The sequence below is a fragment of the Rattus norvegicus genome, chromosome 6, assembly GCF_036323735.1.
Source record: "Rattus norvegicus strain BN/NHsdMcwi chromosome 6, GRCr8, whole genome shotgun sequence".
Taxonomy (NCBI): Eukaryota; Metazoa; Chordata; class Mammalia; order Rodentia; family Muridae; genus Rattus; species Rattus norvegicus.
The window spans coordinates 37,759,213-37,878,424 of record NC_086024.1 but is presented as its reverse complement, the minus strand read 5'-3'; the positions used below and the strand labels follow the sequence as shown (position 1 = coordinate 37,878,424).

The 119,212-nt window shown below is 42.3% G+C and overlaps 1 long non-coding RNA gene across 2 annotated transcripts; it reads right to left on the bottom strand.

Annotated features, from left to right (window-relative positions):
* Positions 1-11,458: 11,458 nt before the first annotated feature.
* LOC134479337 (uncharacterized) lies at positions 11,459-107,782 on the bottom strand. Of its 2 annotated transcripts, XR_010052522.1 has the most exons (4): positions 107,585-107,782; positions 90,836-90,923; positions 20,333-20,420; positions 11,459-14,779 (listed from the first exon to the last, which is right to left on the bottom strand). It is a non-coding gene; the product is annotated as an uncharacterized LOC134479337 (long non-coding RNA). The 2 variants fall into 2 exon arrangements; XR_010052523.1 differs by lacking the exon at positions 107,585-107,782 and having other exon boundaries at positions 90,836-91,154.
* Between the last annotated feature and the right edge of the window lie 11,430 nt (positions 107,783-119,212).

Here is a 119,212-nt window from a genome sequence, read left to right as displayed (position 1 = left end):
GGTTGCTAGAAATGGTTTCAGAATAATAATATCTGTCAGATCATGGGGCACAGGGAAAAAAGAAACCAGTTTCCAGGTTCCCCAAAGACCTGATGAAGCCTACTCAGTAAACTGTTGTTTTTTGTTTGTTTGTTTGTTTTTTCCTAATTTTTTAAAGAGAAAATAACTGGTGACTAAAGGGGATTTAAGGCTCTTTCCAAGAAAATCTGTAGTTTCCACAATGGTCAAATGTTGGCCATTCTGCAATCATGCACAGAGTATGAGACAGATAGAGGAAATTCTTCTGACAAATGTTGTAAGACCTTGAGGTAGGCTGTCAACTAAATTTCCCTGTCACGGAGACTTTACAATTCCTAGGTCTGGAGTCTAGCCACCCTTTATAAAACTAGTTCAAGGAATTAGTATATAACCACTGGAAAAATCTATGTCCTGAGCCCAACCGCACACATTCATACCGCAACAGGTTTTGACAGTGGATAAGGAGATAACATGGATGACGGAAGGTCCCTTGAAAGTACTTTGTCCCAGGAAATTCCTCTTTCCCTCGGTTTTTAAGTGGGCCAATGGGACAGTAACACTGGCTGCACCTGCAAAGAAGAATTTCCTCCAGGATTAGTTGTCAGGGTACCAGGGATCAGCTCCAGGTTGTTCCAAAGACCAGCATGGAAGAGGGGCGGGCTTAGGGAACCTTCACGACTTTTCTTAGCCTGATTGTATACATCTATACCTCTAAGCATGATATTTATAACTACGATATTCCTTATGACTGTATATTAATGAAATAAATCATTAGACAAAATAGAACAATTAATCAACAGATATGTATTTACTCCTTTATACGTAACAATCGGCAATTATACCTTGGACTAGATTGTGTAAGAGTTGACACATATTGCACACTTTTGTGCCTACACTATACAGGGATCCTTCTAGGCTTCAGCTCATGTACTTCTCAGTCAGACAATGCATGTTCTGATATTACCCAAGCTCAGAATGGTATGGTGAGGATCTAAATGCAGAAAATCCTGAGCCATTATGATACTTTCGTCTCCTATGTGGGAAAACAAAAAGAAATAAAATTCATTTATTTTGAAACAATTGAGTCACTCAGATTTATTGAAAAGTTGCAGATCTAATATAAAGAATTCCTATGGGTTTTCCACCTAGACCCCACCCCAAAGTTAGCACTTTATCACCATCTGGTTCATCATTCTTTGCTAAGTCCTTTCTGAACCCTTTGAGAGTGGCTTGCAGACACGAAGCACTACTGAGTCTAAGCGTTTTTGCACACATCCTAAAACAAGGATATTATCTTATACTCTACAGTGTAGTCATTGAAATCATGAATTAACCTTGGTACAGCATTGTTATCTAATCTACAGTTTCTATCCCCAGAGTTACTATGATCTCATTAGGTCCATTCTAGCAAATGCCTCTTGGTTTTGTTCACTTTCTTCTCCTGGTCGCCATTCAGTATCCAATATCACATGAGCATGACATTTTTAAGAGAACTGATTAGATCATTATCCACTCGGGGCCTACAAAAGTGATGGTGTGTCCTCTCCGTACCCTATCAGGAAGTAGGCAAGATCGTTTTTGCTGAGCGATAAGCCATGCAAAAACATACACTTCTAACTATGTGACTTGTTTATGGTACAATGTGTCTCTCTGGCTTCTCAGGAAGCACTTTTCTCTGTGAGTCCCATCAGAATGGGACTGAAGTGTTTACGTGCTCCACACCTGCCACAGCTCAGCAAGCTGGACCTGTGCTTGGTAAACCTTGGTTATGTTTGCTTCCATCCCACCTCTCCTGCTGAATCTGTCGTGGACACTTAGAGTAATGGAGGCAAATTAAAGGAAAAGGCTGTCTACTCCTCCCTTCACTCATTCTTTACCCAGAATGCCATGCAATATGTGGAGCACCTTCCCCAGAAGGAGCAGGAGTAGGACCTGCAAGAAACAGGAAGGGAAAGCAAAGCATGCCTCTTGTCCTCCAGGAGGTGGCAGTGCCTGCGACATATCATGAGCAGACATATCATGAGTGGCCATCCTTCCTCCCTTACCCAGGATCCAATCTTATTTCCTCACAATCTGAATCCTGAATCCTGCAACGGGTGTCAAGAATCATGGTCTTCTGGTAGGTTAATGTGCTCCCTTCCTGATGGTACATTTGCTTGGTATGAGAAGTTTCCAAAAACTTAGCCATAACTTAAAAAATGTTTCTCATGGTGGGAAGCCCAGGATGGGTGAAAGGGCTCAGGACAGCAGCAAAATTCAGAAATCAATCTCTCTCTCTCTCTCTCTCTCTCTCTCTCTCTCTCTCTCTCTCCCTCTCCCTCTCCCTCTCCCTCTCCCTCTCCCTCTCCCTCTCCCTCTCCTCTCCCTCTCCCTCTCCCTCTCCCTCTCCCTCTCCCTCTCCCTCTGCCTCTCTCTCTGCCTCTCTCTCTCTCCCTCTGCCTCTCCATCTCCATCTCCCACTCCCACTCCCTCTCTCAATCTCTATCTCTCTGTCCCTCTCTCAATATCTCTCTGTCCCCCTCTCTGTCTCTCTCTGTCTCTCTGTCTCTCTCTGTCTCTCTCTCTGACACACACACACACACACACACACACACACACACACAACTTTGGTTTGTCTCTTTGGCCTAAATGGAAAAAAATGCAGAAGCAAATCATCTTATTTACTGGAATTTCAACTCTAGGACGTACCAAGTCTAGGTGACTCACAGAAGTCAAAGAAACTATGGCATGTTCCTGCCCTCCTGGATTTTATAATCCTCCATGCATACTGCCACTCCATTCTCTGCCCCATGTCCAGCAAGTGTAATGGGCTTTTGGTAACCCTTTCAACATGTCCTCACAGGCTTACGTGTTCTAAATGCCTTTGACAAGTGCACGTTACTGTCCAATCACAGCCAGTGATTGAAGGAAACACCAACACAAACTACCACCTTCAAAGGCAGCAGGGACCAGGGCAGATGCTGGGTCCTGAGATCATGGCAGTGAAGGCAGAGGAGAGGCAGAAGAAGCAGGGGTTAAGAACTTCAGTGGCTGAGGTACAGTGCCAGCTTAAATGTTTACAAGCAGGGGGACTAGATGAATCTCACCTGTAGCATTTGTAGAGCAGTAGAACCTATTTCATAATACTACTGTGAGGGCCGAATGCAATACTTCTATGTAGCTTGGACAACTCTACGGCCAGACAATAGATCTTTAAGAATTCTTTGAATGCCATGATTTAAATGTATCTACTACCCTCCAAAACCCAAGGGCTAAAACACAGTGTCTCTCTCCAGCTGTAGGGCATTGTCTCAATTAGTGATCAATGGAGGAGGGCCCAACCTGATGTGGGTGGTGTCATCCCTAGGCTGGGTTCTATAAGAAAGCAGACTGAGCAAGCGCAGCAAGCAGCATCTCTCCATGGCCTCTGCTCCTGCCTCTAGGATTTTGCTTTTTTTTTTTAGTTCCTGTCATGATTTCTGTCAGTGATAGCATCACTGTAGAAGTAAGTGTAAGCCTCCCCATTTTTTTCCTCCCTGAAAAACAACATAACCATATCTCTCAGCTCCACTTTCTGTACAAAAGAGATTCACACAGGTTCCTCTATAAAACCTACCCTGACGCTTGGATTTTCTAGACATTATAGAACATAAGAAAACATGAGACCAGTATCAAAATTAGAAGTTGTAGACAGTGCTCACTCCTCAAATGAATCTGATTTAAGAACTCCTTTTGTACTAGGCATGATGGAACACGATTCTAATCCCAGCACTGGAGCTGTAGAGACAGGAAGAACAGAAGTTCAAGGTCATTTTCAACTGCACAAGACCCTGTCTAAGCCACTTCCCATTCACCAAGCAAAATCCTCTCTGCAAGATACCACAACCACCCACAAAAGAATTACCCTGGACTCTGTCTATAAGCTTGAATTTTGGCTGTCAACTTGATGTGGATTAAAAGCCATCTGGATTAATAACAAGATCTACACAATGACAACACAAGTTCAAATGCCAGTGTGGGTGGGGAAACAACCTCACGAAGCCCCACTCCTAGAGTTACAGGTAATTAATGGCTTCTAAGAGAAGGCAGACAAGCTTTCTCCAAAGACAACCCTGCTGAGACGATATCTAATCCCAAGTGGTCAGTCCTATATGCAAATGCATTTGTGCTATACTAAATGGACTCATCAAAATATAGATATAAATATAGATACAGGCACAGATATAGGTATGTAAATATAAATATAAATACACATACACACACCCTGATTTGTCCCTTTGACATAAATAGAAAAGAGAGGATATTATCTTTTGACTTATTGAAAGCCTGGTTCTAGAAGTTGCCAAGCTCAAATTGACCCAGAGAGAAATAAAAACCAAATGCATCCCCACCCTCCTGGATTTTATCATCCTCCTTACCTCACCCTCTGCCCTGTCACCAGCAGGTGCACGGAACACATGATCAATTTGTCACTTCTTAAACTTTTGCTGGTCAAAACACCTTTAACCCAAGAACCTTTATAGGATATTAAATGTACAGGCCATACCAATCGAGTGCACATTGATAACAAATCATGGATTTATTTGACCCAAGGAATTAGTGAAAGTATTATATTAGAATTTATTTTAAAATTATTATGTAGTGTATATATATATAATTTTACCATTTATTAAAGAAGAAAGTGATTTGCATACTAATGAGATGCATGTGCATTTTAGTTTTACTTAAAAATTGGATTGTGTGTAAATATTTGATACTACAGGGCAGAACATCATCAATTACTTTTCAGAGTTTACTGATGTTTTGACCTTATAATCATCAATGCTGAGGCCATCACTTTGCATAAAGCATGCAGTACAACATTGCACTTCTATGTTTAGGGCATTTCAGAAAGTAGTTGATATTTGGTCCTCATCCCAAGCCAAACTTTTAAGTGATATTTAATAAAACTCAAGTCAGTAACTCAAGCCCAAAGATGTATGAATTGGATACATGCTGAAAAATGACAATAGGATAAGAGTATTCTCTGTTTTCTGTTATTAAACCATGGTACTTCTGGTGGAGCAGAAAATGTTGAATGTACCATAAAAAAAAATCCACTGCTTGTCATAGCAGATAGTGGTCTCAAACCTAAGCCAGGAATACCTCAGGTTCATTACACGCTGAAGTTTGAGTTTGAACTGTGAATTCAGACAACTTTTACTGTCAAGGTTTTTGAGCTCCTGTGCTCAATTTCAAATCCCTCCTTTGCACTCATAATGACTCTTACTTGTCTAAGCCAAATACTCACTGCCTCTTTTCAGAGAAAGTTACGTGCTAGTCTGGACTTATTCATAGGCAACCACTAGAAGTCAGATAAGCCAGAAGATCATTGGGCTATTGATGCAGGCTTACACTAGTCTAAATGACAATCACGTTTACTTTCAGTATGTAAACTAGAATTTGCCCCCATCTCCAAGTAGAAATCTTGATTCCAATATAGAGTGAAACTGGGAAGGGCATAATAACTCGTGTTATAAGTCACCATGTATAGCATCCATCATGGTTGCCAAGTAAAGTAACCACTTTTTCCTAAAGATGGAGCATTTTAATGCCCTATGTCATGAGCCTCACTGATAAACAAGAAATATACTTAGCTGATCAATAACGTACCCAGAGACACTCCATAAATGGTAGACCCAGAGTTGGAATACAAGCTTCCTGCTTTTTCCTGGAACTCTCCCTACTTCATTAGAAAATGCCATGATAATACCCATGGTGGGGTCTCTCAACCTCTGAGGAAGACTGTCTAAGCGGCACCATTTCAAGACCCACAGCCCATTTACAATTTGGGTTCTGAAATGACTTTCCATCTTTAGAGAGACCAGTAGACACACTGATTTAAACCCATCTTTCCACAGAGTAGAATAGACAAGGGCAAAGGTGAGCAAAAGGTGAGAGAACACCTGTGTGGCATGAATATATCATGACAAGAAGATGCAAGCCTGAACAATGGATGCCCAACCATGCATTTTGAATTTACCCCAAAATTATGCCCCATCTGAATCTGTCTTCTGGGCACCACAGTGGTCCACCAAGTAGCCACAGATTGCATGTTTCAACATCACAAAATTGCTGTAGAGGCCCTAATTTTCTAAATATTGTCTTTAAACAATATATCTATGTCCAGTATCTGGGACAAAACTTAGCCTCAAAGTCCCAGACCCAAATATGTATAACATTGATTGAAACGTTTTGTGGAACAAACAATTAACTTCCTGAATGAAAAATACAACTTCACCCATTGCAGGAGAGGAAATCCCAAATGCAAAATTTATCTCTAATAGTCTACTAGGAAAAAACCTGAACTCAATACCCCTTTGCCTATTGAATAACACTAATCCTGGGCAATCACTCTTGGAGAACTTCGCTTGTGTCTAGTTTGACTGGAGCTTGTTAAAGCAAACCCATTTTTCTTCTGTGAAAGATGTAATCAGTAGTAAGGAAACTAGAGCATTCGTGATCCTGCTAATCAATCTCTGTTCTGAAATGAAAACAGTCCCCGATTGGTAATTAGTTTCCAATGATGAAGTAATTAAATATTTCACCCTGAAGTCCCTCTGCTTTGCGTCTGGGGCTTCGTAAAAGTTCCATTTTCCAAACCCCTGTGTGGAATCTTATTTTATTTATGGCCCAGTCTTTACAAGCATTCTGGAACCCCGTCTAAACAGCACAAAGGCAACACAGGAAATTTGACAATTAAGTGTTGAACTTGATTATTGCCGTCAGCAGACCCAGGTAAAGCAAAGACACCTGATCCACACTTGGCTCTGACTTCTCAAGAAAACACAATTGCACAGTTCAGGATAGATTTAGGAGTCTGAGACATAAAAGGAGAAGCCAAATTTTTCTTCTTTAACCTTGATGAGGTGCTTCGGGGAAATGAGAGATGAGCCCGAGTCTTCCAAACAGATGTCTGCCTCAGTTTGACCCCATAACAATAGACTCTCTCTCTCTTGGAGATCGTCCTAATACTGACATGCACTGCTCATATCCAATAGAGGAATGAAAAATGCCAATGCTATAATTGTTCAAAAATGCACGTTTAGTTGCCTGAGCAAGCTGCAGTAAGACATGTTACCAAACCCCATTTCTTAACGTTTATTCACATAATTGGCCGTTGTAAATATATATGCCAGAAGTTCAGGCCAAAAGTTTTTGTTAAGAAATCTTTAATCTTTCCCTTCATATGCATGGTCAATCATCAACTGGTTATTAAAAGAGGCATAAAAGGTTCCAGAATGAGCAATCCCCCAGCCTTGATGGCCAGAGACTCTGATTCTATGACATTCCTGGTATTATCTCAAAGTCACCCCGCACCCACCCACTTCCCTCTGGAAAATTGCCATTGGCAGCCAGTAACCACGCTCATGTTTGAAGTCCCCCACCATGCTTCAAACCCTTCAGGTTTATGAATTTTACAAGGCAGCCACAGTTTCCTGCCTCTCAAGACATCTCAGCCCAACAGGGAGGCAGGACAGAAGGGAGGAACATACCCAATCCTTGTGCATACCTCCTCCTTGGGAGGCTCAGAGTACATGTATGCAGCTTTTGCTTTATTCCTGGGGAAACCCAGGTTAAAAGGGAAGGTGGACAGAGAGGAAATAAGAGAGCGGCGTTCATCAAGAGCTGGGTGGTTTCCTTCGAGTGGTGGGATTCCATGGAAGTACTACAGCTAGTGCTCACAAGGTCTGGGTGTTCATCTTGACATAGCACCTTGACAACCCCAAGAGCTTCTTGAGGGAATGGCTCCTCCTTCCAACAGAATCATTGGCCTTCCGTTCTTTCAGGCCCTTCCCATATGGGTTACCCTGTATAATCAGACAGATTTAACAACTTCTGACTCCTGAGCGAAATTTTTGACAGTGATCCTCTCAGATGTAGACTACATCAGTGGTTCTCAACCTTCCTAATGCTATGACCGTCCGGCATAAAATTATTTTCGTTGCTACTTCGGACTTGTAATTTTGTTACTGTTATGAATTGTAATGTAATATCTATGTTTTCCCCATAGTTATTCAACCCCACCAAAGGGGTCATGACCCATGGGTTGAGAAACCCTGGCCTGAAGAAATGTCTTAGTGAACATGTGGCCTGATATGGTCAGTGTTAGGGTTCTCCACAGAGGCAGAGCAAATCAGATATGAAATAGATTTACTAAAAGGAGGGGACTCATGGGATTATCAAAGCTGAGACTTTTCCTGGTTCTAGAGACCCAGGATAGCCAGTGTTATAATTCATTGTGATATTGAAACTATGAACACAGGAGAAGCCAGTGGTGTAACCCCACTCCACCCCCAGTCACAAGAAGTAACCTGAGAAGGCTCAGCTAAAAACATGAGGATAAAAGGGGGGAGGGCAAGTTCTTTCTTGTTCTCATCAGGCCCTGAAAAAAAATGGGCTAATGTCAGTGTGCACTGGCAGAAAGCGACCTTCTATGTTGAACCCACCCATCCATCACTCATCTCATTCGTTCAACCAGATGCATTGCTATTTCCTGATCCAATCAACTTAATGCATGGAATCAGCTACCACGGGTTCCCTGACACATCAGACTCACCTCTCTTTCTTCAGGATTTTAAAAATTAATATTACACATGAGTTTGATATATTTTGATCATATCTCCTCTCCCTCCCCTGTGTAACTCCTCACATGTCTCCTTGAGCTAGCCTAAATATCAACGAGATAAGGTACATGCCAAACATTCACAAACAGTGAAAATTAATACAAGTATGGGACAAAGTTGTTTCCCCATATTATCAGATACAATCAACAAGATACATATTTGACCAGTCTGCTAAGCTCCTGTCCAAGGAGAAGCACCTAACACTGGTAATGGGCTGAATAAACCCGAAGACAGATTTGGGATGACCCTCTGTGTTGTCTTTCAGTCATCCAAAGTTTCCAGGTGAATCTGAGAAAATATAAGTTATCATGTTTTCATTTGTGGTAATTTAAATTTTAATAATGAACACAGTGCCTCTGGATTAAAAGAGAAAACAAAACAAGAGAGAGAGAGAGAGAGAGAGAGAGAGAGAGAGAGAGAGAGAGAGAGAGAAACAAAGGCTCTCACTTTATAAATCCCTTTGGTAGACAGGTTCAGAAAACAAGTTTTAGTCTATATTTTCTATAACTAAAGGAAAGTGAAGGTTTACAAGATTTAATGATTTTCTGAGTTTGGGTATTAATAGTGTATGCCTGTAATCCCACTACTTGGAATATGGGGCTGGGGAGGATGAAGAATTCAAGGTCATTCTTAGCCACATAGTAAGTTTGAGATTAGCCTGGGCTACATGAATGCCTATCTCAAAAAGTCACAAAAAGAAAGAAAGAAAGAAAGAAAGAAAGAAAGAAAGAAAGAAAGAAAGAAAGAAAGAAAGAAAGAAAGGAAGGAAGGAAGGAAGGAAGAAAGAAAGAAAGAAAGAAAAGAAAGTAAATAAGAATGATTTTCCCAAACCATTCATAATAAAGAAACTCTGTGTCATGATTTCCAAGTCCTCTGAGTACTTGAAGGTCTTGAATTACAGCAATCTTTTTTTTAAAGTTCTGTTTTGCTTTACATGCTATCCATCAACAGACACTTTCAGCTTTCTTAGAAGATTTGTGAGACCTTTCTTGAGGAGGGTGTCACACACCCCCAAGAGAGGAAGAAGAGGCATTGCCCACTGAGTGGGAAAGCACTCAACCTCACAAGAGAGAAGTTCACCCATGACAGAAGCACTGTTTATCGTGTCAGAAGTAGCAGCTGCCGTTCGTTCATACACTTGCTCTAAGCATCCTTCACAAACATTCCCACTCAAGCCTCACAGCTCAGACAGACAGCTTCACAGACGAAGCGTGATGATCCTATGAGTTAAGTGAGCTAACCAGAGCTACCAAGTCCCAGCGTCCGAATTTCAGCTCACACTCGTCACACTCCACCTATCTGTCTTCATACAAGAAAACCCACTAAAGCCTTACCCCAATCCCTGGAGCTGAGCTGTGATTAGCAAGCCTTCTAATGAAGCCTCTGCAGATCGTAAGACTAACCATTACATGAGGGGCATTTAGATTTCTTTTAAAACAACATTTTCTGTTTATTTCTGAGAATGTATTTTAATCACAACATTCCTCCCTTCACTTTTCTCCCTCCAGACTGACTCCTACACCCCTCCCCTAGCTCCCTCAAATTCATGGCCCCTTTTTCACTAATTGTGCAGGCATCTATGAATCTAATAGACATATGTATTCCTAAATACAACTTGTTGAGTCTATACAACATTACTTGTGCATACTAACTATATTGTACAAAATTTAATTGAACCAACTCCCTAAGTGGCACCATATGATTTCACACATTTATTTCAATTTTCAGGACATTTGTAGATTTGAGTAAGTTTTTTCTTATTTTAGAATGTAAGTATTTGGGTGGCACACACCTTTAATGCCAGCACTAATGAGGCAGAGGCAAGCAAATCTCTGTGGTTTCAAGTCCAGCCTAGTCTACAAAACATGTTTCAGGACAACTAAGTGCAGATAATACACGTACGGCCTCAAAAGGTGGCTCGGCAATTAGGAGAATTGCTGGTCTTCTAAAGGACCTGCACTTAGTTCCCAGTAGCAATGCCAGGCAACTCACAACCATTTGTATCCTCTCTCTCTCTCTCTCTCTCTCTCTCTCTCTCTCTCTCTCTCTCTCTCTCTCTGTACAGACACATATACCCATATACAAAAACAAAAATGAACAAATAAATGTAATAAAATATTTTTGCATGGATGATATGCATGTTGGCATGTATAGTGTGTATGTGTGCCTGTGTGTGTATGTGTGTGTGCTTTTGTGTGTATGTGTGTGTGCCAGTGTGAATATGTGTGGGTGCCTGTGTGTGTGTATGTGTGACTGTGCAAGTATGTGTGTCCGTGACTTTATGTGTGCCTGTGTGTGTGTGTGTGCCTGTGTGTGTACCTGTGTGTGTGCCTGTGTGTGTGCCTGTGTGTGTGCCTCTATGTATACGTGTATGTGCCTCTGTGTGTGACTATGTGTGTAACTGTGTTTGTGCCTGTGTAAGTCCACTTAGGTGTACCTGTGTGAGTCCATGTGTGTGTGCCTGTATGAAGGCCAGAAGTTAAGGCAGGGTCTTTTACTGAACCCAGAGTTCACAGATTCATCTAGTTTGGCTAGTCAGTGACCTCAGGGGGATCCCCTGTTCCCTACAGCTAAGTTCTGGAAGTACAGGGAGAAAGTTACATTATATGAGTACTAAGGATGCAAACTCAGGTCCTCACTGAGGCATAGTAAGCATTTTATCCACTGGGCCATGTCTCCAGTCCCAACATTTTTCACTGTTTAAAGAATTCATTTTCTTACCACCAATGGTTACTCTTATTATATTTGCAACATAACTCACAACACATTTGTCTATCTGCCAAATTCTTCTCTTCTTTGGATTAAATGCCCTGTTTTCTTCTAAATAATAATAATAATAATAATAATAATAATAATAATAATAATAATAAATGGGGCAATGATGCCAGCAAAACATTGTGCCAGGTATCACCACAGAATACCTTTCTTATGAAGATACACATTTAAAGATATATACATACATATATATATATATGCCTTTACACTTTGAAATCAAAGTTAATTTAATTTTAATTCATAAGTAAAATCAAATTAAAGTTCTTTCATTTATTTGATCATCTCAACATCTTAACTCAAGAATTTTGTCAAAAGGTCAGTTAATATCCAGAAACAAGGTATTTTGTACAAAGGCACAATGAACCATTTTACAAGACAAAAAATTTTATCAGTGCTAGGTTTGTTGACAAAAGAAATAGGAAGAATTCTGAATTTGAATGATACATTAGTAAGCAACAAGTCAAATGATGCAAATAATAATCCAAGAGTCTAAAAATTTTAGAAATGTTTTAACTTGAGTCTATAGCTAGTAGACAGCACTCAATAAATAACACAAGTTAGTATCACTATGCAAAAGTACTAAAGTAGACTATTTAAAGTGAAGTAAGCATTGAAATTATTTTAATGCTTTGAACATGTCCAACGATGATATTAAGCAAACACAATGTCAGTCTGTGTTCATGTAATTATGAAACTGTAAGTCAAAGCTCACTAAAGCAGGATTCAGATTCCAGCACTATTTCATGAAAGTCTCCTTTACAAAGGACAGAATTCTACATTGTCATATTACCAATCCTAATAAAGCCCATATCCTCTAGCTGACAGGACAATAGATCTTAAACTGGTATACCGGTATTCACAAGTCCAAGGAAGGCATCAAGTCGATGTCCCTTCCAGTGTTTGTTACAGTGAGCAAGATCTAAAGCCCCGCAGGTGTGGCACTACAGTGCACTGATGAGTGAATTTAATGCTAACAATACCAAAACTTGAACAAGCAGCTAGACACCACTGTCTTGAGAAAGCAAAACCTGTAGGATCAAATCGGCCACAAATTAGCTCCATGGACTTTAGTGAATTTTTAAACTCTATTTTAACTCTTCATCTGTAGAAGACAACAGAGAATTGTCCTGCCTCACGTCCTTTTAGGCATTGGTTAAAGGAGGTTGGCATCACGAAATGTCTTGTCAGTTTTCAGAACCACAGCAGCAGCCTCTTTCTCTGGGCTAACCCTCTAACTTTCACTTATTGGATCAGGAACTAACAAAAGGCAAAGATCCCAAAGGCATACTTGCAGGAACTAGTCTTCTAATAGCCATTTCCTGAGGCCACAGAGCTGGATTCTATATAACAAAGCAGGCATGGAAAGACTCAGGACTCCAGCCAGCAAGGCCTTAAGGCTAGAAACACTGAGGAACATAGCGGACTCCTGCTTCTTTATGACTGCTGGTACCATAAGATTTAAGACCCTAGGAAAGGGGTAACCTTGGATTTAGGGATGTACCCCCAAAATACTACACAGGATTATGGCAGAGAAGAAAACAATGCCACACGTTGTGGGCCTAGATAGAATAGTGCTCTTTATTCTCTACACAATGAATTTCTAATATGATAGACAGATTAATATTATTAACTTTGGCAAATCCACAGCCCTCTGAGCCCTTGAGGGTAGAGAAGGGACTTGTTGATTTGGAGAATCTCCAAAAATAATTTCACGCAAGAAATAATTCTCTTGGATGGTCCCTACAGAGGAAGTAAGCTAAATCAGAAGCTGTAACCTAGAGGGGTAGTGAAGTGGTATGGGCGCTCTCGTGGGTTAAAAGGTCACCATGCCATGTCCCCAAACGCTGACTTGTTCAGGAGGCCAAGAGAGGCATAGTGAGGTTTCTAAATTTTGACTGGGGAGAGACTAGAGCTTGAGTACATGGATCAAACAGCAGCTACAATAGACAACAGTGATGTGCATGCCAAGCAAGGATTCCACTTCCTTCAGGAGTTGCAAAGAATTTTATCTCCTGCATGTCTTTAAAAGGAGAAGTTGCAAAGGAAATGAGGAAAAGTCCTGGACTCCATAGGATAAAAATCTCACCATAATTATACAAACCACACAAGAAGATCAGAGGTCCAAACCGGGCCTACTGGCTGAGGAAACGCAGTTCTTCGGCACAGCCGACCAAAGTTGGAATAACACTATCCATGCTACCCAGAAGCAGCTGTTCATCTTGAACAACCTCAGAAGAGACCTTGTGGTCAGGAAATCTTAGAAACATGAGATGGAAGACATCAAGGATGTCTTATTTATGACCTTATTTATCCTCTGAACAATTGGACCATCTACCCAGTCCTCCTTCCAGCATTTGATCTACCTTCTGGAACAGATTCTCCAAGGAGAGCCGATGTCCACGTGGGGGCTTATGCTGTCAGGAGGCATGTCATGATTTCTAGCCTATTTTCTTCCATGACTTTCAATACTACAGATCCAACTTAGTGGGGCCAAGGAGGTTTGGAAAAGATGGTCAGGGGCAAACCAAGAGCTGTGCAAATTTTCAACGGGTACAGATAACACTGCGTCTGCTTGGGCAGTAAGAAGACTGCGAGCCATCAAGATGGATGCCCATCGTGGAGAATGAAAATGCATTGCCTTAACAGTGAAAACTAAAGCCCTAAAATGATTAATAATGATGTCACCCAGGGGGAAATTGCCTTTGTCCTTCCCCTTCCACATCCGGCTCTCGCTAGAGGTGTGAACTGTGAACTCACATGGAAGGATCACAACTGTTTGTAATGACATACCAGCACACTGTAAGCACCAAGTGCCTCGTAAGTCTTCAATAAGTTTATGTCTGGTAAAGTGGAAGTGAGTCCTGAGCACTGTGACTTCTACTACAGCAACTCATATTGTAGATGGCAAGCAGTCAAAATGAATGGCTGAGGCTTTTAAAAGAGATCTTTGTGATCTTTTTATTTTAATCCCTCCAGGGCCCAATGAAAGGTGTCCTTGTTTATAATTTTAAATGAGACCCTTGTGGGGATGCCTAGTGGAGATGCTACACAGACCAAATAAAGCCATTCATCATCTTTAGGGCAGGGTATTTCAGAACGGCTCTGCTGCTTCCTAGATACATAACTAAGTATAAGTTACTAGCCTGGGGCTTAGGTTCTTCACCTACGAAGACCAAACAGAAACTATTGGTCTTCACTTACAGTCCTGATCTTATGTAATTAGCATTCACCATATTAACTCTATGACTTCCACGTTTACTTACCTGAAAACCTACCTGCCTTCAAGGGTCCCCCACTCTTGGAAGCAGCATCCTTGTCCAATGGGTACCAATGGGTACCACCTAGAAAATACAACATCAGCTTCATGTCTTCTTGCTTATGCTGTTACCAGCGCCACCGATTTCTGTAGAATGAGGCTCTGATATTCTATGTCTATCTTAGTAATATTACTAGCCATCCATTCTTCGTTGCTCCTGTCAATTTGAATCTCAAGTCTGTCTTACTGAACTATGTAAAAATGCTCTCTAAGCTCCTGATCCATCTTTTACAATGCATCTTCCCTAATACTTATAGAATAATATAGTTGAACAAAGCTATAACAAAATCAATCTTCACTTAATTCTCAAAACAGTTTCTATTCATCACAGCTCTTATTTTTCCTGGAGAAAAACAGGGAAACTTAATCAGTTAAATATCTAGAGATGGTTGAATGAAAAAGAGTAGTACATGAAAATATATGCTAGTCTTAAAATAGTAGGAAGTCTTACCTTTGATGTCTATACTGATAAAGTTATAAGACATTATATTATATTAGGCAGCTAAGCCAGATATAGAAAGATAAACTCTTCATAATTTAACATATACAAAAAACATAAATGGTTAAATTCATAGACAGATCATATAGAATTGTGGGTTTGGGGGGTGTTAAATGTGGTAGTAAGAAATATGAAGATGATAGTGAAATGGTACAAGCTTATAAGATGGCTAAGTTATGGAGGCCTAATGTTGCTCTACTCAACAATGACTGTGTTGGCTAATCATTGACAACTTGACAAGATTAGGAATTACCTAGGAGACACACTTAGGGTTATTGTCCCATGGACATGGGTCCTGGTCTGAATAGAAAGGGAAACAGAAGAAATGGAGGTGAGCACCAGCATTCATCACTCTCCTCTTCCTGACTACAGAAGCGATGTGGTCAACCCTTTCCTGCTCCTACCATCAAAGCCTCCCCCATCATAATAGACTGTGTCTTGTCAAACTGTGAATCAAAATAAATCCTCCCCTAAGTTGGGTCTGCTGGGTATTTTGTCACAGCAATAAAAATAGAAACTAACACAGAAAAATGTATCAGTAATAAAATTGTCTTTGTGACAAGAATGTGACTAAGTAATTGAGAGACCTTTGGAATTGGTTTGAGTGAAGAATGTAGGAAAGCTTCAGACGGCAAGTGAGCTCATCCTACAGTACTGTAAACACTGTAATGTGCGATGCTACCTGGAATTTGGAAAACGAAAATGCTAAGAGAAATATAGCAATGGAAGCCTAGATCATGGCATTTATGGGGAGATAAATAAGGAATTTATCATGATTTGGGAAAGAGGTCATTCATTTTACATCATGTCAACACACACATATATATATATACATATACAGATATAGATACTCATATATGACTGCTTTATGGCCATATCTTGGAAACATGAGTGAGTCCAATATAGTGAACTAAGTTGTTCAGATGTTTTAAGAAAGGACAACATCCAAGCTGTGGCATAGCTGTGACTCATTACTTTTTGCTCAGTTTTATAATTACAGAGAACATGTAAATGAGGAAAATGTAGATTTCACTGACTAAGGGAACATAAACCAGTTTAAAGTTGCAGGAAAAGTGGGTGCAAAGGAAGCAACTGTCATTGTTAAAGAGATTTGCCCTCTTACATAGAAAGCTGACACTCTGCTCTGAGACGATAGGAAACGTACCTTGAGGGCAATATCTCACCGTGAAAGTCTATTGAGCAGGGCTGCTCAACCTATATGTCGAGGGGGGAGGTTGCATAACAGATATCCTGCATATTAGAAATTTACATTACAATTCATAACAGTAGCCAAATTCCAGGTTTGAAGTAGCAATGAAAGTTATTCTATGGTTGGGGGTCACTACAACCTGCGTAACTGTACTAAAGGACGGAAGCATACGAAGGTTGAGAAGCTCTAGACTGACTGTAAGTTCAAGGGAGAAGGGCTGACCTGAGAATGTCACCACTGGATTTCTCAGCTCTAAAATGGATCCCTAGGAAAGTGGGGGGTTTTCATTTGTTTGTTTCCTAATATCAGTCTTGAAGGCACACAGGGACCATTGTATCATCTCAAGGTGGTGGCAGGACTTGGCCCCATCTATGTGGCTCTGTTTGACAGATACAAGAGACAATGCAATAAAGGGCTCACAGAAGATTGTATAAAGTCTCCAGAAAGCCTCCTGGTATGGTGGCGCATGACTTTAATCACAGCCCTCAGGAGGCAGAGGCAGGTGGGTCTCTATGAGTTCCAGGCCAGTCTGGTCTATCTGGTTCTACCTGGTCTACCAGTCCTGGTTCCAGGATAGCCAGAACTACACTGCAAGAACTGGTAAAGTGATAATCATGGATCCTGTCACCCAGTATAAACTTGTAGCCGATTATCACATTGTATACTTTGCATATGTGTGTTTTATTTTATGATCAGACCTCAATAAAACTAGGAAGGAAAAGCCCAGTGAAATGTCCCTGCCTCACATGCAGTTTTTTTTCTTGCTAATGCCCAACAGGCCTGGACCAGTCTAGAACCCTAGTCTCTGTCTTCTCCTCTAGCATATAGCTCCTAAAACCAACACTATGTCTTTTACGTTGTCTTCCTTACTGAAAGGTGTTTATACATTGTATGTTACATGTGGAGAAGGATGGATGCAGACCACAGCAGAAGAAACCCTCATCAGGCCAATAAAAGGATAATCAAAACCAAATTTCTAGGCAGCCAAAAGAAGAAAGACTATGTACTCCATAGAAGGAAAAAAATATTGTGGTAGAATCATCTCCCGTATTGAACTCTCGACGTTCATTTCAGATTGAAGATCTTGATAACATTAATCCCAACAAACGCCACAAATGGAAGGGCAGCTGGGGAGGAGACCCAAACTATCACTATTAATTTCTCTGCCACTTTAATTCACTGTGCTCTAGCCCAGCCAAACTAATTAGGTTTTATTTTGCAAACAAGATTTTCATGGCCTGCTACACAAAATTCTTTTCTAATAGGTAGCATCTGCTGCATTTACTTTATTCATTAATTTTCTAACCTATTCCAAAACAAACGTTAGGTCCACATGATGTGACTCACACAGTAGAGATGAGCTATGTAGCCTCGGGGTGCAGCAGCAGTATTGACTTTTAAGTAAGCTGACCTTCCTAATGTGCCTTCCCAAAGAACCTCCTGGGCGACAGCCAGTTAGCCCAAACCCTGAGAAGGCTGGACTCACATAGAAAAGAATCCAGTTGTCCCTCGATGCAGACTGCATTCACAATCCTACAGTCTGGGATTAATTCTGAGGTGAGGTGTGAGGCATTTCAGTGTAGATAAAGAAGACACTGTGGGATTGTCTAATCATAGACAGTTTCCTGGATAAGAGAACCCAAAGTAGGACTTTGAAAGAGAAGAGGACAAAAGCAAGTAACTGCTTTGAGTAAGGGCCTTTAACAAAATCAAAAGACCAGAGGGAGAAGTAAAGCACCAAATCTCTCTACATATTCAGCTCTGTTTCTCACAAGAAGTTCTGTTTTTCCCCTAGAAAATGCATTACCCCTGTTGCAATGGATGAACATTAGGAACAATAATGGTTATCATAAGTACAGAAAACTCCTAAAAGGATTAAATATGTGCCCTGGCACAGACAAGCATGGCATATAGAGCATGACAAGGTCTCTCTGAACAGGCTGGACATATCCAGCCCTGTGCTCTTCGAGATATAGAGCTAGATACCATGAGCCTTGGCTTTTGCAGAGACCTGTTTTATATTTTTTAAAAATGAAGTAAAAATAAAGTAATAAGACCTGGGTCCCAAGGTTTTATTCAGCTTTCCTGTCTCCTGAGCTTCCAGCAGGTGCCATAATCTCCAGTTACTTGACCTCTGCCAGCCTGATGACCACCTAACACTAAGAGCTCTGGTGGGAATTTGACATGCCCATGTTATCCAAAATTCGTGTGGGAGCCTACTGTAGTGGCATGGAGTATGTCTTCCGTCTTCCATGGTGTGATTACTATCCTCATCTGGAGAGGAGAAGGGACAGTCTGTTCTCTCTCTCTCTCTCTCTCTCTCTCTCTCTCTCTCTCTCTCTCTCTCTAAGGACATCACTCTGCAAAACAGAAAAGAGGACCTCACCAGAAACCAAGAAACCAAGCTAAGCAGCACCTTGTTCTCAGACTTCCAAAGCCTTCCAAACTGGGCAATGAATTTCTGCTGCTTAAGCTGCACACTCTGTGGTAATTTTGTTACAGTGACTGACCCCACACTGACAAGAAACAAGCTCCTACTCCATTCATTTACTTTCTGCCCAGTATGCTTCTGTTACTAGAGTTTCTGGCCCAGATAAGCCATGTGCCAGAGTGGCCAGAACCGCACCTTTGAATTCCTCAAAGGCCATCATCTAAGTAGCAAGAAGTATACATAGTTCTGAGTCTTCAATCCAGTTCAGAGTCCACCACGGAGCTCCATGTAGCCCCAGTAGTGACTCTGCAATGTGCTGCCTGGTGGCTCTGGCTTCTTTCTTCACTTTCCAGGCTTATTCTTCTTTCCTGGGATTAAATGTTGAATAGACTATCCTCCACACCCTTATTGGGCTTTGCCTTTGAGGCAGAGCAAACCTGAGTTAAGACACTGCTTCCAGGGCTGCTCCAAAGAACTTAAACATGCAACTTGCTGTGGGCTCTGAGTCACCTCTCCCTGGATAGACCCTTCCTTCGTTGGCAGACCAAACTAGCCAAATCCTACCTGGGATAAAGTGCCAAGGCTCTTAACCAAACAGACAGTCCTTGGAGCTTGCCAGTTCTTTTGTTCTTTCCTAAAAATAGCTTAGCTCTAAAAACAAAACAAAATCAAAAAAGAAAAAAAAGAAAGGAAAATGCTCCCTGTCATTTCTGCTTTACTTTTGTCAAAATAAGAGTGGTACTGGAAAACAAAGTTTCGAGAATGTATTGTAATCAAATGAAAAGTATTATTGGACAAACTATTGCCATAATGGTAGCTTTATGTATGATAAAAAGCAAAAACTATAATGTTGAATTTAGGTTAGTCAGGAGAAAACCATCTGGTGGCTAAGAGGTCTAGACTTTTTCCAGTCAAACGGAGCCGCACTCTCTGTGACTCTGGCCTTGTTTGTTTCGATCACAGTGACTGGTCCTTTGGTTTTTCCCTGGGTAATTTGAGAATTCGGATTAAGAAATGACATGTGTGAGCATACACAAGTGATTCTGAAGAAACGCACATCATTTGTCCTTAGAATTGCGACCCCTCAGGTCACAGTGTGACAACAGGTGTAGTATTAGCAATGGGATTCAATCCGGAACTCGTTCTCTGGACAGCTGTGAATTGCGAGCTTTATGGTTTGTTTTCCATAAGAGCTACTATCTCTCCCTTTTAAAAACCAGAAATATGGAAAGCTCTGAGGGGAGACAGGGCTTGTTTGTTTTTGTCTTAGAACTATGCCCATTTATATCACCTGCCAAAGTCTTTTTATTTTAAAAGAAAAATACCATTTACATTAAAACATTGAGTATAAAGTCAATATATGTTCACAGACTGTGAACTAGTGCAGTGGCCCAAGGGTGAGGAGGTGAAAGTTCTAGAATAAAGGTGAAAATCTTACCTGGTGCGGTTGACAGGAATGTGTTAATGGAGGAACTAAAAACACTACAGTGAATACGCGCCTGCTTGTGGACTTCTTGCAAGAGGCTCTGTGGAATAGAAAGCAAATTTCTTAGTGGGGGCTCAGATTTGAGAGAGAGAGAGAGAGAGAGAGAGAGAGAGAGAGAGAGAGAGAGGTAGAGGACAAAAATTTAAGCAAAATGTAAAGACATTTTCTGACTGCAACTAGACTAATCCAGTTAGTGTTGCTGCCCAAAGGTAGACTGGCAAGTCTCTAAATGTGGGATGCCTGGTTGGCTATTAAAATGCTGCCATGTGTTGGTGACACATGGCATGTGTTCTTCTATACGTAGAATCTGAGAGCAAGCATCAAGAAGCACTTCTAACAACGCACAGTACTGTGACAGCTAGGCATGGACACCTTCGATGAATGGATTCAAAGCCAGTCATTAACTCAGTCAGGCTGAGGACTAGTCATCTGCAATAGTTGTGTATTATAAAGCAAACATCCCCATGACAGCTCGCCAATGATAGCATGCAAGCCTATAACCCAGTGCTTTCCTCAGCCAAACATGATTTCTTTATCTATAACGTTTAGATTAAAATTGTTATGGTAGGCAAATGACAAATAAAAATCAAGGGCTGGCAAGATGGCTCAGCAGTTAAAGATGTCTGCCACTGAGCCTGATAACTTGAGTTTGATCCCCAGGTCCACATGGTAGAAGGCAAGAATTATATCCTACAAGTTTCTCATATATGTGCCATGGACACGTGCCCTCCCTCCACTATGCATGAGCATGTGCACAAACACACACACACATACACACACACACACACACACACATACACACACACTAGTATTTTTAATTTTAAAAAGGACGTTAAAATAAAATTTTACAATAAAATATTACTTGTTCATTTGTGTTAAAAGTATTAAAGTAAATATACTTCATCTGTTGTAAGTTCTTGGAAGTTCACATCTTCTATTCCCAATGCCTGAGCTCTGACCTGTCTATTACAGATACTTAAGCAAAACACGGAATAATTGAGATCAATCCTACTCCTGTGAGCTCTGTCACTGTCAGATCCATTAACAAGCCAAGAACCAACTTGTTTTGCACACAAAATCTTTTCCCCTGATATTACCGATAACATATATACAATAAGATACCTCCTGATATAGTCATAAAATATTATACCCTTGAAAATTGCAAAAATTTGCTAACATGATAACAGCTCATTATATTAATAGCCTTGATCCAAGCCCTATAACTTAGCTTATCCATTTATTGTAAGCCATTGATTTTCTCCATTTGTTTTGGTGGCATTTGCTTAAAAAATACTTTAATGCCTATATGTTTAATAATAACGACTGTGGTCTATAATTAATGTAATTTTAATTCAGCAATTTATCATATTTTTAGAGTAATGATTTGAATTGAAACACATATTTTAAAACTAATACTTGTCAGTTCTATTGGACCTAATAATCAACAGCCAGGAAAAGAAAACTTCTATGGTAGCTAAGAGCTGGAAGATGAAGGTCTCAGGGAATTTTCTAGAAAGAACGACTGGGAAGATAGTTGATGTTAACTTGCGTGGCCCTTCAGTGCAGTTTCTGCAAACAACAGGCCCCTGTGTTAAGTAATGTTTGTATGCAATAAACCTACTAACCCTGTACAAAATTCGAGAGTTACAAACACCAGAACTGTGAGAGTTATATACTGCAAACTGATTTTTCCAAAATACCTCCACGTCCCAGAGAAAGCAATGGAGATGTCTGAAAGCTCAGCCTGGGTCAGACGAATAAGACTTGATGGAATACAATGTTTTAAGTCTCAAGAAGTGAAAACATCACAACTCTTCATCCCTGCTTCAAGAGACTTTAAGGCTATCGTGGTGCAGGTTAGCAAGATTGTTAGACATGCTTAGAAGGCCCCGACGGTAGGATAACTACAACGGATAAAGACGAAGTGCAAAAATATAGGTAGGTTCTCCTTTTTAAAAATTTAAAACAGCTTCTTAACATCACTTTTATTTAGAAAGGAAGATAGTTGCCCACCATGAGTTGCAACCTTTGCCCTATTTCCCTGAAAGATTGGGGGAAGTTAACAATTGCAGAAAGATTCCCAGACAAACCAAAAATTCTCAGCCTATGGACCAAGCCTTTTGCTGTGTAGTTTCATTTCCGTGGGTAGGCATCTTTAGCTCTACTTCCTAAGTGAAAACTTACTAATTCAGGTTTACATACACAGTCACATGTTTACAGAGGTCTATCTCTGGACTGGTAACTCACGCTCAGCTGGGGCACAGTATTGATCCTAGCTCTGAAAGGTCATGTTTCTATTGCAGTCCAAACTCAGAAATGTGTCTAGAAACTTATAAAGAGAAGAAATATCTCCACACACCCATAGCAAGCAGTGGTGTGTGTGTGTGTGTGTGTGTGTGTGTGTGTGTGTGTGTGTGTGTGTGTGTATGTGTTGAATATTACTAAATATCTTTCGGAATGCCATTCAATCTCTCTGCCTTCCCAGGTGTCTACCCCTCCTCCAACAGCTTGTTGGCCCTAGACATCCAGAATTCTCACAAAACTTGGAATGATTAAGTTCTAGTAGATGTCCTAAAGATGTTCTGACCTTTCCTCCCTCCCAGGACCCTGGACTTTAAGAGAGGTAGCTAGAAAACCATATATCAAAATGAAGGGACCACAAAAGTGTGAATTCTGGTAAAATGAGAGCTTCTTTTATATAGGCAACTTTTCTGGCACTCCCAGCCATAGCCTAGAAGACTCCAGTAAGCCTGTTTGAAAAACAGTCCTGTTCCTAAGTAATGTCAACTGTCTCCTTTCCTGGGAAATTCATTGATTCATTGGCTTGTGCTAAGAGGATGATTTTCATGTCCTGTTTTGTAAAAAGATAATGACTAAATGGCCCAGTGCGCTTTCTTTGATCACTGCAGAAACAGCAAAGGATTTCCCCGATGTTCTGACTCGCCATCTAATCTGAGAGGAGTAACCCAGTCCAGTTCTAGTTGTAGAATGTAGAACATTGTCCCTCTGCTCTCTCTCTCTCTCTCTCTCTCTCTCTCTCTCTCTCTCTCTCTCTCTCTCTCTCTCTCCTTCTCTCCCCATTGCTTTGATTTTGCACAGTCTGAGTCATTTGTGCAGATTCCATGCAACCAGCTGGGTGGCCAGAATCCAGCTCCGTGTCACTTGCTTTGATGAATGTGTGTTCTTGTAAGTGTCTGCTTAGGCGCCTGCCTTTCTACCCTGAGGACAACCAGCCATGACTCCTTGTCTTCCTTCACCTGTCTTCAGTACTTGGCCCTTTGCAGGGTTACCAGCAACAGTGTCCTTTGCTCATAATGGATCTGTCTGGTTGTGTAACTGGATCTGCTTACTTCTGACAGCACTTCCAGCTTTTGTGTAACCTCCAAACAGATGAATAATTTTCACTTGTGCATTTCAATGAGCTTGGGGAACATTCAAGGTTCAGAGGTACAGCTAGAAATATTTCCAGAAAGATGAGTCAAATCATGGCGGCAGGGACTGGGAAAGAGAATAAAGGGCCCTGCCATGCCTCTCTTATGAGCCAACAGTCCTGATATGCACTTTGGGGTCACTGTTTCCAGTTTGCAAATCCTTGGCTGTTGAAATGAAGTGTCTACCTCTTTGTTCTGTCTCCTATTTTTTTCCTCCTCTCTCTCCTACTCCTCTGTCCTCCTCCGATTCCCTACCTCCATGAAAGCATTGCCAAGTGTTCCCAGATAGCCTGCTAAGCCTTTCTTAGTTATTAGGTTCCACTTCTGGAGGCTTCCAGAATCTTCACATTTGCCAATAGATAATGATTGCTTTCTAAGTCAACATGATTGTCCTCTTCAACAAAAATATGACTTAGATACTGTTCAGAGAGGACCTGTCTCTGTTCTTTCTCAGATTCCTCCATTGGACATATCTCAAACAGATATGAAAGACCTCTTAATAGGATTTTGTTTCTTAGGGTACTTTTAAAAATACAAGATTTCCAAAGAGTCAACAAAAATACTCTTAATACAACACTCATAACAATACCATCTAGAAATGTAGTCTGAAGTAAACTAAGGATTTGCCTGAACACTACATTAAAGATGTTCAGAACATTAAGGCAGGGGGTGGAGGGGAGGGGGAGGGGATCTGACACTTATCAAAGCATTTGGTTAACTAAATACACAACTTTCATGACTTTAAGAAGATACAAACAGTAAGAATGGAGGTGTGTAGTTTCACTGACTTGATGACCTGCAGGAGTGTTTCCTAGACATAATTATGAACATGAACGCTGCTCTGAGAATAGTGGCCAACCTCCACACTCCACTTCACACACAGGCATTCATTTATACCATCTAAGCACTTTGCAGAGCTTTAGCAAATATATTTTGCGCTTGAACAAATAGTAAAAACTGTACATGGCAAAGCTGCATAGAGTTCACCTTCCAATGGGAACAGGGAATTTTGGCTTTCGAATCCAATCTGCTCTCCGCTTCTAACAGAATAAGGAGGAGTCTTTTCCTAAGCCCTGGTTCTTTAGGGTTGGAAACTGCTCCCTCCCTGCATGTCAGTTTGGCCACCTGAGTGAATGACTGGAGCTTTTCAACAGCCAAGATGCCCCAAGCTCTTCTCATTTTTATGGCGCCCCACACGTCCCATCCATTCACTTGCCCCTTTCTCCTCCCACCTGCTTTATAGAATCTCTCCCAGCTCCTTCCTGGGGCTCTTCCTCTTTTCTCCAGCCTTTACCTGTTCATGTTTCTCATTCTTCCATTGGGCTTCTGGGTTTGTTATACTTTAAGAGAAGTTTGCCAGACAAGCATTGGATGCCCTTGACACATTGAAGGCTCTCAAATCTACAGTCACTGGGAAGATGGATATTCATGTCCTCATCTGTTTTCTTCAGTGTTCTAGGACTGAGTCTACCCCTATGTGACCAGAATAAGATATTCTGGTGCTTTAAGTATATTATTTGAATAATGCAACATTCCTTTAGTCCCTCACTGCAATTTTACCCAGTTGAGAAATCATAATGATGAGATAAAAAGTTCATAGTTTAAACTCTCCTTCTACTACTGAAGAACCACATGGGTCAATTGTGTGGCAGAAGCGATCAGTCATCTGTACTTCTCAGTTTTCTAATCTGGATAATGTGACCCAAGCCCCATGGCTGCCATGAGGATTCATTTTCTGCATAGCACTTTTCACATAACTAGTTCTAACTAAATAATAGTAGTATTAGAAACTAAGTATGCTGGTAGTGGTCAAGGAACAACAATGACCAAAACAGGCAACAATGGAGATCACCTTGTGACAGTGGCCATCTGCTCCTCCAGACTGTCTTGTACCTCCCTTGTCAATTTCTACCATAGATTCTGTGTCTTCTTTTGTGTCCCACTGGTTTCTCCACATCACTCATGCTCTAGCCCAAGGAAATCATTTTATCTGCTCTCAATGAAAATGTGGGGGAGATGGAAAAAAAATCAAAGCCACCACATGACCATCAGCTAACTATCCTAGTTCCCTAATGTCTTCCCACAAAGCTAACTTCTAAAATCCCTTCTCTTGAAGCTGCTTTGGAAAATGAGGCCAGTACACCCTGACTTGGGATCCCGTGGTTGGTTAGAGAAGAAAAGAGTACCCGTGAAGTTTGAACTGAAGACAAATCATACACCTGGGAGCCTTTTGTTGCCTAATGATACGTGCCTATCCACATAATATCTACCAATCTCTGTGGTCTCTGAGAACTCTCCTTTCCTTTATAAATGTTTGAGCAATGTCATTTTAACTTTTAGAAGTATTTTGGAATTCTCTCTTCTCATCTTGAAAGTATTTTCAATTCTTGATTTTTAACCTAACTAGGGGAAAGATCTAGCTGTATTAACTTTTAACCAATCAACCTTTTTGAGCTTCCAGTAATTCCTTCACCCCAGAATTCCATGCTTGGTGGACAAGGCCACGGTGCTTCTATCCACGCCTTTCATGCCTTCAGAGACCATCACACATGCCTTTTATGTCTTCAGCCAGAAGGTCTCATACAGCAAGAAAGTCTAATAGTTCTTATTGCAGAAGATTGTAAGAACGGAATCAAAAAGATGAGCTAGCTCACCTCACAAATTGGCACCACACTCTAAAGACATCCTCTCAAACAAACTCACCTCTCTTCTTCTTGGTACACTAGAAAACAATGTCTTGTGCATGGCTCCCTGGGGTGAATCCAAGAAGCAGCTCACAGATGGCGATAACTAAGCTAAAACCTTAGAGAGCCTAGGACCTGCCTTGGCTGCTTCAAGAACTAAAGGGCTCCCCACCTCACACACACCTGCAACCCATTTGTAGCAGCTCAGCACGCCCTGGCATCCCATTGAGAAACTACCTAAAACATTGCCTTATTGCCTGAGAGACCAATAGAATGCTTGTTCCATTAAATAAGATCTTCTCTTGAGAAAGTCCCAAGTCTATTTTCCACCACAGTGTTTGACTCTCTGAAATATGGTTCCCATTCAGTAGTCAGAGCTTTGTCATGCTCAGCACGGAGGATGACCTGGTGGCCACAGCAAAGAATCAGGAACCATATGCATTTGGAATTTATGATTCAGCAGCCACAGCTCCTGACTGGCTCCTGTGAGATGACCTGTGGTGGAGAAAAAAAAAAAAAAAAAAAACAAACCACTGGACTCTGACAGACCCAAACCAGACAAACCGGAAAATGATATCAGAATCATTTTCTTCTGGAAACCAAACCTAGTGTGAAAATTGATACTTCCTTGGGAGATAGATTAAAAGCAAGTGCTCCAGAAGAGGCATGACAAAGGCCATATGTTGACCTTTGACAGATGCAAGAGAGGAAATAACCATAGCCTATAGTATCACACAGTGCCACAGCCTTGCACATCATAAAGTGCTGAGCTGGGCCAAAAAAAGTCACCTGGCTTCTGTCCCTTTCTTGCCATAGTGCTCTGTGGTACAGCCTGAAAACACTAAGCCAGACAGGCACCTCAGCTATATAAGGTTGGGTCCATTGTTGTGCTTGTCCTTCTGGACTCCTGATACTTACATGTGGCTAGGAGATATGTTCTAAACAAAAAACAAAGGAATTTTATTAAAGGAATGTTGGAACACAAGGGAATAGGGAAGAAAATAAAAACAAAACTTACCAATAAATAGAATAAAAAATTCTCCTTTTCTAAGCATAAACTAATACAGTCTCCTGTATTCAAAGGAGATAATAGGATGATTTAAGTGTAGTTGCAAAAAGACAGTTAAAGACGAAGGGATGACCTATGGCTATATGGCCTCTCTGTAGATGCCAAAAGAGGGTGTCAAATTTCCTGGAGTTGGAGTTACAGGCAGCTGTGAGCTGCATATTTAGTGCTGGGACCCAGACTCAGGTTCTCTAGAAGAATAGAAAAGGTACTTAACCATTGAGCCATCTCTCTACCCACCCCAAATTTTTAAAATGTCAAATTTAAGTTGTAATATAAATGATTACATTAAATGTAAATGATACAAAACATTGATTAACAAATATTAGCAAAGTAGTTACACATACATACATGCCCAACACCTTTTTATAGATGAATAACTTGTTCAGTATCATATAGTTACCAAGATCCTAAACTCTGAAGTGAGGAGCACTAACCCCTAGCAAACATAGGCAGGCTGATCCTGATGACAATTCCCTACTGCCTCGGCCATTTCTATCCCATGTTCTAACATCCCACACGTGTATGTAATAAGCAGCTCAAGAAAAGCATTCTTTCAAAAGCCTCAAGTTATCTCCTATATAAAAATGCTAAAACTCTGGCCTGGTCATACAAACTTTGTGAATTAATTCAATCAAATACTTTCTATCTCACACAAAGTTGTTTACCCTGAAATACAAAGACTTGTTTGTGTGTGAAGAAGCCAGAGTCAGAAACAAGGAGTTGAAAGCTCTGCTGATAAGAGTGATGTTAATTCTAGAACATATTTCAAAAGAATACTGCTTAATAAGTACATTGTAAGGGGTTGGGGATTTAGCTCAGTGGTAGAGCGCTTGCCTAGCAAGCGCAAGGCCCTGTGTTCGGTCCTCAGCTCCAGGAAAAAAAAAAAAACAACAAATAAGTGCACTGTAGTGGGCAGTAAACTTGGGCAGAGCACACCTACTCTTAATGACTAAGAGCTCTCTGGAAGCTTCCATGCCTCTGGAACCTAGACTACACTCCAGTAGCACAGTAGCCTTTACATTAAGGCTCTCACTACTACAGAAAATTCTTTCTTACACTTGATAGAAAACCACTGTGGACATAGGCTGGCTGAGGTGTCACCCTCACCTCAGCCTTGTAAAAGTATAAACAGCATTGTTTTCCCACACTAGACATAGCTATGTTCTCCCAAATGCCCCTTGCTTTTTTGATTTTTTTCTTTTATTGGATTTTTTAAATTTACATTTTAAATATTATCTCCTTTCCCAGTTTTCCCTCCAGAAACCCGCTGTACCCCTCCCTCTCCCCATGCTCCTCCCCACCATATACAGCCACCAAACCCAGACAATATTGCAGATGCCAAAAAGTACATGCTTACAGGAGCCTAATATAGCTGTCCCCTGAGAGGCTCTGACAAATACAGAGGTGGATGCTCACAGCCAACCATTGAACTAAGAACAAGGTCCCTGATAGAGGGGTTAGAGAAAGGATTGGAGGTGCTGAAGGGGTTTGCAACTCCATAAGAATAACAACATCAACCCACCAGATCCCCCTCCAGGCTCCCAGGCACTAAACCACCATCCAAAGGGTACACAAGGATGGACCTATGGCTCCAGTCGCATATGTAGCAGAAGATGGCCTTGTCGGGCATCAGTGGGAGAAGCAGTCCTTGGTCTTGTCAAGTCTGGATGCCCCAGTGTAGTGGAATGTCAGGGCTGGGAGGCAGAAGGGAATGGGTGGGAGGGCGGGAGGGCACCCTCATAGAAGCCCAAATGCCCCTTTCTTACTTAACCACATCTAGGGAATATGCCATAGATTTACTGTGATTCACATTTATTATTAGGCTAGGCCCATCTGGCTCTGATGCTCAGCACACAGTTCACTTCTTCCTTCCCTCTAGGAAAGACTTGGTTTACAGAGGAAATGGGGCAGCAGAATTGAGGCTAGCTTCCCCTTTCACCCTGCCTGCCACTCTGACCCAACAAGTTGTGTTTTGTTTATAAATAATCCCTCCCTGGATTTCTACAGCCTAAGTTGGGAAAGGAAGTAGGAAAGAGTTGACTATCATTGTTCAATGTTAGCTTTAAATGTCAACTTGGGGCTGGAGAGATGGGTCAGCAGTTAAGGGCACTGATTGCTCTTCCAGAGGTCCTGAGTTCAATTCCCAGCAACTATATGGTGGCTCACAACCATCTGTAATAGAGATCTGATGCACTCTTCTGGTGTGTCTAAAGATAGCAACAGTGTACTCAAATAAATAAAAATAAATAAAATCTTTAAAAAAATTAAATGTCAACTTGACACAGTCTGGAGTTACCAAAGAAGGGAGTCTCAATCAAGGGATTGCCCCAAACAGATTACCCTATAGTTATATTTGTTGAAAATTGTCTTGATTGTTGATTAATATAGGAAGGCCTGGCCCACTGTAGGTAGCATCATTCCCTATGCAGGTAATCCTGGGCTGTATAAAAAAGTTAGTTAAACGTAGCCTGTGATTGGGCAAACTAGCTAGCACCATTCCTCCATGGTTTCTACTTCAGAATTTTGGTTTGGGCTCCTGCCTTTATTTTCCTTAATAATGGACTGTGCCCTGAAAGGGTAAACCACAGAAATCCTACATTTTCTAAGTTGCTTTTAGTTAGAGTGTTTTATCACAGAAAAAGCATGAAAATTATAGCACCACCCATCTGGGCTCTGGCTTATTCTATCACTGATATGTTGGCATTGCCTGGAGAGAGTACCATTGTAATTCTCACAAGGATGGTGACACAGTCCTATAGGCCAGTGCTATGGAGGGAGACAGGAAATGAGTGAGGGTGTGGATGTTGGGATAGACCATGGAAGTAAGAATAATTTTACCAAGTCTTGGTAGCATCTGACCAAGGACCTAAAACTCTGGCTGTATGGTGGCTACTTTCTTTAGAACATAAGCCTGTGGCATCTATTGATTTCTTCTGTGAGCCTTGGTGCTAACTTCCAGGTCACAGATAAATTCTGCCTAAGATAAACACATACATGAGTCAGAAGGTACAGTCATTTTTCTCCAAGGAGCTCAATCTAGGGGAACACATGTTTTGTTTTGCCCAATGGGAAAAGTTGGTGATTGGATCCTACAATCTGCCTAGTCACATGTGTTGCTGTCATGAAGTGATTGATGACCTTAAGTTTCCATTTCATACTTGCTATGGACCAAACCATGCATAACTCCTCTCCTCCACCCCATCTAAATTTCTATGTAGAAATCCCATCTACCAGTGCCAAGAATGTAAGCTTGCTTAGAAAAATGATTATTACAAAAATAATTATCTAAGGTAAAGGGAAGGACTAAGGAATTGACAGGGACCCTTAACCAACACGATCGTTATCCTTATGAAAGGGGAAATTTTGGACAGAGTGGTAGATACATTTTAGGAGATAATATAGAGACACATGGGAAATTCTACCAACATGGCTAAGAGTGTTTGGGACTACCACCAACTAAAAATTCTCTAGATCTTTGAGTTCATATGATCTTCTAAGCTCTCTGGCTTAATAGATATAAAGTGCACACCACATTAAGATATATTAAGAACTAAGCATTATGATGAATGCCTACAACCCTGTCTCTGGATGCAGCTAAGAAAGATTGTGAAGTTTCAAGTTAGCATGGACTCTATTTCAGAAGAGAACAAAATTTGAAAAGACGATATGTTAAGACCTCTTTTTCCATCATCTCAGAGTGTTCAGTCAGGTCATGGGATTTGCATTTAGAACCTCTGGTAGTTACAAAACGTTGTCCACTGTAACACCAACCCCTTTTTTGTTACAGCAGTATCCCCTAAACTTTGATTAAGGAATATGCATTCAAGGAGTGACAATACTTTAACATAGAACTGAAACACGATAACATCCGATGAAGAAAGTCAAACAACCACCTCCCTACACTCAAACTTTAATTAACCAGGCAGTAAGGTCAGAGAAGCTACAGGGTTAGAAGAGAGGCAAAGTCATGTCTATTATAGTGGTTTTCTGACATTCCTATGAAATAATTGTCTAAGTCCAAAGATAATGGAAAATTTGGAGCTGGCATAACTGTCCAGAAATTTCATGTAATATGCCCTTAACTCTAAAAGTTGAAAATTACAACTTTCAAGGGTACAGTCTATTTATACACTTGAATAATTTTATGTATCAAGGGATAATTTATAGGAAAATTAGTCTTGAACTATGTAAGACTTGAATTAGGCAAGGAATGTAAGCTTATATTCACTGTAGCTACTCACGACAATCTCCTCTTTGGCTCGGGAGCCAAACACAAGGCCATTCCAGGAGTGTGTGTCTGGTGCAGGCTCTACTAACTTCTTGGATTACCATCAAAGCCTATCAAAGGCCAGTTCCCTATCACCAAGCTCTCAAAAGGAGAGCTGAGAAAACATCTTCCCAGGATGGAGTGGTAGCCAATCCCCATACCTCCACCTCACACCAGAGCAGTTTCTGAGTAGTGACAGACCAACACTGGACAGGACTCCTAACTCTCAGCCTCCTCATTCCTTGCCGAGGATACCCAACACCAAGTCCAGGACAAGATGCCTGGCAAAGGCTTCTTGTTTGCCCTTCTTGTCGTGTGAAAGCAGCAATTTCATCACATGAACAGCCTCTTGAGAGAAACACATTTCTCCCTCCAATGAGCAGATGCCACACAGATCTGGTACATCATTTGTAAATGATTTCAAAGTTTGTTTGTCTACTCCAAGGAGATTACTGGACTTTCCAATTGCATTGTAACATAATTGCTTCCATGCAGCATAGGAAGCTGTGGCAGGAACAGCAATCATCGGCGATGTCTAATTAGATGGTGGGAGATAGTATTCCGCTGGACACTGTGTTGGATTTGCTATCCTTCTGCCTTTGTTCTTCCCTTGATTCTATTCAACAAGTCTGCTGAGCTGCAGGGGAGCCTAAAAGGCTCAGCCTATGGAGGACACTGAAAAGATATAGAAACAGATCTTGCTCTCAGCCAACTAACCTTCTACAGCTTGTCTTTCAGAGAGTTTTGCCTGTAGAATTCTACCTTAAAATGACTTTGTAAGACTGTGTATAACATAATAACACAGAGATTGCCATACCAACGAGCAAGTTGTACTGTTAACATCGTGGGAAGAGTTCTGGCAATGTCCTCCATGGTCCTTCAAGCCCCGTGGGTGAAGACAGGACATTAGAAAGGATGCTCCCATGAGAAGAATACGGCTTTAGAGCTCATGGATTTTAAAGAACACCTAGAAGATGTAGAGCCATGGAAAAGTCGACAAAAAGTAATCATTCAATAGATCCTCAAAAAAGATGGAGCAAGGAAGAATTAACCAAGTCAAATGAATGCCTGGGAATTGAAAAGTGTTAGCAAGGATGTGCAGTGCTAATTTGTTCCAAGTAAGAACATTCAAGTAGCCTGGTGATGGGGAAGCACCAGGAAAATCAAGGCGAGTGCTCTCGTAAACACACAAAGCTGGTTCTTGATTGAGGGGCACGCTCAGCTGTTACATCTACCTGGATCATGTTCCCCACATATCTCTGATTCCTCTTGGCTGTTAGGTTCCAGAGTGGTGTTTGTTTGGCATTCATTATCAGATGTTACCACCTCTCCTCTAGGTGCTCTTTTCAACCTAACACTTAGGACTTTCCCAGGTATTAGCTGTCTTTATGTCTTTATAGTCTCTGTTTGCTTTTATCTGAGCACTTCTCACTAGTAGGACCTAAGTGCTCCTGGAGCACTTATTTCCCCATAGGCACCTGCAGTGATACTGGGTCCCTGGAGGACTACAAACAATTATGGAGTACATGTACACATGGGTAATAAAACTCCCCCTATTTCTTTGTAGAACTCTTAGTTCCCAAGTCCTAGGAGCTGTGATAGAATTCCAAAATCTAGACACAGGAATCAAGCAGAGCTAATAAGAGTCCTCTAAAGAGCTGCCTATTTTATACAAGGGAAACAATTCCAGAGTTTTTTTTTATAGGAAGAATATTAGCCTTTTATTTTTAATTTTTCATACAATATATTTTGGTTGTGTTTTCCCCTCCCTTAACTTTTCCCAGATCCCATTCGCACAATTTCCTGTTCTCTCTCCCCTTTGTTTTCTCAGTAGACAAACAAAAAACAACAACAAAAAAAAAGACACAAAAATCTAGTATGATGAAAAATGTCAAAACAAACAAAAATGAAACAGAAAGCCCCCTCTCCCAAATGGGTTTGTTTTATATTGGTCAACTGTTCCTGGGCGTGTGGCCTGCCCTGGAGGATGATTGATAAACTCAGTGACACTGCATTGGAGAAAACTGATTTTCCTTTTGCCAGAAAGTGTCAGCTACAAACAGCTTCTTGGTTAGGGGTGGGGCTTTATGTCCATGCCCCTTTTTGGTTCTCAGTTTGGACTAGCTTGAATCTGAAGGTCTGAGATGTGATGCTATAGTGTCTGTTAGGTCATATGTACAGCAATCCTGTTGCGAGTCAGTACTGTTGTGTCTGCAAAAGATTGTTAGCATGGAGTCGCTCATCACTTCTGGCTATTACAGACTTTCTGCTTCCTTTTTCACATAGATCCATTCAATGAAAGGATTGTTGAATGGAGTGGATTATCCCACCTAGGAGTGTTCCAAAGTCTCCCATTATTTGCATGTGTAGGTCTTTGCTTGATTCCCATGTACTGTAAGAAGAATCTTCTCTAAAGAAGGCTGAGCGAGGTAAGGAACTAAATAAACAAGAGGAATGAGAGTTTCTAATTGGCACCTCTCTATCCACACCATTCTATCCCCTGGTGTGAAACAAAACTGGGAAGTAGGCAGACTGTCACCACACTGTTCATGTGCCCTTCCAGTCCTTGGGTCTCTACTGTCTTCTAGAGCAGAGGAAGGTCTGCATATGCAGAGAGGTGCCTAGAAACTTGTGGCTTTTAAGCTGCCTGTATAACAGTGGTTCTCAATCTATAGGTCACAACCCCCTTGCAGGTCAAATGACCCTCTCATAGGGGTCATCTAAAATCATCAGAAAACACAGACACTTGCAGTATGATTAATACTAAGCAAAGTTACACTTATGAAGTAGCAGCAAAAATAATTTTATGATTGGGGGTCATCACAACATGAGGAACTGTATTAAAAGTATGACTTCATTAGGAAGGTTGAGAATCACTACAGTATAAGCTGCTACACAGAACAGGGGCTGCACCAATACATGTCAACCAACTGAAGAGGAGTGGCCACAGAACACAGCAACAGAGTACAGCAGTCTGCCAAGATTGCCCTTAAGCATACATGAAAGTTGTTCCCACACAAATGACCATTTTCCTCTTGTCTCTTATCAGTCCTCTCACAGGACCCATCAGAACTGCAAGTGAACAAGAACAAAACAAGTCTTTCTCCTGAGACTGAAAGGAGCGTGTCCTTATTAGAGAGAACATTCTAACCACATGCGAAGCCAGAATCTCAGAAGAGAAGAGCTAACGTCCTACAAAGCAATCACTCCAAAATCTATACAGCCTCTGCTCTGTGCTTTGAGCAGAGACTGTATAGAAGGAAAATTGTAAAAAGGGAAATGAGAACTCAGGTCCCTTTAAAATCTAAGCTACACTCATGGGGGACTAGAAGCAAAAGAGCAACACCCAGTGACGAGATGCTAAGGACCAGGTGGCTGTGAGTGTGGAAGCAGGCAGATGCCTCAAGGCAGGGTTGCATGTGATGTGGGATCTCTGCTCAAAGCCAAGGCCAGAAGAGGATTTCACAGCATCGTTTCACTGAAGACACCCACCTGTACTTGATCTCACAGCAGATATGATCTGGGAATCTTTCGAACCAACTGGTGACGCAAAATGGACTCAATGGCCAGCTCACCTGGTGATGACATTTAGCATATCCTTAACACATCACTGAAGCAGGAACCTTGAAATTCTAAACTGTGATAAGGAAAGGTGAGCCCAAAAAAGAAAGAAGAAATAAAATCTCCAAAAATATCATTTGTAACATGAGACTGCAAACACAGGTAGAAACTCGAATCTCAGAAGTAGGCGATAGTATGAGAATGAAGTTAGCTTTATGGAAATCTAAAAGACTTCAAAAATAATAGTGTTTAGGATATTGAGATAAATAAAGGAGTAGCTTTTTAAAATATTCAGGTAATGAAACAAAGGCAGAAATAGAAAAAATAAGGGAAGGGAGGGTAAACAATTATCAGTGGAGATGAACTTGAGTTTTTCAAAGTAAGGAAAGCATGCTGGATCAGAGTTGAACAGCCTGTGACCACATCCTGGTTTGTTGAATGCTGAGTATGGAAGGAAGGGACCATATACATCCCTGTGTGGGTAGATGGTGGCCCTTCCCTGGCAACCCTGAGTCTACCCAGTAATATCCAAGTGTGTTGGACTTCCTCCAAATGTCGGTTGTTTTAACGGTCTGTGAGTCATTTTCGATACCTCATTTTTATTCTATTACTATCTATGTCTAGAAGAGAAAAGACCAATAGAAGCTAAGGTTTGATGACCAATGTTCTCAGAGAGTGTCAATGTTCAGATCTTGAATGTCTGTCTTCAAAAGGCTCGTGAATTATAGGTGTTGTCTCCCACTCGTGGTGCTATCAGAAGGTGATAGGATATTAAGTAGTTGAGGACTAGTAGAGGAATTCTGGTGATTAGAAGCAGAGTTTTGAAGGGATCCCAGCCCCTCTGTCTCTTTCCTTGCTTCCTGGCCATGAAGTGAACAGGTCTCCTCCATCATATGCACCTGTCTCCACACAGAAGGGTAAGGGAGCAATAAATGGAAACTTTCAAAACCGTGAGCCAAGACAACCTTTTCCTTTATTAAGTTGACTTTGAAGGTATTTTTTCAGAGTCTTAGAAAACTCACAAACACAATAGCATAATATCCAGCTGTGACCCCCCTCAGTCTCTTCCTTCTCACCATGGAGCTATGAGTTCAGACACCATGTCAGACCCTACATTTGTTCCCAAGCTTTGGGTACTCCTTTCTGGAAGGAGAGTTCTTATTTTTATGAGCTATGCCTAATCCCAAGACTGAATTTTTCCCTTAATGCTATTTGCTTGTAACTTATATTCATAGAAAGGGATGGAAATAATTTTATGTCTCTCTTGAAATGAATAAATGTGTTTATAACCGCTCATTTATAAGAAGTAGATATTATGAGCACTATCAGGACCTTAATTCTAACATTCAAAGGACTTCCCTTATCCTGCTTATATTTTTTATAGAAACATAAGAATAGGATGAAAATATTCATCGTCTAGTGTGAGACCAGACATACCAAAAGATGTTCAAAGTGTATCTTAGTGACAGAGTGTGTTCTTAATAATTAAGTGGCTCTGGCTTTCATCTCTAGCACCTAAAACACCAAAGATACTTAAACATCATTTGCTGATTTGGACCACAGCCATTTTGGAATCCTCAGCAACCCTGGTCTAAACACCTGCATGACATGATTAGAGGTGCTTGGGGTGTTTTGATGCCAGAAGGTGAAGTTTAGTTCAAGATGCTCTTGATGTTTAACAACAATTCCCATAAGTCTGGTTCAGTAGGCCAAGCGGCACTATTCACCTGGTCATTCCCAGAGTGCCCTGGGGTCAGCCTGCTGTGCTGGTGTATCTTTTCTATGGGACTGCAAACACCTTAAAGGAAATGAACCTTTTAAATACAGGTTTGTGTGTGTGATTGTGTGTGTGAGTGCATGTGTGCACAGGTGTGTAACCATAAATCCTTACAGGAAACCACCACTGTCATCACAAATTCTCTGACCAGCTGAGAGCACAGACCTAAATACGTCAACCTTTTGATGACTCTCTTTTCATCTTTTCTCTGTGCTGTGTGTATTACCTTTCTGCAAACAGCACTTATGATCACACTATATATAACATTGTATACATTCCTTTATGTTTAGACCCCACTGTGTGCATATTCACTAGCAATGGCCACTCTACACTAACCTGGATACCTTTCTTATCCTCATCCTCATTTTCCCCTGGAAATAAAGGTTCTGGAAGGTTCTGCTTTCTACCTAAGTTACATGCTGTGGAAGTAACAAGGGCTGATTAGATTCCAGATCACCCAGTGTTAAGCCAAATACTCTTCTATAAAGCCACTGGCTTCATTCCCAATAAGAAGCCAGGAATCTGGGGAATGAGTGGACCAGTGACTCAGGGTCTTCAGAAGTCCCATGACTCTGTGACTGATGGCACAGGTTAAAGATCACATGACTGCTGGGCTGTTAATTGGGAAACTAGGCTCCACAGCATATCTCGCTGCACAGAGATGTTGAGAGTCATGGTCTGTGAGGGAAAATGGAGACATTTACAAGCTAAGCCTGCATTCACATCAATGAGCAAAGTCCCTTCTGTCTTACTGAGGGGATGGGAGTGGCTTCTCTGGCATGGTGTGGGAGCATAGTCTACATCTCCTGACTTTTCCAAGGAATCAGAGCAAGCTTCCTAAATATGCTCTAGTCTTGGCAACAGAAATCAGTGAAATGAGTTCTCTTTGGCTCTGAAGTAAGGAAGGAAAGCTTTAGGGGTTTTAAGAAAGATGGGTGCACGATGATAACTTGAGCTTAGCTTACCAAACAGGGGAAGTAGCTATACCACTGTCGTCGGGGGTTACCATAAAAGACACCTGCCCCCCCAATCCATCATCACCTGTAAGAATGCCTCCTTTCATCCCTCATCCATATACTCCACAGGAATAATTACAATAAATAACATAATCACTGTTGATAACATTTGCTGAGTGCTTTTCATGTGCTAAGACCCTCACCTGACCAAAGTTCTTCAAAACAAGTAAAAAGGAAAGACAAATGTTATGCTTTCTTCACAAAGGAAGAACTCCACACTCAGGAGATTCCCAACGTCCTATTCTCCTCTGGCTCTACAGTTAACAAGAATGTTGAGGCCTGCTTTTAAATTATTATTGGGAAAATGAAAACTCATTGTTATCCACCTGGCCATGAATTGCTCTGTTTCCCCCTAACGAAAGAGACATGCAAAAAAATGTGGCCCTGTGACTCAGTTGTAAATTCCACAGCTGTGACAAGTCAGAACTTAGATATTCATGCCATTTCACAGACTGGCTTTAGTACCAGGAAGCTGATGGGCCACGGAAGACTTGGGGTTTTGACCTGTTCCCTTAAGAGTTTGCATTCAAGAACCCTAAACATTTTTAACTGATTATTTTCATGGCACCATTCAAAGTGGCTATTAAAATTAGACTTCGTGGGCTGCAAGGATTCTGTATCCAGTACCAAGCAGTCAACCCTGAAATCAGACACATACGAACAACACTAAACAGACTGAATAGCTTGTGTTTCTGGATTTAAGCTCTCTTTCTCTCTCTCTCTCTCTCTCTCTCTCTCTCTCTCTCTCTCTCTCTCTCTCACACACACACACACACACACACACACACACACACACACACACACATGCATATTAATAACAATAAAGAAAAAAGAGACCATGATTTGAGAGGGAGCAGGGAGAGGAATGCACGGAAGACATTGAAAGGAGGAAAGGGAAGTGGGAAATGATGTAATTATATTTTAATTTGAAAACTCTAACCATCTAGGACAGCTCTCGTTTATCAAATGAGGAGCAAGAGCCAGCTATGTCTTTGAGACCAACAGTGGCTGTTTCTAATCCATCACACCCTCTTAAGGATAAGACCAAGAGACAAATCTCCTGCCTCACTCCACCAGACCAGACACTATCAGACGTCACCAAGGAAGTGGATATTAGAGTTGGCAAAATGTTCCCTGATGCTCTGTATTCTTTTGGTTTGTTTTTTCAAAATAATAGCAAACAACAACAATAAAAGCCCAAATTAATCCCACCCTCTGTGTTCTTAAGGAAGAGCTCTGAGAACAGGAAGCCTGAGAGCAATGAGGGGCCATGTTTAATAACTAGTTGTGGCCCAGAGAAGCCAGAATTTTGGAGGTACTGAAATTTCCTTCCTTCCAAGACTTAAGGCAGAGAACTATAAATGCTTTAATCTCCAGAGATCACTGAGTTTAAGTTTCTGTGACAAGATCATCCTTGGCACAGAGATGGTACCCTCAAAGCAGTTTCCATTAACTGCTAACACTTCTGACTGACTTTCCTAAGGCTGAGGGAAAAAAAATTAGTAGGTGACACTCGATTGTTGATGAGAAAAACCATGATTTATGGGACTTAATCTCTGACATTTTGGGTGAAAGATGGGACTAGATGTATTTGGGTTTGGGATAAAATCATAAAAGGGAATTTAAGTGGAAATTTCTGGTTTCTCTAATAACTCAGTTGTGTCATGTGATTTTTTTTTCTGTAAAGTATCTTATGAGAGGATGTTTTGTTGAGAACAGACGCATGCTATTTTTCTGGAAGCTGTCCTGGAAGAGGTCATGTAATGTTTTGCTAAAGCAGACACTTGAGAGAGAGCATGTGATGTTTACAAAGAGTATAAATACCACCCCACAGACAATGAGGGAGCGCTCTTGCATTGGTTCACCTTGCAATGCTCTGATGGTCTTTACTGACCTGTGCTTGTCATGACTTCACTGAGAGAAACATACCAGGGAGCGTCTCCTGGTTTTCTGACTACTTCTTGCTGCTTCCTCAGACTCCTGCCAATTTGGCAGAGCCTTGCAGTTTCTTTCGGATCAAGCCGCTGCTACTGATTTGTGTTTGGTGTTTGCCGAATGGACTGGACAGCTGCTACTGGCTTGCGTTTGATGTTTTGGACTGCACTGCTGATATCCTGACAACAAAGATTGGTATTGACCCAAAGAACTGCTTCTAAATAGGTCCACATCCCCCCGGTCCAATTAACCACCTTTCTCTCCTACTTTTGGTCAGGGGACTAGAAAGGAGGCTGAAGTGTTTAAGAACCCTAATTAAAGTAGGTTTTGAAAAATCCAAGCATACATGGAATTCTATTTTTTTAATTTATTGTTAAAATCTACACATGAATACAGTGTGTTTGATGAAATCTTCCACTCCAACTCCTCCCATTTTCAGGATCACTTTCCCTTCTGACTTCATGTTATTGTTATTTTAAACTCACTGAATTCTCGTAGGGCTGCTAGTGTATACATGGGTCGAGGGCCACCTAATGGAACATGGACAGCCTACCAGAGTTGGAATCCAACATACACTGATTGTCTCCACAACCAGTCACCAACTGCCAACATATTCATCATGAGCCTCTCCCACACTGAAATTGTGGTTGGCTTCATCCTGGCATGGCAAGGCACAAGTTCACAGCTTCTGTGAGTTCGTGTCTACAACTTCCCTGTCTTTCTCATCATAGTCCTCTACATCTGAATCTTAAGATCCTCCGTGATGATCTCTGAGCTGCTGGAAAGGATATGATGTAAATATCCCATTTAGGGCTGAGTACTCTGAAGGCTTTTCTTCTCTATACTCTGACTAGTTGTGATTCTCTAGATTAATGTGTCCCTGATGAAGGAACAAAGCAGAGCTAATTCATTGATATGAAGATAAGTATTTTCCATCTATGCATTGCTGGGGATAGCATGTCACTTATACAGATACACTTTTCCCAAGCATACCGAGGGCTTGAATTATATAGAAGAGTGATATATTATTTTTTTCATGGCATAACATGGGGCAAATTCATTAACTTCAAGTGAGATTCTTTGGGAGGATTTTTGCAAAAAGACAGGCATAAAACTGAAGATGTGTGGCCATCAATATAAGCATAGTTCAGACATTAAAGAGATGGCTCAATGGTTAAAACCATTATCTGTTCTTTCAGAGGATCCAGGTTTAATTTTCTGCACCCACCTGGCAGCTCACAACCATCTCTAACACAAGTTCTAACAATCCCCATGGGTATACGGGCAAAATACCCACATATAAACATTTTTTTAAAAAAATCTTTAACAACAGTTCATTCATCACAGTTATGTAGTTTTTGTTTTCATTTGTTTGTTCGTTTTCCAGCAGTGTCCAGAAGCTTAGGTAAAAATTAGTATAAATGAACAACTGGGTTTAACCATGTTGAGAGTGTCTCGCCAAATATGACCTAAATGAAAAGGGGTAGGAGAGTGGAAATGGAACAGGCTATTGTGAGAGAGGGGGTATGATGCTGATTAAGGAACCATAGCTTATCCAGGAAAGAATGGAGATGCTGGGGAAATCAAGCACGGTGCAAAAGCATCAAGATGGAAAGCTTGAACTTCTAAGTCAAGAAACTTTAGGACGGTATAACTACCAAGGGAGAGAGGCCTTATAATGGAGAAACTAAGCCCTTTGCACAAGCCTGTGGAGTAAGGAGGCATGAACTCCATGGCAGGCAAAGCATCAGCTGGTAATACTTGAAAGGCAGAAAGAGTCTGCCTTAATTTACAAATGATGAAAAAGGAACATGGAAGCCATGGGACTTGTCTAGGGTATCGCAGCTAGTAAGCAAAGTTCCCGAGACGTGAATCGCAGCCGCTGACCCCCCACCACCCGAAGCTTATTCCTTTCCCAGAATCATCACATGCTACATTCCACAGAGTGGGGACCAGGAGAAGGGGAGAGAAATTGTGGTTTCTTTGAAACACAGAACACATAATTTGAGGATGTTCTCCAGTAGACTCGGCCCAAATCCACATCAAGCGTCTTTGAATGCTTCCAGTCAATGGATTGTTCTCGGGCCCTTTCTGATTTGCCCTGCTGCAGCAGACGCAGAGCACCAGCAATATTTGGTTTAAATGAATGCCAGACCAGGCTGGAACTCAAAGAAATGCATAAAGAATATCAGTTTCACTTTCTGTCTTATGTTTAAAACAAGGACCCCCCCCCAACAAATATTTGCTGCTGAAGACGCCCTTCCTAAGCCCCCAGTCATGATTTTGCAACTCAAGAAACCATGTGGTTTGATTAATTTTAGCCTTCACAAACCTACCAATTGCAGAGCATCTCTGTTAAATCATGGGAAAATTAAATGTTCAGTTTGAAATCTGCCGTCTGTCTATGTGGACTTTATGCCTTCTTTAAACTATTTTCAATATCAAACAACATGATTTCTAAAAATTAATAAGCATGAGATGTATTTTTAGTTAGTTTTAAGAGCTAGGCTTACATTATTTCAATAAAACTCATACTCTCCCCCAAATACTTTGTACTGGGCAAAATCGTTTAACTCTTATCCCTAAGAGTCACCCTAAGAGTGACCCTAAGAGTCACCTATTTTGACCATTTCATCTTACCATCCAGAAATATTACCTGGGAGGCTCAGAGCACTCTGGAATTGGAGGACACGGACCAGTCCTAGCGGGAAATTTTAGAGGAATGTTGGTGTCCCGGATACTAGAATCACTGGGGACCTCGGCTCGAAGGGCTTCTGCTTCGTTGTGTTGAAGGTTATAACTGGGAAGATCAATTGCTTTTTATTTTCAGGTTCATTCTCTCTGTCTGTCCTAAAAAGGCTAGCAGAAGTGGTATTTTCTTGCAGGAAATTCTTGTAATGGTAGACAAATAGAATCTAGGGGGAATATGGATACTCAAATCTGGAGTAGACGATCAGTTGCAAACCATCCACAGAGAGACAAGAAGTCCATGAGCCTCTGTGTACAAACTTGAGCTGTAGGAAATCACAGGCTCTGTCCTGGACCAGGGGAGATATACAACGGGAGGGCGGGCCCATGTGTGAGAAGTTCCACAGCTTCTGGCATATCTGCAGGCGTAGGCCTCTACACACCCATCCTATCTTCTTTGATCATCTTCTCCAGGCCTTCACTCCCTTTGAAAGTTCTTCATTGCCCTTAACTGATAGGCTGGGGAAACACCATTCATGAGTTTGTGTGGCATTTCCCTGAGAACTCCCAGGAACAGTTTGGGAACTAAAACAAGGTCTAGGTTATAAAGTAAAGGTGAGGTCCTGTTAAATTTGGGTGGCAATGAGGTTGTATCTTATTCAGTCATTAGGACCTAAAGTTAGACCCTAAGGTAACAATTGAGAATTGTTAACAATTACCCTTGAGTGTTCCTTAAATTGCCCATAAAGTACTCTATAATATATAAGGCCATTTTTTAAAAAAAAATTAAGCAGCGAATATAAAGTTTTATGGTAATATTCATTATGTAATAAGTAATGTATATATGAAATATAATGTTACTAAATTTCTAATTATCCAAAAGGAATGGATTGTTGAATGGAGCCCATTTTAAGTGTGGTGTGAAGTAGCAACTGTGGTTTTGAAACAGTGTCCTTCATTAAACTGTAGTGGGTAGTGGGAATTAGATTTCAGTATGGAAATGAAACCCAAAGTCTTGCTGACTGAGATTTTTAACTTGAAAAATCACAATCTGAAAGCCCTTGTGCTTCAAAGATCTAGCCCAGTTCCCTTTTTCTTCTCTACATTCATGACTTTGAAGCCTCCAGTGTAAGACCTACAATCATGTTAGTGAACCAAAGAGGGAGTTGATGGTTGCTGTAACTGGCAACAGACACTCGGAATGAAGCATCGTGACCTCCAACACAGAGCCCTCACATCTGGTCCAGGTGCTAAGGCTTATTCCAGAAGCCATCACCATGTGGAGATTCCCTTGCAGCTGTGAGTCTGTCCTCATGGTTACCTTGATTCCAAAGTGTCTTAGAAAAAGAATTTTAAATGCTAAGAGATATCTTTTCGCTGGTATTTGGGAACGTATCATCTCATTTGTTTCTATAGATAAACACAGTTTAGGAAGCAAGTTCTTGCTCATATTTACAAACTGGATTGAGGTAAGCATTCTACAAGGAACTCATTTCTGCCAGGACAACTCTTATCACATGCAGAAAGCATTCATCACATCTGACAAACTTTCATAGTCAGTGTTGTGGGCGTCAAACACAAGTGAAGTGTGGGCTAAGAGTCAGAGACTGTGCCGTTGTTAACTCTTTGCTTTCAGAATACAAAAATCATCTTTATCTGATGTGATAGTGTGCAAAAACCGTTTAGTAGTTCTGCTTCCATTATACTTCTATGTTTGTTTGTTTGTTTGTTTGTTTACATCCCAAATTCAGCTCCCTCTCCAGGTCCCCCACACAAAGTCCCTTCCCCCATCCCCCTCCTCTTCTTCTCTGAGAAAGTGCCTTCCTATCCTCTCCCTATCCTGGCACATCAAGTCTTTACAAGATCAGGCCATCATCTTCATCATCTTTCAATGAGGACATACAAGGCAGCCCTCTTGGGGGAAGGATTGCACAGTCACACTACAGCTTTAGGGACAGCCTCCACTCCAGATACTGGGGGACCCACATGGGAACTGTACATCTGCTACATATGTGATGGGTGCCTCAGTCGAACCTGTGTATACTCTAGTTGGTGGCTCAGTCTCTGAGAGCTCCCAGGGTTCGAAGTTAATTGACTGTGGGGTTCCTTTCCATTTCAGAGCCTTCAATGATTCCCCCAACTCTTCCAAATGAGTCCCTGAGTTCTGTCCAATGTTTGGCTGTGGGTATATAAATTTGTTTCAGTCAGCTTCTGGGTAGAGCCTCTTGCAGGACAGTTATGCTAGACTTTGGTCTGCAAGCATAGCAGAGTACCATTAATAGTGTCAGGGATTGGTCCTTGCCCATAGATAGGATGGGTCTCAAGTTGGGCTGGTTCCTGGTTGGCCATTCCCTCATTCTCTGATTTATCTTTGTTCCTGCATTTCTTTTATACACATTTGAGGTTCGGTTGTATATTTGTAAATAATTTCATAGCCATCCTTGCAACCTATGAGGGCTTAAATGAGTCTTGGCAATGTGTTGCATTCACTAATCGATTAGTACTTGCTAGATGCTGAAATGGAGGAAAGAGAAATGGAGGTAAGATAGTTTCCTACACATACAGAGAGCTCCCAGATGTGCAAAAAAAAAAGAATGAAACCGAGACATTAGACAGCAATCATCACGTGCCCGGCAGCTATGTGGGAGGCTCCAAAGAAACATAAGACTGGTTTGGCTTACAGAAATCATGAAGTGAATCAAGGAGAAAACAATTGTGTGTGTTTTGAAACAACAGTTAGTTTTCCAAATGGGACAAGGACATTCTTGTCACTGAGAATAAATGACTGCAAATGTGCTGCAGGAATGCAGGCAAGAACAACTGTTGGACTGAAACACCTGCTCACCGATCAGAACTAAGGAAATGCATGCATTGAGCAGGGCCTGTGAGTCGGAGAAGCAGGAGGCAGAGCCTAAGCCAGGCTGTACTGAGCAGTCTCAGATGCTAAGCAAGACTGGGCCTCCTTAGTACTTGCATGGGAGAAAGACAAAGAAGTGAGGAATGCTAGGACACTAGCCTAGCACAGACTTGAAGTGCCAGGGTTGGGGGAGAATACCCAGGGGGCTCCCATCTGCTCAGAGGAGAAGGGGTGGGGTAGGGAGGAAGGATTATGTAGGGAAGTGACCAGGAGAGGGGACAGTGAGTGAGATGTAAAGCAAATAAGTAAAAGCAAAATTAAATTTAAAAGAAGATTTGGGAGAAAAAGGGATGGGAGTAAGGCTACAGGCTGTGATGGAACTTTTGTCTGTGTTTATTGTGTATCATATCATGTAATGCCATGTTATATCATATGGCATGTCATATCATGGCATGTCATATCATATTCATGCTTCTGTGCTTATTCTTATTGGCTTGTCATCAGAGAAAAAAACCAGCACTTTGATATAAGAAAGAACAAAACATGCTAGTTAGTGAGGCTTCAGAAAAGGAAAGGACGACTTTTCAAAGTGTGGTAACTTTGTGAGCTATCATTCTATAACACTGCTTTAAAACCCTCATTTCATAGGACCATTTTTCTATAGAATCTATTACTTCAAACAAGAAAAATATGCCAGGATGCATTTCTAGAAATATCAGAGACTTACCCTGGAGGGACAATTGAGGAAGGAAGGACAAGGTCTTGGGCTGGGAAGGTTGACTATATGTCAGACGTAGCTTTATGTGCCATAAAGTCCTACATACTAAGCAGCATCCCCAGCCCTGAAGCTACTTCATGCAGGTGCACAGACACCATACTTGAAGGGTAGGCTTAAACGTGTCCAGCTCTGAATCAAAACCCACGTGAGAGAAGCAACAGCATCTACAGATGGCACAGTCTGCTTCAGAGGCAGGAAGGACTCTAACTGACAGCATATGGTTGTGTTTCACACCGGCATATCTAGAGTCCGAAGCACAATGTCAGTATCAGTTTTCTCGCATCTTGACACTGGGATCCTCTGACATTATGCTGAAGTATAACTCCAAGTACGTGAATATGAAATGAGTCACAAAATTAGGTTGTGCTGTAGCTTCTTGAGACATACTCTGGACCAGGATCTAATATATGAGGTAATGCTGGGTCAGGCCCCCGACCCCCACCTCAGTCGCCATATGCCCTGGCCTTTCCTTTCTCAAGTGTGAAGGAAGACCTGACTATTCTCAAGTTTTTTTTTTCTCTAATGACTATTTTCTCAAGAGAGGACACAAAACACTGAACCTTTTTTCTAACTTAAGACAATCTCTGTGAGGCTAAAGGCCCTAGGTCTGAAGTGTGCACTGTTTTCCTAGGCTGGATGGTATTATGTCAACTTGACACAAGCTAAACTCATCCAAGAGGAGGGAACCTCTATTAAGAAAATGCCTCCGTGAGACCCAGCTGGGAGCAAGCCTACCCTGACTTCCTCTGATGATGAACAGTGTCCTGGAAGTGGAAGCCAAACAAACTCTTTCAAAGTTGCTTCGGTCATGGCGTTTCATCCCAGCAATAGTAATGCTAACCAAGACACTTCCCTTTCCGTCAGACACCCTGTCTTCCTATAGAGAGAGACCAAAAGTCCAGTCATTTAGACTCATGCCTCCAAACAACGAATGCCTCATCTCTAAAATCACTGCAAAGTCCAAATGCCCCATTTCCCTCCAATGCAGCAAACCTGGAACTAGAGAGTAAGCAAGCATCCTCCATCAGGGAAGGGAAAAAAATGGCATTCCTGGTGGCAATCAGGAGGCAGCTGCTCGTCCAGCTTAATGACTTGCAAATGAAAAGCATGGGAACCAGAGTGCACCTTTGAACCTCGCTCCCATGCAGCCTGGTTGTCCCCACGATTCTCTCTCATAGCATCCCTGTTATTTTTGCTACCAGAGCAATAACCTTCCCTGTGCATTTTTTAAATGTTGGAGGAGGAGCTGTCCAGGGATCTCAAAGCATGTGTTTTTGATTCTCATAAGATTATGGATACCAAAGGAATAAAAATGGAAATCACCACTGCCAAGATATGAAAGAAAGTTTGCATAGTAAAATAATTTAAACCTCACATTTGGACCCAATAAGGCAAACAGAACGTTTTTTCCATATTTTTGGAAAATGTGCATTTTCTTCACATTAAGTGGTACCAATAAAAAATAATGGTTCTCACTCAGTTTATTTCTATATGTTAGATTGGCCTATAGTTTTCCAGGACATGGTTTTGTATCAAGCTATATGGCAAACACCTGGGCATAAAAACACTCAGCTATTTACTTGCATGTGGGAATAAAATGGGTCACCATTTTAAAATGGGTCACCATTCCTCTTTTCTGAATCTGAAACAAGGTCAACTAAAGCCAGCCCCCAGACTGAGTACTGGATGTGCTGAGAACGGATGCTGCATTTACTTGTGGACTAGGCAAACCTAGGGTAGACAAAGAAGTTGCCTCCCTAGAGCAGAGGCCTGGCGGGATGCTTCAGCACCTGACTAGGTGGGCACAGGCTAAAGAAACAAGTGAGGCAGCCTGAGGAAACAAAGCCCCAGGCTTGATCGATCCCCATCACCAAATAAAGTGAGTGTGGTGACCCAGGCCTGTTATTCACGCCTGTAATCCCAGAACTCAGGAAGCAGAAATAGAAAGATCGGACGTTCAGGGCCATCCTTGGCTACAGGTGGTTTGAAGCCAGAATGGGCTATAAGAACAGGAGAGTCTGTATCAGTGGATGGATGGACAGATGGATGGATGGATGGATGGATGGATGGATGGATGGATGGATGGATGGATGGATGGAGAGTGATAAAACTGAGACATACAGCTTATGACAAAAAGTAAAAACATTTTTATACGCACGTTCACAGAAATAAACTTTGCAGGAATAAATTTATCAAAAGAGTTAAAACACAGAGATGCTAAAAATGTGGGAAGTGGATACAGATGAGCAAATGGGGAAATAGGAAAGAGGAAAATGAGAAGAGAAAGAAAAAGAGAGAGGGAAAAGAGACAGGAATGAGAACAACCTAATTGTCTGCCTGGAACTCATCTTTAAAAGAAAGTCTTCAAACACAAAAAGAAGGTTCCCTGCACCCCTGCGCCCCTGCACCCCTGCACCCCTGCACCCCTGCACCCCTGCACCCCTGCACCCCTGCACCCCTGCACCCCTGCACCCCTGCACCCCTGCATAGCAGAGCTCTGCAACTGTTACATGACCACCAAGCTCAGAGCAGGAGGGATGCTTCAGAGTATGTGAGACCTCCAGCCACAAATATGCCAACCCCAGCACAGCAGTGGCATCCCATCCTCAAGCTACCAACCATACTGAGGCAGTAACCTACAAACTACTTCCACCAAGTCCCAGGCTTTCTCAGTGATGGAACGTGACAAATTCCTTCCTTACCCACCTCTGAGGCCGGCTGGAAGGCTCAAAATGAGATGGATGTGAATGAACTGTGATAACTATAAAACATTCTGCACATGGAGTGTGTGGAGAAGCTAGAGTGGAAGGTGGTGAATTATTTATTATCCCTTGGCTCACATCTCCGCTGTGTGCTTGAGTCCTCCAGTGGCTGGGCACTATCCATTGAGATTTAAATAGCAGCCCTTTGAATGCCTCAGCCATGAACAGCAGGACACTTCCAATATCTTAGGGGATTCCTCTGACTTCAATTTCCTGCTATTGCTGAATTCCCCATCTGGCTGGCACTTCCAACTTTTACAGGTATTGAGCTCTCTGAGCCAGCCACAGAGCTTGTCAAGGCCTCCGCTTTCCCCTACTCTCCTATGGACACAGAGAATCTCATCAAAGACTTGAAGATACATTCTGGATTAGCTGTAGTCCCGTATCCAACCTGAATGACTTGCCATTGCAGGTTGATGAGATGGTCCTCTCATCACCAGAAACTCCTCATAGGTCAGGTCTTTGCAGAATGTCCCAACTCTTCACTATGTAGATTGTCTCAATTTCCATCTCTCATCTCCTTCAAGCCATGCAAGCATAAGGACATGAGTTCAAATCCCCAGCACTCACATTAAAAGTCAGGAAGGTCTGTAAGTGCCTGTGACACAGATCACAGGAGCTCCTTAGCTAGGCAGCCTAGTTGAAAGGTAAAGATCATGCTTCAGTCAGTAAGCAACACTGTCTCAAGAGCATAGTGTAGAAAAAAAATGGAGAAAGATACCTGGTGTCTTCCTGAGACCTCACCAGTATGCAGCACCTGCACATACACACATAAACACACACACACACACACACACACACACACACTCACGTGCACAGGCACAGGCACAGGCACACACACACCACAAACACATTATACCCAAACAATTACAGCATAGGCTGGAAGGTGGGGCATGCCCTTACAGAGGTTGTTTGTTTGCTTGTTTGTTTCTTCAGCCACCGGTAAGAATAACCCTCAATGTGGTGCTTGGGAGATCTCACTTCCATACCCTACCATTTTACCTTCAGGCATTTTGCTGAACAAAAGATAATTGTATGTCTCACAAAGAATTGCTACCTGTTGTTTTAATTAAAACCATTTTCTTACCCCCATCACTATCTTGAAACTTGCCAAGGATCTGAACTTGACAGAAAGGTCAAAATCTTTCCCTAGATCAGAGGGCACAGGGAGCTGAGGGAGAGCAGGAGTCCACCCAGGTGAACCCTGATTCCTGTTCTCTCAACCTCCTAGTTGGTAAAATGGAAGGGAGCTACTTCGGGTTGTTACAGAAACAGTCTCAGCTAATAACAAAAACAAATCCCGAACAGCCTCATGATGAGATTTTGTTTTATTTTGGTTTAAGAACATATCACAGAGACGAGTGTATCTGAATTAACTTGACCTCCCAATTATAGTTTTGTTAGTTAGTGGTAGTATATTTACCACTCATTGATTCAACTTGATATATGTCAGCAAACCTTTTACTTTCTAATTTCCCTTACATAAAATGAAAGGATTGAGCTAGGAGACTTCTACAGACCTCAATTATTTCCTAGGCTTTGACAATAATCCCCCTAATTCATATGTACACAAACATATGCACATGCAGCTTAGTATATTTATTTAGAATGAATGGAACACTCCAGTCCCACATGTCCTTTATTTGGTGGTGTTAAGAAATTTGTGGAAAAGAGTGGAGGTAACCACCCATTTTTTCCCAAAAGAACAAATTTATATTCTGGGAAGCTAATGATATGACCAATGCCACACCCACAAACATGGCAGAACTATTGCTTCTAACATTGTTCTTGCCCTCTGAGTTAAGTAACTTTCTGACCTCATCATGCTTCTTCCTTCTTATCACTGTTTACCTCTTCACACATATGAGTGTGCACACAACATTTATAGAAACATGCTGACTGGAAGGCCACATTCACCTTAGAATAGTGGTTCTCAATCTCCCTGATGCAACAGCCCTTTAATACAATTTCCAGATCATATTATTTTGTTGCCAGTTCATATCTGTAATTTTGTTATTGTTATAAATTGAAATACAAATATCTGATATACAATCCCCAAAGGGGTTGTGACCCACAGGTTGAGAACTGCTACTCTAAAAAATGGTACCAGTAAGGGTAAATCAAAGCAAAATATTGGATGCTCAGGAACATCTCTCCTTTTGCCTTTTAAGCCCTGTCAAATCTTTACACAGCAAGCCTACATAAACTACATATCTACACTCAGGAAAAGGAGTAACCTGGGGCCCTGTTGCGGTGTTCAATGTTGCTTAGGCAGTGGTCTATATTGCCTCTCTCTGAGGGCCAGTGTTCTAAACTCTCTGCAGTAAGAGTGGGTGACCAGTAATGATTTAATACTGAGCCCCCTGAGTGTATGCTGCCTGAAAGATTCAGGATCTCAGAGCAGGAGAGCCTGTGGCCATTTCCTGCCTCTAGAGAGGACAGATCTGTTACCAGGAGAGGCTACCTGTCTGCACAGCTGCCTCTCTCACTCTGTAAGGTGTGGCATGGGTCTTTCCACACCATCTTCTTGAACTTTCCATGGAACCGAGGATGCAAGGTAGGGAGGCAAGGGAAAATGAGTTCCTCTATATTCAAAGTATGGAGTGGTGGCGACAAGGATCATAGCTGTAGGGTTGCCTGGCCAGTGAGGTAACTGTAGGGTAGGAGTCTTCTCATATGGGATTTGCTTGCAGCTTTGAGTTATCTTTGCTAATCCCTCCATGCTCAAGGCTTCAAAGACAACCTTAGATGAGAGTGGGAAAGGGAGGACAAAGACAGTGAGGAAAGGTGTCCTTAATGTGCCTCTAACATTCTCTCCATAGTCTATTTCATCACCTATAGCCAAGCATCATAATAAAATCTCCCACTCCTTGTCCCTCCCACCCTATGCTGCTCAGAGACCCAGACTTGGGGACTGAACACATATGGGTCTAGTTGGTCGATCCTCTTGTCCTCCGAGGCCGTAAATTCAGACAGCCACAAATCAGCTCAACTTCACCTCAGACACGCACACGTTCACATTAAAGTCCCGGTGTCTAGACTGAAATATGGCTGCATGTGTTCCCTTCCTCAGCACCAGCCTGCCGGAGATGCCACCCTGTCAGAAATGGTTTATAGAGTGGGTGGGGAGGCCAGAACACAGTGGCTGGCTACCACCCCAGCCAAGGCGCCCAGCGGCTTTGATCTCTGCCTGGTTAGCCTTGTGTCACCATGAACAAGTCTGTTCAATGCAGGCTGAACACAGAACTTCCCAAGCCCCTTGGGATCCTTGCGTTACCCCACATACTGGCATAGCACTGGCCCTGCTGACAGCCTTTCTCCCGCAGCAGCTCCTGTGACAGTTCATTGTCACCAATTATTGCAAAGCACTTAGGTCCCTCACTTTTCCTGGTGTTGACAATTGACATGAAGCCTACGCATGCAGCCTTTGTAGGAAAACGTGCCTTAGGTGTAGGTAGGATGCCTCAAGAACCTGAGGTTGGTGCATAATTCATGCAAGACTCAAAAACCAAGACTCAGAGTCCCAGGACATATATACATGGCCTGACTCTCAAGGGCAAATATGGTATTCCCTAAGGAAGGTTTGATTTTCATGATGCCTTCAGGTCTCCAAGATAAGCCTTGAGACTGGGACAAAATTTCTGAGCTTCACTGAGGTGAAGCACATAGCAGGAGTATGAGGTTCTCTGGCCAAAGACCTCACAGAAATGCCATGATCGGGAGACCTCAGCCTGGCTCTTTGGAAGATTCTACAGGTACAGAGTAGCAAGTAGCATGCTCATAATCATTCAGTCACCATCACACTTCCTGAGCGCACACACACAGTATTTGAGCACTGTTCTAGACACCATGAAAAAGATATGAACTTTTTCTCTAAAAGAGATTCCAACCTATCAGAAAAGGAAATGAACATAGAGAAGGTTCCCAAGCAAAGAGCAGAAGCACAGACAAGTCAGCAAATTGTCAAGGGGGAAACAGATCTGTGATGGTGCAATCACAAAGCCTTCTGAGAATAGCAGAGCATCGACTGGGTTGGGAGACTAGCACAGAGATGATTCCATCCAAAAGAGACATTGAAGCTATAGTATAAACTATGTTGGTAAATTGTCGAGAGCTATTTCAATAGATTCTGGAAGTCAGGAGTACCTCTCCACCTGCCCCATACCACATTCAAGCATATTCATCTCAAGTAGTGCCCCCCAAACTTCTCTATTATTGGTCAGGCTATGTCCTAATGTGTGACAAGAAAAAGTGATATACAGCAAAATAAAAAATATCTCATGCATGAAGTTAACTCCTTCCAGCATAACTTACTATTGTTTATCCCATGGGATTAAAATGACTGCTATGGGAAGTTAAAAGCTCATCTTTGGATGAGATGCTCCTACTCTACCTGGGATGCTCAACCAGAAACTCTGGCATGACTATGTCTTCCTCAATTCGTTTCTAAATAACCTTCCAAACCACTGATTTGGTGATGTTTTGCTGTCTATCTTCTGCATTAATCTATCTCTCTGTGTCAGTTGTCCCTTTGCTTTTGCCTGCTGTGTGCTCATAAACTTACTTATTTGAAACTGAAATAACTATTGCCGATCATTCTCTGGACTGTAGAGAACTGAAGCCGTTGGCCCTGCTGTTTCAGAGAGTGACCTTCTTTGGAAATGTAATGGTTCTATGCATAAGTTAGAGCTTAGTCAAGATGAGTCATGCCGAACGAAGGCTTTTCATCCAATATGACTGGTGTTCATACAAGAAGAGGAGAGAGACAGAGGGATGAAAGCTACTTGAAGACTGAGAAGCAGAAAAAAAAAATGCCAGGTAAAAAAAGGCAGATATTGGAGTAATAGCATTTATAAGCCAGGAAACAACAAAGATTTCTTCACCAAGAGGTAGCAGAGACGAGTGGAATATTTTCTCTTTTGGAAACCCCAGATGGAATCAAGTCTAATGATGCTTGATATAAAACTGTTAGCCTCCGCTGACCGAGAGAATAAACCTCTGCTAACCATGTTGTAGTTCTTTGCTACATTAGTCCTTAAAACAAATAATAAAGCTGAATCTAGCAAGATAATAGGGTGAGGAGGAATTGTAGGAAGCCTAGAGGTGAAACTGAGGGTACAGGAAAAAGTCAAGGAACAAGCAAATGCACTTGTGATGAAGAACTGGGGGAGCGATAATAGAAAACAAACCCCAAGCAGGACCTGGCACCCATCTCCCCAGGGTCCCTTTATACCTCCTGCTCTTTAGGGAGACTTCCCACCCTTCGTCCCATCTTATCCATGTAGTACCACAGGAAGCTGCCTCCCTTTCTAGACACAGTGTTGAGTGAATTGTGACCACGGGACCTAATGGGACCAGTCAACCTGCCTCTCCCCAGATACACTAATTGGTCCAGGGGATGAGCCCTGGTCCAAAGCAAGCCAATGAAAGACTTTCCTTGGGCTCTTCTTTTATTACTAAAACAGGTTTTAAAAAAATCAACTTTTTTCTTTTTTGGCTATAAGACCATGAAACAAGTACTTGAAGCTGACCTTAGCCATATTCCTACAATATTGATAAAACAAAAAGAATAATCCTTCCATTCTTCAGGGTACTGAAAATTCTAGAATGCATGCTTTACCTTGACTCTTGTCATTTCTTCCTTCAACCCTATAAGCTATTCCAATAATATTCTTCTGTCTAACAAAACAGAAATGAATATAATTTAGCTTACATTAATTCAAAATATTTCAGCCCCTTCCTTTGAAAGCATATCATGGGGAAAGCATGTGGCTACACCCTGAGTAGTTTTCCATGCAAACTTCTGGGTTCGTCTGTAACCTTATTGCACAAAGACATTTTTAACCTTGTGTTGATAGGATCTGGCTTCCCCATACCACACAAGTGCTTAGAACATAAGTAATATGTTCTGGGAGAGCAGGGATGTTGTTGGATTTTTTTTTCAGTAGAATCCCTGACTTCACTAAAAGTGAAGAGCCACTGTCATAAGCAAGAAGGAGCCATTGCAAAGCTGAACCCCACAGAAGATTTATTTCTTTCACTCATAGTTTCCAAACACCCTTGGAAATAGAGTCATTTAATCAATAAACATGCGCTATACTGTCAATCCCTGGACCCAGAGCCTCTGTGAGAGTAAAGATGCCTATGATGTAACACTGATGTAACACGAGCTAAGGTCAGTTCAGAATAATAACGTAATAATGCAAATTTCAACAGAAAGCAAGACTAAGCCATGGGTGGTCACGTGGGTCTAAAATCTCAGTACTCAGGAGGCTTAAGTGGGAAGACTGACATTTAGGTAAGCCTGGGCTACAAAGAGAATTTAAGCACATCCTAAGATACTTAATGTGATCATGTCTCAGGACCAAGAAAAAAAAAAGGAGAGGGAAGGATTGAGGAGAAGAGAGGAAAAGAGAGGGAGGAAGGGAAGGAGTTACAATCTAACTTTGGATAAGTCATGATTTTCTCATAGTCTTAATGGTCAGTTTTAAAATAGAGGAATATGGAAGGCATATTTTTCCATGTAGCATTGTTGTGGGATTCTAACAAGAAAATGTGTTATTGTTGCTGAGTGCCTAAAAATTCTTAGGCAATGTATACCACGTGTTCTCTTTATGAGGAATCCTCTGGACCTAGCTGACTGAAACTCAAAGTACGGCCCAGGATTATGCAGGCTCACCAACCTCTTGAACTCAATCAGCAACATGCCTTCCAGTTGTGTGCATGCTGATGTAAGGATGCCAACACTCATCTGGATCACACGTTACATAATGTAATTAGAACACGGCAGGGTAAGAAATCTATGTTGGGGCACAAATGGCAATCAGGACAAAAAGATTAAGAACTAGAGGTACCCACATGTATTGTGGGCTACTATCCCTCAAATCAAGCCGAGTATCCTCAAAACAAGGAACACTCATCGCCTGGAGCTCAGGCATCAGGGACCTAGTCTGGAAGCCAGCCCTAAGACTGGCCCCTGGTACATGGAAACCTTAGCTTCCAGATGCTGCTGTAGCACTTTAAACATCTGGTCTCCCGGCTTCCTGGGGCAGAGTGATGCTGCCATGCACACATACATCGGCAACCTCTAAGGGCATTAGCAGACATCTGGGGAACCCAGCCTGCTGTGTTTGGCTTGTCTGATTGGAAGGAGTACAAGAAGATTCTCAAAATCCCGAAGAACAAGCCCAGTATCAGTCTGGTGGGGGTTTCCTAGCTGCCAGAAGCCTCCTTACTGGAATTCAAGTCACTGCAGCTAACAAAGAGACCACCAAGCTGCTAGCACAAGATAGCAAGGCCTGAGAGAGAGTATGTCATAGATCTCAGGATCTGAGGAGCAGCAATGGCACTTAAACAGAAAGGATTTCCCTGGTTCAGTTAATTTTAGAAACACCACATTGAACAACGTTGTGCATGTTTCTTTACAGGAGTCAATGGGAGTGCACATTGTAAATCTTCAAAGGGAACTGTTAAATTTAATTAAGTTTGGCCTAAAGCAGCCTCTGTACATTGTTCGTGTTTGGCCTAATGGTACATAATGAACTATAACTTAATGTACAAGCAGACAGCAATTTCGAGTAGCTAAATCCTAGCTAAGCGCAGACATCTAGCTTCATTCAACATCTCAGGCAAGTACACGGCTACCTGAGGTTCAAACCAACAGGTTGAAATCAGGAAAGCCAAGATTTTACAGTTCAGCTGTCTTTCTGTCTCCTGCACTCTTTCTGGATTCCTCCCTCTTATCCACTATGTTAGCCAGCCAGCAGCAGCTCTGGAGTCACCCTGAGCCTATTCTTGTTCGGCAGGTCATTGGATATGGAAGCCATTCTTTGCTTGATCAAGTTCTGTTGAATATAATCTATTCTGGTTTTAGCAGAAAATGCACTAGCCTTTGCTTCCAGAACATTTCAACTCCCTCTTATTCCACTTCAGTCTATCACTGCTTACATGGCGTTGTGATGAAACAATCAACACAAACAGGCTATACAGAGGAAAGACTATTTGGCTCTCCATCTCAGAAGCATCTGTCCATGATGACAGGGAAGGCGTGGCAGAGCAGCTCAAGTCACACCATGGCAGACAAGGAAATAGAGAGCTGGACAGGAAGTAGCCAAAGATAATAGTATTCCTCTGATGACCTGCCTCTGTCAAAGGCAACCTCCGAACTTTTTATATGTCACAAAATAGCATCAAATGAGGTCCAACCACTCAAAACATGAGCCTGTGGGGAACGTTCAATCTACAACAGTTAGGGAGAAAGTCTTTAGATGTTGGGGTAGCTTTACAGAGACAGAAACAGAGCACTTGGAATAGAATTCCAAGGAAGACAGTCTATGAGTGCACGCAGTGGGGATTTTAAGGGCTTTCTGGTTTAAGGTAATTGGTCAATCAAGGTGTACGGATATGTCATCAAACACATCAGATGTATCAGAGAGTCTTACTGTTTATTGAGACTGCTCATTACAAGTTTCACACATCATGCATCAGACTTTTTATTTACCATATGGTTTAATCTTCCAAACCCATGTTCAAAGAAGCTACTGTTTTTCCCATTTCCATGATGGAAGTAAGGCTTTAAACTGTCAATGAGGTGTCACTAGTCCAATTTAACCTAGTTCTGTCTGGTTTCGGATGCATATTGAAATATTGTAAGAGTCCCCTGGACCTTGGAGCTCAGGAAACCTCATTCCCTGTGTACCAAGAACTGCTTAGTAGGATGGCCTTGCTAGGTAGAATTAGCTTGAGGCGAGGAGTCAGCCATCTGGTGGCTCCAACAGGATTATGCAGATCAAGGCTCTGGATGGTGTGTAAGGCCAACCTGACCTGTGTTTTGTCTCAAGCTTATCATTTGCATCTTATCATCCTACTTTCTTATGCCAAGTTCTTCAAACGCCACACAAGATAGCTTGAAAAGCTGGGAAAAGTGGACACACACACAAAAAAATGTTGCTATGCTGACATTCTACCTCTGACATTAGCTATTAATTGGGTTGGATAAACAACTGCCCTGTCTCACACATTCAACGGTATTTTCATATTTATAGGTCCCAAAGGGGAAAGATACATGCCACCCTCAATTGATCACCCTGGGGTTTTGCAAGAGAACGAAAACATTTTCCTAAGTACAAAAATCCTTCCTTGAGACTTGCCTAAACCAAACAGCTCAACACACTTGTCAGGAATGAATCCATGGTCTTTGAGTGACCTTTTCTCTTCCAGTTTCAGAATCACCCCACTATGTAACACTTTATTTCTGATAGAAGAGGAAAATGTGACATAACAAAATGAGAAAGATAAAACACCCAGACACCGGGATTGTTTAAATGTGATGCAGAATAGGAATAAAAGGTCTGGTGGATAAGCTATGGGTGTTCCTGTCCTGATTCTGCTGGGGCACATGCTGAGTGACTTCTGCCCAGTTCCCCTTTCAGTCCACATCTGTAAAATGAGCCTCTGTGGCACTCCAGTTTGGGGATGGACCTCCAGCCTGTGGATTCCATGGAAGATAATTCCTATGATGACATTTGTACACCAGCCCAGTGAGATTCCCAGGAAATGCAGAGCCTGCCTGATTGGCCCCAGAGGAAGCATCATGGTTTTGATCAAAAGAGCCTAAAAACAAAACGCTTTAACCAAAACAATTCAAAGCAGGTGGAAGCTCAGCCTCTCTGGAGGGCAACCGAAGCCTAGCACAGTAGGGACTTTCTATGCCTTAGTGTTTACAATTGCTAATGTTCTCAGTGTACCTGGCCTTGTTTCTTTCTTCTGAAGTGGAAAGGTTAGTATCAGCTTCCTGTTAAACTCTGGATAGAGGCCTTTGAAACAGTTCAGCGGATAAAGTGCATGTTTCCCTGAAGCTGAGAAGACCCTGGCATCCACGTGATGGAAAGAGAACCAACTCTCATAAGATAGCTTTGTACATATGTGAATGTATACACATACCTGTGTGCATGCACGCGTGTGCCTACACACACACACACACACACACACACACACACACACACACAGAGAGAGAGAGAGAGACAGAGAGACAGAGAGACAGAGAGACAGAGAGACAGAGAGACAGAGAGACACACAGAAAGAGACAGAGAGAGATGTAGGGAGAGAGATTTAGGGAGAGGGAGAGAGAGAGAGAGAGAGAGAGAGAGAGAGAGAGAGAGAGAGAGAGAGAGAGAGGCGGGGAGAGGGAGAGAAAGGGAGAGAGAGAGAGAAATACTTTAAAAATCTGGGTCATAGTGATAGGATGGAATTCCCTACAGTGATAGTAAGTAAATTCCATCCCAATTTGCTCCTCTTTTTAATTCCATTAAATTTAAGATTATTAGCCATGTTAAATATATATTAAAATGCCTTAGTTTAGTCAGGCTGCTACAACATATCAAGGGAGTGACTATAAATAGCTAAGTATACCATGTCATACATCTGATTGTTTCTTTCTGTTCTTGGAGACAGGTATCCCTAAGACCAAGGCGTCAGCATGTTTAGTATCTGCTGCGATCCCTCTATTTTGATTCATGCACGATGCCTTCTAGACTCCTTGGGTGACTGAAGGGGACAAAGCAACTCTCTGGGTCTTCAGTACAAGATTTCTAATGGCTAGAACTCTCTGTAGGACCCAACCACTTTCCAAAGGTCCTGTCTCCTAGAATCCACACATAGGGATTAGATTCCAACACATGGATTTCGAAGGAACACAATCAGACTACAGTGAAAAGATTAAAATTAATATAAGTGGGACTTGAACATGTACCTCTTAGACTTTTCACAGTTTACCATTACTAGGAAAGCAATTGGATCAATTGTGACTAAAGGGTAGGAAACATTAGCACTATGGTTATTCCTAATCCATGGGGTTTTCTTGTTTTGTTTTGAGTTTTTTGTTTTGGTTTGGTTTGGGCTTTGTCTTTTGTGTTTTGTTTGTTTGTTTGTTTGTTTATTTGTTTTGCCTCTGCAGAGGAAAGCATACCTAGAAACTGATGGGTGTGTCTCAGCATGTTTTTATTCTTTCACCACAGATGGCAAATAAATAGTAATATATGAATTTGTCTGTATAAAAAAATTATATGCCGAACTCATTATTTTAAAATTTCCTTTTTCTCTTAATGGATCCTTCTAAGATTTGTCCACTTACAACTTATTTTATCTGTTTGATGAGACACTAAAAATAGCTGATACCACATTGTTTCTATTATAAATAGTGCTATTGTATACATACTTGCTAATGTCTTACATTCATGCAGAGCACTCCCTTTGGTGCACGAACCTGGAAACACTTGTACCAAAAAACAACTTTGCTGGCAGTGGATAATCTCCTCAGACTTTATATATTTGCATGTAATCCCTGATTAGGTTGAATCTTTTCATTTTTTAAGAAATGGATGAGTGTGTAATAATATTTATTGTTTTTATTCATTCTGTTGAATTTGAGATATTTTTATATTTTACTGAATATTTATAGGGTTTTTATATGTACATGACTTACTTGGTAAAATTTTCTCTTTTTGCAATTAGCATGTTTTTTCTCCCTCCATTGCTAATTGGCAAGGTGTCTGTATATGTTGTAGATCCTAGTTCTTAGCTGATGTATTTACTGGAAACAGTTCCTGTCTCCTTACCTCCTAAGGTTTCTTTTGCCAGGCAGAAGTTTGTACGGTTAACACAGGCAAATGTGCAATGGGATACATTGCTTTATGATTTGCCTTTTGGGGACTTAAGTACTTCCTCCTATTCAATCTTACATAGACTACATGGTCTTGGTACCTGTAATCATTCTTCCTTGATACTTAAGAATCATCATAAAGATTATCTGTGACTCTCCTAAAAGTAATACATGTTTACTGTAGAAGATTGAGGAAAAATTGGAAGAACACAAATCAGTACATCCTTTGACAATTCTGAAAATTATTAGCATCCTTGCAGGGAAATCGCCCGCCAGGGAAACACTATTTAAAGCCTTGCCAACTTAGTGTGCTCCATGGTGAGCATGGCTAAGCTTAGGATAAAGACTGATCCATATTTGAGACAAATGTCTACTCCTATCTCAGTGAGCTACGCATACATGCTGCTCTGCGTCCTTTCTTTCCTTATCTATAATCTATAAATTATATCAAATTCACATATTGGGGCCATAGCTGGCAAAATTTTTTTGAAAGGAGTTTGGGTCAGAGGCTGCAAAGGGAGCTCGAAGCAAGCAGTGAAGAGCACTTGCTCCTCCTGCCTAAGACCTGGGTTCATTTCCCAGCAGCCATATCCAGCAGCTTACAGCTGTTTGTGACTTCAGTTCCAAGAGATTTTACACCCTTTTCTGGTCTCCCAGGGCATCTGCAAGCATATGGGCATGCATACACACATACGATGAAAATTACAAGAAATCTTTCAAAAACAAAAATTGTAAAACGAGAAGAGGCTCATGTGCCTTCTGGGTTGTTATAGAGCAACATACAAAGACTCTTAGGGCAAGGGATGGGAGAAAACCAAGACTGGAGTGTAGTCACGCTTACTAGCCCAAGTCCAAGGGAAAGGCAGAATCTTAGCACCAACACATGCATGGAGTCTGTAGCGTTCTCACCAACTCATATAACCGTAACCATCCTCTGGACTGCTCTGATTGTTACTGGGCTTCCATTTATAACAATGTATGACCCAGAATCTAAAAGGGCCTGAAAACTGGTTGGCGAACTCAAGGCAGTGGCTGATCTCACCCTCAGCACTTGCCACTTAGAAGACCTAATTAGCAAAGAGAAAAGCAATAGACCTTTTTTTGGTATTATATTATTCATTGTCTTTTTGCCTGGTATCAGTTTCACCACCCCTAGCCATGGTGTCACCTCATAAAGAACTTATTGTTACACACAAAAATAACAAGGGCATGATCAGAACGTTGCAAGGAACATAACTCCACATTCTTTGTCTCCTTGCAACTGAAATCCTCAGGTCAACAGGCAATTACCTTCACAAAGTATGCCATGTTTCAAACGAACGTGGCTTGGGTTGAGATGGCCTTTGCCTAAAGAAAGACTATTTTTAGGAAGCTTGGCAAAGAACCCTAAGTTTCCAGCCCCACGCTGTACTGCCAAAAAGCTAATTCCACCAATTTTTTTTCTTACCAAAAGGGGATAAAAGAGAAAAAAAATGGAAACACTCTTCCTATGGCTACCCCCCTTAAGCCTTGAAGCTTGTCTTCCCAAAATGGTGAGAATAACTTCACACCTGAATGGTTGCATTTGGGACTCAAGCTGCAGGTTATAGGACTAGAATGTCCTGCCTTTCCATGCCTTGAAGAAGCATGGAGCCTTTCTTTCTTTCTTTAAAGTGCAAATCCAATTAGAGAAGGGCCAGGGTTGTGTTCAAGAACTCCAGGGCTATAGACTGGAAATAAAGAGTTTCCTTCTTGTTCCCTGCAGCAGTAAAAATGCTTTTAAATAGAAAATGTTAATCCTTCTATGTGCACTTTACAGCTGTACAAGTCCAAATATCATTTTCTAATAAAGACTAAGATTTTAATAAAAACAGATGTTGTTGATCCAGGATGCTCCAAAGCAGAGACACTGGATAAGAACCTGTGCTGTTGATCTGGGATGGGGATTTTATCCCTCATAACAACAGTTTTTTCTATATAATTAGACCAGCGTTGTTCTTTACATAGACTACCAATTTCAGGTTGGCCTCCGATCTCCAGCAGTTATTGGAATAGGAGCTTCAGACCAGCAGCTTCAGTATCTCCTTAGACCTTGCTAGACATGCCTCAGAGTCAGACTCTTTTTCAGGACATCTAGACACCATTTGTGAACTGCAGATGGCTTGAAATAATTGAGAACTCTTCTTCTACAAGTCAGCATCTGCTACAATAGCCCAAAGACCTTCCATTTCATCCTCTGATGTCTCCTTAGTTCGTTCTCTCTCTCTCTCTCTCTCTCTCTCTCTCTCTCTCTCTCTCTCTCTCTTTCTCCTTCCCTCCTTCCCTCCCTCCCTCCCTCTCTCCATCCTTCTCTCTCTCTCCATCCCTCTCTCTCTGAAATTACTCATATTATTAGCAACATAGACACACAGAAAGCTTTCTCTTTCTTAGTCCCCATAAGCTAATCATTTTATCCTCAGGTTTCCTCGCATGGCTCTAGTTTTGCATTTTGATGATACCTTGTAAACTATCTGGAGTACACTGCTCTATTCCACTAGCCAATGGGGTCTTTGGAAACATGTTATCATTCATACCTCCTATCATCAGCTATTTTTCCAACACCAAGAACACAGATGGGTTTATTTTGTATCCCCTTCTAAGTGGGATTGAAGCATTCTCACTTGGGCCTTCTTCTTGATAGGATTCATATGGCCAGTGAGTTGTACTGTTGGGTATTCTTTACTTTTTAACTAATATCCACTTATCACTGAGTACATGCCATGCATGTCCTTTTGGGTCTGGGTTACCTCGATCAGGATATTTTCTAGTTCTATCCATTTGCTTTCAAATCCATGATGTCCTTATTTTTACTAACTGAATAGTACTCCACTGTGTAAATGAAGCACATTTTCTCTATCCATTCTTCATTTGTGGGACATTTGGGGGTTTTCTAGCTTCTGGCTTACAAATAAGGCTGCTATGAACATAGTAGAGCATGTGCCCTTGCACTATGGTGGAGCATCTTTGGGATATATGCCCAGGAGCTGTTTATCTGAGTCTTAAGGTAGAACTATTTCCAATTTTCTGAGGAACATCAAGATTGTTTTCCAGAGTGCTTGTACCAGTTTGCAATCCCACCAACAATGGAGGAGTGTTCCTCTTTCTCTACCTCCTCACCAACATGTGCTATTACTTGAGTTTTTGATATTAGGTGTTCTGATTGGTATAAAGTGGAAACTCAGGGTCATTTTGATTTGCACTTCTGTGATGACTAAAAATGTTTAACATTTCTTTAAGTGCTTCTTGGCCATTCAAGATTCCTCGGGTGAGAATTCTATGTTTAGCTCTGTATCCTATTTTTTAATTGTGTTATTTGGTTTTTTGTATAATTTTGAATATTGGCCCTCTCTCAGATATAGGATTAGTGGAGATATTTTCCCAATCTGTAGGTTGTCATTTTTCCAGTTGACAGTGTCCTTTTCCTTACAGAAGCTTTTCAGTTTCATGAGGTCCTATTTGTCAATTGTTGATCTTAGAACCTGAGCCATTGGTGTTCTGTTCAGAAAATTTTCCCCAGTGCCAATGCATTCAAGGAGGGACCTGGATGGGAGAGGGGAGGGGAGGAAGGGGGAATAAGATCTGGTATGGAGGGCAGGAGAGAAACCCAGAGGGCCAGAAGAATGAATGGAAATATGCAGCAGCAAGGTGTGGGGGCAAGAGGAACCTCTAGAAAAGTCCCAGAGACCTAGGATGTGAGAGGCTTAGATGAAATGCCCAACAGTGGGAAGGTGGAACCTGAAGAGACCACCTCCAATAGAGAGACATGGTCCCCAGTAGAAGTATGTGACCACCCACCCATCTCAAAATTTTTGACCCAGAATTGTTCCTGTCTAAAGGAAATGCAGGGACAAAAAAATGGAGTAGCGACTAAAGGAAAGGCCATCCAGTGACCAACCCAACTTGGGATTCGTCCCATGGACAGGCATTGACACTATTACTCATGCACATCCCAATCACTGACACTGTTACTGATGCTGTGTTGTGCTTAAAGACAGGAGTCTAATCTAGCATGGCTGTCCTCTGAAGGGCTCTACCAGCACCTGACTGAAACAGATGCAGATACTTACAGCCAACCATTTGATTGAGGTCAGGGACCCCTATAGAAGAGTCGGGGGAAAGATTGAAGGGGCTGAAAGGGATTGCAACCCCCTAGGAAGAACAACAGTGTTAACTAACCCAGACCCCTCAGAACTCCCAGAGACTAAGACCCCAACCAAAGATCATACATACATTGGCTGGTCTGTGGCCTCTGGCACATATGTAGCAGAGGATTACCTTGTCTGGCCTCAGTGGGAAAGGATGTACCTAATCCCTTAGAAACTTGATGCCTTAGGGAAGGTGGATTCTGTCAGGGAGGTGAGGTTGGGAAGGGAGGAGCACCCTCTCTGAAGCAAAGGGGAGGGGAGAGGGTGAAGAACTCAGGGAAGGGGGACTTGGAAGGAGGGCAACATTTGGAATGTAAATAAATAAAATAATTTTAAACAATGGAGATGGGTGTTCAGAGCACAATAGCTGAGATAGAAGCACTGATTTATCATTTTGAAACCTTATCAAAGAGAGATGGGAGAAAATGAAGAGGGAGGTGGGAGAATGGGGACGAGAAGAAGATGGAGAAAGAAGGAGGTAGAGAATGGAGGAGGGAGAGGAGGGAGAGGAGGGGGAGGAGGGGGAGGAGGGGGAGGAGGGGGAGGAGGGGGAGGAGGGGGAGGAGGGGGAGGAAGGGGAGAGTAGTGCTGCAGCCTGCTGGAATACTGACAGATCTTGTTAGCTTGATCTTATGCAGGTCCCATAGCTGTTACCATAGCTGCAGCGACTTCATGTGTAAGAGGGCCACATCGTGTCCAGTAGACAGTGTTTCACAACTCTCCTCCTCACCTCTGGCTCTTACATTATTTCTAGCCCCTCTTACTTTATGCTTCCTGAGCCTTGGAGGGAGGTAATAGACGTGTCTTACTGAGGGCTGAGCACTCAGTCAGTCACTTATCCTTAGCACTTTGACCAGTTCTGCGTCTCTGCACTGACTGTTGCTTACTCAGAACATTTTCTCCCTAAGGTTGAGAGCAGCCCTAATCTACAGGCATAAACCTGGACATCTAGAAGGCCGCTGGACAAGGCCATTTAGCAAAACAACAGAAGCAAGTCCCCTCCTGTCCACCGTCCCCAGGGTCACTGTGATAAGAATGTATTATGTGAAAAAAATTAATAAAAATACATACTAAAAAAATTACCAAAGTACTCCATGTGCAAACAATTCTTTAGAGAGACGGATATAAATTAGTTATTTTGTATGAGTGGCAACAAGAATCCAAGCTTCACATTTTGTCAAAGTACCTTGAAGAAAAGCAGAAATTAACCTTTCAATCTTGTTTCCAATTTCTACCAGAGAAATCTGTCCTTTGAAAGTAATGATTTAGTTTTTCAAAACATCTGGCCTCCGTTTCTTTGTTTAAGTTTCAGGGGCTAAGTTGAATATCTCACCGTTAATATTTTAAGAGTCGCTGACACCTAATGGAAGATTTTGAAAGAACAAGCAATTTCTAGGAAAGTGGTAGCGTTAGACAGTCCCTTTCTACCCCTCCTACGCAGAAGACCCATCCTGAAAACTGCTGCCCCTAAGGATCCAGCAGGGGTTCCAGAGAGCTAGAAGTGTTGTGACCTCATATGGCGATGGGAACACAACTGACCCATGTGACACCATCTGGGTGTCACTTTTCCACCTTACATTGTTTTCCTAGTTGCTCAGAGGTGTCCCTCTCAGGCCTGTTTGCCATGGCACCCTTGAATAGCCCATTAGTAACGGCTGGCTCCAGAGGTCTTCCTTATGCAGTCGGCTTTGTGTCAGCACTAGGAACCAATGTGGCGCCTACCATGGCCAAGTGGCCCTCCAGGACCCCACTGGGAAATCCTAGAGTTTTATGGGGTTCACTGCAGTTTTTGTGTAAACAATGTAACGTTTTATGATGGGAAACCTAGTCCTTTGCTTTTTATGGAAAAGCATTGATTAAGGCTTTCTGAATGTTTGAAACGTAAAGAAGTGTGAAAAACTAATGTTGTTTCAGAAACGGTCCAAGGAAAAAGATCATGTAGTGGCTACAAGTTTAATGACCTTTCTCATAAAATTATGTGGGGGATTTGCGATAAGCAAGCAATAAAAATGTTTCATTGCCTCTGGTTCTCCCAGCTGTGGATTAAGTGTTTTATAAAGATAGCCCATTGCTGTCCCTGTTCATTTGGTCCAAGAGGATTTAATATAATTCCAAGAGGAATGTCAATGAATTCATAGCTTACATTTTTAATTAAAGTAGTTGAAGTAGCAAATTTTCTTTAAAAGCTATTTTGAAATGAGAAGGCTGATTCTGCCCAAATTGTCTAAAACAAACTCCATTGATGAATAAAGGTTCTCATAATGTGTGGGAACCAATAGGACAAATACCACTTAGAGGATGCTCTAATGTAAACTGGAGACTTTGAACAACATGCATATCGGGGTAGATTCAACATTTGTAGCCAATATGACACCATGTGCTGATGCTGATGGCAGGAGAAGACATGTGTTTAGAGACAGGATGTATGGGAACTATCTGTAGGTCCTGTTCAATTTTGTTATAAAAATAAAACTCCTAAAATGCTTTCAAATGCAAAACCTAAATTTAAAACTGTGAGTACATATATGATATGAATATGTATGTATGTATTGTCCACATATGTGTATATGTGTATATTATGTAAGGGGTATTGTGTGTTATGTGTATCTGTATATGCTCACATGTGTGCATATGTGTACATCTGTATATACATGTGCTTTGTATGTATATATATGCATGTGTGCTTATATACATATGTGTGCATGTGTGTGTATATGTATCTGCCCTACCACTTGTGTATATGTATGTATTATATGTATGTATTTGCATGTAGTTATGTGTATATGTATACTATGTATATGTGTGCATATGTTTTACTATGAGTTGTGTATATGTACATATGTGTTTGTATGTGTTGATGTGTATATTCTGTGTATATGTGTGCACATCTGCATGTATGCATGTATATATTGTATATGTATGTATATGTAAGTATTGTTATATATGTATGTATGTATGTGCACAGCTACATGTGTGTAGGTGCATATTGTATGTATGTGTGTATGTGTGTGTTATGTATATAGGATGTTTGTATATTAGATTATTCAAGTTTAAACATCTTTCTATTTTACCCTTTTATAATATGTTGCAAACTTTTCTAGCATAATTAGTCATGGTGTTAGCCATGGTGCCTCTCATCCTTACTCAGGCACAGGGAACTCAATTTTTCCAAAAGTCCCATAGATAGAACTAGAAGCCCAGAAGAGTGGTCAGTCTGCACCACCTGCAAGGCATGACCTAGAATAGAGGCTGATTTCAGATTGATATGAGGGTACCATACTGTGTGGGACTTCTTATAAAATTGAGGTTGACAAAAACAAGGTGCTACCCAAACTCTGGTCTTTGATTCTTAGACCTGAAATAAAGGATACCAAAAGAGTGGCTTCATTAAAAAAAAAAAAAAAGACATGACCATTATCCTAACTAATCAGCTTTTCATAAGGGAACACAGAAATCAGACAGTCAAAGGAATTGCTGGGAATTCTAAAGCAGCCCTTGACCAAGGCATGGAAACATGTTAGGGCAAAATGCTTTCACCTGACCTATTTTGGCAGTAATGCCATGCCAAAAAGGAGGTAGCTTCCAGGGAAGGTTTGCTCACAAAGAAAATGCTGTTCTAGAGTGGGTAATGCTCACAGGAAACCTCCAGGGAAATGACACTTCAGATGGATCTTGAAAGAACCATGCTGTGGCCTCTTGGTCTCCAGCACTCACCTGCCCACAGTCTTTTCCTGCAAGAGCACACAACATGCCTATGTCCCATGGCTGGCAAAACCTGTTCAATCCAAGCCTTTCAGTAAGGAAATCTATACCAACACTGTGTTAAGAGAGTGTAGTGCCACATTGTCAACACAGTGAGCTACAGATGTGGGCCCAGGCTCCAAGTCATGCTGGGAATACAAATGCAGAGAGAACGTATTCCTGTGTTCTGTCTGCTCACTCTCCCTTTGTAAGGTGTCACTGGGAGAGAAGTAGAAACCAGCAAACTTTCCCCAGGCTCAGCCCCACATGCAGCCATAACCCACAGATGCCACCCCCTCTGCCCAGTTGCTCTTTGACCTCAGTGATGACCTATGGAAAACAACCTTATTAAAGGACCGAGGTCATTTATCCCTACTGCTATGCACATTGGCCCCTTTAGGGCTAAAGCTGCTGGATTATATGTGGTGTTTTATGAGATGATCAGGTGTCAGGGAGCAATGGAATACAGGCTGACAAGCAGATTCTTTGACAAGGACTGTCAAAGCTTTCCTGAGGGGGCCACTCACTGACCCCCTAATCCCCAGAGCACTTTCTCTCATTTGTGGCCAAATACACTATCATTTACATTTTCCTCAATCTCCCCACAATTTCCTTACCTCAGAAAAGCAAAGGGTGTCCATATCCATTCATCTGCCATTAAAGGAAAAAAAAAACAAATTGAAGAGGTTAAGCAGCATTTTTTTTTTTTTTGCATGAAAGGGAGCGGTGAAGACAGAATCAGAGATGGTCTCTTACATCCCAAGTGAAGAGTAAAAACCTAGGCATTTTCAAAAAGGTATGAGTCTTCGAAGCTGATTAATTTTTAGATCTTAAAAAGCCATACGGTCTCTTTAAAGAGCAATGAAAGCCTGATTCAAGTTGTTAAATTTTATGTTGTGTGTAATGTTGTAAGTGATGTCAAACCTTCCACATTTTCTTACCACTGACATTGGACAGTCTACTCCACTCAAGACCTCGGTTACCAGAGTTGAGATTAAGTAACCTAACCAGGAAATAAGGGCAGAATGGAATTTTATTACACAGAATTGAAAAGTTCAGATGCAAAATAATTAAGTCTGAGCCAAATATAGCCATTCTTTTCTCCCATCAGTTTATTTTGGTGGATAATTGGCTGTATTCGGCATTTCACTGAGCTGCATATAAAACTTTATTGCCCTTGTAAAACACATGCTGTGAATTCTGATGCTTCTGTGTGTTTGGGGGGACATAATTGTTGCCCTTACGAAATGCACTGCTTACCTAAGTTTTGAAACCCAACTAGGCTTCCAGGAGGCCTGCCCCTGAAGGCTCTGAGTGCTAGGCTGTGTGGAGAGTTCCCAACTAAGAGAAGGAAGGAGCCTGTGGTGACTGACAATGCCTCACCCCATCCTCATGCCCTCACATGACACCGCCATATCCCCAATCACACCCATACACTCCCTAAGCCCACACCCCCATGCCCACACCACACCCTCATCCCCACCCACCACAGCCAGGATTTTAAAGCACCTGAAAAGCAAAGACAGACACGGGCCTGTTTGATAGGAAGCTCGCTGTTGAGCTACAGAATCAAGGGTCAAGAACCAAGGTTTTAAATACAGCAAGTCTGCACTGAGTGTGTCTCGGTGCTTCTGACAAATCTAAACCACAAATCTGAAGTATGTGGGGTCTGTCCCAAGGTGGTCTCCTGCTTTTCTTCATTCTTCTGAGAAATAGGAGCTTTCTATTCACTGTGACGGCTTCCTTTCCTAGGCATCCATAGAATGATACAGAATTGGCCTAATTGGGAGCTTTCTTTTGAGAAAAACAATATGTGAATACACCCGGTTTCAGTTAGCTCCCCAAAGCATTGAACTGTTTCTTCTTCTTTTTTTAATAGGAATATGCCAGAATCCTCCCCTCTGGTTGTTTCTACATGTAGGGCTCACAATGCATTCCTAAGTAGCCCACCATTGCCTGATGACTCTGCCAGCACCAGGTAGGACTCCATGTCCAAATGGCCTTTTCACCATCTTCTTTCCAGTGTCATTTGTAAGATTCTTAATGCCTTCCAGCTTTTCCTCAGTGTCACTCATAATGCCATCTCTAATGCCCAGACATTAGACTCCTCAGACCTCAGAGCCTACAGGCACAGTAGAGCTATCTGGGGAAAATTCTTCCTTCATTCTATACATATCCTTTCTCTGTGCCCTAGAGAGTGCTTTTCTGGGTTACTAGGATATGGTGATACATTCAGACCAGATGTCTGACAATGGCAAGACCTTGCAAGCCCAATGGTAAACTTCTGTAAGTCTCTACCCCCAAAGATAACAGGCAAACACATGTATTTGAATGCTTTTGTAGTCAGAGGTTCTAGGCTTCTCACCACAATCTCAAAGGGCTCCAGGGTCCTTGCAATAAAAAAAATTGGAAGCCACTAATCACATCTGGTGTCACATGTGAAGAGCTGAGTATCTGATATACTATGACTTCTCTCATCAGCTGTGGCTTAATTTCTTTCAAGCACAATAGGGGATGGGGTGGGGAGATAGGAATCATGGATGCCCAGAGGGGTAAGGTAGGATGCAGAATACTAACATTTTTTAAAAACGGTCATAGCGACATATGCTTGTAATCCCAGCACTTGGGAAATTGGAAACAGGAGGATCCAGCATTCAAGGTAACCTTTGCCTACCCAGCAAGCTTGAGGCTAGCCTTGGCTGCGTGACATCCTGTCTTAAAGAAAAAAGAAAACTGTAAAAACAGGAAGTTGGAGCTGAAGTCAAGCATGGTACAGTGGTGGCTCATGGCTGTAATACATTTCCATTGTCCCTCTCTGAGCCTCTACTTATCTACCAAGGGCATTTAGCCACCTGCCTCATGTGCACTTCATAAGGTTCAGGAGAGCAGAAGAATGGAGTTTTGATTGACCTTATGTTTGGGATAGAGTATACGACACTACCAAGTTGAAGTAAGATAAATTACAGGATGAGAGTCACAGTCATCCATTTCTTGCTCAAACCAAGGCCTTGGAAATGTAGAGGGAGAAACACTCTTTACAATAAGTTATAACTCAAGTGTGTGATCATAGAGCTGCCTCAGGAGCATGCTGCTCAGTCCTTTCAGCTTTGGGTCTGGCTGGGCATCAACCCTCCTCCTTCGCTCTGCCTTTGGGTTCACCCTCCTACAAGTGCGGATGTCCCAGAGCCCACACTTTGGGTTTTCCCTATGGAAATGGACTAGGTTGATTCCCTGAAACAAAGATGATCTTTGGACCTAATTTGCCTATGGAAAAACAAGATGTGCCAACCGTCCTTAAACCTTGAACTTCATCCTGGGCAGAACCAATGATGACAATTTCCCAGCTAATCTGGTTGAGGTAGGAGACAGGAACACAGCAGGAGACACTTTTGAAACACAGCAATCATGGCTGCCACCAGCACCCATAGGAGACAACATGTCAAGCTGACTAACATGCTGTCTGTCACATAGGGTGTTCTCTGTCTGTCATATAGGGTGTTCTTTCTGAAGACACTCAGTGGCCGTGTAGCCGTTTGTCAAGACCAGAGGCTAAATTTAAAATGTGGGTCTCTTAAAGGCAAATAAAGAGGGCAAGGGAGCTCGGGGATTCCAGGAAGTTGCTTCAGGCATGGTGGGGAGCCAGGGACCCCGTTTCTGGCTGCCTAAGAGGCTTCATGAAGAAACTGGGGAACACTAAGTGCCTGATGTCTGGCCAGAAACACCAGCCTCAGCACGAAGTGTAGAGCTGGAGTAGAAGAGAGTGTCCTCATTGCTTTTGGTGAATTCCCAGGAAACAATAGACAGCTATGAAGTTAGCAGACCGAATGGCGCTTTCTCTCTTGTTCTAGCGTACCAGGGTCTCCCCATCTGTGAATTACACATCTTTTTATAACCCTTCCAGAGAATGTCAGCATGGGAATGTAGACTCAAGCTCATTAGAGCTGCCTAGCTGGTAGGAGAGTAAGCGTTCTTTGTCCAGGGCAAGGGGGGAGCTGCTCTTGACATTGTGGGGTGTTTCATGGTATCTCTTGCTTCTATTCACAAGTTGCCTACCCCCCTGATGGTTTTCATAACTGAAAATGTCTTCAGACATTATCAAATATCCCCTAAGGGAAGAATAGTCACTGAATGGGGCCTCAGGCAAAGGTAGGTAGGTAGGGACTAAGGATGAGTGAGTTTACACAAGTCTTCAGCAGGCTTTCTCCGACATTGTAAAATCACAAGAAACCAGAGTCGCCAAATGCCCATGCTTGCAGACTCCATACAGCTGGGAGAAAGGAGAGACAAAGGGCACAGGTGCTGGTCCTCCACCATTCGCCACTCACACCTCTTTGGAGTCCAATGCTCTTAGCAATAGGCGGAGTTCTTGCTACAATCACTTCATCAGCCCTCCCCAAGAACCTAGAAAGCAGTTACCAATGTTAAGCCATCTTGTAAGTGGAGAATGTGAAAGTTATTAAGAACAAATGATGTCCTGGGACCAAATAGTTGCCTGGCATTGGAGCCTAGATTTCGACCCATGTTCATTTACCCCAGACCTGCCTGTCAACCTAAGGTAATCTCAGTATTAAATCAATGCCACCCTAGAGCCAGGATTCAGAAAGACACCAGAAGAATGAAAAGGACCATCCAGTAAGTGATGCCCCACCCCCACCCCTCCTAGCTTTTGCTTGACCTTCCCCAGCCCAAGTGGAGAAAGCAGTACCATCTAGTTTCACCCTGCAGACTTTTTCAAAAGACCACAGCTATCTCAATGCAGTCACCTCTTTAGACTGGAGAGAAAAGATGATATAGAATGAAAGGAAGGAAGAGAGGGGGGAGAGAGAAAGAAAGAAAGAAAGAAAGAAAGAAAGAAAGAAAGAAAGAAAGGAAGGAAGGAAGAAGGGAGGGAGGGAGGGAGGAAGGAAGGAAGGAAGGAAGGAAGGAAGGAAGGAAGAGAGGGAGGGAGAGGGAAAGAGAAAAAAGAGAGGAGGAAGGGAGGGAGGGAAGGAGGGAGAGAAAGAGAAGGGGAGGAGGAAGAAGGGAGAGAAAGAAAGAAAGGAAGGAAGGAAGAAAGAAAGAAAGAAGGAAAGAAAGAAAGGAAGGAAGAGAGAAAGAAAGAAAGGAAGGAAGAAAGAAAGAAAGGAAGGAAGAGAGAAAGAAAGAAAGAAAGAAAGAAAGAAAGAAAGAAAGAAAGAAAGAAAGAAAGAAAGAAAGAAAGAAAGGAAGGGAGGGAGAAAGAAAGAGGAGGAAGGAAGGGAGGGAGGGAAGAAGGAAGGAAAGAAGAGAGGGAGGGAGGAAAGAAGGGAGGGAGGGAGGAAGGAAGGAAGGACAACTTTGCCTGGGTGCCTTGATGTGACATCTGTGACATCTGTGAGCTGGCAGTTTCATGGGCAGAAGTGCCCCACCATCCCTGGGTGCCTGTGGATTCCACAAAATGAAAATAAATCCCAAATGCATGGGGGTAGGGGTAGGGGTAGGAGTGGGGGTGGGAAGCATATTCTTGTTTTGAACACTGAACATAAGCAGCGGCTCAACGCTGAATCCTGGAAGCTTCAATCACATTCCACGATCCGCACTCACCACCGTGAGGGTGCAGGAGTAGAATTTAAGGAGGAATCTGGTTTTTTTCCTTGCTATTTTTTTTAAAGGATCTGAGCAAGTTATGAAAAACAAAAGACCAGCAAGTTCCAAAAACATACTCACTGCATCTCTTTTAAAACACACCCAAACCCAGGACGAACGTCAGGATGACAAGATACTGTACTGATTAATTATTAAGAACACATTGCGTGCGGTTTGACAGCTGTGCCAGAGCCGCCCGCTTCATAGTGATTAAACCTCAATAAATGTGGTTCTAATAATGAGCTGGTATTGAATTATCAGACAATGGCAGCTTCAGTAAATCTTCATTACTTTTGTCTTTTGAGACCTTCATTTAAATTCTGAGTGTACAAATGCTGGTTCTGGAACCCAGCGGGAACCCCCCTGGACTCAGGACCCCCAACCACCACCAGCCCCAACACACACAGCTCTCAGCTGGCCTGGTGGGCAGCTAGGGAGGGGACAAGAATGGAATTGGGAGCCATGCTACTTTTCTAGGAAGTCTGCATTCTAACAGAAATGGCTTTCTTCAAATTCCCACAAAGGGAAGCTTTGCCAGTATGAGAACCAGACACTGGGGTAAAGAAATTTACTTCTGAACTGTGGCATTTTCAGAACAAACACAAAGTGAGCAAGGAGGCGAGGGAATCCTGAAGGCTTCAAGGGAGGAAGAGGGACTGGAAGAGGTCTCTCAGCAAATGCACAAGGGACAGGGTGACAGGCTGACCGAGGCCTTCCAGGGTAAACAAACTAGCTTGGGTATAGAGCCTGGCTTCAAAAGGCCCACAATTACTCATTTTATTGCTCAGAGTTACAGATGATACTATCTCAAAAGGAGGTGACAGCGAGTTAACAGATCCGTCCCTGAGGGTGCCTGGCCCAGACCAAGAGACTCCCTTCTCCAAACAGAGATGAGAGCACAATTAGGCGCCTTTCGAAAGGGAGGCAGTTTTCTGCTTTGGGAAGCCCTTGCGAGGCCAGTTAAGACACCCCCACCATGCACATTTTGGTACTAATTAACTCCTAATTTGGGAAGGGGAAAGGGTGTCTCTTTCAAGAATTTCTCCCTCCGGAGATGGCATCTCAGAGCAGCAGCATTTGGCAGTAAAACACAACAAATGTCAGAGCGGAGTGGCTGCAGGGCTCAGAATTTACAGCTAGGTTCCGGAGTGCTGTTGGAGCCACAGCCAGAGACTCTGATTTCAGAATGGGATGGATCTGGGTAATTAGGCAAAGTCATCCTGGCCTGTCCCACGAGGGTCCTGAGGCCCATCTCAGCTATGGCTTTAGTCAAGTTCTTTCTCCTTGCTGTACCTCCAGTCACCATCTAGCTGCAATGAAACTGTGGCGTTTGGGCAACCTAAGGATTACTCAGTCATAAAGTCTGTGACACTAAGATTGTAAAAGTTATCAGGTATTTGCACTAATTCACACACACACACACACACACACACACATACACGCACGCACACACACACACATACATGCACGCACATGCTCACATACACACAGCGACATAGCGAATGGTACCTGGAAGGCAGATGGTAAGGGATGATCATAGGATTGGTAAACTGTGCCACAGAAGGTATAGTTACAATAAGACTCCAGCCTCCCTCGTCACCGCATTTACCACCATCACGAATTCATTCCTTCTCACTCCTAGCTATTCTAGCAATGGAAGGAGAAGAGCCATTACCACACAGTACAGCCTGGGGCACCATGCCACCGCTCGGCCCTTGCAAAGCTCATCTCCAAGGAATTTTCTGGAAAGTCTCTGCTAGGTCCTGCTACCTTGCTTCGGATCAGTATAGCACTGGAACGCAACCCGGCTTTCTAGCACCAGCCAGCACTATTTTATAACTACTGTTGTCAGAAGGCCTGGGCCTCTGCGTCTGCTCCAGAAGGTGCTGTGAACTCAGAGCCTGAGCTCTGCTTCCTCTAGCAGCCCATGCTTGCACATCTGAAAAGACTTGAGAAAAAGGGTGACATCACTCACTCTCCCAGATGCACCCCTCAAGTTTTCTCTCTTCCTCCCCTTTTTTCTTTGTTATATAGAATGGCACCTGTCTTTCCTGGGCTGATTCTTGTTCCCTGACAGTTACGACACCGATACACACACCCTTCATCTTGCTTCTGCACAGTCTTACAACTGTGATGCATTATCATTGATATCTTCCACAATCGACTATAATATTTTATTACATGACACATTTCCCAAAGGTAATGTATTATTATTGCTGAATATTTTTTGACCCTAAAGTAACAGAATCCTAGCTGCCTTGTTGAGCCACATGGAAAATTTGCATACCTAATAGTGGAGTGGTAAACCTTGAGATCCAGGTTGTTGGTGCTAACAGAGCTTGGTGGCGTTGTGCGTCAAGGAAAGGGTCCAGGTCTGTTGTTGGAGAAGGTGTGGAATTGGGCCTTCAAAACCAGCCACACTTAACAGTTTAGGTTGTAGAGCTTATGTGCTAGAGCAGCTGCTTAGCACACAGGAAGCCCTGGGTTCTCTCGCCAACACCAAAAACAAAACAAAACAAAAAGAGAGAATGAAAAAGAACAAAACAAACATCAGTAGAGAGACAGAGGAGGACCCCAGTATCCCAATGACTCTCCACAATGCCTTTGAGGATGCCAGAAATGGTTGCTTGGCAGCTAGAACAGTCAGCGGGAAGGTGCCACCTACAGGTGAGTTCAGGGAAAGCATGCAGCAAAGCTGGTTTCCAGGGCTGACCTGAACCAAGGACAGTCTCCAGTATGAGTGGACTGGTACTCACTGTGGACCTGTGGGGGACTGGGGGTCCTGATACTCCATTTCCACTAAAGTCTTCCAGGCCCAGCCTCTTCTCTCCTGGCCATGCCAGCTCACTCCTTTTTCAGAAGCTTCCCTCCCAACTTCCCCAAAGCTCGAAATAAAACTCACAGTTCTTGCCAAATATTTTCTCCATCAAGCAGTATTTAGCAACACGAGCGCCACAGAAGGATCATGAACAGATCGAATATCATACATTTATTTTCAAATCCTGGAGATACTTTCCAAATCATTTCTGTTTCTCCCATCCTCTTGTCCTCTCTTCCTCATTACTTTTTTAACTTTTAATTCCTTTTTAGACACACTATTGCCCTTTCAATAATTTTGGCAGGTCCTGGGGTGCACTGACTCCAGAAGAAGGCTAGTCACACATGGCTGCTAAGCTTAAGGACACAGTATGTGGTTGTCTCATGCCCCTATGGCAATAATGTATACAACCCATGAAGAATGGGAAAAAATACCATGAACTGGGTAAACATGTTGTGGTGCCACACCCTGTGTGAGGATGCATGCAGTGACGTGGAGAGCCCTTATGGCTCTCTCTATGTGAAGTCTCATAGATAAGGAAGATCGGGCCATGTGTGTTATATGGATTAGGGGTGACCATGAGGTGTGTGAATGGTGTAGTTAGAGATATCATGATGGACACAGGCTAGGAAGATTTTAAAAAGTAAAGCCACGAGAAAAGTATACACCAAAATGGCATCTTGGCCGAGGTTGGAGAGACAGCCCAGGGGTTAAGAATGTATTGTTTTCCTGCATGGTATTGGTACAGAGACAGACAGATAGACTAATGGAACAGAATTGAAGACCCAGAAATGAACCCACACACCTATGGGCACTTGATTTTTGACAAAGGAGCCAAAACCATCAAATGGGAAAATAGACAGCATTTTCAGCAAATGGTGCTGGTTCAACTGGAGGTCAACATGTAGAAGAATGCAGATCGATCCATGCTTATTACCCTGTACAAAACTGAAGTCCAAGTGGATCAAGGACCTCCACATCAAACCAGATACACTCAAACTAATAGAAGAAAAACTAGGGAAGCATCTGGAACACATGGGCACTGGAAAAAATTTCCTGAACAAAACACCAATGGCATATGCTCTAAGATCAAGAATCGACAAATGGGATCTCATAAAACTGCAAAGCTTCTGTAAGGCAAAGGACACTGTGGTTAGGACAAAACGGCAACCAACAGATTGGGAAAAGATCTTTACCAATCCTACAACAGATAGAGGCCTTATATCCAAAATATACAACGAACACAAGAAGTTAGACCACAGGGAGACAAATAACCCTATTAAAAATGGGGTTCAGAGCTAAACAAAGAATTCACAGCTGAGGAATGCCAAATGGCTGAGAAACACCTAAAGAAATGTTCAACATCTTTAGTCATAAGGGAAATGCAAATCAAAACAACCCTGAGATTTCACCTCACACCAGTGAGAATGGCTAAGATCAAAAACTCAGGTGACAGCAGATGCTGGCAAGGATGCGGAGAAAGAGGAACACTCCTCCATTGTTGGTGGGATTGCAGACTGGTACAACCATTCTGGAAATCAGTCTGGAGGTTCCTCAGAAAATTGGACATTGAACTGCCTAAGGATCCAGCTATACCTCTCTTGGGCATATACCCAAAAGATGCCCCAACATATAAAAAAGACACGTGCTCCACTATGTTCATCGCAGCCTTATTTATAATAGCCAGAAGCTGGAAAGAACCCAGATGCCCTTCAACAGAGGAATGGATACAGAAAATGTGGTACATCTACACAATGGAATATTACTCAGCTATCAAAAACAATGACTTTATGAAATTCGTAGGCAAATGGTCGGAACTGGAAAATATCATCCTGAGTGAGGTAACCCAATCACAGAAAAACACACATGGTATGCACTCATTGATAAGTGGCTATTAGCCCAAATGCTTGAATTACCCTAGATGCCTAGAACAAATGAAACTCAAGACGGATGATCAAAATGTGAATGCTTCACTCCTTCTTTAAAAGGGGAACAAGAATACCCTTGGCAGGGAATAGAGAGGCAAAGATTAAAACAGAGACAGAAGGAACACCCATTCAGAGCCTGCCCCACATGTGGCCCATACATATACAGCCATCCAATTAGACAAGATAGATGAAGCAAAGAAGTGCAGGCCGACAGGAATGGGATGTAGATCGCTCCTGAGAGACACAGCCAGAATACAACAAATCAGAGGCGAATGCCAGCAGCAAACCACTGAACTGAGAATAGGACCCCCGTTGAAGGAATCAGAGAAAGAACTGGAAGAGCTTGAAGGAGCTGGAGACCCCATATGTACAACAATGCCAAGCAACAGAGCTTCCAGGGACTAAGCCACTACCTAAAGACTATACATAGACTGACCCTGGACTCTGACCTCATAGGTAGCAATGAATATCCTAGGAAGAGCACCAGTGGAAGGGGAATCCCTGGGTCCTGCTAAGACTGAACCCCCAGTGAACTAGATTGTTGGGGGGAGGGCGGCAATGGGGAGAGGATGGGGAGGGGAACACCCATAAAGAAGGGGAGGGGGATGTTTGCCCAGAAACCGGGAAAGGAATAACACTTGAAATGTATATAAGAAATACTCAAGTTAATAAAAAAAAAAAAAAAGAATGTATTGTTTTCATGGAGGACTCAGGTTTTATTCCCAATACCCATATAGTGTTAACAACAATTCGTAACTCCAGTTCCAGGGGATTCGATGCCATCTTCTGACCTCTGCAGGCTCCAAGCATGCATGTGATACACATTCATACATGTAAGCAAAATATTCATACACATAAAACATAAAATAAATCTTTTTTTAAAAAAATGAAATCTTGGCTACTAAAAAGAGGCTCTTGGGTTAGATAGAGGTTGCCTCCAGGAGCAAAGGTCCAGGGAGGGTCGGGAACCCCATCATACCAAGAGCAAATCTCAGTCCCAGCCTTGGGACTATAGAACTTGAATTTATAATTGGGCAGGCTCCACATCTGTCACCAGATGAATGAACTTAAAAAGAATGAACAAAGAAAAAATTTAGCTTGCTGCTTATAAGTAGCAATTATTCTGGACCAGAGGCCTGGGGAAGATGCTGGGGCCTCTGGCCCAAGAGAAGACTGTAACTGGCTCATATGTAGCTTTAGTCTCAGAGACGACATAGCCACTCATAATGACTTCAGTCCAAGAGAGAGACAGTCCAGTTTCACAATCCATATACAAGAACCAGATCAAATCATGACATTTCCTTACACATCTAGGACTCTTTGAGCCACTGTCATCATCTCTAAGATTCAAATGCCATAGCTAGGCTCCAAGGACATTCGGTGTCTTGTGTCACTTCCCCAACTAAACTATGCTCTTTCCAAAGTTCTTCCATCACCTAGACACAAGAAGACAATTTTCCATTTCTCATGTTCAGAGATGAGGACAACTCAGGGTCCTCTTTGTCACATAGTTGTCACATAGAAGGAGACAGTAGCCCCTGAAAAGCAAAGGAATGAGGTTGGATTTGACCTTGATTGGGAAGGTAGGAAGGAATTTCAAAAGCCACACTTTAGTTTGATTCCAGGTCTCATAATTTTTAGTGATTGTGATTGCACTTTGATTTTTTTAAACTCCAACATAACAGAGAACTTCTTATAGTTTACCTCCCAAGATGGCTGCAGATTCAAGTCATGTGGAAAAAAGGGCCTCTGAAAAATTACTATCGAGGCTCAACACCCAAGACTTTTACCACAGGCAAAGACTAGCAAGAAGAGACGGCCTATGAGGATCGATGACAGCCCACAGTTCCACAAGGAACAGCTCTGACATAGTAGTACATGAGGAAGCTCACAATGGCACAGCTGGATCCTGCTCACTTGTGTATCCAGAGGATGCCATCCTGCACACTTCTTTTTTCTTCCCTCCTGACCTGAAATCCATTGTTCTTTTATACATTATTATTTTATGTTCCTGATGCAAATTCCTCTGAAGAGAACAAACCAAAAGAGAGACCACTTTCCTCTCCTCCTTTCTTAGCTCTTTACAGTAACAGAAAATATCCAGCCCCTTTTCTGAATATGAGTTAGTTAGCCTACTTCTCAGCAAACGATATTAGCCCAAAAGCTTGGAATACCTAAGAAAAAAATTCACAGATCATCTGAAGCCCAAGAAGAAAGACCAAAATGTGAATGTTTCATTCCTTCTTAGAAGAGAGAACAAAATACTCACAGGAGGAAATACAGGAACAAAGAGTGGAGCAGGGACTGAAGAAAAGGTCATCCAGAGACTGCCCCACCTGGGGATCCATCCCATATGCTGCCATCAAACCCAGTCACTATTGCCGATGTCAAGAAGTGCTTGCTGACAGGAGCCTGATATGGGTGTCTCCTGAGAGGCTCTGCCTGAGCCCTACTGATACAGGTGAGGATGGTTGCAGCTAACCATTGGACTGAGCAAGGGGACCGCAATGGAGGAGTTAGAGAAAAGACTGAAGGAGCTGAAGGGGTTTGCAACACCATAGGAAGAACAATAATATCAACCAACCAAAACTCACCTGAGCTCCCAGAGACTAAACCACTAACCAATGAGGACACATGGAGGGAGCCATGACTCCAGCCACATATGTGGCAGAGGATGACATTGTCCAGCAACAATGGGAGGAAAAGCCCTTGGTCCTGTGAAAGCTTGTTTCCAAAATGTAGGGTAATGCCAGGGTGTTGAGGTTGGAGTGGGTGGGTGAGAGGGAATGGGAGCATCCTCATAGAAGCAAGGGCAAGGGGTGTGGGAGAGAGGGGAAAGGGGATAACATTTGAAATGTAAATACAGAAAATATCCAAAAATAAAATTATTTTTAAAAATGATCATGTAAGAGTACTGAGCCTTGAAGTTTATCCAAATTCCAAAACCTGCACAAGGGTTTAAAATAGTCCCACTAAAAAACAAAGCCCTTCCTACTATTCTCACAGCCTGCTAATCAATATCCATGCTTCCAATGTGGACTCTGGTCCTTTAACCTCCAACACTAACACCAAGTGATACTTCTAAAACACCGAGATTTTTGTCCACGTAAGTGCTCTGATGGCTTCCCAAATCCTTGCTCCTTGACATGGCATCCCAGGATCTCCTTGTCTTCGCCCCTATACTTCCTCCCTCTATGTCCATCTCAAATCCATCTGTAAAGACTCTTTACGCCTTCTTACTTAGGTCATCCTTTTTCTTATTTCTGAGAAATTTGCATGAGGGGCCTCCTGCAAAGAAAACCCTTCTCTGTCTTGTTCAACCGAGTAATCATCTTGTTACTGACTTCCAATCTGCTCATCTACCACACCTTTGGGGGACATTTGGTTCCCCATCATGTTTTCAGACTGTCCCCAAATATATCAGTTGCCATAGAATCTTCTCAAGTAGAGGCTTTATTTTCTTCCAATAGAACTAAAGGGTCTGCAGGAGAGACGTGCATTTCCATGGCGTCTCCAAGCCATTTCTTCTTCCGTCTTCAAAGTCCTTGGTTCTTTGAAGTGCAAGCCATCAGACTTTACCACCCACTATTTGCCTTGCCATCATTTACAGTCCTCCCTGCCATCCACCTTCATTTATTGATGACTTTAGCACTTGGCTCACTGTCTTCCTCTCCACGTCTCCTGTCATTCTTGGCAACTTTAACATCCTCAGAGATGGCCTATCTCCAACACCTTGTTATCTCTATTCCTTGTGCTGCTCAGATCTCATGATTTGTCCCTCATCCTACCTCATCCACCCACTCCTGTGATCATGCTTTATCCACACAATCCTATGCAACCAACGCAAGTACTCTGAAATGGCCAGCATTCTTTAACCACTACGTCCCTTCATCTGGAGTAGACACTTGAATGACACTGACCTCATTGGGATGCTCAATGACATTTTTCCTTCCTCTTTCTCCTCATTCTCAACAGCACCACCTCTTCAGTGTCAAAACATGTGTGCATGTGCACACATACAACAACAACAACAACACCACACACACACACACACACACACACACACACACACACATATGCACACACACACACTCTTTTACTCTCTTCCTCATTCACTCCAGTTCCTTACTCAGTGTTTTAACTACATCCCTCATGTGTATTTTGCTCTTTCACTGCTACAACACTGGCTAGGAAAGACCTGATCCTACAAATTGCTGCCATTTACAGTCCTCCCTGCCACCCCCTCCATTTACCAATGAGTTTAACACTTGGCTCACTGTGTGTATACCTAATCAAACCAATCCGCTGGGTAGTATTCAACAGCCATGCTGGCTGGACTCAATTTCAACGGGTAGGCACCAGTCTCCACACTTTCAACAATCTATCATGCCTAACCAATTTGGTCCCCAAGTCCCAAAGACAACTGTTTTAGATCTCTGCTTTACCCCATAAATGTCGGAGACAGCCTCATTCCCAGCAAATGCTGTCCCTGACCCTCTTGCCATGGGCATATGGTGGGAAAACACTGCTGCCGCTCCTAGAAAAGCATATTATGCTCTAATTGCAGAATTCATCTCCTCAGAGATTCCTGGATGCTGTCCAGGAACACGTCCTTATCTTCCACCATCTCCTCAAGTCATCATGACTCAGACCCTCGATAACTTCACAAAATGGCTCTGCCAAGAATGCCAAGGACGGAGCTTTGACAGGAGCACAGTTTTTGTTGTTGTTGTTTGCTGTTCACTGCCCCAGCCTCAGCTTATGATTTCCGCATCATGATCATAGACGATATCCTTATTCTGATGACACCAAACCTATATCACTAATATTGACCCATACATTTACCCATGAATTCCTGATTCTCTCTTCCTCTCTCCCTCCCTCCCTTACTCCCTTCTCTGCCTCTGGCTCTGTCCTTCCCTCCTCCTTCCAACTCCTTTTCTTACTCAAAGCTCATCTATTTGTATTGGTAAACTACACCATTTTTCACAGAATTATTGAAAACAGTGATTATATCTGTGTGGATAAGGGGATGGCTCACAAGGTAAACCATTTATATGCCGAAGGGTTGGAATCAGATGGGGGCTGTACTGAAATCTCAGTACTGGAGAGACAGAGGCAAGGGATCCTTCCTTACTTTATGAATAAGCTGTCTAGCTAGACTAGATGAATTGGGAAGTTCTGGGCTCATTTAGAGACTCTGTTTCAATATATAAGGTGGAAAATTATTGAGAAAGATGCTTAACATTAGTCTCAAGCCTCTACGCTCAAGCCTGTGTATGTGTATACACAGACATATACTCTTATACATATATGTAAGTGTTGAATATAAATAAAGTTCCTGCAAGCTTATTTATTCCCTTTCCTTCATCCCTCACACTTATTTTACCAGCAGGTTTTGGCAATATCACTTCCAATCATTTCTCAAATTTGACCACACTGTATCCTTCAGAGCATCAAAGTGTTAATCTGAGTCACCGACTTCTCTTAAGTGGCAAGCTAAGATCTTCTTTCTCACTGGCCTCTGCCCCTTTCCTGGATCTCATGCAATCTACCCTTTACACACACACACACACACACACACACACACACACACACACACAGCAAATTTAATGATCTTTACCATTCTTTAATAGACTTTATTTTCAACAGCAATTTTGGATTCACAAAAAATGGTGGTAAATGCAGAGAATACTCCTGTCCCCACACACAAATTCTCTCATCAACAACATTCACACCAGAGTGGCTCATCTGTTCTAATGAACTACATTGGCTCATCAAAATCTAGCCCATCTGGCCCATCTTCACAATGGGACTCACTCTTGTACGTTCCGTAAGTTTGTATAAATGTATGACAAGTATCCGCTGGGTGGAATCCACAGATGCTTCACTACCTGAAAAGCTCTGTATTCTGCTTATTCCACCCCTTCCTCCAATCCCACATCAGGAATTGCTTTTCCCAGGATATCAAATAGTGGGAATTGCATTGTATGTAGCCTTTTCATGGTGACATCTTTTGACTAATAGTATGAACATTCATGTTCTCTATATCTTTTAGTGTCTTGGTGTCTCTTCTTGTCACTGAATAATATTCCATTGTCTAGATATACCACTTTCTTCATCTACTCATTGCCTGGAGAGTATGTTGGTTCCTTCCAAATTTGAGCAATTGTGAGTGAAGTGGCTGTCAATATTTTTATCCAGGCTTTTGTATGAAGGGAATCTTAAACTCGCTTGGACAAATACAAGAGTAGAATGGATGGGTCAGATGTGTTCAGCCATAAGAAATGCAACTGTGTCACCTTTCATTCCCATTTGCGAGAAATGAGGGTTCCCATTGCTCCACATCCACACCAACATTCGATGCTATTAGTGTTTTTAATATCAGCCTTTCTGATAGATGTGTGATGTGTGTATCTCATTTTTATTAGAGCCACCCTTCTCAATCTTAAATCTTATTGTGTTTCCTTACTTTTCAAAACCTCAAAGTTTAACCTTTGCAACAAAAATAAATTCCAAAGGTCTCACTGACCGGAATCTACAGGATTTTGTCTCTATCTATTCATATGTGTTCTGCTTCTTCGACAAAATCCATACTAATTATTCCATATTCTGGTTGTAGCCTGCTTCCCCAACTTTACCATGAGGTACCAGTCTGACCAAGTATGTAAGTGCACACACACACACACACACACACACACACACACACACACACACACACACTAGATAGATGATAGATAGATAGATAGATAGATATAGATAGATAGATAGATAGATAATAGATAGATAGATAGATAATAGATAGATAGATAATAGATAGATAGATAGATAGATAGATAGATAGATAGATTTAAAAAACTTTTAAAGCATGTAATTACTGTGAGAATCTGACTTAAATCCCTAGCACTTGTCTAAAAGGATGAGTATGTGTACAGGTAGAGGACAGAGAAAGAAGGATCATTGGGGCTTGCTACCATTCAGCCTAACTTCAGTTTCAGTGAGAGATCTTACCTCAATGGGAAAGGATAGAAGAAAGTGGAAGATGTTTGATAACCCCCTCTAGCCTCCACACACACTTCTGTGAGCACATGCATACAACACTGAATATACATTCGTGCTCTCAAAAAAGGAAAACATGTAGTTATTAATTTTGAGTTTATTAGGCTGAGGCTTAACCAAATCTATTGTCCACAGATTAGGAAAACTTAAAGAAAGGTCTCAGAAGAAAATACACTTGCCTTAAACTTGACTGTCAACTGCTCAACATCAAACTGTTAGGAAATGAATCCCATAAATAATGTCAACCTCCAATAAAGATTGACTTAAGACCTAAGACTTCTGAATGGACAGGAATAATACAGATCCTAAAGAAAGTGAGTAAAAAATTTGTTTCCGTGAGGTAGAAGTCTAGTGTACCAATGGAGAAGGGGGTAGATAAAGAAAAGTAAGAATCAGTGGGAGCTATCACGCCATGCCCTTGAAGGGGGTGGAGGTGACAGAGACACAGAGACACACAGAGAGAAATAGAGACTTCTGGAAGGCACAGTAAGAACCTATGAGATCTAGAAGTGGTAAGTGAAACATCATTAGGTTTTTAGAGGCCTGCTGGAGGGCCAGATGCCAAGAACAAGTTCACAAACATCATCAGATCCTAGTTACACATCAACATGTAGAATGAGGACCCAGAGTATCCACACTGGTCATTTCCTAGAGTCTGTTAGAGGCAGGTTGTCTGAGCTATGCAGCACGGGCTTCTGGACTGTAGCCAGTGCCTCATTCTGCATCCGTACCTGTATCCAGTGAGCCAAGAACTGCAGGCACAAGACAAAACTCAGTTGCACATATCACCAGGAGCATCACAAATCTGCTGCAGTCTGGGGCAAAGCCAAGCTTGTCCTATTTTATTTTTTCTACATGTATGCAATTCCCTTTTTGATGTTATGAAAAACATGATTTTTGTGTTACTATTTTAACATTTATAACCAAAGATAATTGGTGACTCTGCATCTCCTCTATAATGACTTTCTTCTCAAACCATGTCTGATTAAGACATTGTTTAGGCCATGGTGTCTCAAACTGTGGGTCACGAACCATTAATTTGTTGTGAAATCAATTTAGATGGTTCATAACCAGCATAGTTTCAACAAAAATAGACTAGAATAGACAATAATAGAACATATTGGATTGAATCACAAAGAGTAAGGGTAAGTAGGATTTCAGAAAGCACATGTTTGAATTATGTATATTGGACATGTAAACATACATCTGTGTATAATGAGATACAACATAAAATATAAGGTCAAAGCCAAAGAAAGGAGATGCCATTGTTGCCTTTAAAACAATCAATATAAAGTATGCTATGAATAATTTATAAAATGTATATTCTAAAATCATTTCAAATTTCATGTAGAGTTTACTCATGTCAATGTAATGCTGTTAAAGATAGTTACATCAAAACAAGTACAGGACAGGTGTGGCTACCAAGAATGTAGCATTTCAAGGCCGGGTGTCTAACATTCCTGCAGCCTACATCCACAAGAACTAGAAGAGCTATTTATTCCACACACACCCCGTTTTTTCTATTGGGTGTAATGGTTTTACAAAATTCCCCCTCCGTTTTTGAAGTTTCCAATTCCTTATTTAGAAAAGAACTATATTTATTTGCTTCTGAGAACTTTCCAGGAGAACTGGGTAGTGTGAGTCTACAAGAAGCTACAGAAAGTGGAGAGGGGCTCCACAGTCAGACTGAATTCCAGCTCTGTCACTCACCATAGAGAAGGGCATGGCTTCCTTGATCAGAGGTTGAGAATTATAATGTGACCACATCAGGCAGTGGTCAGGTTAAACAAAGTTGTCAAGCTGCTGCCACAGGGCAGAACTCCAGAAAAGATGGCCTCAATCAAGTTTTGCTCGGGCCTTTCTGTCACCATCAAGACCTGTGCACCTGCCTTCACTGTTTAACATTGCTGTCCCCCATATCTCTTGGTCCTCAGTGAAATTTCTTACAAACACTCATGAAAAGTTTTGGTTGCCATGACTTGACTTCTTCTCATCTCAGGCCTCTACTATCTCTGCCCAGTCCTCCCTCCCTCCCTTCCTATCACATTCCCTATTTTTCTTTCATGCTGATTCTACTCCACACATTCTCTAGCTCTGAATACTGAGGAAAAAGTTTGAACTCTAGGTAAGGCCTATGTCTGTGAGAGAAAGTCATCTCTTCCCTTCATCAGCTAAACTACCCCCAGAGCCTTCTTCTGTCTGTAAGTGCTGCATCAAAATGTAGGGTAGTGTGGCCCCCACCTGGTAAATGTTAGAAAAAGAGGTACATCTGCATATGTTGGGAAGTATAACCCAAGACTTATTTTTTTAATGTGACAATATAAAATTCAGTGCTCATCAGAATAGAAACAAAAAATGATATTATTTGCAATTAATTTTAGGTCATCTGATGGTGATAAAAGAATTGCATGCCTCTGTGACGGGAACCACAAACATTTCAACACTCCTGTGTACTTCTACTTTTGCTAAGTCACTCACCCCACTTGGCTCTGATTTTCATGGGAAATACAGAACTTGCTGAGGTATGAAGGGGCCAAATAAACTGGCTCCTGTCACCCATTAGCAAACTTTGGCCTTTGTATCCCTCAAATCACCTCCAAATTATCTAATTTCTCCCTCTCTAACACAGCGCTTCCCACCATAGTGGCTAAAAAGCTAGACATTCCCATGGAAGCAAGGCTACAAGCTATTCATGGCTGGCATTCCTCCCTGCTCACCAAGCCTGCTCAGTGACACGACACTTCATGGACATCTAATCTAACTATCCCTGGAGCCAAGCCTGCTGGCTTCTTGAAGGCTCATTGTGTTCTTCTGACATTCAGTACATGATATCCACACAACCAAAGCTCAAAGGAAGAACTGACCCTCTTGATTCAAGCACTTTCCCATCACAGGACCTTGGGGTTTTTTCTTCTGGTGTGCTGTGCCCCACTCACTGCTCTCTCTATAGTCCATAACCTCTCTAGGCTCCAAACTAGTTGCTACATGATTGGGAGAGCATCACTGGGCATGGCCTGGGCCACTGTCTAGCAGAGACACTCAGCCTAAAGAGAAGATCATAGGAAAGAGAGAAGGAAGCATCATATAGAGAAAAAAGCCATGAGGAGACCAAACAGGGAGGAGTGGCCAGACAAGAATGCTTGGCTCCCCAACTAGTAATTACTCACTTGTAGAAAAGTACCTAAAATAGCAAGTTAACTCTAAGTTGCACATGAGTAAAAGAGTGAGAATTCTTGTTCCCTCAGTACTTGGAGCTGCTGTGGGAGAAGATGAAGGGTCCTGACTTCCAAAGCGATATCCTTCCTCCAGAAGCCGCATCAGCCAACCTTGTAGGTACCATCTGTATACAGCACTTAGTCCCATCAACCTTGCTAGTTTTCCCACTAGTTGAATGGAGTGAAAGCTACATCCAACTGAAGGCACAGGAGAGGTAGAGCAGATAATGGCTTTGTTGTATTAGCTTCATCTTTTGGTGAAGACTGGAGGAAACTACCCAGGGAAATCATGCTGAGAGAGCAGACTCACATGCTGCTATATTGGCAATGACAAGACTAGGGCTGGGCCATGGCAAGACAGGTGACCCTAGAGGACAGCAGAAGATATGAACTCAAACTAATTCTACTCAAATGTATGCCTGTCGTTAACTGTCTCAGATTCCCCTGTCCTAAATGAGAATAATTTGGAGATAAACTAAATCTAAGATACAGCAAAGAAATGAAATAAGTATCCAGGCTGAAAATGGAGCTCAAGAGGAATTACAGAGGCACAGAGAGCCTGTGTTGATGAACAGGTGTCTGCTGTTATTGTAATCAAAGTAGGGCAGGACTCAAGTCACATGTGCACCCCAGATTAGTACTCATTCAAATCCACCTGAGTTGGGAAGTCCTCCAGGATGAAGTTGACTTTTACAGTGAGTTGAAATTCTGCCCATCAGAGTCACATAGATCAGGGTACGAAGAAAACCCCTCCAGTACTAAGGATTTCCCCATGCTCTGCCCATATGAGATCCTCCACCCGATCCTTGTGTGTCATGGTTTTGGGACAATTTTCAATCCTACTGAGCATATTTGAAGAGTTCTAGATGGTCCTACTCCTGGCTACCAACCCTCAGGCTTCTCTGGACCCATGGCATACTATCAACCTTTGATGCTCATACCAACATAAACAACATTCAGGAGTGGGGAAAAAAATGGGTTGGTGATTAAAATCACCTGCTGCTCTTGCAGAAGACTCCTTTTCAGTTCTCAGCACCTACATCATAGAACAACTGTTTGTTCCAGAGAGTATCTGATGCCCTGTGACCTAGTCACCTGCAGATAAGTGGTGCATGTAAACTCATCTAAACACACACATCAAAAATAAATCCTTTTAAAAACAACCAAAAAGACAATATGTTCAGTCCACTGAATTTGGTCATGATTGGAAGTGATCTCTTTCCTAAAAATGAATTCTTTGGAATTCATCAAAGGCACACTTTTCCCCCAAGCAAACTACCAAAGCACTAGAAGAGATTAAAACACAACAACGATATAGTTTCTTTGCTTTTCCTGGAAAAATCACAGCACAGGGGGCGGGGTGGAGAGAAAAGAATTTTTCAACAGATGTGTATAAAAGCCAAACAAAAGCTTGAGTAGTCTCATTCCCACACTGAAGCATACTTGCTAATGGATGTGGATCCCAGGAATACCTTTGGCCTGGATCAGTCTTCATTCAAACATTCATTGTCACCAAAGCTATCTCCTTAAACTGAAAAAAAAAAAAAAAAGCAAATGACACTTTGGCCTCACCTACAAATGACATCAACTAAGTACTACTTGGGGCAAGTGGGGTTTGCAGGATGTTTTTGTTTCATTTCTGTTGCTGTGATAAAATAACCTGCCTGACAAAAAGCGACTAAGGGAAAAGAGATTTATTTCAGCTCATAATTCCAGGTTACAATCACTGTAGAGAGAGAAGTCAAGTCAGGAACCTCAGGGACAAATGATACATGCTCAACTGCCTATGATCAGCTAGACTTCTATACTCTTACACAGTTCATAAACCCTGCCTAGAGAATGGTGTCACCCACAGTGGGATGGGTTGTCATATAACTATTAACTTAATTAAGACAATCCCCCATAGACCCATCTACACGGCAATCCAATACAATATAAACAACCCTTCAATGAGACTTTCTACCCAGATAATCCTAGATGTATCAAGCTGATAAGTATAGCTTGTCATCACACTAGATTTGCATTCAGAAAAAAGTCCTGACAGCCAATAGGTTCTCATCCCCTATAGTATGCTGGTAAGTAAAAGAGCGATCATGAAATTTTGAAGCATAGCCTGGTAAGCCATACTAGCATGGTCCTGCTCCCTGTGAAGCTGGTCATTGCTCTTGTTTTGATGCAGATCCTGGAAAAGTTGACAGTCACAGCCTTCTAGTCTGCAGGTCCTGTGTTGATGAACAGGTGTCTGCTGTTATTGTAATCAAAGTAGGGCAGGACCCTCCCACCCACCATCTCCCAGGGAAATTGTATCAATGGCTTTACTTTCCTGTTCAACCAGAAGAGACCACAAGTATCAGAGAACAAGAGTGACTCCTACAAGTCAGAGCTGACCGCCAGCCTCTGTGGGGGAAGACCACATGACCACCTGATACCTAACTAATAGACTCTCAGTGCAGAGAGCTAAAGCGACACGTCTGCGTCAAAGTAGGGGCAAAAAGCTACATCTAGGGGCTGACCTGGGAACAACCAGCTTCCCAGGCCCATGTCTGGGAATTTTCCTTTTCCAAATATGAGAGCAATAAAAATAGGTAGGGAGCAGTAAAAATAGGTAGGCAGGAAGGCCAAACTATGTTTGCAAAAGCCCCGAGTCTGGGTTTGAAACACCCGCTCCCACCATTTATTTCAAGGCTAAGAATAATGGAAGGACTCAGGAATTCTGGCTTGCTCCCAGGGTGTGAGCACACTTGGATTCAAGAGCACAAGGCTGGGCATGCCCACACGAAACCCGCTGGAGCTGGTCAGAAGTGTCAGGAGCCTTTAGAGAAATGAATGAGCCACCGATTAAGAAATGCAGCTGCTGACAAGCAGGAATTGCCCTGTAAAACGTCTCAAGGTGTCGGTGATGGAAATGCACTTTGCAGCCACTCAGCAGGCAAGACAGGGCTGCCCCACTCACTGCCAAACCCTGCAACAGCTGCCCAAGCCTGCAACAGCTGCCCAAGCCTGCGGCGGGAAACATCCATCCAGCTGGGCCTTGGGACAAGACCACCAGGCAACTCAACAAGGGCAATCAAAAAAAAATAAAAATAAAAATAAAAGAAGAAGAATGAAATGAATTGTGTCCAGCTTATCACTGCAACCAAACAACTTCTTTCCACATGTGTGACTCCTGCAAACACGTTGCAGGAACGTGGGGCAAAGTGCATCTTCCAAAATTCATATGCTTAAGTCCTAATTCCACGATTCTCGGAATGTTGGGCACCAATAGCAAGGTTATTGTGGTGAAATGAGGTCAGCCGGGCAGGGCCTACTCCAATGTGACTGACTGTGTAGAAGAAGAAAAGATCGGAACATAGATAGGCACCAAGCAAAGACCATGTGAGGACACAAGAAGGCGGCAGACATCTGTGAGCCAAGAAGAGAGGCCCCAGGAGAAATCAGCTCTGCCAACACCTTACTCTCAGAATTCTGGACTCTGGAAACGTGAGACCATAAATTTCTGTTGTTTAAGCCACCCAGCCTCTGGCACTTTGGTATGGCAGGTCCAAAAGACCAATACACTTGTTTAGCCATCCTGTGTGTTTAATAAGAATTGATGGACACTTCCTTCTGTGAGAGGGAAGCAGAGAGAGTCAACGCCACGATCACATCTGAAGTCTGGCATCTCAGAAAAGCAGGCCAGCCGAGTCTCTGGAGATCTAGATGCGTGAAATGCCAGCCCTTTACACTCCTCATTTCCCAGAATTCCCACAAGAACACAGAGACAGTCACATAACTAGCCCTGTTCTTTAGAAAGGAAAACAAGATTTATAGGTAAGAGATGTCTCAGATTAGGAGTCTTTCTAGAAGAAGTGCAATTAAATTCCAGGTTTGGCTGGTTTCATATTTATGTTTGTCCCTCCAACTAAAAGCAGTGATTTAAGTTCAAGAAAGTATAAATCCCCCAAGTGATCAAGATATCTAATCATGAAAAGGCATGTGCTTACATGGCAGCAAATGTCCTAGACACAGGTATCTAAGGGGATATGGGTTTATGTGGGCTACAGCTTGCAGTCATGTGTTGTTCAAGAACAAGATTCATCTATACTTGTCCCACAACAACCATCATGCATGAACACACAGAGAAAGATGTGCACTCTTTAAACTGCCCTTCCTGCCACTAGCCGGATTCTAGCAGGTATTACTGTCGAGAAGCTGCATAAAAAGGGATTGGTTGGCAGGTTCCCAAAGACTGATTTTAGCTTTGACTATCTACAGCTCTTGAATTTCTATGGAGGCCTGAAAATATACACAACACTCTGGCACAATGCTTCTAGAACATTCTACAGAGTCAAGGTCAGAGCATTCACACCGGATATTCAATGAGCTCAACCTCGCTTTGCACAAACACAGCAATCTGGCTAGCAAACGTGGAGGAGACTGCCCAGGAATGGCCTTGGCCAGTCGAGAGCAAGGCCCCTCAGGGCTGGACTAAAAGTTCACTGTTTGTTCTCATTTGCTCAGACCCATGGAAGGAAGTGTAGAAAGGCTCGGCTGGCAGTTCGGCACCATCTCCATTCACCCCAGCTGAGGTGGGACAAGTAGTTCTGCCATATGACCCTGCCAAGGAGCTTATGACAAAGGCCAGGCTGATGGCTCAGAGCCCCTGAGCTATCTGGCTCCAGATGGAAGCCACTCTTGTTAGCTTAGCCCTGTCCTGAGATGACGGAAGGAGGAAGAGAGTGGATGGAGGAGGGAAAGATAGATGGCAGGCCTCTGGATCAGTTCCCCCTCAGGAGAGTCTCTTATCCCATTCTAGCCTAGGCCCCGACCTTAGAACCACACTTAACCCTGGACCTAAGCACCTTTGTTAACTTCTGGTTTCCCCCAAATCCAGGACCCTGGGTTTGAAAGAAAAGAAAATCCACGTCTGGACAGGATCACTTAGCCAGAGAGCTTCAGCTGAGTTCTTAACTGTAACTTCTGCATGAGGCATATTCTATCCCTGCCGAGGCTGGTCAGAAGCTCTTCTGATAGGCTCCCATGACATCTAAGTTAATTGTTTTATATATATGTGTATATATATATATATATATATATATATATATATATATATATATTTGTTGCTAAGCTGCTCAAGCTGACCTCGAATTCACTTTGTACAGGCAGGTCTGAACTCATGATTTTTCCATCTCAGGTTGCACTACTAGATCCAGGTGTGTGTGTGTGTGTGTGTGTGTGTGTGTGTGTGTGTGTAGCTATGCACACACAATGAGAGGCCAGAGGAAGACATCAAATGTCCCACTCTGTCACTCTTTCATTCCCTCGAGACAGTCTCTCGCTGAAACTGGAAACTAGTCTTCAGTCCCTGTCTGCACCCTACTCCACTCCAGCCTACAGCACGAGGGGTTTCAGGTATATGCACAGCCATGCCCAACATTTTACATGGGCTCTGGGAATCTGAACTCAGGTCCTCATGGTTGGGCTGCAGGCTCTCTCACACATGTGAACCATCTCCACTGTTGCAGTAGTTCTTATGGTACTGTTTAAACCTATCTGTGTACTTGCTGCTATGGTTTGTCGCATGGAGATTCAACTGCTGGAAGCATCTCCTCCAAGGCAGTATTGTCAAAGAGGAGGGCCTTGTCTCAAGGTGAGCTCTAATGAGAGCTAATTAGGCTAAGTGGGGAGTACTTTTGGAAGTCTAGATTGGGTTGGCCGGGCTTGGCTGGACTCCTATCCGCTCTCACAGCACTTGTCAAGATGGGGAAAACATGGGGTAAGCTAGACCAGGGCAGTCCAATCAGCTCAGCAAGTTTCTGTCTTCACCAATCAACTTCTCCAGGGGACATATTGGAGACCATTCAGTAGCAACCTTGCTCTTCAACCATGTTTTTAAAAAAAAGAAAAGAAAAGGAAAGGAAAGGAAAGGAAAGGAAAGAAAGGAAAAGAAAAGAAAAGAAAAGAAAAAAGAAAAATCAAGTCCCCACCACAAAACAGCTAGGAAAAAATAATCTTGTTAAACATGAAATTACAAGAGATATTCAAGGGCGTGGGTGGCTGGTGACTATGAGAGATATTCAAGGGCGTGGGTGGTTGGTGACTATGATCTAAATATATTGCGTTTGGGTATAAAATTTTTAAGGAATAAAAAGAAACAAACAGAAAGTGGAGCTGCAGAAAGTTCCTTCAGTAAACTGCCTAGTCTACAGGAGCAAGGACCAAAGTTCAGATTCCAGCACTCGTGTAACACTGTGGCATGGTGCTACATGGCTGCAACCTAGTCTAGGTGAGACAGGGAAGAGAAGATACTCAGAACTTGATGGCCAGCCACCCATGTAGCCAGTTCATAAAACACACTGTCTAAAAAAATGAGGTTGTTAGAACTGCAGATATGGCCCAATGGTTAGGAACACTTACAATTTTCCCAGAGGATGCAAGCTATTTTCCAAATTTTCTTCAGTTCCAAGGAAACTGTGGCCCTTTTCTTGTCTCTGAAAAACGTCTGCACACATGTGCAACACACTCACACAGACATAGACACATGCACAGAAACAGAAACAAATCTTTAAAAAATATAAGCTCTCATTTCTGATAGTGCTTCCCTTACTTTTCCCCTTACTGACAGTTTTTGGTCCGGGAGCCACTCTATGAGATGTTGAATTTAGCTATTATTTCTCCATAGGCAACATTTTCTTTTTTTTTTTTTTAAGACAGAGTAGAGATAGTTTTGGAACTTTATTTTTTTTCTTTTTTTTTCTTTTTTTTTTATTAACTTGAGTATTTCTTATATACATTTCGAGTGTTATTCCCTTTCCCGGTTTCCGGGCAAACATCCCCCTCCCCCCTCCCCTTCTTTATGGGTGTTCCCCTCCCCACCCTCCCCCCATTGCCGCCCTCCCCCCCATAGTCTAGTTCACTGGGGGTTCAGTCTTGGCAGGACCCATGGCTTCCCCTTCCACTGGTGCTCTTACTAGGATATTCATTGCTACCTATGAGGTCAGAGTCCAGGGTCAGTCCATGTATAGTCTTTAGGTAGTGGCTTAGTCCCTGGAAGCTCTGGTTGCTTGGCATTGTTGTACATATGGGGTCTGTGATAGAAGTTTCTTTGTTTCTGATGGCCAGGACAGCTTTGATGAGTAAGGGCCACGTACTTGGTAAAATATTCTCCCGCTTGTTTTGAATTTTGGAAAGAAGCCTGCAGAGCTAGTGCAGCACACCTGCTCCATCCTCACAACTGCTATATGCCTTGATTACCTGGCTACAGTCACGTCTGTGGAGTTTCTCCACCATGAAGTTACTTGAGGATGAGAGAGTATGCTCCAAGTCTTGAGGGCAGAGGATTTACATAAATTGTTTGGAATTATTCCATACAGGTTATTGGTCTGTTTCCTCCAATCTATCTTCCTCCTATCGGTCATTTATTTGCATCAGAATGATCTCCTGGATGTTTGTTTTCTACTTCGGCTTATAACCCATTACTCTCTTATTTATGTTTTCATGTCAGTTACTCCACTTTTAGCCATTGGACACACCTTCAGTGAAATACATAATCCTCTGAAATACTTGTTCTTGCTAGTTATAGGTTTTATTGAACACCGTCTTGTTTATTGATTCAAGAAAATGTTACAGGTTCACCTGGTGTATTTCTTGCCTCTTACCTGAGGCCCAGAAGCAGCCCATAGTTCCTTACCCTAGAGAACTGAATTAGAAACAAATGTCTGGATGCTGGTATGCTTATTGTTACTGAGGCTTCTTCCCATCTAGGCTCTATCAGGTGCCCTGGGTCCCCACCTTCTTACTTATACATGTCCATACCTTTCTATCCATACCTATCTGAATGCATATTACCAGCTATAAGTTCTCTCTGACACCAATATCTTGCACCAAGAAGCATCCTGACCTTACCGCCATGCTTAGTCATAACTTGACTCTCTAACAATAGAAAACCTGACTCCTATTATCTGAACTCATTGACATCTTGTTAATTCTAAAGTATATATAGGAAAGTTCCAAAGCATTTACCTGTTCTTCTAGAACGGTGGGGGTTTTTTGTTTGTTTGTTTGTTTGTTTTTTGGGTTTTTTTTGCTATTTTCATGTCCTTCAAACATGGGATATGTATAAACCAAGTGCAGAACCTCACATGTACCCAGTTGGTGACTCAGTGTGCATACAGCTCATGGGCTGCTGGGATCCCAATCCTACAGTCACTGGTCCCTTGCCACACATCCCAGTGAGCGACAAGAAAGTCGCTGAGTCATCTTTGCTGCCTATGAGGCAATTGCACCAAGCCACAGTGGACTGTCAATTTCACATGGGGATTACAACTTCTGCATTAGAGCATTTCAAGTTGGGGACATTAAAGAAAGAGCCTACAAGAAGCCCTTTGCTTTGAAAGTTTAAAAGATCCTCCTCTCCCAACTCCTGCTTCCTTCACCCTCTGAACAGACAGAGAGTCAGTTACTTGAAGATGCTGTGTACTGAGACCTAGACAAAAGTATTGACAACCCCTTCTCCTAGCTCTCTGGTCCCCACAAGGTATTTTGCCTTCAAGCTTCATCTGACTCATCTTTAGATGATATGCAAAAAGTTTTCCTCCTCAGCAGCTAGTAGCACATGTGGCAGTATCCATGAGGCACAGCATTCCATGCAAGAAGAGTCTGAGAGTTGGGAACTGTGTTGCCACCAAGTAACTGGTTCGCTGAGACTCAGCACTGAGATCCAAGGAAACTAGAGAGCAAGGAGCCATCAGGTCAGTTTGGGAAAGCTCTGGTTCATGGTGCCAGGAAAGATTCCTAGGCAAAGATGGTTTTTGCAGCATCTATATTCAACAAAGGTTATTTCCAAATGCACACCTCATAAATGAACTGTCCAAGGACATCTAATTGAAGCCACTTAGGTCTGTGGTTTTTCTGCCCAAGACTGGGTGCATGTGTATTGACCTCCTAGAGGCTCATGGATCATCACTAGGGCAGATAGCTAGCCTTCAAAATCCTAAGTCACAAGTGTAGTGGCAACAAATGCTACCTATCAGCCCATGATCAAAACAGTATCTCTTGGTCTCACATCCCCCCACCATCTCATTTTAACCCCCTAAAAGTAGGTGCTTTCTAAGCACAAAAGGACTCTGTGTGGAGACCAGGTGCCATCTTGAATCCTATGTATCTATGATACCCCTTAAGGTTGGACAGCTAACCTGGCCCGGTATACCACAGTAGCACCAGGCGGCTGACCCCTTCTAAAATGAAGATGTGGAATCTCTTCCCACAGAGAGGAACTATGATTCTCCCATTCTCTGTTGCTCACTGCCATAAGATGAATCAGCTTCAAGATCTAGAAACCCACTTGCTGATTGGCTTGGTCTGACCAGCAAGCAACCCCTTCTGCTGGCCTCTTGGGTATCTGTCTTCCTCCTGGATCAGCTTAAGGAAGTCTTTATCTGAGTGAGTTCTGACTCCACATGTAGGGTCATCCACAGAAAATTGACTTTTGTCAACCCCACTGAGAGGCCTCATGTGGCTTCATGGCCTCCCATCTCTCGTTGACCTTTAACTGAGCATGTGTTGCGTTCCAGATCTCCACCTGCATGCTGGGTACCCAGAGACATCATGCTCTAGGAAATATCTATTTGGGTTAGCAATCCTAAGTGTAGTAGATGGATATTGTTGACATTTTTGAGTATTTATTATGTACCAAGAACCACGAAAATATAACGCACACTGTTTTATTGAATACTCGCTTTTACAGTATAGAATAGCTTTGATTGTTATAACCAATTTATAGATGAGGATTGTGAAGCAGAGACTGAGAAGGAAGCTTATCTAAGGATCCATCAGGATAAGTGATAGTGATGTCAATACAAATTAAAGTAGGGGAGAATTATTGGGTTATTCGCTGGGAAAGGGAAAAGGAGCAGTAGAAACAGTCTTCAGACTGCAACACAGCTCTATAATCTGCAAAAGAAGAGATAGAATGAACTAAGTTGGCTCAGAAGAGCTCCATACTTCAGTGTATATCTGAAGCAAGCTCAGCAGCTTAACAGAGAGCTTCCATGGGAAAAAATGTATGCAAGGGGTCCTGTCCAGAGAGAAATATCCAGCGCCAATTTCTCCCCACCCCGGTGCCGTTCCCCAGTGTGCTGAGGCATTGACTGCAAGAAGCCTATGCTGCAAAAAACTCAGTTGCTGAAAAGGACCCCAAGTTTCCTGCCACTGAAACCACCCAATTACAGGCTGCCCCTGAAGCTTCTCCCCCGAGTCTCTCTCCACCAGAGATCCGGGCTGCCCACAGCTATCTAGGTGGATCCAAGAACACATGGCTCGCTCGAACCGGGTCTTTCTTTGGCTCCAGAACCGATAGTGTGGTCTATTGGGCTAAAAAGACACATTCACAGATGATCAGGTCTCCACATGCTTTCTTTGCAAGCAGAAAACATGCATGGAATGCAGCCTCATGAGGGAAGGAAAAATTCTTTCCTGCCTATGCAAAGTTCCAACTGAATGACAGATTTGAGACTGACAAAAACAGAAATTAGATTAACCCAAGACAGTCCTTTCCTTCAGAGAGACCACATTCTAAAAGGAACCAGCAACAAGAGAATTACCAGAGTAAGCATAGTATATGAGAGGGAACGCAGTCCCAAGCCATGGGACAAGGGGACTTTTCTTTTTCCAGAAAACTGTCTATCTCATAGATGGATCAAAAGTACTTTTAAATCAGATGCAGAGAGTGTGGTGGACAAATATTCCAGAAGCATGTAGCTTCACTTGTTTTTAGACTTATTTTCAATATTTTTATTTTTGAAATTATTAAAACAATATATTTCTCACTTTCTTTTCCTTTCTCCAAACCTTTCCAGATACTCCTCCCTGTTTGTGCATGCACACATGCACGTGCTTACATATGCATATATGTGTGTATGTGTGTGTTCCTATGTTCCAGTATGTATAATGTTGGTTGTATGTGTGTTTTATTGCATTTGGCTAGCAAATAGTCACTGTGCTCTTCCTATGACAATGAGAAATAGCTCTTGCCTGAAATAAAACAGGCATAACCTAGTTGAAAAGCTACACCAACATTCTATGACCCTATCATAGTAACTCTACAGATTGTCTCACCATGTTTTGTGTTGAGGGAGGTACAAAGTGTCTGTCAAGTTAAAGGTGAGAGGACCAGACTCTTCTTTGAAATGGGCTGAGAAGGTCACTGCCCTACTTTTATTTCTCTCACTGGGACAGACACCTGACAAAGAGCAACCTAGAGACTAGAGCATAATTCCTGTGTTCTAAAATGTACCCTTCTATCCACAGGTGTAGCTCTCACCCTACATCAGAGAGACTTATTATTATAGCAACTGGAGACATCTACAGAAAACCACATATGATCATGAGACAGAGATCAGTGGGGAGCTCAGATCCAACAAATACATCTTCAACATAATTCTTGCACCTAAGACTCAGGGAACATCATGGAAAAGGAGGAGGAAAGATTGTAAGAGACAGAGGACCAGGGCATCTGCCTTGAGATTTTTGTCTCCTAAAAATATTATATTGTGTCTCCTCGAAATGCCTCAGCAATATGGCTGCCTAAGTAAAACCTAAACAGTAAAAATAACAATATGCAAAATCAAGAGCAAGAAAGAATGAATGCACATTTGCTCGCTTACTATCAGCTACACTTACACTTTCTTATACTATTCAGGACACCCTGCCTAGGGAATGACACCACTCATAATGGGCTAGGCCTTCCTATCTTAACTAACAATCATACATGCCCACTGCCTAACATGATCTAGATAATTCCTCACTGAGCCTCTCTTCCCAAGTGACTCTTAAGTTGTGGCAAGTTGACAACTGAAACCTAAGCTGCATATTACAGCACAAACACATGAACTGAAGATATTGCTATGATTCCTATTCAAAACAGAACCTGTCATGTATCATGCATTCATATCTTGTCAACCTGTAAAAATGTCTATGCTCTCCCCCAGATCCTGAGGGCTTACTCCATTTTTGCACCAGGTTGACATCAAGATTGTTTCTTCTAATCTGGTCTATATGCCAAGGAAACCTCACATCTGTGGTTCGATGATGCCCTGATATAAAGACCTGAGAAGATAAGATATTATTGACCACTACACACTCAGCTTCCCATGGTGGAATGAGTACTATGTGGTTATACACAGTCTTGGCTTTTAAAAAAAAGGGTGGGGGACAAATTTTACCAAAAGCGATCTACAGATTCAATGCAATCCCCAACAAAATTCTAATCCAATTCTTCATAGAGTTAGACAGAACGATTTGCAAATTCATCTGGAATAACAAAAAATCCAGGATAGCTAAAACTATCCTCAACAATAAAAGGACTTCGGGGGGAATCACTATCCCTGAACTCAAGCAGTATTACAGAGCAATAGTGATAAAAACTGTATGGTATTTGTACAAAGACAGGCAGATAGACCAGTAGAATGGAATTGAAGACCCAGAAATGAACCCACACACCTATGGGCACTTGATTTTTTACAAAGGAACCAAAACCATCCAATGGAAAAAAGATACCATTTTCAGCAAATGGTGCTGGTTCAACTGGAGGTCACATTTAGAAGAATGCAGATCGATCCATGCTTATCACCCTGTACAAAGCTTAGGTCCAAGTGGATCAAGGACCTCCACATCAAACCAGATAAACTCAAACTAATAGAAGAAAAAGTGGGGAAGAATTCAAACACATGGGCACTGGAGAAAATTTCCTGAACAAAACACCAATGGCTTATACTCTAAGATCAAGAATCGACAAATGGGATCTCATAAAACAACAAAGCTTCTGTAAGACAAAGGACACTGTTATTAGGACAAAATGGCAACCAATAGATTGGGAAAAGATCTTTACCAATCCTACAATTGATAGAGGGCTTATATCCAAAATATACAAAGAACTCAAGAAGTTAGATTGCAGGGAAACAAATATCCCTATTAAAATGGGATTCAAGGGGTTGGGGATTTAGCTCAGTGGTAGAGCACTTGCCTAGCAAGCTCAAGGCCCTGGGTTCAGTCCTCAGCTCCTAAAAAAATGGGGTTCAGAGCTAAACAAAGAATTCACAGCTGAGGAATATTGAGTGGCTGAAAAGCACCCAAAGAAATGTTCAACATCTTTAGTCATAAGGGAAATGCAAATCAAAACAATCCTGAGATTCCACCTCACACCAGTCAGAATGGCTAAGATCAAAAACTCAGGTGACAGCAAATGCTGGCAAGGATGTGGAGAAAGAGGAATGCTCCTCCACTGTTGGTGGGATTGCAGACTGATACAGCCATTCTGGAAATCAGTCTGGAGGTTCCTCAGAAAATTGGACATTGAACTGCCTGAGGATCCAGCTATACCTCTCTTGGGCATATACCCAAAGGATGCCCCAACATACAACAAAGACGCGTGCTCCACTATGTTCATAGCAGCCTAATTTATAATAGCCAGAAGCTGGAAAGAACCCAGCTGCCCTTCAACAGAGGAATGGATACAGAAAATGTGGTACATCTACACAATGGAATACTACTGAACTATCAAAAACAATGACTTTATGAAATTCATAGGCAAATGGATGGAACTGAAAAATATCATCCTGAGTGAGGTAACCCAATAACAGAAAAACACACATGGTTTGCACTCATTGATAAGTGGATATTAGCCCAAATGCTTGAATTACCCTAGATGCACAGAACACATGAAACTCAAGAAGGACAATCAAAATGCGGATGCTTCACTCCTTCTTTAAAAGGGGAACAAGAATACCCTTAGGAGGGGATAGGGAGGCAAAGTTTAGAACAGAGACTGAAGGAACACCCATTCAGAGCCTGCCCCACATGTGGCCCATACATATACAGCCACCAAACTAGATAAGATGGATGAAGCAAAGAAGTGCAGGCAGACAGGAGCCGGATGTAGATCTCTCCTGAGAGACACAGCCAGAATACAGCAAATACAGAGGCGAATGCCAGCAGCAAACCACTGAACTGAGAATGGGACCCCCATTGAAGGAATCAGAGAAAGGACTAAAAAAGCTGAAGGGGCTTGAGACCCCCATATGAACAACAATACCAAGCAACCAGAGCTTCCAGGGACTAAGGCACTACCCAAAGACTATACATTGACTGACCCTGGACTCTGACCTCATAGATAGCAATGAATATCCTAGTAAGGGCACCAGTGGAAGGGGAAGCCCTTGGTCCTGCCAAGGCTGGACCCCCAGTGAATGGGATTCTTGGGAGGAGGGCGGTAATGGGGGGAGGGTGGGAAGGGGAACACCAATATAGAAGGGGAGGGGGAGGAGTTAAGGGGATGTTGGCCTGGAAACCGGGAAAGGGAATAACATTTGAAATGTAAATAAGAAACACCCAATTTCATAAAGATGGGAAAAAGGGGGGGGGGACAAGGTATGCATTGCATTGCAGCAACAGAATTAGAGCAACTTCTTAGCTGCTTCTTTCCAGCAAGTGCAATAGTTATGAAAATGTTTTTTTTAAAAGAAGTTGCATTTCTTCTTATAAAATTTCACATTTCATTCTAACCCAAAGCTGGTGACCCTCAGCCTTGAAAAGAGATAAATAGAATGAAAGATGAATCCCCAGTGAAGGAGCAGGAGGTGGAGTGCTGCATGTGCTCTTGATCACATGACCACAGAGCTCTATTTGTAGGAATGTCACCAACATGCTCTCCCTGGTCCACCTACAAGACATGGAGATGAGGCTGGTGTGGGAAAATTGCCAACAGAACACCAGTGTTATGTCTTCTCTGCATAGGCTGGGACACAGAAGTCTCTTTGTACTCAGGCTTTGTGTCAAGTGAGATGCACATGGGTCCAAGGCTGTCAGCAACCATTTCCTCAGCTCTAGGACAGAGAAGTCCACAGAACAAATCCAGAAACAAGTGGGGAGCTAAGCCAAGGGCTTGAGTGAACAGAGGTGATGATGTCATCTTAGCAAGGCCTCTTCCCTAGTTCTTGAATCTAATAATAATAAGCCTCCTTCTTTGCTTAAGACACTATGTATTTCTCATTTGCATCTAAAAGTATTTTTTCTACAGTTCCATTTTTCTCCGGGTACTTGTCTTTCAGTTATATCTGGCTTCCTATGGGTCCTTGACTCACTTCAAAAAGAAGAAAGGCTATCATGAAGAACACAGGTCCATCTTATCCTAGGGCATTCTCATGGGAAAGGGAAGCTTTCCCCTTTCCTCCTGGGTCTGTTCTTCCAAAGTGTGGCAACAACTGGAAAGTAACGACAGCTCACCCGGTAAGTATCTCTATGCAGGACCAATGCCACCCCCAACACCTCTGCCCCAGGTTCCCCACAACAGTAAACAGTACCCGACCCCAAAGTGTGCACATACTTCAGAGAGAAGCTTGGGGTACTCTCAGAGGAGAGTTACACACTAAATGCAGGCCAGCACAGATGCTGCACTGGCCACACCCCTAATCTCCCAGGGTGCTGCTGGTCAGCTCCTCTCTTTCTTGGAAGATGCTAGTATCGATATGTCAACAGGAAACCATCCTTTAATCACTGAAAAGGCATTCTTGATTACAAAAATGAGATCAACCTTGGCCTCTAGGGCTTCTGAAAGATAAGCAGTAGTGTTTGGAAGCATTTAACAATGCTGAGCCTGCAGTCACAACTTGGGGCAGACTACACACATTTTAGACCAATACAAAACCCAAGGCTTCAGGCATCAAGGTCTGAGACAAGAAGATCTAAACAGGATAATGGGGTCAAAGGTCAAAGATGTTGCAGGAAAAAGTGCTGAGTAGGTCTGTGAGTAGCCATCACTACAAGGAACCAAGCAAGAAATGTGTTACACTGTATACTGTCCTGTAGGATTGGTGCCTTCTACATTTTGAATACAAAGCACCTTCCCTGTGAGGTTTGACCCATAAAACGAATGGTATTTTATGTTTCCAGTCCTTGAATATGTCACTCATTTGCACAACCACTCAAAAAAGCTATAGGTTGCAGCACAGTTGGGGTTGACAATGGCTATGCCCCCTTCCAACATGTCACCATGACACCAAGGCTACTACATGTTTCAGTTTATTGGCCACCAATATTAACATAATATTTGCAGCTCAGCTTGCAACAGTACCAGTTGCTAAACATGGTGAGTGTCACCATTTGAGGTACCAAACCAACCAGCCAATGGCATGGCTCTATGTCCCATGTGTATTCCAGAAAGGGCTCCCCTCGGTTCATTTGTTGTCCAAGCACTTATGTACAAGACACTCTTCTAAAAGTGAAAGTAACAAAGATCCCAATGCTTAGAGAGTGTGTGTCCCAGTGGAAGGAGAACGACATCAAAAAATAACCATATTATTGTAGATACCAGATAACAAAATAGACTATTTTAGATTCTGATGCCAAAAGAAATCAATAACTTCCTTAGGATGATACAGGGTTATAAGCACTATCTGGTTGTGAGGGTAAGGGAAGTTAGGGTGCTGTAGAGAACATAGTTAAGGAACTAAACAGGGTGGCTCATTGAGAAGGGAAACACTGAGGGGTACTATAAGAAAGCAAGGGACCAGATGAAATTGGGTATATTCAGGGTAGCATCCTGAGTGAGGTAACCCAGATCCGGGAAGACAAGCATGACGTGTATTCACTCACCAGTGAATTAGCTATAAAGTAAAGGATAGCCGTGCTACAATCCACAGGCCCAGAGAGGCGAAGTAACAAGAAGGTCTCAACAACGGGTGCATGGATCTCCCCAGGAAGGGGAAATTGAACAGATTTCATGGGTGGACTAGGGACAGGTGGGGATGAAAACAGGAGGGATCAGAAGGGGGAGGAATGGAGGGAGAGGGTATTAGGAGAGATAACTGGAATTGAGAGGTTTCTCCAGGGTAAGGTAGAAACCTAGAACAACGGAAATTCTATGAAGGTGACCCTGGTGAAGACTCTTAGTAATGGGAAATACTAAGCCTGAGCCAGCCATATTCTGTAACCATGCAAGGCTTCCAGTGGAGGGACTGGGACACCAATCCAGCCACACAGCTTTTGTCCTATCATTTGTCCTGCTTGTAAGATGTGTTAGGGTAATGGTGGTACAGAACTTGTGGGAGTGGCCACCCAATGACTGTCCAACTTGAGACTCACACCATGAGAGGGAGCCCACCCCTGACACTGTCTGGATGGCCAGGAACCAGGGGACTGGATAGTCCAGAGAACTAATATAGAACCAAATACAAGTGGGGGAAAAAAGTCAATGAAATGATTCCTAATGATATTCTGCTGTAATTAGAGCCCAGAGCCCAGAATAATAATCATCAGAGAGGCTCCATCCAGCAACTAATGAAAACAGATGCAGAGACCCACAGCCAAACATTAGGTGAAGCTTAGGGAATCCCATGGAAGAGATTAAGGAAGGACTGGAGGAGCCAGAGAGGTCAGAGACAGCATAAGAACACAGCCCACAGAATCAACTTAACCAGGGCACATAGGGGCTCACAGAGACTGAAGCAGCAACCACAGAGCCTGGCCCTCTGTATCTAGGCCCTCTGTATATGTGTATGGTTGTATAGCTTGGTGTTCTTGTAAGACTCCTAAAAGTGGGGACAGAGGATGTCTCTGGCTCTCTTATCTGTTTTGGGGACCCCTTTTTCCTACTGGGTTGCATTGCCCAGCCTTGATATATACCTAGTCTAATGGTAACTTGAGATGTCATGTTCAGTTGATATCCCCGGGGAGGTCTGCTCTTTTCTGAAGGGATTTGGAGGGAAAAAAAGAGGTGGTGGATGAGGAAGGGGGAAGAGTGGAGGGAGAGGAAACTGTGATATGAATGTAATATATGAAAGAAGAAAAATTAATAAATTTAATTTGGAAAAAAAGAAAGAAAAGGAATAAGCCGAGGAGACACAGAGAGAGGATACTCTGTTAAAGAAAAAGAATAGACTAAGCAAAGGTCTTGAGGTAGAGTGTGCCTGCAAGGGGTAGCCAAGGGAAGAGAGGATCTTTGACGAGGACAGAATAAGTAAAGGAAAGTTGATGAACAAGGGCTGGAGAGAAGTAAACCATTCCCACCAGTGCAGGCCCTTTGTGTCCAGTGGCCTTCCTCTACCCTTAGGTCTTGCCATTTTATCAGGCCGTAAAGTCCAGAGCCCAACCACTACCCTGAAGGTCAGCAGCATGGAGCAGCTACCTCTTCCCTTAGTGCTCGAGCAGGGGCCACCTTACCTCACCATGGTGGCTGCCTATGCCCCCATCAGGACTGACAAGCGTGAAGAATTGAATCCAACCCAGAAACATCAGCTCACAGATCCAAGCTCCTGGGACCTCCCAATCAAAAGCTGGCACGGGTGAGGCAGAGGCAAGCCAGGCTCAGGACAAGGAGTTCTCACCTCCTGCATAGTGGGGGCCCCCAGGCCGTTCAGCCAGGACTTCCCAGGGCCAATCAGACAAAAGACAGCCAAGGCCTGACAGCCAGAATATTAGAGCCCCAGGAGGCATCTGAGGCAAAGCTCCCCAGCTGCTCAGCACAACTGAATCAGCCCTTCTCAGAAGGAAGGAGCATGTTAGCATGCCCCAGGCATGCCAGGAGCTCCTTGGATCCACAATTCCTCCCATGACTCCCCAACTCCTGGGAGAGTTTAAATTGCTCTATTTATTGCCATCCAAGATTTTTGCTTGGCAGACCCCGGAGATGGTTGACCCAAACCAACAGTGACAAGTGGCCACACTCAGTCAGCAAACACCATTCTGGCTGCCATCTTTCAACACCCCTGCTTTCTGCTTTCTCCCTTCTCTCTTACACTCAGATGTCCTCTCCATGCCACAGGAAAACAGAGCCCCAAAATACCCCCAGAGGACTAAGCTATTAGGAGATGTTTTGATGACTCACTAGATGATGGAGAAGTTACCAGCTATCTCTCTGGACCCAAGTCCCTTTCTAAGATTAAGGGCTTACAAGCATCATGATAAGAGCAGACACAATAATTTTTAGGCTACAGAGACAACTGACTGCTCGGCCATAAGAGCGAAGGAAGGACTCTGAACCACAAAGAACTGAAGATCCAAGTTGCTCCTCAGAGGTGGTCATAAAAATAAGAGTGGATAAGAAAGGAAGAGACACTAGATTCACACTTTGCCCTCCAATGGATGAAGAACATAGGGTTAAAATTTTAAAAGGATTGGGAGGGAATAGAGAGGCAAAGTTTAGAACAGAGGCAGAAGGAACACCCATTCAGAGCCTGCCCCACATGTGGCCCATACATATACAGCCACCAATCTAGATAAGATGGATGAAGCAAAGAAGTGCAGACTGATAGGAACCAGATATAGATATCTCCTGAGAGACACAGCCAGAATACAGCAAATACAGAGGCGAATGCCATCATTAAACCACTGACCTGAGAATGGGACCCCCGTTGAAGGAATCTTAGAAAGGACTGAAAGAGCTTGAAGGGGCTTGAGACCCCATATGAACTATAATGCCAACCAACCAGAGCTTCCAGGGACTAAGCCACTACCCAAAGACTATACATGGACTGACCCTGGGCTCCAACCTCATAGGTAGCAATGACTAGCCTAGTAAGAGCACCAGGGGAAGGGGAAGCCCTTGGTCCTGCCAAGACTGAACCCCCAGTGAACATGATTGTTGGGGGGGGAGGGCGGTAATGGGGGGAGGATGGGGAGGGGAACACCCATAGAGAAGGGGAGTGGGAGGGGTTAGGGGGATGTTGGCTGGGAAACCGGGAAAGGGAATAACATTCGAAATATAAATAAGAAATACCCAAGTTAATAAAGATGAAAAAAATCTAAAAAAATAAAAATAAAAAAAAATTTTAAGGATTAAAATTGGGATGGTAGAATAGCAACATAGGGTCTCCTGTACCAAAATATGAGATATTACAGGGTGCATGTCTAGGACATTAAAACTCTAAAGAAACATCATTTTGCTCTGGAAATCTGATGTCCCTACTCACTAAACACAATATCAGTGAAAAGGGAGTCTTAGAACTTCTGTTGTCAGAAGCACTAGTAGAGAGGAGAAAATCAAGGTATGCTACAGATGGAAAAGAGTTGAAGGGAAAACAGCTATACATCTAGCCCCTGAATGGAGCTGGTCTTACACAGATCTCAAGGGTAGACTGTGTGTATCTCCACCTATTTTGAACTGCTTCACACATGAGCTGGGAAATTTGTAGAGGCTTATTTATTACAGCTCCTGAAGCTAGGAAGTCCAAGATCACAAGGTTTTCATCTACCAAGAGCCTTCTTGGTGTACCAACTCAGGGCAAAAGGCAGAAAGCTCCATGATTCTGAAAGCTGGAGGACCAAGGTCAAGGTGCCACATCTGGTGAGGTCCTTCTGGATGTATCAAAGCATGGTAGAATAGGAGAGTGTGTAAAAGAAGAAACCTGAGCTCACACTTATAGCAGGAATCATTTCCAGGGATAACCAGTCTACCCATGTGGTACCTATAAAACAGAGGTAAACCTTACAGCACATTCATGTGTAATAACAGAGGACCATGCCTGCAGAACAACATGATACAAATGTGTCCTAATGATAACAGCTGTATTAAAACCTGCATGAGACGCATTTACCCGAATAGACCATAGTCTCTGGCTATTGCCAATTAGGCAAGACTCCTGAATCAGCCACCATGGCTAACCCATGAGACAAACTAAGATGCAGAGTGCTAGCCCCTCCACTGTAGGCAGGTTTTAGTGACTTAAGTCCCATCAGCAACTTCACTGGGTGATTCCAGGTTAATCATCTCCCTTTTCTAGACTAGAATTTTTCATACATCCAGTAGAGGAAATAAGATTAGATAATTTTTAGGAGACCTACCAGCTTTGACATTTTAATATGCAGAAATTTAATTAGCTCTTTACCAAATGTGTACTTTTCATATAAATAAAACATAAAAACATTTATAATTAATTAAGCCTGAAACAGTTCCTGTGGTATTAAAGAAATGAACAGACACCAAAAAAATAACAAAAGAACTAATAACTGTCAAATGATATTTTGGGTCTTTAGTTCCTTGGACTCAATTCTAAGCCCAGTTACACACATATTTGGCCTCATTAATACTCTTCCTGGCAACACAGGTTTCAAACAAGGAGCTGTGTGCCCTTTCTCTGGCCAGCTAGAGGCATCACTGCCATGATGGAGAGACCCAGCTGCCAGCTGCCTTCTAAGGGCTGTGCACACATCTCCAGGGTGCCAATGCATTGTAGCCCACTTTATGACAAGGACTGAGTCTCTCAGTAAAACCTAAAATTAGCATGTCATTCTTGTGCACTTTGACATCATCGCTGTCCCAAAGACTCAAGTAGAGAAGGGGTTAGGTGAATGGGGTGTGGATAACCTAAGTCTTCCATTGTTTTCAGATGACCAACTTGAACTGAGTATGAAATGAGAGGCCCAAACACCATTGATTGAGAACAAATGCATTATTCCCTGTACTACGGAGCCAAGAAGGATTCTAAGAGGCAGCAGAACCTTGGTTCAGCTTCCACCAGAAACTGGTTCCACTCACGTGGGACTGTGGTGGTTTATGACTGGGTCCTTAAGCTTGTGTGGCCCCATTTAGGCCATGGAGAAAGAAGTCATAATCATACTTAGCTAGCCAGTGGGTCAGCTCAGAGCACAGTGTGTGTGCATGCATGTATCTATGTACATGTAAGCATGAGAGACACAGACAAAAGACAGACATAAAACTATTTCCTGAGCATTGGAGTGCCCCAGACATAGTGGGCTGGATTTATTAATGGACTCCTGACAATGGCTAACACAGGTCATAGCTAAGAATTTCTTCTTGTTACTAAAATCTCAAAATAAGTAAATATGTGTGTGTGTTTCTTCAAAGCATTTTTCACTACCAAATGCTAGCTTACTAATTTTTCCCTAAAACTGTAAGCAGAATGTATCACTTCCAAACATGCATACACTGAAATCCTACAGTACAGTAGGCAAGAATCAACAGTATAAAGTATTTTAAAAGGTAACTTGGTGGGCCAGGAATGAGACGATAGCCATCCTCAAGCCAACGAAGAAAAGCCCTAGAGTGAACCCCTGATTGTGGACATACAGCCTTTCCAAATCACAAGATACGCAGCTATTCTAAACCATTCAGTCTGTATTATTTGCAATGGTAATCCTAAGCCACCACCACAGGCAGGATTTATCTTTCCACTGGCCACTCCAAATGTGAGCCACAGAACATCAAAACAGAAACAGTCTTGGGGTGATGAGCCTAATACCTGAGGGGTACCTAGATCTGTACTGCAAGCCACTATAAAAAGGAAGAGATGAACCAGAGGCATGTAGTGGCAGTGGCTGACCTTTCTCTCATGCCATTTTGATCAAACAACATGGAGGGATTCAGGTTTGGCATCCATGAACGACCTGAACAAACACAAAGTAAATTCTCTGTAGTATTCTGTCCCACATTTGCCAAATTGAATGGAAGTGGTGGAGATGTGATTGTCTAGAGAGTCCTATCGCAGTCAACTATGCATACACCTCTACGATGATGATGACACCTAGAGCAGCAGCACTCAACCTGTGGAACACAATCCCCTTAGGGGTCAACTGACCTTTTGCAGGGGATACATATCCAGCATTTCAGATATTTTCATTACAGCCCATAATAGCAGCAAAATTATAGTTATGGAGTAGCAACAAAATTAATTTTGTTGTTGAGGGTCACCACACATGAGAACTTACATTAAAGGGTTGCTGCATATGAGGCTGGAGAGCCTCTTTGTTCTAAGACCATGTAATATACTATCAAGACAAACAACAAGGGGAGTTTCCATGGTCCAAACCCACACTGAACCTCCAAGTCTCTTGCTGAGAGCCAAGCTGCTCTTTTAAAAAAAATGGTAAATCTTGGTTCAATATCCTATCATCACCATGACGTTCGCTAGGATATTTCTTGACTGAGATCCAGGGGTCCTACATGATGTAATAGGGTACAGACAAAGGAGACTGGGCTAATCAGAGGTAGTTCTGAAGAGACTTAAACATGAGCTAGCCATTGAAGGAAAGTAAAACCCTGAGAGCAAGAACAGCAAGAGACAGCTCCAGGGTCAGATTTCACTCCAGAATTCCATTATGCAATTGTGTCTGTTCCGCACAGCCAGTCCGCTTGGAGATTTTAATCCACAGCACTGAATCTTGACAATGCCCATCTAGGGGCAAGGAAGCAAAAGCAAAAGACAGTCCTTCCAGCTCCAGGGTGTATGTACTAGGATGAAGGCGTTCCTTCGGAAGTCAAGCTAATTTGGCTTTTGAGAAAAACGTTAAAGGCTTCAACATTATTGAGCTGTTTTAAATTCTTCACAATTTTCCAGCACCCCTTGATGGTGAGGGGCAGCATTTATAAATGAGTATACGGGAAGCTACCCAAACATACTTTCTGGTAGGGAGACCAACACAGCAAGAGTAAACTCCTCCCGGCGATTTAACTGCAGCATCCCATTAACACTAGTCAGCTGTCTCATCTTAACCTGCCCGTAAAGGTCAGATCCCTGAGCTAATAGTTTATCTCACTTTGCCAATTGCTGAGAAAATCTACATGTATATCTTTCCTGCATCCAAACTTCATCTTCCACCTCCATATCTTGGTCTATTAGTTTTCCAACGACACTGACCAAGTAAGTATCTGACATAATTTAAAGGGGGAAAGACGTAGCTTGGTTCATTGCTTCAGAGCATCCATCATTGTTGCTTATCTTTGTGTACTTGGGCCACGCATGGTGGGATCATGTGTAAAAGAGGCTCATCAGTGGATGGTAGCCAAGAAGCATAGTGACAAAAAGACTAGAAACCACGTACAACATTCAAGACCATGTGCCCTGGGACCTACTTTCCCTAACTAGCTCCCACCTCCTAAAGTTCTTACAACCTCCCAGCAAATTACCACCAGTTAGGGATCAGACATTCCACAAACGCATCTGTAAGGTCTACTTCCCACCACAGCATATAGGCTTCAAACCACAGCAGGATAAGCAAAGTGTTACCCAAATGAAGAACAGGAGTGAATCAAACACTATAATTATTTTTCTTTCAAGCTCTACTACTTCATCCTGAAGATAAAGTTTTGAAATTTTTGTAGAGTTGTTAAAATTTGTTGTCTTGGAAATTAACAAGAGTTGGTTTTGTAAATATGTTATTCTCCCTTGTTCTGACAAGGGACAGTACCCCTGACGTTTTCTCATGTGGTTGAATGAACAGCAATAGGGTTAGTAATGTACTGGCCCAGAGCCTCCCTAAGCACAAAAAGCTACTTGCCTAAAAGGAGAAGGTTACCTTCACGTGGGATACCAGGAAATAACGTAAGGAATGGATTACAGGACTTCTAATACATGTGGCCTTGGCCACAAGAATGTCAAGATGTCTAAGACTGATTTCCCCTATGAAAATAGAATCTTCTACTTGAAGTCTGCCTAGAACTAGAATGGTAAAATCTGGACCAAGGAGTTTAAACAGCTGCCAGCCCTTTAGGGCTAGAAGTTAGATGTTCATGATCAGCAGTTAAGAACTTAGAGAATGCACTGTGAGAGCCACAGCTTGTGGAATTCTGTGCAGCCTTTTCTTTTGTCTCCCTTGACGATCTCTTACTGATGTTTGAAATGTTTAACCTGTCTCAGCTACTTCCTAGAGATGGGGAGGAAGAAGGAGGAGGAGGAGGAGGAGGAGGAGGAGGAGGAGGAGGACAGGGAGGAGGAGGGGGAGGAGGAGGGGGAGGAGGAAGAGGAGGAGGAGGAAGAGAAGGAGGAGGAGGAAGAGGAGGGGGAGGGGGAGGAGAAGAGGAAGAAGAAGAAGAAGAAGAAGAAGAAGAAGAAGAAGAAGAAGAAGAAGAAGAAGAAGAAGAAGAAGAAGAAGAAGAAGAAGAAGAAGAAGAAGAAAGAGAGAGAGAGAGAGAGAGAGAGAGAGAGAGATCTTAGTCCCCAGGCAGTGGAACTATTTGAGGAGAGTCTGGAGACTTTAGGGGGAGTCAACTCAGTCTGATCAAAATGGATTATTACTGTGGGGTAGGTCTTTCAGCCTATCTTCTCCCTTGTCCTTGGTTCTTGCTTCCTTCTCTTGAGTTACTTCCTGTCCACAATGAGGTAAGGAAGCTCCTCCACCCTACCTTCTTATTACCATGGCATTCTGCCCAAGGACAGAGACACAAAACTATGCACGAAGACTCTAAAGCAGCTTTAGAGCATGTTTAACCATTTAAACTATGCATGAAGACTCTAAAGCAGCTCAACCTTCCCAATGCTGCAACCCTTTAGCATAGTTCCTCATGATTTGGTGACTCCCAACCATAAAATTATTTTTGTTGATATTTCACAACTGTGCTTTTCCTACTGTTATGAATTGTAATGTAAATATCTGTGGTTTCTGGTAATCTTAGGTGAGCCCTGTGAAAGAACCATTCAACCCCCAAAGGGGTGGCAAAGGGCAGATTGGAAACCCCTGCTCTAAAGCATAAGCCAAGGAATACCTTCTTTCCCTAAGTTGTTTATGTGAGGTGATTTGGTCTCAGAAATACAAAGAAGCTGATCCACTTATGTGCCTATTCAATGTCCAAAGTACTCAGAAGAACCATCCAGCCCATGGTCCAGGAACTGTACACAACGGAGAGGAGCTATGAATGGGGCCCAACAAAAACATACATTTACTTTTTAAAAAAAAATCCTATATTTACTTTTAAATATCTGAGGGCTTGTTTGTAACTCAATTACATGATTCATGCATGAAAGAAATGATACACTGTAGGTAAATTCTCTGTACAAAAGGATCTGAGATCAGGTAGTTTTGCAGGTGAGTTCTTCTGGGTGGTTCTAAAGCAGAGAAAGGCATGGAAAGCTTTACAATTCCTCTTTGAGGCTAACATAATCTTATAATAAAGTGTGGCAAAGATAATACACCACTATAAAAATACATGTAAAATACCTAGTGATGTGTAGGTAGGGGTGTGTGTGTGTTTGTGTGTGTGTGTGTGTGTGTGTGTGTGGTGTCTGGATATGTGTGTGTCTGTGTATGTGGCTATATGTGTATCTGTGTGGCATCTGAGTGTCTGTGTGTGTTTGTATGTCTGTGTGTCTGTATTCTGTGTGTCAATTTGTATGTGTATATTTCTGTACATGTGTGTGTCTGTGTATGTGCCTGTATCTGTGTGATGTCTGTGTGAGCCTATGTGTGTCTGTGTTCACATACAGAGAAGCCAGTCTTGATTAAAACACATTCAGGAGATTAAAAGGAATGATTACCTGCTAAAGGCTGTACTTATTTATCCCTGGGCCACTGTAACAACTATGGATTATTTGGTAGTCTACATCAAGATGACAACTCGGAAAAACTCCTTAAATAGAGTCAAGGTCAATAAACAGTTTTGTGACTTAAAAAGTAAGAGCCTTACCAAACTGGAAGACAGGATCTGACACCTGTAGCCAACACGCCACTGGCAGTAAAGCTAGAGGAGCACGTCTATTCGTGGTAGGAGCAAGACTGTCTGGTAAGACCTCTGCCACTGTCCCAGATATAGCACTAGTTCTAGTCAGTAACATGAAATAAAAATATTATATTTAGTTTCTATGTTTATTTACTGTTGGTGATGGTGTATCTGGAGTTGGGGTGGCACATACATTCCATGTACACTTGCAGAGGTTAAAGGTCAACTCTGTGCTGTCAATTCTCCTGTTCTACTGTTTAACAAGTATTTATACGTTAATTTACTTGTTAATTTACAAGTTACTAGAAAAATAATGATAATAGTTTTTCAGTCTAAAAACTTGTTAGAAGAAAGCACTACAAAATGTACTAGCATCCTTTGAAACTTTCTGTGAGGCATAAAACCAGAGCTACACAAATATCATATTCTCTCAGGAAAATTCTCTTCCCACTTTTTTTTTCAAAACACTTATCCATTACAGGAAAGGAAGAACAGGATTGTCAGGAAGTGTTCTAGCACATCCTGTACGTCCTCTGGAAAGAGGCATTTGAGAGTGGGGGTGACAGTGTCTCCATTCAGTCATGGCTACCTGTGATGGACTAACATCAGAGAAAGTGGCATGGGCCTTAGGAAAACCATAGAATATGAGAATATTTGAAATTAGCTTTGGAAATTGTGAACGATACATTCTCTTGGTTCAGAATTGTTCTAAACTCCACGAATCATCCATTAAGGTACAATTTAAATGAATAAATTATGAGCATCAACCACAGGGAAAGCATTTCAAGGGAGCGCCCAAGATGTTATCAAACTCTTCCCAACCAACCCTGTGACACCAATGACATCTGACAGGACAGAAAGCCATATGACAAAAACAAAATGGAGCCATGCTAAGAAGTGCTGCACAAGACATTTGAACAGCACATCCAGACCCAAACATAACTCTCTTTTTTAAAAGAAGGTCAGTATCTGAGAAAGGAAAGTAGAGAGTTCAATATCAATGGTGATGACAAGTGCTTTCCTCTGAACATGGACAAATTCTCAACTGAGAATTATGGGAAATAATCTGAAGTGAATAAAGAATGTGCCTGGAACTGAATGTTAAAACACTGCTTAGAAGCTGGACAGTATAGGTCACTGGTACAGTACTTGCATTTCCTGTGCAAGGACCCACGTTCAATTTAACAAAAGATGAACAAACAAAAGAAAACACTATTTAGAAGACAATGGACACATGATCCACTATGTTCATAGCTGTCTTATTTATAATAGCCAGAAGTTGGAAAGAACCCAGATGCCCTTCAACAGAGGAATGAATACAAAAACTGTAGTGCATTTAACACAATGGAATACTACTCAGCTATTAATAACAATGACTTGATGAAATTCATAGGCAATGGATGGAACTAGAAAATATCATCCTGAATCACACACACACACACAAAACACACACACACACACACATGCTATGCACTCACTGATAAGTGGATATTGGCCCCAAAGCTCAGATTTCCCAAGATACAATCCACAGACCACATGAAGTTCAAGAAGAAGGGTGACCAAAGTGCGGATTCTTCAGTGCTTCATAAAAGGGAAAACAAAAATATTCATAGGAGAGGATATGAAGACAAAGTTTGGAGCAGAGACTGAAGGAATGACCATTCAGAGCCTCCCCACCTGGGGATCCAGCCCATATACATTACAGCCACCAAACCCAGACAATATTGCTGATGCCAAGAAGTGCATGCTGACAGGAGCCTGATATAGCTGTCTCCTGAGAGGCTCTGCCAGAGCATGACAAATACAGAGCTGAATTCTAGCAGCCAACTATTGAACTGAGAATAGGGTCTCCATTAGAGGAGTTATAGAAAGGATTGAAGGAGCTGAAGGGGTTTGCAACCCCTTAAGAACAATAATACCAACCAACCAGAGCTCCCAGGGACTAAACCACAACCCATGAATGGACTCATGGCTCCAGCTCCATATGTAGCAGAGGATTGCCTTGTTGGGCACCAATGGGAGGAGAAGCCCTTGGTCCTACCAAGGTTGGACCCCCCAGTGTAGGAGAATGTCAGAGGGGAGAGGCAGAAAGGGGTGGGTGGGTAGGTGGGAGAACACCCTCATACATGAAGGTGGAGGGGGGATGGGATAGAGGGCTTATGGATGGGAAACTTGGAAAGTGGATAACATTTGAAATGTAAATAAAAAATCTAATAAAAAGACGAAATATTCAAAAAACAAAGAAGATAGATAAAAGCTTTTGAACCCCACGAGAGCAAGATGTTTTCCTCTTGCTTATTGCTGTACCACTTAGAGAAAGAACAGTACCTTTTACACAATAATACACTCATTGAAAGGACGAATGGATGAATGAATGAATTTATGAATGAACTTTTTCCATTGTAAATTTAACGACTGTGTCCTTTATCACATTTTCAACCAAATTTTTCTTTTTCTTTACTGGAAAAGCTTTAATTTTAAACTTCATTTCCTACTAAGAATAATAATATTTAGTACAGATGATTTATCAAATTTATCTTTTGCCTCAGATTATTTACATATTGAAGAATGCTATAACCGGAGACCAGCCAGTTCATTCAGCTCTTTTATAATATCTTCCAGCCACTGTTATCTACAGAAAGTCCTTTTGATTCCAGGGAGCAGAAGGAAGCTGTCACAACTGCAGGACTGGCCCATCTTCTCCCAAGTGACCCACTTCACAGACATCTGGCAGAGAGTTCCAATCCCAAGGAGACTCTTCAGCCCCAAAGCTCCTTTTGGACTGTGCTCTTTTGCATAATTACTAAGTGAGATCATGTGTTTAGGATACCATCAACAGTCACCATGGAGATGATGCGATGTCAAAGCACTGGCAAGAAGACTCCCATGCAGGACAAAGCCAAGGAGGAAAGTGAAGAGCTGAGACGTGAGGACCCAAAACATATGTTTAGGAATCCATGAAGTCATCTTTGTACATACAGTGCCCCAGGTGTCTAATCGTTTTGAAAACATACAACTTTTCATCCAGCCAGGAATGTGGCTACAACAACTGTAAGAGAGAAATTCCTGGTCCTCCTGTCTTCTGCAACATCCCCTGCCTAACCTTGAACTTTCAGATGTCCTTGGTGGATTCTCAACTCTGCTTTCCCGTTTCCTTTTACAGTACATGTATATGTCCCTGTTTCTACTCACTGCACATCATCCTGTCGTCTCTGTTCTCTACAGACTCTAATCTTCTCTGCCCCCCCAACCTCCTGAGCAACCTTTCCAAGACAAGAATCAGATGGCCTTGTGCATCCTGTAAAACTAATTCCTTGATTAACTACCAACATGGAGCAGATAACTATTTTAAGACCTGGCCTTTTCTTTCTGTTTTCATCTGAACTCTTCCCATGCTTTTC